This window comes from Tiliqua scincoides, chromosome 4, assembly GCF_035046505.1.
Source record: "Tiliqua scincoides isolate rTilSci1 chromosome 4, rTilSci1.hap2, whole genome shotgun sequence".
NCBI classification, from domain to species: Eukaryota; Metazoa; Chordata; class Lepidosauria; order Squamata; family Scincidae; genus Tiliqua; species Tiliqua scincoides.
Window position 1 is genome coordinate 108,303,593 of NC_089824.1, and position 144,179 is coordinate 108,447,771.

Consider the following 144,179-nt stretch of genomic DNA (forward strand, 5'->3'; position numbering starts at 1 on the left):
ATGGTTCTTTTTGGATACAAAGGAAATCAACATACCAATAGAGAAAGGATATGAGATTTATTAGTGTAATTAAGATACCAACAAGGTTTCTGGGCAATACAGATAGCTTATGATATGCCATTTCTGCCATTGTCAGGACCAGGAAAAACGATGAATGAATTCTGGAGTGTGGTGTGTGCAGTGCCTCTCTAAGAGGCCTACATCAATGCTGTCTGATAACAGGATACCCATACATCTACAAGCAACTCCTGATAGCCATGGTGATTGTGTAGCACTTTTCAGGATGGTCTACACTGATGCTCACTGATAAAGGCCTTGGGGCTCTCTTATAAAAGTGTTCTATGCCTAATACAGTAATAACTATTAATATATTTCTACCCCCTTTAATTAGTAAAAGAGAAAAAAACCATCAAACAAACTGGGCCTCTCAGTTGCAGGTGTTGGTCCTTAAAACAATGTCCAGTGCTTTCTAAGATGAGATTAGCAGGTGATCAAAGGGAGCCTACTATGGTCATCCCAGTTGTTTGAGTAGCTGGAGTGATGGTTAGGAGAGTCCATCTGACTGTAGGACTGCAGCTGATCTAATGCCTTCCCCTACAACAGTACTGAGTGCCCAATCCTAACCAACTTTCCAGCCCCAGTGCAGCTGCAGTACAGCCCCGAAGTGAGGGAACAGGTATTCCTTTACCTTGAGGAGGCCTCTGTGACTGTCCCTCCACTACGGAATGCAGTGCACACCCTGCCAGCATGACTGCATCAACCCTGGAAAGTTGGATAGGATTAGGCCCTGAGTGGTCTAGAATCACTAATGTGTACACACACACACACACACACACACACACACACACACACACACAGAGAGAGAGAGAGAGTGTGTCACTATGAGTGCAATCCTATCCTGCGCTCGAACAGGCAAGCCAAGAGGCTGGCGCTGTATCCAGCGCAGAATAGGTGCCCAAAACAGCTAAGCCAGAGGTAAGGGGAAACTTCCCCTTACCTCCGGGTAAGCCACCTTGACCCCTCTGGGACTCCTCGGACTTGCGCCACCTCAGGAGCTTGAAGCTGCTCCGAACTCCCTGGGAACGGCTGTTTGGGATCTGGCGTAACTGCTGAATCGCAGCCCCACATCCTGCTCCCCACCTACCCATCCTACCTACCCGGGGCTGCCCACTGCCTGTCCTCCTCCCACTCCAGAATGCCTCCCTCCCGTCTCGTCCCTGCCCACCCCTGAATCTTGTGTCGGCCAACAAGACTCAGAGCCTCCGTCAGTGTGGAGGCTTATTCCAGCCTCCGCAGGCCTAACCCACTCACGAGGAGGTGCAAAGGTCCCTTATGGCATGTTTGTGACCCTCCTGGGCCGGCGCAAGGGACAGCCCATGTGCAGCTCAGGATTGCGCTGCACGTGGTATTGACAATTTGACTGCACATGAAACTCAGAAGATACAGGGAGGTTTGTGGGTTAATGACAAGGATTGCCAAAGGCTATCTATCTACACCTGCTGAGGCATCTGCTGAGTACTGCAGAGATTGTGAGGCAAGTGCTGGGATGGGAAAATCCAGTGTGGCTTGGCTCAAGGAGACTGAGCCACTGCCCCCCCCCCCCCGACTTGACTTGAAAAAGAGTCATAACACTTTATGTTATGGGACACTTTCCAACTCTCCAAATCACCCTTTAGTGACTGTAATGGACTTGAATCGAGTTCCCTCCCCCCTTGAAAAGCCTGCTGAGGAAAAAAACGGGGCTGGGCTCTGTGTGTGTGTGTGTGTGGGAGTTCTCTTTGAGCATACTCCTGAGGTTGGGAGGAGTGGGAGGGAGCGCGAGAGAGTGGGGACAGAAGCGGCCAGAGGGAAGAGGGTCATAGGCAGCTGGGAGATTTACCAGGATGGCTTGATCCTTTGCAGCCCTACTCAGAAGTAGTCCCACTGCAGTTGGTTATTCAATGAGGGTGGAAATCACAATCACTGTGAACTGCCTTATTATTATTATTATTATTATTATTATTATTATTATTATTATACTGCTTTTCAACAAAAAGTTCACAAAGCGGTTTACAGAGAAAATCAAACAAACAACTAATGGCTCCCTGTCCCAAAAAGGCTCACAATCTAAAAAGATGCAAAGGAACACCAGCAGGCGGCCACTAGAAAAGACACTGCTGGGGTGAGGAGGGCCAGTTACTCTCCCCCTGCTAAATAAAAGAGGAGCACCCACTTGAAAAAGTGCCTCTTGCTCAGTTAGCAGGGGTTTACCTTCCCTGCATCCCTTCCTTTCCCAGCCTATCATAAGGCAATAACTTCCTTGGGTTCCTCCTCCTGCCCTCACTCAGTCAATGAAAATATGAGAGTGCCCATCCTTTGTCCAATGATAATCCATTCCTCCTTCCTGTCAGAGGCAGGAAAAGAGAGCCCAGTCCCACTTCCCCCCTCCTGCTCACATTAACCCTTTCCTGCCTCCAGCTGGAACTCCCCTGCTGCTCACCTGTTGGAATGCTGCCCCACAAGAAGTTCCCACCCCTGGGCAAGGTTATCAAGACACAGCCATCTCTGGTTGCATGGGTGGGGGAAAAGGTAGAAAAGATCTTGAAAAGCAAACCCAGGTGAGCTAGGCAGTATACAACGGAGAGATACAAGAAACCTTTATTGGCATGTTTAAAATCCAAGCAGTATAAAACAAAAGATTGGATGGAGGGATACATGAATCAAACAGTTCACCTCCAACCCTGACCAATCAGGCCTTGCTGCCACGTATCAACCATTTGTGACAATCATAGAAATACGTCTCTTAATTACACAGGCCAACACACATTTTGCTTTCTTAAACGTTACACCAATTCCTGGGTATATTTGGGGTGCTGATTCCAAAAATGGCATCTGTTTTGCCCTATCATGTCTAGTTTTTGAGACACGGCATAGCCTCTTTAGTGAATGGTTCAAGCAGCTTCCTCATGAGGAAGCCTACACCATAGCTTCCACCTGAGGAAGCTGCTTGAACCATTCACTAATGAGGCTATAATATATCTCCAAAACTAGACATGACAGGGCAAAACGGATGCCATTTTTGGAATTGGCATCCCAAATTCATATCAAACCACCATAAAGTTTGGGAGAAACTTTTCTGACCCTCAATTTTGTAGGCCTGTGTTATCATATTTATATATTTGGCCACCAGGAAGCTCTTCATTTACCCCACTAAGTATGTACACAATTTTATTCTGGTCATTCCGACCCCAGAGAGCGGCCAAGATTAGTGATAAGTAACTTTTACAAAGATCCTGATATATTGGGCAATATAATAATAATATATGAGAGAGTGTTTCTATACTACCCAGCCTGCATGGGCAAACTCTATCTGCAGCTGGAATACCTCTATATCTTCCAGATAGCTGCTCAGATGGAATGACATTACATCTCACCAGGGTAAACGCCCTTCGTTCTTGGGGGCATTCCAAGAAGTCAAAATACATAGGCCTCCTTCTGGGTAGGATAGAAAGATGGAGATGTAATGGAGAGCAGATTTTGAAGGCATTGCTATAAAGGTCCTGTTGCTCGATGTCAAGGAGCCTTTGTTTCAAGGCTCTATAGGCCTGTCCTGAGGGTAATGCACCTAACAATTCTGAGAGCCCCATAGAGCAGATTTTCTTGCTCAGTAGAGTTAAGCCTGGGAAAAGTGGGGAATCGGATAAGAGACCCTGTATCAGGCTAGCTTGACCTGACTGGTGATACACTCTAAGCCAATATCTGAAAGTCCTAAGCCAGGCCAGGGTTTTCAATCTGTGCTGTCCTTCTTCCAAACAAAGAGTTGCATAGGCTACACAACGTGGCACCCCTAGGATCTTACATAAAAACATGGCCTGCACTCTCTCAATTGTGCAATCAAGGGCCGATAACCAAACTAGAATTCCATATAGGAGCTGGGAGATAGCTTTTGCATTAAAGGCCAGCAGTGCAGCTGGGACATAAGAGTTACCCCCTGGTCAAATGGAAGCGCATGATCGCTTGGGTCGTAACCTTGGCTAAATTCACTGCCATTTTGCGATGCGTAGCCCAAGAATGCTTATGGTGGAAATTGTTGTTGGCATCCTTCAGTCTCGGAAGACTATGGTGTCACGCTCTGAATGGTGGTTCTGGAACAGAGTGTCCTCTCCAGTGCGCGAAGCCTGGGTAAAGTAGGTATGGAGGATAGGCTGTTACCCATGCAGCAAATCCCCCTTCTCCACGTCGCTGAAATGGTCCAATGGAAAGGCAGAGGCCAATACGGTTGGTTCCAGTGGCCTCGCAGGAGTTGCCAGAACGTGACTGTGTTCAGCCATGAACTGCCTCAGGGACTCCGGCTCTGGATTTTGCCTCGAGGTTGACTCCTGAAGCCTTTTCCATAACTGGATGTAGCCACAAGGCAGTGGAGGTTTGGGATCAGAGTTTTCCTTCTCTCAGATGAGCTGCCTTCCCAGGCTGACGAGTCCCATCTACCAGTGGAAATAAATCCCTAAATGTTTGAGGTCTCTTACCTGTTCAATAACCTTCCCTTCAAAAGAAGGAGGGGAAGTGGTGGAAGAAGGGAGAGAGATTGGAATGGAAGAGTGTGGTCTAATACCTGCCCTGGATTCTAGGTGTCATCGTGGTCCTTGGGTAATGGGGGGAATTGGGATACTTGACACAACACCAGTGGTTCTCTACATGGGGCATGGGTGATGGCGTGAGGTCAAACATGATGCAAACAGAGGTCAGTGACCCAGTTTTTTCTCCCGAATTCTCTTAGGAAAGCATAGGGATAAATAAAACACATAAACAAATGTTGCGCATCATTGCAAAAGGAAATATGGCAAGCAAAACTATTTTATGGGGGAAATGATGTCAGTTTGAGGAAGGGTCTGCTTTAGACAGCGTCAAATGGAACATCAAATCTGAGGGCATGGGATGGCCCAGCTGAGTGAATCTAACATTCACTGGCAATATGAGCATGTCTAGCTTAGCAACTGTTGTCAGGAGGGCTAGAACTCTCCATTAGTCTTATTGGATGAGATGCTGCTATCAGTTCATTGTGACACACACTCGGCCACAGTGCTACAAGTTGGAACTTTCAGTCACTAGGCACTAAGCAAGAAGATTTAATGCCTCTCCTTAGCAGTCCCAAGACCATGCCATAATGAATTTTCTATCTGTGCCAGGGACTGCATCATTAGTAATAAGAAATGGAACTAAAAAGCAATGCGATATATCAACCATTGGTAAAATAGCTGCACATGTCCCTGATCTCGTGGTGTATGGTGATTTCTCTCAGGACGTGCCTTTCATTGAAAGCTTTGATGGTGTTCTGCTCTTTGTAGACATTTCAGGTAGGTAAAAGAAGCTCAGCACACAGTGAATACTATTGGGGAACAGTGAGCATGTAAATAAAATTCAAGGGCATGTCACTACTTTACAGAGATGGGAGAATCCAGTGTGGTTTGACTCAAGTTGAGTTGCAAGTCTCCACCCCCTGTGACTTGACTTCAAATTGAATTATAATGGGAGCACTTTGTGAGTCCCTGAGTCGCCCTTTCGCAACTCTGAAGGACTTGAGTCGAGTTGCCCCTTTAAAAACCCAGCTGTGATTAAAAAAAACAGGGATGCTGCTGGTGTGTGTGTGTTGGAGTTCACTGTCAACACTCCCCTGCTGCCCCATCTCATCTGTAAACAAGGCGGGAGGAGGTGGGATGGACTGCGTGAGAACGGTGACAGAAGCGGCAAGAGGAAGGAGGGTCACGTGCATCAGCTGTGACGCTTGCCAGAATGACCCAATCCTTTGCAGTGCTACTCAGAAGTAGTCCCATTTCAGCCAGTCATTCAATGAGGCTCTCTCCTCCCAAGTCACAACGTAGCCAAAAAGAGCCCATCATGCAGTGGAAAGCAGGATTGCTACAAACCCTCCCCCCCTTCCCTGCCTCCTCCCCCTCCCTAGGCATCACCAACCAATTGTAAGGCAAGAACCCCTTTGGGCTCCTCCTCCTGCCCTACCACAGCCAAAGAAAATCTCAGATGCCCATTCTTTGTCCAGTGATCATTGGTTCCTTCCCTCCTATCAGAGCTGGGCAAAAGAGCTCACTCCCACCTCCCCCACTCCTGCTCAGATGCAAAAGCAAGCATAAACCCTTCCCTGCCTCCCAGCTGGAACTTCACTGCTGCTTGCCCAGTCTAAATAATGGCTTCACAAGGTTTTTCACGCCGCAAAAACTGTAAGCAAGCACATCCAGACACAGACAGACTCAAGTCAGCATGCATGGGGACAAGTGCAAGTCAAGGGGCCCTTGACTAAGTGTTTTGCCAAGTCTTCCACATGTGACTCAAGTGTCCACAAGTCAGCAAAAAGTGCACATCTTCACAACTCTGAGTCAAGTCACCTGACTTGGGTTCCCATCCCTGCTACTTTAATATATTTTTTTAAATAAAAAAGTAAATGAATCTACAGATCTATGAACTTGTGAATAAAGGCTCTGTGAGTGCCTTCCTATTCACCCCAAAGGAGAAAAAAAAAAGTATTTTCAATTGTTTGATATGAACATTCAAAGAACCCAGTTATGTTACAACTTCTCCTTCTCAAGGGCTGCAATCCTATACATGCTGACCTGGGTGTAAACTCTATTGAATCAAGTAGGAGTTAATGCATAGGATTGTTTTGTAAGCCAAGCAAATGCTTCCTTAGGAAAGGAAGGTGACATAGCAGGTGGCAAAGTGCAAGCTCTGTGACCTCCAGCAGGAGATGACACTCTGCACATCATGTACTGCTGAGGAGAGGTAACTGTGGCCTCTTTTGCATTCTCACGTAAAATTCTTTAGGCATGGGCAAGAAGGAGTCAGGAAGGCAGGGCATTTTATTAAACCTAGAATAAAAATTGGCTTCTCCACTTTCTCAAAGTTTGCAAAACTGAAAATTCTACATGGAATTTGGTCTATAGTAAAAACATTTATGGGACTTTTTTCATTCACTGACAAATTAAAAAACAAGCTTGCAGCCTTCATAGTTGTAGGAATGTATCTGAAAATGCATAGGTTGCAAAAGTTCCCCGTGCTCAAGTGATTAAGTTTCCACAGGGAGACCTGTCACCCCCTCATCGTCCACTGATCAAGTCTGTCCACCTGACCAAGGCTGAAGGAAGGGGCCCAGTTAAGATTCCTCACCACTAGAGAAGTCAATACAAAAAGGAGAATCTTGCATCCCTCTAAACCAGGGGTGCTCAATAGGTGGATCGCGATCTACCAGTAGATCGCGAGGCAAAATGAGTAGATCGTGGAGTGCCGACCCCCCCCTTCAGGTGCCTCTGGGAGGAAACGCTGGGAGTAAGGCCCATTGTACTCAATGGGCCTTACTCCCAGGTAAGTGTGGCTAGGATTGCAGCCTCACAGCCTAATCCTAGGCATGTCTACTCAGGAGTAAGTCCTGTTATACTCAGTGGGGCTCAAGGTACACCAACATACATTGTACACATAAATGTTATATGTTATGATGGCGCGAACATTGTAAAAAAAACTCTGGTAGATCTCCGGGCCTTGCTGGGTTTCAAAGTAGCTCTCGAGCCAAGAAAGTGTGAGCACCCCTGCTCTAAACCATTCCAGATGGCTGGAATGAGGTAGTGTGTTTTGTACAGCACTTGCAGAGTTAACTATATTGCTGTTATGCCCCTCCAAACCTAGGAGACAAACAAGAAAACTGCAGCTAAGTATGTGAATCTAACTGAAGGAAATCTGTGTAGCTTGAATCAGGATTTTATTTCACTTGCCTCTGATTTAATGATTTTAATGATTATGTCAAATTGCAAGTCTGTGCTTTAAGCCATTTCTGCCCAATGTTGCATATATACAACAGAGATCAAATATGTACACCTGTGGGCTGGACAGAAATTTAATATTTGAACCCTGCCTAGTTCCCCTTTTTAAAAAATCTCTTTCCCTTTTAATAACCATTTCTATTTTGGAAAACTTTCCATCTTGTTTCAATCAGACCAGGGCAAAGAGCTATTGTCCCTTGCTCTCTTAAGGAAGGCTTGTGACCAATGCTACAAGGAATTGTATGTGTATATAAGTGCAGAGAAGCTGGTAGTGGCCAGGACTGTTGACTTTCCAACTGCTTCCTTGCAGAGGGAATCTTAGTAATTGGGTTCCCCTCACATGGGAGGAAGGGTGTGGGAGGGCTTCCTCCTTTGGTGTTTTTACCTTCCTGGTGGCAGCAACTACCCTTTCTGGGGTTGTCTGTGTCAGGTTTATGTGACTGTGGGCGCAATCCTAACTCCTTATGTCAGTGCTTTCCAGCACTGACATAAGGGCAATGCAGCTCTGAGGTAAGGGAACAAACATTCCTTTACTTTGAGAAGGCCTCTGTGAGAGACACCCAACTGCAGGATGCTGCACATGTCCCATTGGGACTAGCACTATGCTAGTGCTGGAGAGCACTGACAATAAGGGGTTAGGATTGCACCCTGTAAAACATTACTTACTTCAGAAGGTGTGTGGAGAGATTAGCTGCATGGGTTGTCTTTTGTATAGCAATCTCTAAACAAAACCATTCTTTAAAAGCTGTGGTAGAGTGCATGAGGGCCCTGATGTTATTCTGGAGGAATGCACAGGGGCCTAAATAATCATCAGGACATTTAGCATTTGTGTAGCACTTTTAAGTGTTCAAAGTGAATTATCTTCTTGTCATCCTGACAATAATTGCAATAATCCTGGAATAAGCATGGCTGTTGATTACTGTGAATAGGCCTATAGCTTTGCCTACCTAGCGACCAACAGGTGATTTGAAGTTTGGCAGAAAGAGCTTGATGGCCCTTAATGTCCTGGAATGTCTCTTTTGTCTTCAGGATGTCCCACACATCAGAGGTGAGAGTAGAAATAGAGTGACAGGTGGAAGTAGCTTGACTTCAGACACACAGCTAGACAGAGAACAGGGAGTATTTTGCTGGAGTCTGTTAGAACTGGGCAGGTGTTTCAGAAGTCTTGATGGAGGATTAACAGTTGCCATGCACCTGCTGAAGGAGTCTCTTTGCCGCCACTATGCTTCACAGCAATCAAGAACCTGCATGTTTTAAACTGACGAATTAACTGCACTATCAATAAAACCTTTTGACCAAAAAGTTGTGAACAAAACAAGAATGAGGCCTGAGGTGATAACAAGAATAAGGCTAATTATTCACACAGGCATCTGCCATGTTCGTGGAATGTGGGCTTTCTACATACATTTCTTGTAAATTGCAGTGGGGAAATTTCTTTGCCATTTTTGGTCTACCCATTTTGTGGTAATCAATTTCTCCATTTAGATGCCGAGCCAAATTAGAGCAGCAGGCAAATAGCAGGTCAGATGTGCTTCTGGCTGACACATTATCCTGTAACAAATTCAGCATATGTAAAGACTTTCGTAAGTTCTGACCAAAAGTGGTGATAAAATGCCGAGTTGTCCTTGTTGTTGTAAGCTCCAGCTGCCGTCTACAGTCCCAAGTGGTCTTTTATTGACAGCAAGTGTTTATGCATATTAAAGGTTTCACGGCACTGACGGAAAAGTTTAGCATGAACCCAAACTTGGACCATGGTGCTGACCAGCTAACACAGACTCTCAACCACTATGTAGGTGACATTGTGGAGGGTGAGTATGACAGCATGTCTGCACCTCCTTGTGAGTGGGCTAGGCTGGCACATGCTGGCCTCTTCATGCTGGATCTGGACCAGGATGGGGTGAGTTTGCACCAGTTCGGGCAGACTGTGGGGGGTGGGAGAGGGTAGTAGGAGAGTGGAATGGAGGTGGGAAGGGAACATTTTTGGGTGGGGAGAGGGCAGACTGGGAGGCGGATAATGTCCAGGAGGGAGGTGGGATCAGCTGTAGCACCTTAGGCTACATCCTAATCCCCACTCCTGGCTCGATCAGTCTTGCATAGGCCACTCAGATTTGCATGAGCAATTTTGATGGTACAGATCTAAGCAGCACCGTAGGGGTGGCTGGCACACGACATGGGGTAAGAGGAAAAATATTTCCTTACCCCGAGTTGCGCTCCAGCTGGCACCTGCCTCACTCTGGATACAGCGCAGGCCGCCTGGCCTGCCTGTTTCAGCGCAAGTTAAGATTGGGCTGTGAGTATAATAAGTAGCAGCCCCCCCCAACACATTAATAATCCTGCCTCACAAAAATGTAGGGCACATCCTCTCCACATGAACCTACACATAGTACCAGATAGCCTTCCCTTCTCAAAGCAATTAGTTTGCTTCAGGCAGACATAGCAGATGGTAGCTGCTCCTTCAGTTTTGTTCCCGAGTTGGAAAATTGTACTACAATACTTTCTTTCTACCCCCTTAACAGAACCCCAGGATAGAAACAGATAACACTGTGCGATTAGGAGGGCACTGAAGCGGGAGCTTCAAGCCCCTCCCCCAAATTCCACTACTTGCTCTATCAACTTTTCCAAATCTTGCTATGTGAGGCTAAGGCTGCAATCCTAATCACACTTTCCTGAGAGTAAGCCCCATTGAACACAATGGGATTTACTGCTGAGCAGACCTGATTAGGATTGTACCCTCAGTTGATTCTGAGGAAATCACTGACTTTTCCATTCACATATTTCAAATCTCACCCAGACAAGCTTCACTCTTGTGGCATGAAACACCATTCCTTTAAAATTTTAAATACATTTTTTAAAAAACCTGATGCTCTGAGTGCTCTATGCAAGCTTCCTATAATTGTTTATATTTTTAAATATCTGACATTCAAATTTTAGATAAGTTATACTTTTAAATATCTGCCCAACTATTTTCTTAGATGATGAAGTTAAGTTGTATTGGCTGACTCTTGGCACTGAAAACAAGTTCTGGCTTTCAGTAAACCCTGCCAAGGCCTAGCTTAGAATAATCCCTGATTTTAGATGGGGTTCAGGTCCCAGCTCAGCCAGGAATTCACTGAGGAGCAAATGACAGTCTCTTGAATGACAAAGCCCTGTTTTGTTTTGTTTTTTTAAATTGGGAAACACAATGACCCAGTCACACATGGTTGCTGAAGGGTAACTGACAGAAGGATTTGAAGTACTTTGCCATTTAATTTGTTTTCCCCCTGATTCACTGGAATGGCTTCCTCTAACTCTTCTTTTCCTGTGTTTTATCAATAGAAGTCCTGGTTTTTGGAGGTGATATACTGAAATTTGCAGGTATGGATTATGGAGAAAATATAGTAAAAAACACGGCAAGATTCAATTAGGGATATACGTATTCTGGGATATATACTGAGTTTGCAGAAGGATCCTGGTAAATCTCCTCTGACTCCATCAGCCAGGATTAAAATTTAATTAAAATTTAGTTCAGAGCGTTAGCTTAGTTCCACCAATGCTCCAGGAGTCTAGGGGAACTTGATTAGCACAAGTACCAAGTGCTCTATTCTTCATTGCCATGTTGGTTTCTGACACCCAGGTGAGGCCAGTCCCCAGAGGACAAATGAAGGCACCTCTTAATGCCTACCTGGGCCTATCAGAAAGCAATTGCTGAGTTAAGCCACTCCCTTTGTTATAAATTGATACCAGCATTATGATTGATGTAGGACTTGGAATGCACACCTTTTGTTATGTACTTGTTTGACTGGGGAAAGGCATGGTTAAGGGAGATATTCTAGAACCTTATTGTAGCAACATATCTACAGTTGGCAATTTATCAGCTGTGCATCCCTGGAGGGATAGGGACAGATGCCTGCCTCAGGCCAGCTTGAGCTAGTCAGCCATGAGAGGTTGGTTTGGATAAGCAATTCCACCACTTCAGTGTTCTCTGGGTGTTCATTGTTGGCTTCTCTATTTCTTTCTATATTAGATCTGCCCTACTAGTTGTGACCTACTTACATGGTAAAAAGGTCAAACCCAGTACTGTTCAACCAATTAAGGATCTTTAGCTACCCAGAAGAGCAGAACAGGTGGGGGAAAAGAATCTGTTCCTTCTGGCCATTAGTAACAGAACCCCAACATTTTCTAAGCCTCCTTGGCTAATTCTGCCCTGTTAGAAGGTGAGTGCATGGGCTGGGGTACCACCATATTGGACAGCGTGACGTGGGGTGTATGTACATCAGTAGAGCCATGCTTCTCCCAATACACTGGACTACATTTGGCAGCATCTAGCATAACATCTCCTGATGGTTCCATCCCTAAATGTGGAGGCAAAATCACCCTCTCTTAAACAAGGTGGGTTGGGGGCATCAAAAGCTAAGCCCCTCCAGGGAGGACAGAGCTACAATAGCAGCACCAAAAGGCATTGTATTTTCATGGCTGTCCCTCATATATCTGATTAAGGGTGCAATCCTAACCCCTTATGTCAGTGCTTTCCAGCACTGGCATAGCAGTGCCAGTGGGACATGTGCTGCGTCCTGCAGTTGGGTGGCACTCATGGAGGCCTCCTCAAAGTAAGGGAATGTTACTCCTCAGAGTAAGGGAGCTGCATTGCCCTTATGTCAGTGCTGGAAAGGAGTTGTTGGCTTCTCCTTATTTTCCTTAACAGGAAATTATCTTAACAGGTCCACAGCCACAGGAATCACTTTCTTGCCTGGGAGATTTTCCTGGGAGTATTTTATTTTCCTGGGAGTAAGCTCCACTAAACACAATGGGGCTTACTACTGAGTAGACCTGCATAGACTTGCACTGTAAATTGGTTCAAAAACAGAAGTGGAAAGCTTGAATCCAGCTGTGCTTAGCTTCAGTACCTCAGGGTCCAATCCTATCTAACTTTCCAGCCCTGGTGCAACTGCAGTGCAGCTCCTAGGCAAGGGAACAAATGTTCCTTTACCTGGTGGAGGCCTCCATAACTACCCTTCCACCACAGGATGCAGCACAAACCCCATTGGTACAGTTACACCATGGCTGGAAAGTTGGATAGGATTGGGCCCTCAGTCTCCCCAACATGCCAGAAAAAGGCAACTAATCAGTTCTGTCTGTGGTAGAGATGCCTGCAAAAATTGCTGGGCTTGAGCTTGGAAAAGGACTTCAGGTGCTCAGAGAGCTCATTTCATAGAAGAGGCAAATAATAAGAATGCCCCAATTCTTTTCCAGCTGGGATTACAATCTGAGTTGGAACAGAATTTGAGGCTTACCCTTGAACCCAACCGGGGCCCCCAAGCCTCCTCCCCTGTCGCATTTCAGCAAAACTCACTCATCTTGCCAGGTCAATGGCAGAGTTTCTGCCACTAGAAGAAGAGAAGAGGATGGTTTGAATCCTTACTCCTTTTTCTTTTCAGTATACAGCTAGTACCTGTACAGAAGTGTTTCTCAAACTGTGGGTCTGCATCCACTAGGTGGGTCGAGAGCCAATTTCATGTGGGTCCCCATTCATTTCAATATTTTATTTTTAATATATTAGACTTGATGCTCCCATGGTATGTGACTGTAATTGGGGAAATGTTACTTTTAACAAGCTACTATGTATATTCTTTTGACAATGATAGTCAATGGGACTTACACCTGGGTAAGTGTGGGTAGGATTGCAGCCTAGTATTGATAAAAACTTTCCTGCTTGATGATGTCACTTCCAGTCATGACATCACTTCTGGTGGGTCCTGACAGATTCTCATTCTAAAAAGTGGGTCCTGGTGCTAAATGTGTGAGAACCACTGCGTACAGTATATGAGAGAAGGCGGGAGGGGGCTCCTGGTGACTTTTGGGGAATGTAGTTTTCCCAATGGCTGCTGCCATTACCGGATCACCCCCTTCCCTCCTCCTATGGCAAGAAAGTGATTCCTGTGGCTGTGGACCTGTTAAGATTAGTGAGGTTCACTGAAAGAAAAGTAGGTTTGAGGAGAGCTTGGATTTGGCTTCGAAATAGTAACAGCAGCAGCAACAATACTTTGCATTTATATAGCATGTTTTTGAGTGTACAAAGTGTTTCACACAGATCATAATCTTGCTGTAATTTTTACAACAACCCTGCAAGGCAAGTATTATCTGCATAATGCAGCTGAGCTATATTCTACTTTTGGGGTGGGTGGGTTATAAATCCTGGTTTAAACAATAAAACAATTGGATAAAACAATCCAGTGATGATGTGCGGCTAGTTTGCCCATCTCTGGTCTAAAGTCACCAGGTCATGTAAACTATGCTCTGAATACTCATGTGGCCCACTTCAAACCACTGGGCATATGAGCCGCTAAACTGGGACTCTGGATACTTGAAGCTAATAGTATTGGAATGATAAAAGGGATGAGACATTCATGACTATAAATAACCATAAAGGATATAGAGAAGGACAGTACAAAGTGCTTATGAGAGGTCAGGTGTTGTCATACAGACTTCCCTGATCTGATGAGGCAAGCTGTGGGCTTGGTGTTTCATGTGAATCCGATTTTTCTGGCTGATTTCCTAGGGGATGCGTTGCTGGCGCTCTGGAGGGTAGAGCGTTGCCATATACATGACATCATCACTCTGGCACTGAAATGTAGTTTCAGCATCCAGCAGGAGTTTGGTGTTCGTGATACTGAGGTGGGACTAGAGCTCCGAGTGAAGATAGGTACTGTCTCCTTTTCTAGGGCTTGTTTTTTTATGAAAAGTGCAAGGCATAATGTGAGTGTCTGTTACATCCACCATGTGCTGGGACAAACAGACGCACAGAGATGGAAGGTACCAAGGTAAGCTCATTCAAGTGTCCTTAGCTCTAGCCTGGTGTCTGACTCTAGCCAGCAGGCAACCCCTCTCAATTCACAGCCACATGTAGCACTCAACATTGCTCCCCTATCTGTTTGGTTGCTGTTCTTTTCACAAACAGCATCTCCCCTGCCAGCTAGACTAGGAGTCTCCAAACCCCGCCCCAGGGGCCAAATGCAGCCCGCAACAAGTCTCTGTCTGGCCAGCCTCAAGCCTCTGGACTCCTTCAAGCCTCTGGCCTGCTCAACCGAACGTGACCAGAACTGTGCTCCAGTTGCGTCTGGAGGGTGTTCTGAGGGCCAGCGAGGCCATGCGCCTCTCCTCAGAATGCCTTCTAAAGGCTTAAAAACATCACTTCCTGGTTTTCCTGAAAAACCAGAAGTGACTTTTTGGGTCATCTAAAGGCCTTAGGCTTTCTGAGGCTTTCTAATGTATTTATTTAAATTTTATATTTAAAATTTATTTTTCTGGCCCTCAAAACCATGCCAGATAGGGCCCTCTGGCCTAAAAGGATAGAGACCACTGAGCTAGACAATAAAGATTAGTAAGAAGTAAACAGGGAAGGCTCAAGGCTGGTTAACAGTTTTGAGAGAGATGAAACAATGGTTTGATAGTTGCATCGCTGCTTGTAGTATACAAGCTCCCCCCCCCCCCCCCACCATAGATGTCTATTTGCCCAGATATTTGCAAATCTGGGTAAATAGATTTACAGGCTTTTGAAACCTTATGAAAACTCTACTTGAGCAGTGACAGTAATGGAACAAACCCAAAAAATTGTAAAATGCAGTATTTGCATTTAACATTAAAAGCTTTAAGAAGGAAATTTGCAAAGTAAATACATTTCACAAAGCACATTCTATAATTGCTTCTTTGCTTGCACATTGTTATTACATTTTTATTCCACCCTGTCTCCAAGAAGCTTAGCGCTACATGTGTTTCTCCTTATTGTCCTCACAACAACCCTGTGAGGAGATTAGGCTGAGAGGGGATTGCTGTCACGAAGTCACCCCACAAGCATCATGACTGAATGGGTATTTGAATGAATGAGTCTCAACAGTCCTATTCTGAAACAAGCCACTATATTACTCTGACACTCAACTGATGAATTATTATAATTTTGGCATCATAAGGACATGAGTTTCAAAAATCCATTATCCTGAGTGCCAGGGTAGTGTAGTGGTTTGGGAGTTGGACTCAGACCTAGAAGAGCCAGGTTCAAATTTCTGCTCAGTCATGAAGCTTCCTTGGGTCAGTCATTATCTCTCAGCTTCGCCTACCTCACAAGGTTGTTGTGAGATCAAAAGGAGGGAAGGAACTATGTGCGCCATTCTGAGCTCCTTGGAGGAAGGACGGTGTAAGAATAAATAAAAACAGTGAGGTGTGTATACTAGGTCTGTTCTAAAATGCCCTATTTTACTGTCCCATTCACCGGTGGAGAAGTGTGTTTGTGGATAATTTCAAGGATTTGCAAGGGAATGAATGGAAAGTGGATACTGGTGGGTGCACACTTCCTGGTGGCTACTCTGATTTTTCCTAAAGTCTCCTCAGCACAACACTATGATGGTAATAAAAAAAAACAAGGCAGAGGAAATTTTAGAGGATATGGTGTTCCCCCCCCCCATTTCTAGTCAATAGCTCTTTTGTAAGAACACCCAGTTCAGCTCTAGTACGTAGAACCTTGGGAGGGAGCTTGTTTATGATGCATAGATTAGATGCCCTTGAGTAAGGGGCTGTCTGTATAGTGGAAAGAGAGGGAGGGAAAAACATAGTGGCTTTCTTAAAATTGGGACCCTTGGAGGGTGGGGATGAAGTTTTTTTTTTAAAAAAAAATGACAGACCTGGCTGAAACAGAACAGTTATAGGGTATGCTGTGACCTTATATTGGGAAAGAACATTTCCAAAGAGGAGTTGTCAGTGCATCATAATTGCTATGTATAATTTCAAGTTCTACCAAGAATACGTGGATGCTCTTTCAAACCTCAGCTTCCAGATAATATTAATTTATTCATTTCAAATGAATATTGCTGATAAGCAGCTCTATAGACAAAAACTCTATGGGTTTTTTTAAGGTGACAAAGTAACCTCAAAATATTATTATTTCTTACTAGGAGTATCTGCAGGTCACATCTCCAAAGTTGTTGTTGGAGACAATAGACACCATTATTTCCTGGTAATTGGCCGTGCAGTCGATGAAGTCCGGTTGGCCCAAAGCTTAGCGAAAGCAAGTGAAATTATCCTGTCACCCAATTGCTGGGAGCTCTGTGACCGGAATGTAATTGAGGTGGAAAGAATCCAAGATGAACGAGCTGTCAAGGTGAGGGCCTGTCAAGGTGTGCTGTCCTGAAGAGCCCTGTCTGCAGTTACCTTTTTCTCTTTGTGCATGTGACATTTATACTTCTTGGAGATGTAGCAGAATGTGGTTGAGTTCAAGATACAGGAATGCCTCTGAGAGACGTGTGCAAGGGGTAGATTAGCGCATTGCAAGATGTTACCTAGAAGCTGGCTTCTGGTGACAGATGTTGCTCATGCCCTTGTAGGCTATTAGTTCAAGACATATGAAGCTGTCTTGTGCTGTACCTGAGTGAGATACTAAGGTGGTAGGTTGTGACCGTTGCTCACCTATAGCTTCTTCTTAGCCTTAGTTATAGAATCTCAAGTGTGATGCTATAAGCATCCTCTTTTATGTGGGACCTATAGAAGATCTCATTGGAGGGGTTGCAATCCAGTCAGTGGGGTGGATTTAAAATTTTTTGTGGGTTTGGAGATGGAGATGGCAGGGCATTAGGTCTCTGTTTGCATTGTGCTGCACTGTACGGTGAGATGAAACTTACAAGAAATTGGGTTTCTAGCTTGCCTGTGTTTTCTCCAGTGTGCTCACCTATCGCCTCCAAAAGCTCTTACAGGTGTACATTAAAAGGAGAACACATATGATGGACAGCTCTCCATCCCAGGTCTCCAGCAGATTGGGAGAAGGGCCTTTAGATGCAACAGTTGGTATGGGAAAAGTACCCCCCCCCCAACCTCTGAGGATGCTCACCTGACTGCTGAGCCCTCCTTCATCTCTAGCCCCAAAGAATCTGTCTCTTTAAATTACTGCAGTTTTTTTGTCTCTCTGGCCACCAGCAATTCCTTCATCTGTTCCTTCTGACCCACCTTCTGCTCCAAGTTCTCCTTCCCCTCCCAGATCCTCCAAGTCTTCCCTCTTGGGTTGTATCCCCTCTTCCCTTCTGTCCCACGGGCGCCTCTCTCCACTCTACCATTGATTCATTCTTCTCAGCTTTACCCTTGCTTTCCCTTTCCTGATCTACTCTACTATCTCTCATTCTGTCTGTCCTCCCCTTCTGTGTGTTCTCTTCCTCCGTTGTCTTTTCCCATATCCCATATCTCCTTCTTCCATCTCCCACCCCCTCCTCTTTTCTCTCCTGTCCCAACTCAGCTGGTTTTGCGGCCTGCTGCCCCAGCCAGCTCCACTCCGTCCCTAACAGCTGCCCAAGTCAACTGTCTGTGTTCCCTGATGTGGCACCTGGTCATGATGTCACTTCTGGGCAATTTGGAGCTGGCCAGCTGGTCAGAACAGCCCCATACAAAGCATATGGCAGTGCAGGTCAGCAAGGAACCTCACTTGCCCTCATAAATAAAATGAGTTTTCTTTGAGTGCTCTGAACTCTAGCTCACTAAGCTCAGGCCAAAAACAATTTGAACCAGGGGGATTTGCCTGTCACTAGGATTGTTCTTGCGAATCTGGATGATGGATTCTGCAATGGAATGTAACAGCAGCAACAGCAACAATACCAGTATTTATATACTGCCTTTCTTGTCATTGGATTTCTTTCAACTTTAATCCAAGGTGGTTTACATAGGCAAGCTTTCTAAATTCCATGTAGGAATTTTTCCAATTACAAGTTATAATCTTTCATAGAACACCTTCATTCCAGGTGGAATCCTTCACAGTCTGGTATATTTCTGGCTGCTTTCGCCTCCATGCTTTATCTGACGGCACTCCTTCACTCTCACTGAAGGCTGGGGGTCATCCTCCACTCCTCTCACCTGCTGGGATGACTCATCTAGTCAGCAGCAGCAGCTCTTGGATATTTCTGGAAGTCTTGAACTGTGTTCCCAGATGTTCTTTGGGCATCATAGGCGGCAGCTGTACCACTAAGCCAGACTTCCTGCCCAAACTCAATAGGCACTTCTTTGAATGGGAGCAGTCTGGCAGACACTAGCAACCCACTGTCACACAGTGTCAGTGTCAGACATTCCTGTCTCTCCAGTGTTCCTTGTTTAGACCTTAATCATTCATAACTCCTTTAGCTACAGGCAGTGGTGTCACTAGGTTCACGTCACCCAGTCCCGGGAGGCAAGCACCCCTATGAGGAACCTCCTCCAATGCAGTGGGCAGGGCTACACCCCTGGTGGTGGGTGTGGTTATGTACCATCACCTCATGACTGCTGGTTTTCTGGATATATCTTTTTATAGAATAGAGATATTTCAATATGGTTTGTTTCATTGCATTCTGTATGAAATTGTGCATCGATTGATATATAACATGATGGTATTATTCCAAAATACCAAGATTTAAAATTTTTTGGTGAGTAGTGGTGTCACCCCTCCCCTGTGCATATCACCTGGTGTGGCCCACACCCTCCTAGAGAGGCCACTGGCTACTAGTCAGTATCTCCCAAGTTCTATAGGCAATGTTCCCCCCCCCCCAATTCAAATCATTGTCAGGGTAAAATGTGGCTATCCTAAAGGAGCATTTTTAAACAATTGAGCACATTTTGTGTTATGGGAAATGTGTTCAGTGATTAGTATTTGGGAGCTGACTGAAGATGACTCTAAATATATGGAAGTGAAAATGGTGGAATGTCTGTTATTCTGTTTCAGGCTAGATACATTAAGAACACACATGATTTCGACAATGAAGAATTCTTAGACAGATGCATGCAGTACTTGTATCAAAGTCGCTTATATGGCTCTTTGGGTGAGTCCTTTGTCTATGTTGTGATTTCTGGCAAGGAATTATTTCCATGCTTATGGAACGAGGCATGTCCCAACCTATTCATACTGTTTTCCCATGGGATGTAGAATTCTAAGTGCAACTTTGAAACAATTTAGAGAGGAATCCACCTTGAGAATTTGAAGCCCTATTCAACTTTAGAAAGATACAGAAATTTTAACCCTCACTGAATTCCCCATAGTTTGTCTACTCCGTAAATCAAATTGTTTGTTGTCTTTATCATGCCAGTGAGAGTCGGCATGATTCAATTTTTCTTCTGCCAGCTCTCTAGAAAGGGAATAGGAATAAGTAGTCACAAAGTTGTTCTATGCAGAGTAATTCTCAAAGCATTTCATTTTGTTGGTCAAAGGGAAGTGCAAGTCATAAATCACTGTATAACCAGGGCTGGGAGAAGACCTCCTTGTAATTTAGGTGGAATGCCTTACTTGTGATGTGCCAGCCATTGTTCCTCCCACTCCCTGGATTGGAAGAGACAGAGGTGGACAGAGCAGGAGAGGAAAGTGGTGGGCTAGAATGGCTTCTATCTGGTTAGGGGATGTTAACAATGAAATAGGTTACAACCAGCAGGTATAGTATGGTGACAGGAAGAAAGGGAGATTGATATGACAGAATGATGGGGTGCTCTGTGCTGAACCAGTGCCTAAATAAAATTCTGCCGCTTGCGCAGTGCGTGCACTATCCTCAGGTGCATAGCATAAATTATGCATATGGGGGTGGTTCACTCACCTGCAAGTACTTACCCCTCTCATGGCATTCATCCCTGCCATCTCTACCACTTCCTGCCATGGCTGCAAACACTGGCCACACTTCAAAAGCAAACACTGGCTACACTTCAGTCTAGTACTTTATCCATCACATCCTTCTTTCTTCATGGAAAATGCTGTTCTTCTATTTCTAGAAATCTTGAGGTGTGCCTCCGTGTTGCCTCCAGATGAAGAACTTGAGAGGCGCTTGAGAAAATATGTGATGAGGAACATCCTGAGTAAGGTACTTTAGTGAGTGCTTGAATTGCTGTTTGTTCCAATGAATAGACATTGACTCTAGAATGCTGCTGTTGTTCTGTGTGTGCGATTTTAAAATGAGATTCAGTGCATGTGTGTATTTCTTCCCAATGAACTAACTAACCCATCCTTGTTATAGTAGAGTTTGGCACAGTGTTGTGGTTAAGAATGTGAGTTGGAATGTTGCTAGTCTCACCTTAGCTGAGACTGGGTGATCTTGGAGAAATCATAAGATCACAAATTCACTGGGGGATCTTTGCCTCTCCCTGCTGCAACTCCCCATCTGTAATTTGGGGGTAATGATATTGGCCTCCTTTACAAGGTCACACTTAAGGATCACTGGGCTAATGTATGTGCAGAGCTTTGAGCACTTAGGCAAAGTACATATGGGCTGTTTTAGTATTGTTTTATTTAAAATTGTATTGATATTTTGTAAGCCGCCTTGAGTGTGGTAGAAAGGCATGCTATAAATTCTTTAAATTAAATAAATGGAAGTATTTAATACTGTATGAACTTTCAGCCCAATCCTAACTAAGGGCCAAATCCTATCCAGTTTTCTAGCACTGGTGCAGCCGTGGCAAGGCATGCGCTGCATCCTGCAGTAGGGGGACAAGTCATGGAAACCTCCTCCAGGTAAGGGAATGTTTGTTCCTTTTCCTCATGGCTGCACTGCAGCTGCTCTGGCATTGGAAAGTTAGATAGGATTGGGCCTTAAATTCCTGTGCAGCAATGCAGCAGCATTGGCATAGGCTTCATTGCATTTTGCAGGGGAATTTCGGCTACTGGAGGTTCTCCTTGGGGTAAGGGGCATTTCTCCCCAAGTTCAAGTTGATCTATGCAGGTGGAACAGGCCCAGCAAGGGGATAGGATATGGTATGCACTGGCACCTCTGATCCCATCCCCTCCCCTCCCAGACCCGATCTGGCCACCCCATCCTATTGCCACTCTCCCCCCACCCTGTTCCACTCTCTACCCACCCCCTACCCTGCCCCTGCAGCAGAGTTACCTGGCCCGGTGGCACATGCATGGAAAGGCTTTGACCTTCCCGTCACTGCGCTGCTTCCTGTGCTATCACAAAGCACTTTTACAGTGCTTTTGCTATAGCTCCTCCAGTAGAACACGTTCCACAAGAACACTATATTTCTTATATCTCTACTATTGCGTAGGATTGAACTGTTCTTAAAGAACACTATATTTTCTAAGGTTAAGCTGGGTCTTGAGATCTGAAGGCTTACTAAATTACTTTTCTTTTTCCTTAATCTTAGGTGTGTGAAGGTGGTTTATGAATACTCACTGGCATGAGATATCCTTTGAACATGTGCAGAATGCTTATCTTTTATATGCCTTCACACTTTCCACAGATGAGCTCTGCCAATAAAAAATAGGTTCTAGGAGTAAGTCATTGTTCAAAAGGGATGAGATCATGGTCCTTTGCCCTCCTTCAGGCAAACTTGAAAAGGACACTGCATCTTTTTAAAGGAGCTTCTATGCCAGAGGTTCCCAACATTTTTTCACTTGCGTGTGCCCTGGCAGCCCATTTTCATAAATTGTTCCCCTCACATTAGCAAAATTTTTGTAATTAATATAGTTGCTGTTATGTCAAATTTATGTTTTTAACTACTGATCCATATCTGATAATCCACAAACTGATGACCAAAAACTATCAGTTGGTGGGACTTTTGCAGACAGCTAGCTAGTAGTGCTTTCTTGCCAACCCCACAATGTATTCAAATACAAACCTGCCTTTTTCTCCCATTATTCAGTTCTTTTTCAAGTACCCCTAAAGGTCCTGGCAAGTACCCCTGGGGGTACACGTACCCTAGGTTGGGAACCACTGTTGTATGCTCCAAGAGTAGCTGTATATTGGCTTAGGATAAACTAGTTGAATATAAAAGCTTCATGGAGAAGTGAAAAATGCTGCACTGCTTTCCAGATTGATGACAACCAGCCCCTGGAATATTTATCAGAGCTTCGCCCTGTTACTGTCGTGTTTGTGAACTTGCAGTTTGATGAAAGTGCCAACACCCTCCACCTGTGTAAGGCCATCCAAGATGCCAACACTAAGATCACAGGACTTATACACCCCCTCAGTGGCAAGATTAACAAAGTCTTCATGTTTGACAAAGTGAGTCTCCAGCTGGGATGTCTCTTCCTGCTCAGGCTGAAATTGGCAGGGGCGTATCAGCAAAGCATGGCATAAGTCAGAGTGGTCCTCAGGACCACAGACAGCTCTTTCTGGGAATGAAATTAAGATAAAGCTGGGTGCAATGACAAGCTGATGAATGGAGCCTAGAGTGTTGTATGGAACTTGGTGTGTTCTAGCAAGTTGTTTCAAGTAGTCCTTTGGGGAAAGGGTGCCTCAGACTCTGCTTCCTGAGAGGAAAGTTGCTTGAGCTTAAAAGATCCTATTCTGAATCCATACTGGAAAATCCTCTGCAGTAGGTGATGTTGCCACAAATGCTGTGGGCAACAAACATACATACTTGTATATGTGCCTTCACAACATGCATGTCTAGGGACTTTTGACTGTTGGCAATGGTACATACACCCAGCAGGTTGGCAGAAAGAAGGGACTTTGAGCCTAAACTGGTACAAAACAATCATGGCCAATTTATTGACAGAATTAGTTACAATAAGCAGGGAATGAGGAAGGATGGCATAAAAAAAAATCATACCAGCCAATCATTGTAAATGACCAGGGAACTGGTGAATTAGAACATGAAAAAAGAAATATTAGGGGCAGCTTGGCCCTAAATATAGAAAAGAACTTCCCAAGTTTTTATTCAAAATTTAAAAAGTAATGAAAAGAAGGAAACTGGATGGAGTGATTTATGTCATTCTTAAGGGAAGAAAGTGCGAAGGCCAAAAAAATAGAGCAGGGGCCTGGTTTTGATTAGAAATTTGAATGCTGATTTTGTAGGGCTGGCAGAGGAGGATGGGCCCTGCCTCCTTGTGAGCAGAGCAGCAGCGGAGTGGGGCAGCACAGGAAGCAACTGGTCCCAAACAAAACCACAGACACAGGCTTGTCGAGTAGAGAAGCATGTATTGGTAAAAGGAGCAGGCAGAAGAGTAGTCAGTCAAACGGTCCAGAAGTCAGGGATACAGCAAGGCACAGTCACAATAAGCAGTCCGAGTCAGAAAACAACCCAGCAGCACTTCACCTAGAACATCCACCACAGCAACCCACACTTGGTGCCTGCACCAGGCTCCTTATATACCAGAGCCAGCCAATCAGAACAGGGCAACCTCATCATCTTGCATTGCACCACTCCTCAATAGACTACGTGACTCACATCACATACCCTGAGTCACATGGCTCCCACCTTACACAGGTGCATTTGATTACATCAGCAGTGCTGCAGTTACCTTTGTTTACATTCTTACACCAGACCTAGACATCAAGGCCTCCCTGCCGCATAATTTCATGGCCTGAGAGGTGTCAAGGCCTGACAGATTTTAATCAAACTCCCAAAGGCGAAGTCATAAGAACATAACCCCATTGGATCAGACCAAAGGCCCATCTAGTCCAGCTTCCTGTATCACACAGTGACCCACCAGATGCCTCAGGGATCATACAAGACAAGAGATCTACATCCTGGTTCCACTCCCTTGCACCTGACATTCTGAGGTAGCCTAGTTCTAAAATCGGGAGGTTGCACATACCCATCATGGATTGTAACTTGTGATGGACATTTCCTCCAGAAAATCCTAAGCTTATCTCTAGCAGGTTCCTTAGGCAAGCTACTAACCTCTGCCTGAGCTTCCCTCCCTGCCCCCCCCCCCAACACAGCCCATGTGGGTAATAATAATAAGGATCCACCTTTCAGGGTTTCTGTAATCCTTCCTACAGAGAAAATTTATTTGAAATGCTTTGAACATACTGTCTAAATAAATCATTTCTTATGTTAGGATGCCCAAATAATGACATCTTATGCTGTTACTTTGGCAGTTTTCAGGACACCCTGTTTGCTGTCAAGTATAATTATGCATACACCAAAAACAGTGCATGCACCTGGCTGGCTTTCTGACCACATCTTCCCCCACCCCACTGAAGCCCCAAACTGCTGTGGGGAAAAATTTAAAGCAATTTCTTAACTTAGCATGGTGGTGGTACTGCTAAGGAGAAAATAATTGGAATAACTTCTTTGGGGTGTGTTACTGTTTTTCAGTGTTACTCAGGAATGTAGATTGTGGCCAAGGAGTGTAGTGCTATACGGCTCAGGTCCAGGGTATTTGAGGGACCGCCTCCTTCCATACAATCCAACCCGTCCTCTCAAATCATCAGAGGGGGCCCTTCTAACTGTGCCACCACCAGCAGAGGTGAGGGGGATGGCGGCAAGAAAGAGGGCCTTCTCGGTGGTGGCTCCCCGTCTGTGGAATTCCCTCCCCCTGGAATTGAGGACAGGTCCCTCTTTAGAGTCTTTTCGGCGGGGTCTTAAGGCTTTTTTATTCAGAGAAGCCTTTTTATGCTGACACTGGGGGGTATGGCGCTTTTTAAAGAACGTATTTTATTCAGGATCCAAGTTTTGTTGTGTTTTATTGTTTTTAAATGTCATTCATAAATGTCATATATAATGTTTTAGTATTGTTTTATTTGTAAGCCCTCTTGAGTGCCCTTTGTGGGACAGAAAGGTGGGATATAAATAAATAAGCGAGCAAGCAAGCCAACAGACAATTGATGTAGCAAAACCAAAAAAATCCATGGGAATATAAATTACCTGTCAGCTTTAAGACCAGTTGAAGATAGTACCAAAATCCCCTTTATCATCAATTTCCAATTATCATCCGTTGTGATGATCCAATTAACACCCAAGTTCCCCTTTATGAAATGAACATTCTTCTTGTGAAAATTACTTTGAAACAATCCTCTCTCATGTTTTTTTATTCTGTTCCCCATCCCCAGGGCTGCACTGTACTTTGCATCTTTGGTCTCCCTGGAGATAAGCAACCTGATGAAAGCACACACGCTCTTGACAGTGCCTTTAAAATCCACCACTTCTGTTCTACAGCACTCATGAAATTGAAGTAAGTGACCACATGGTGATGTCACTTGTGTTGGTTTCCCACAGCCAGGCCTACAACATCAGAACTATCATAGTCCCATTCTGATAACAAAAGCTGTGTGTCTCTCATTGCGTGTTGTATGATTTAAAAAAAAATAGCAACTGAGACTTGAGTACGAGAAGCAGAGAAAGTACTAGATTGAGCCTATTAAACAGGCTCAGTATCACATTGCTAGATGTCTGTTGTGTCCCACTGGACACATGGATTGGCTGTACTAAAGGATCTCAACTGGAGCATTGGATCCTGGTCCAAATTCACTTGCACATTAGGTTTTGAGCAATTGTAACCCATCACAGCAGTGTTCCTCTGGGACTGTTATGTCACTGTAGACTACTGTTGGATGCATACACACCACCAAGGGTAGTGAAGTGACCCAAGCCTATAACTACCTGGACTACAAAACAAATGTTCTTAACTGTATTATGGATCAGACATTCTTTTACTGAGAAATTGTTTTAAAGCTCACCAGGTAAAAGAACAATTCTGCACATGTGCAAAATATGCTTTAAAACTTATTACTTGTTTAAAAAAAAAATTTTTTTTTACCAAATCCAGCTCACTGTCATTGTTCAGAAACCCCCTCCCTCCCTGGGTGTTTGAAAAACTTTCCTCACCCCCTTCCCCACCTCAGTGCTAAATGCAGATTTGGGGCTGTTCCTACTAAGGGGCAGAGGGACTTTCCCCCTGAAGTTCAGAAAGAAAGTTGCATTTAAAAGGATACGTTTTATGATAGTTGCTTTACTCAGACAGTAAGTGCATCTAATTTGCATCTAAAATGGGGCTTTGATGAGTGGCGATTTTGGCCTTATGGCCACCTAAAAATATCAAGAAACTAGAAGTTAGAGGAAGACTAGCAAAGCTTATTTAACAGGCTTCTGTAGAAGCTGTAAATCATTTAGATTAGCAAGCTTTCCAGAGTCTTGTCAGAGTCTTGTCAGACATGCTCCTTGTCCCTAAGGTTTCAGCACTTCCCTGTTCTTCTAACCTACATTTTCCTAGAGAAGTGGTCTTTAACCTTTTTCACACCATGACTCCAATAAATAAAGTATGAAACTGGAGACCCACTGTTGATCCCACCCCTATTGCTGCCCACTCCCCACCCTGTCCCACCCTCCTAGCACTGTTCACTGTAACCAAATATTCTTATTAGAGAGAACAGGAAGTTGCCATTGAAGCCTGGCACTAGTGAAAGCTTATTTTAACACGATTGCTAAGAACCTGTGCAGGATTGGGACATAATCTCCCAGTACCTGAAGGGGTGTACCAGATACCTCTCCCTTTACCTGGTGGTGCTCTAGTCCAGTGGTCTTCAACCTTTTTCATTCCTGTAAATTGCCATGTTCCCACAACTGAAACTTCGCGACTTCATTGGGGTTCCAACCCCAAGGCTGAAGAACACTGCCCTAGAACCTTAAACTTGCCCTTTGTGGTTTTCATGGGTTTGAATGATTAGTATCTGTGAGTTGGCCAAAGAAAAATTTCACATATTGCTACAACAATAAGATGAGATGCAGCCAATGTTATGACTTGATTTATAACTCTTGACAAAACTGAGTTTTTAAAAAGCATTTTCCAATTATTCTTGTTAGGTCTGGTTTCAGGGACCCCTTTGACAAACTGACATCCAACAGCCCCCTGATCCCCTTTTTGTGTGGGCCCAGAGGATTGCTTCCTTGTCACAACCCCATGAAGACTATGGGCACGAAGTTGGTGTCAGGGAGCAGCAGTAAACCTTTCTGTCCCCAGCCAGTCTGGGAAGGATTGCAGCTCCTAGTAAACAACTTGCTCTAGCAAGGGCCAGAGAGGGAAATAGGGTTTTAAATACTTTGGGAGTGATTCAAGCAGAGCCACTGCCTGAAGTGGTGCAGTTCTGCACTGGGGCAGCAGGCAAATCTCCCACTGCTGCAGCCAGCATCTGGCAGCCTGGGAGGGCAATGTGGTGAGTGAAGTGTGGGCTTGCTCACCCACCCCGGGACTGTTTGGCCTGAAGTGGGCCTCCCAGAAGTGGTTGGTGGTGACGTTATGTCACTGGCAACTATTTTCAGGTGCCATGGTTTGCACACAGCACCAGAAGTGCCTGGCTCACCACTGCTGCAGTTGCTGCAGCTGCCTGGCGGGTGGGGGGCCCTGCATGAGCGCCCCACATTGGGCCCCACTGGTTCTGAGGCTGACCCTGCAGGTAGTGATAATGCTAGTAACCTCATAGTTGGAATTCCGCTTTGGCCTACTAACCTTGTATTCCAGGATTGTCTCCATTGGTGTTACCAGTGGACCAGTTTTCTGCGGAGTAGTTGGCCATCGTTTGAGACATGAATACACAGGTACAGTTATCACAGACCACTTGTACCTTCCCCCTGTTCAAGGCCACCTTTTGGCTTTTTGGTGTAGCGGGTAAGAGATTAATTCCGACCTTCTTCCTACAGGGTCCAGAAGACATCTTCTCCTTATTCAGCCCATCTGGGCCTGTGCATTTGTTAAACTCTCAACACAGCAGCCTTCAACTTTCCCTTCATGCTTCTGCCTCAGCAAGCTACTCCATGACTGGGTGCTTGGCTTGCAGAAGCACTACTGCATCCCTCAGTGGGCTCTGTTCTCTGGGTCTAAATGAGTTGCTTCTATGAATACCCCATCATCTCACCTCCTGCTGTGGAGCTAAGGACTTCTCTCTCACCTTCTCTTGCTATTGCTGACCAGCATTCCCTCTAGGAGGTCCATGCTGGTGCGCAGACCTCCTTGGCAGCTGTGCAGCATTGTGACTCACTGCAACACTGCCTCCAGACATTTGGCACTGATGTCATCACCGAACGCCCAGCTTGCCAAACCCAGTGGCTGTGCCACCACGCATCTTAGAGGGAACACTGCTGCTGGCACCCTTTGCCTGTAGCTTTGTCTTTCCCTTCCTCCCTGTGCCAGCAGAACTTTTTGCCACTTGCCCACTGCTACTCCTGAGCTGCAGAAGCTTGGGAGCCTTTCTACCTGCTGCTCCTCAGAAGTGCTGCCCGAGATAGTTGCTCAGTTGGCAGCCCAGCCATGAGCTTTGTCCTGTTTGCATGTGTGTGTGTGTTAGTGACTAGATGAGGAAGGAAATGTGTGTCACTGAGATCACAAGCTTGCATTCAAACTCTTTCTCACTCTTCACACAGTCATTGGCCAGAAAGTGAATCTTGCTGCTCGGATGATGATGTATTATCCAGGGGTAGTGACGTGTGATTCAGTCACCTACTTCACGTGCAAGCTGCCCCAACATTTTTTTGAAGAGCTCCCATATATTGAAATGAAAGGTGTTATGAACCCTGGGAAGGTCTATCAATTTCTTGGTGTCAGCGAGAAAACGTAAGTGCCACCTTCATCTGCAACTGGGCAGAGACAGGGATTTGGGAAGACTCCTGCTTCTCTGGCTGACAAAAGTCCTGGTCTGGGCTGTTCTTGAATGCCATTTGGGTTCTGAGAACTTGAGTTCCAACAGACTTCCTTCCTCCTCTTCAGTGAGTCCAACTCTCAAGAAAGGAGGCAAAAGTTCTTGCTGCAAAGAAAGTTCTGTTGGGTACTGTCTCCCAGATGCTTGCAAAATATGCCTGTCCCTCTCCTGCTCTGCCTCAGCAGCTGCAGTGACTGGTAACACCAAGGAAATGATGAGTCCTCACTGTTTCTTCTCTCTAGTACAGAACAGCAAATTGAAGTATGTGTCCAGTTAGTTGTACTATTGGCCCAAGGCATGAGGACCAAACTACATGCAGCGTGAAATGTGTCAGTTGTGGTTATGGCTTAAGTTTAATTTGAGAGTAGCAACTAATTGGGACCACAATTGGGATTGGGATCGCAGAGCAGAGGTAGAGGATTGTTGCTTCTTTACTGCTGTGTTGTTTTCCCACTGAAAATTGGCCTTCTCAAGTGGCCGTTTAAACTTGACAATGCCATCATAGCAGATGGTACTCTTGAGGCTTAAATAGGTGCTTTTTAGAGGCAACGTTTTTCATCAGGGAAAACAGCATGGGGTAACTCATTGATATATGCCCTCTATCACTTTCCTGGTGGTCCTGATCCAAATTGCAGCCTTGAATGGTTGCCATTATTGTTTAAACCACTGGTTCCCAACCTGTGGTGCATGAACCACTGGTAGTCCGTGAGACCCTGAGAAGTGGTCTGCGAGGTCTCAGGAATCACTGAGACCTACTAAATCACTGAATCACTGAAACCTACTACTGAAACTTACTACTATCACTGAATCACTGAATCACTGAGACCTACTGAATCACGGAATCACTGAAACCTGCTACTACTCACTGATGTGTATGCAACTCTGATGCAAGACAATCCTCTGATGGTCTGATGCACGCCTATATGTATTCAAATTTTGCTGAGTTCAAGTAAGTGCGCATTGATTGCAGCCTTCAAATCATGTGCAGTTTGGCCCATAGATTAGTGGGTGGCCCATAGATTGGTGAAGTAGATTGTCTATTTTTTTCCCTGGAATTTTGTGCTGCATTCTTTCTCAGGAGAGGAAGCTAGTTCTGCAGACAAACATTCCTTAGACATTACAAAGAAAAAATGTGCAAAATATGTAATTACCAAACCAACAAAAGATGTCATCAACCTCGTTTATCAAAAGACTCACCAGTGACTTGGCTGAGCAACACTCAGGAAAAACCCCTTCAGATATTCCAAGTGTGTATGTCCACACGACAGTTGGAAGATGGATGAGGAGTGTTCCAGCATTCGTAATCACAGAGAGGTTCTTTCCCTCTGTCTCATATTTGTTGCTGCAGACAAACGTGTAGGAGGAGGAGTGTAAGGCTTTAGGAACTTATTGGGGGGGGGGCCTTGCTGGGATGCTCTCACTTTCCCCCTTCCATTGCTTGTGCCGTTTCAATGTTTAGAACATCTGTAAAGAGTCATTGAGAAATCCTTTGAATCTAAGCAAATATACAGTATACAAATAATTTAAAACAAATTGCTTATAGACTTGAGAATTTCAGGCCTTCAGTGAAATGAGATCAGATCAACCAATGATCAAGAAAGGGAGTACAGGGAGAGTTGGCAAGGGTGAAGAGATGTTGGAGGGCAAAGGGGAAAAAACAGCCCTACAAAACAATATACTTCACACTCATGTTAATAGTAACACCATTTATTTCACTTTAGAGTGTCTTACAGTGCAATCCTATACATGTTCACTCAGAAGTAAGCCCTATTGTGTTCAATGGGACACTCTCAGGTAAGTGTGTATAGGACTGCAGCCTCAGCGGTTCACATGATCACTTTTAATGACTATGGGTTGTGTTCTTACCACATTCAGCCATTATTCAGTGACTGTGAATGCTTGATGTGAGAGTTTCTTTCCCCTTGATTCCCCGAAATAATGTGAAAAGGTGTTGCAGTATAGTAGCACACTCAAAAATGATATTTCTCAAGAGAAACTGATGTCAACATCAGTTATTCATTCAGGCACCCCCGTCAACACAAAAAGTTAATAATAATAATAATTATTATTATTATAAACTTTATTTATATCCCGCCCTTCTCCCTAAAGGGACCCAGGGCGGCTAACAACATGTAAAAAACACACATTTAAAAACATAAATTAAGACAAATAGCAGATAAAAACATTAAAAACACATTAACAGAGACCTTAAAAAACAGTAGTCAGATTAAAAGACAGAATATAAAGAAAAAGTTCCTTCCTCTTTGGGAGTTTTCTCTTGGGTAATCTTTGAGTACCCTAAAGTTCCACTGACAAGAGATTGTTTTCCCTTGCTTGTACCATAGACCAAGAAAGGATTGTTCTATTTCACTCCCCTGTTATATGCTACTGTGAGTAGCCTGTTTAACCTGAATCGTTTTTTGTTATGCAACTGAGATTTCTTTTTCTTGTTGTTACTCCCCTCCCCCCTTTTTAGAATGATTTATAAAGCCTATTTGACCAGGGAAAGAAGTGAACTTTACCCTTTACTTGGTAGGTGATCTTGATTTCCTGACTTTTATGATGAGCATTTATTGGGGCTAAAGTGATATGAATTTGTAGAAGATATTAGCTGGATGTATTTATGATTGTTCCTTTCAAGCATGTCCATGTGGTCAATTCTTCCACTGTTGCACTAAACAGGAAGGATAAGTACGTGGGATGGCTTTGCATGGAAAAAAAAAATTCTAATTAGTGTGTTGCTTTTGAGTCACAGTTGCCATTTTTGACTATGCTACTGGGTAGGTCCTGCTAGTCTTTAAATGTTAAGATGTTTTGCCTCAAGTGATGTGTGGGAAATGGGGGTGAGTTAAACAACTGGATCAGGCAGAATCCATCACCTCCTCTATCAACCCCCTCATGTGATTCTTTGAATTACACCATGAGGGGATTCTAAAACCCCAACTGCTTTAATCATGTCAGGCCCTTTCTTTTAAATAGCAATGGGGGGCTCCCTCCCACACCTCTCTCTTTACTTCCCCTATGTGGGCTCCTTTACTTGCTGCCACCATATGCATCAAGTTCCCATCTTGCATCCTGATAGCATTCTGGAGGTTTGTCCAGAAGTTGGAGCAGATATGGCAGCTCAGTGCTGTGGTGCCTGCACAAAAGCAAGAGGCTGGGCAGACTGCACTTGTATGAAAGCTCCAACATGGCTGTCCATAAGCCAGATGCCTGTAAGTTGGGGACTGTCTTTACCAAAACCTTTTCCAGTAGCCTGGTACATTTCTCATTCAAAATCTGAATTCCTTTTGAAGATTGGTTGCTGCTTTTTGGGGCTTCATTTTGTTCTTTTGAAGACATTCCACCTGTCTTACTGGTTTTTGCTCAGGCCGTCAGAAAGAGACTGACATCTTTGAGAGTTCACTGAAGCAATTTAAAGACTCAGGAAAGAGCCAAATCATACTGTACCAAGGCCAGATGGGATATGGAAAAAGCCAGCTAATGGCTGAAATTGCCTTCTTAGCACAGGCTCCTGGTCAGAGGTTAGTACTTTTCTTGGGATAAGTTGTTTTGAATGCCCAGCAGGGAGCAAAAGTAGGGTGGGAAGCTGTAAATAAATCAAATAAGTAAATAAATTTCACTTTGGACTGGTTTGGACATTACTTCAAACGTACTACCAGCCCCATGTGATAAAAGATGTGTGTAATCACGGAGCATGCATATCCTGGCCCTTCCACTCTGGGAGAATTTTAAAGCATTTTGCTTAATCAGCTAGGGGCAGTGGTTCTGAATTCCCCAAAATGCAAGGGGGAGGGCCAAGATATATGCATTCATGGAGCATACACATTTATTTTTTTTAAATTGCAGAGGGTCCAGTGAACATTTGAAGTGTCATCCAAACCAGTTCTGCATCTCATGTTCTGAACAGGTTAAGAATCCCCCATCTACTCCTCAACCTTTTGAGCACTTCATATGCTCCTTTTGGGCCAGGGCCTGCAGAGGTACTTCCAACACTTGCATATCATACTGGAGCCCAGACACCCCTTTGGATTGCATGGGCCTCAAGAACACATCTTTTCTTGGATTTTTCTATGACCTGTGAAAGGAAGTGACATCTTGCAAAGCAAGGGGTTGTCACAGTTTGTGATATTCAGTCTTTTCAATAGTGGAAAAAATATGTGCTGAACTTCTTCAAATGCAGCTGAAGAATTCTCCAGATGAACATTGTGTGTACATATGAAACCTGTTTGTTGCAGGAGATCTAGATATACTTTTTTCAGGTAGCCCTGAAAGGTAATGGGGAGCTCAACTCAGTTCAAAATTAGTTCATCCCGCTAAGATAATTTGTGCTCACATTGAGCTGGGTTCAAATTAATTCATTTAACTTCAGTTCCACTCTTTATATTCTTTATGTTCTATTCTTTATGTTAAAGACTCTCAGCGCAATCCTAACTTGCGCTGGAACAGGCAGGCCAGTGGGCCAGTGCTGTATCCAGCTCAAGTTTGGGGCCAACTGTGGCTCCGCCGAGGGCAAGGGGAAACTTTTTCCCCTACTCTGGGGAGAGCTGCAGCAGCCTCAGGAGGTGGCGCAGATCCAAGCAGAACAGAGCAGACAAAGGCTGCTTCATGCTGCCTGGGAATGGGGGTCAGGATCTGACATAACTACTGGGTCTTGGCCCTGCCTCCTGCTCCCGCCTGCGGGAACACCCGCCACCCACCCTCCCCACCCTGGAACATCTCCCTCCTGCCTCCTCCCTGCCCTCCCCACACTCCCCCCCAGAACCCTTCATCAGCCAAGCTCAGCTGAGACAACCTTACCTCTTGCTACAGCCACGGAGGCCAGATGTGGCCTCCTTGGGTCCGCGCACCTCCATGCAGTGGCGCAGCTTACATGCGAGGAGACGCAAACATGCTTTACAACAAATTTGTGACCCTCCCAAGCCGGTGCAAGGGACTTGCACTGGCCTTGGGCATAGTTTGGATTGTGCTCTCCATGTCGTTCCCTATGACTCAGAGGGCATATGATCCTAATACATCAGTAGTGTGTTCCTTCTCTATAGAATGACCACCTTTTATAATTATTTTATTTTTTCATGTTTAGTTAATTCACTGAAGGCTTCATGCTTCTTCTCTCCAGCACTGGGACATACATATCTGCTATTTTAGAAGTGGATACCAGAAGTATTGTGTTTCTCTCAGGAGCAAAGCCATCCCTTTCTATTAAACAGAGGCAGAAAGTTACATTCTGGTGATGCTAGCACAAGCAGATTACTAAGAGGAAAGTGTGGATTTCTCATGTCTAGAAAAGTCCGAAGGCAGACCAGAGGCAAATGTCTCCCCTGATAGCATTTGCCTTTGGCCTAGGCATAGAGGCTATCTGGTAATAAGAAGGTGACAGAGATTGTTGTGCCAACCAGGGACATCATTTAAGACCCTCCGCAATGTAGAAGACCTGCAGAAAAGCAAGAAATTGTTCAATAGGCCTCTGGTACGATAAGTCAGTGCAGTGGAATAAGTTACAGCATCTTATTTTAAAGTAAGAAGTGGCAAACCTTAGATCTAACTCAGAAGCTGTACTACCCAGTCTTAGATGTGTGGGGATACCTTGAAATGCAATGGGTGCAAGAAAGACACCTTGTTCTTACTTGAAATCATTCCTTGCCAGCTAGTATGCATATGTGTGAAAAAGTGAAGTGAACCTCAATATTGAAAACAGGTTCCAGGGTTGAGCCGAAGGGAGCTCGTATTAAGACTGTTCGTTGTATGTTTACATTTTCGTTTAGGTATAGAAAACAACAAGGAACTAAATATTAAGTTATTCCATTTGCCTCCCTGCCTCATTATAGACACAAAGAGTTTAACTAAGAGTTTAACTGTGGACCACAACATTTATTAAATACAAGTTTGGTCTGCATATAACTACGTGGAACATGAACACCCCAACAGTGCAGTCACTTATCCACCAAGTTAAAAGCCAGCAAAAGTCAATTATCTTGATGCACCCTGGCACCAGTCAAGCACTGTATCAGATTTGCCCTTTTCCTTTCCTCTTCTTCACCAATACACTTAACTGCATGTCAAGGAGGCTCTTAGTGTTGTCGGCACTGAGCCAGACAACTTGGTTTCAACAGCTTTTTTAATGATGCCAGCGGTTTAATGAATTAATGATGCTTTTGTCTGGAGTCATGTTGATGATGTTTTATGTGCTAGCTCCTTTTTTGGTGTGTTATTAGCACTTGTTGTATGTATTATGTTGGATAATGGTCTTTATGGTTTTATATGCCATTAGCCATCTTTTGTATCTTTAAATAGAAAGGTGGGACATGCATATTTATAATTTAAAAAAATGTTGGATTTAACAAGGTCATTGGGGATCCAGAATTGGCTCTCATTTTTTTCCTTGAACCAGCAAGCCCCAAGGGTTGGTGCTGGCATATATATTACAATTTCCATCCTTTTGACTGGAGTGTGTGCATGCTAAGAGGAGTGAAAGTCATCAGGTTGCATCTTCAGAATTTTGTCTCATGTTTTGCTTTCCTTCTGCAGTCGGCCTGGAGAAGTTTTATGTGAGAAAACTGTGAATTATGTTGCAGTGTTCAGTATTCTGGAATTCTTGTGCTGTAGTTTTCATGCTCACTCTAAACCCTCTTAGTTGAACCTGGATAATCAGCAGCATCAATACACTAGGAATAAGGGATGTTTTGTGATAACTTCCCTGCTTTAGCGAAACAAATTACTAGTCTGACTTTTTGCAGTCTCCATATGACGATGGTTCAGTTGATCTTCTTGTAATCACACAGGGTTGTGGCAATAGAGCTAACAAAGATAAATATGTGGCAGAACTTCTTTGCTGCGCGAACACTCATGGCTATGTTCCTGGGGATTGATACTTGTAAGACCTATGATGCGAGACAGTATATCCTTGTGAACAAACTTCGGGGAATAATACAGGATGAATATCTTTGCCTACTCAACAATCTCTTTCACGTTAAGGTAAAGGTGCAACTGTGCAAGTCCTTTTTTCTGTGGGGAACTGCTTTCTGGTGCTTGAAGGGGAATTTTTCACAATTCACCATTCCACCAAGGTCTAAATTACACATGATAATCATCACGTTGCTTGTCCAGCATATCTATATTTTGTTAATGTAATCAGCCACAGGAAGCCTTGATCACGATTGGGGGGAGAAAGATGTTACCCTTTGCTGCCATCACCATCATGGGGCTAATCTGGATTAAGACCACAGGGGGCCAAATAGTTAAAGCCTCTTTCCCCCCACACCATGGTTCCATATGAATCAAAGGTCCTATGGCTGCTAGTTGTTTAATAAAATACATGCACAGGCACACAGGTGAGTGCACACACACAGGACCAAATAGTATGATTAATGTCATATGTAACTTGGGCCTCAGCATCTGGATTTAGTGATGGCTGAAGAATTGCGCGTATGAATATTTGGGGAAGACAACATGGGCTTTATAGTTGAGATATACAGATCACTTGGTAAAGCATTCTGGAATGGCCATGAAGGCGCTGACAATCTGATCATCAACTCTTATCATGTAAGTTGAATGAACCTGCTGAATCCCTACAGTATATTCCTCATGCTTGCTTATTGCTACTGCATGAAATGAAGAGCAGTAGGGCCAGTTTGGAAGGTGCATCCAAATCTGCACATGCTCGTTTAGGGACCTGAGTATCACTCCCCCTTTCAGTGCACTGTATCACTTTTCATAATTGTGGGGAAGGAATTCAGATGAAGTTCAGAGATATAGCGTTGGACATATGGCCTGAATCAACCTCAGGTCTTACAGGTAAATTTGGCAGTGGAATGGGAAGTAGGATGGGGCTGCACATTCATGAGGCCAACTGAAGCAGTTGCCTCAGGCAACAGATTGGTGTGGGTCACCCATCTCTGTCTGCCTACCTGCCTCACTGCTTCTTTGTCCTTCCACTCCCTAGACTGGAAAAGGCAGAGGGGGACAAATAGGAAGAGGAAATGTGGAGAGGAGGAGAGTCCTGAACTAGAGCATGGGAGAGTGGGAAGAGCAGAGGCTGGCACATTCAGAAGGCGTTTGACACGGTCCCTCACCAAAGGCTACTGAAAAAACTCCGCAGTCAGGGAATTAGAGGACAGGTCCTCTCGTGGATTGAGAACTGGTTGGAGGCCAGGAAGCAGAGAGTGGGTGTCAATGGGCAATTTTCACAATGGAGAGAGGTGAAAAGCGGTGTGCCCCAAGGATCTGTCCTGGGACCGGTGCTTTTCAACCTCTTCATAAATGACCTGGAGACAGGGTTGAGCAGTGAAGTGGCTAAGTTTGCAGACGACACCAAACTTTTCCGAGTGGTAAAGACCAGAAGTGATTGTGAGGAGCTCCAGAAGGATCTCTCCAGACTGGCAGAATGGGCAGCAAAATGGCAGATGCGCTTCAATGTCAGTAAGTGTAAAGTCATGCACATTGGGGCAAAAAATCAAAACTTCACATATAGGCTGATGGGTTCTGAGCTGTCTGTGACAGATCAGGAGAGGGATCTTGGGGTGGTGGTGGACAGGTCGATGAAAGTGTCGACCCAATGTGCGGTGGCAGTGAAGAAGGCCAATTCTATGCTTGGGATCATTAGGAAGGGTATTGAGAACAAAACGGTTAATATTATAATGCCGTTGTACAAATCGATGGTAAGGCCACACCTGGAGTATTGTTTCCAGTTCTGGTTGCCGCATCTCAAAAAAGACATAGTGGAAATGGAAAAGGTGCAAAAGAGAGCGACTAAGATGATTACGGGGCTGGGGCACCTTCCTTATGAGGAAAGGCTACGGCGTTTGGGCCTCTTCAGCCTAGAAAAGAGACGCTTGAGGGGGGACATGATTGAGACATACAAAATTATGCAGGGGATGGACAGAGTGGATAGGGAGATGCTCTTTACACTCTCACATAATACCAGAACCAGGGGACATCCACTAAAATTGAGTGTTGGGCGGGTTAGGACAGACAAAAGAAAATATTTCTTTACTCAGCGCGCGGTCGGTCTGTGGAACTCCTTGCCACAGGATGTGGTGCTGGCGTCTAGCCTAGACGCCTTTAAAAGGGGATTGGACGAGTTTCTGGAGGAAAAATCCATTATGGGGTACAAGCCATGATGTGTATGCGCAACCTCCTGATTTTAGGAATGGGTTAAGTCAGAATGCCAGATGTAGGGGAGAGCACCAGGATGAGGTCTCTTGTTATCTGGTGTGCTCCCTGGGGCATTTGGTGGGCCGCTGTGAGATACAGGAAGCTGGACTAGATGGGCCTATGGCCTGATACAGTGGGGCTGTTCTTATGTTCTTATGTTATGTTCACATAATTGGATAAAGCATTCAGTGTGCTGTGTCAGGCAGAAATGCACCAGAGCCATAGTGCCAGGTCTTGAGTCAAGTCCTGAGTCTCCACCTCCTTGGCTCAAGTCGCCCACGAGTCATAACAGTGGCTGTCATGACTCATTCAGAGCTGTTTTTTAGTCCTTTTGACAAAGTCCAAGTCTTTTTGAAAAGCAAGTCAAGCCCTGGAAATTGAGAAAAAAAAAAACCAAGTGAGCACACACACAAAAGCGAGTCTTGACTTGAATCCATTCATGTCTTTTCATTTTTAGGGTAAAACCCCCCAAGTCCTAAGTCAGTACCCAAGTTTTTGACACACGTGACTCAAGTCCATGCAAGTTGAAAAACAGGCATGTTCACGGAACCTAGTCATCTGAGTCTTGGCCCATCCCTGGTGTCAGGTGGTTATGGGCTGACTTGGAGTAGAATATCCCTTGTTCTCTTTCTCAAAAAAATGTAATGAAAAAACTCTGTAAACTAGAATTTATGTATGTAATAAAAAAAAAATAAAAACCAATGCATGTAATAAAAAAACAATGGTTTCTTTTCCATAGGGAAAGGAACTTTAGGAGGTGGCAACTTGGAGCAGACAGTGAGCAGGGGATGGGTTCAAGATCCCTTCCCTGCATGACTTAGCCACTCCAAATTGCTGCCTCCCAAAGGGCTTTTCTTACTTGTCTTTGTGTGTAGTATGTACTTAGGCCTCTCCACTGCTCCTGGGTATGATGCAGAAGTCTCCATGAACCCAGAGTCCTGCAGCTTTCAGAGCTCATATAAACAATTTCCATTCCTTACCTTACCCCTCAGATGACTTCCTTATCCCTTCCTTACCCCTCAGATGCCTCTGCAAAAATTGCGGTGGGTCCTGATACATGACACTCAAGCTACCACTAGGGCAGTGTTTCTCAAACTGTGGGTCGGGACCCACTAGGTGGGTCATGAACCAATTTCAGGCAGGTCCTCATTCATTCCAATATTTTATTTTTAATCAATTAGAGGTGATGCTCCCATGGTATGTGACCATTTGGAGAAATGTTACAGAACTATACTTTTAACAGGCTACTCTGTATATGCTTTTAACAATGAGTCAATGGGGCTTACTCCTGGGTACGTGTGGGTAGGATTGCAGCCTAGGATTGTTAAAAATTTTCCACTTCCAGTCATGACATCACTTCTGGTGGGTTCTGACAGATTCCCATTCTAAAAAAGTGGGTCTTGGTGCTAAAATTTTGAGAACCACTGCACTAGTGAACTAGTGAACTCTGGTGAACTCTGGAATACCAAGCCAAATGTCCAGCAGTCACTCAGAAAAATACTTTCTGAATTCACCCATTCGCAATATTCTGTGAGATAAAGTGGGTATCTAATCTATTACCTGACTTGCAAATGATCTCAAGATGTTCTATAACACCAGCAGTGTTGCTAGCAGGAATGTGGAGCTCTCTACTAACCACAGAACTGTGGGTTGCTTTCTTTTTTTTTTCCCCTGGTCAGTTTTCCATATCAGAAGTGGTTTCCAGATTGGACAATGATGAGAGGAACAGAGAGATGGAAGGCATTCTTAAACATATTATCAAGAAGGGAAGTGATTCTTTTCCTCATGTGTTCTCTGAAATATACAATGCGTCCTCAAAAACGACTTGAGCTGATCTCTCTCACCTTTATCAACCCTGGATGGTCTCAGAAGTGTTTGAATTCAGTTGACGTTTGTGCAAAGCTGCATTGTCATGCTTATGTAGAAGCAGTGTGTTGTATACAGGGTCTTTAGTCTAACTTGAACCTATAGATCAGGGGTGCTCAATACGTCGATCACAATCGACCGGTCAATCGCGAGGGCAAAATGAGTCGATCGCGGAGCCAAAAAAGTGTGAGCACCCCTGTTATAGATCATAGATAGATGAGCAACTGGGGGTTGGATCGGTAATGAGGCCATCCTTATCTGATCCCTGACAACCTTACTGATTTTATTCTAGGCATGGCAACAGGGTTTGGTCCCAGTTTCACACATTAGGAAAAGAAGGCCCAAATCCTAACCAACTTTCCATCACTGGCATAGCAGTGCCAATGAGATGTGTGTTGCATTTTGCAGTTGGGTGGCAATCATGGAGGCCTCCTCAAAGTAACGATATGCTTCTTTCCTTACGTCAGAGCTGCATTGCCCTTGTCGGTGCTGGAAAGTGGGTTAGGATTGTGCTCCAATTGTTTCTAAGCTGTATAGTATCAATGTTGGTGGTGAATGATATAGAAAAGAGAGATATTCCAACTTTAATGTTACATGTGTTGTATCTAACATTTGTAATATGTAAAAATACTTATTTTTATGCAGCTCTGTACCTCAGTATTTGTACTTAACCACGGCGTCCACTCTGCAAGATGGCACCAAGTTGCCTGACCTTGAGTAGGTCATTTTCTGTGGCAAACATGTTTGGCAGCAACTGCACATGCCTGATCTCGTCTGATCTTGGAAGCTAAGCAGAGTCAGGCCTGGTTAGTACTTGGGTGGGAGACCAGGTGGAATACTAGGTGCTGTAGGCTTCATAGTCTTTTGAGACTGAAGGTTGCCAACCAACCATGTTTGGCCTTACTATTACGGAGGTTCAGGTGGCCTGTCTCATGTGGTCCTATTGAAGAAACATTAATTAGGTGTGTTATTTGCTATGTATATGTTTTTACTGAATTGTAAAATGCCATGGTGAAGCAACATCTCGGGCAACAAAATAACTTGAGCCCCTTAGAATGTTAAGAAAATGGAGCAGAAGCGTGCAAACAAGAGGGTGGACATTTCAAGAAGCAACCAAACTGGGGTGGAGAAATTGCATTTTCTGCTTCGGGACACTTTCTGGCTTATCAGTGACATGCAGGCCCTGTAGTAGCATACTGGCTGAGCCTGAAACAAAGCTCCATGACACTAGAATCGCTTCATTCTGAAGGGTCACTGTTGTTGGTTGGTTTGGTTCTTTTTTTTAGGTCGCAGAGAAGGAAGTTCTCATTTTTGTCATTGATGAAGCTCAGTTCATTGATTCAGTCTCCTGGGATTTCCTGGATAACTTGATAAAGAATTTTTCCATCTTCATTGTCATGTCTCTATCTCCACTGATGCGCAAGGGACGACAGCTTTGCTCTACTGCAGCCCGAATTATGAAGAGTCCAAGCACCACCTATTTTCAGCTAAGGGAATTAACTCCTTCAGTGATTGTTCGAAAGGCCTGCCAAGACCTTGGGGTAGTCAGTATTGCCAGGGAGCTTGAGACGTAAGTGGGAAACACTTATCTAGTTGATCTTTTCAGCCTGTTAGGTTGAAAACAAAGGCAATCTATGGTCAGCAAAGGCAATCTATGGCCAGCTGAGATTTTCATTAATAATAAAATCATTTTTAGTATTAAAAGCCTGATTCATTTGGGCATTTATCTGGTGGTTGTTTTTTTTTTTTTGGCGGGGGGGGGTCAATTTCAGTATTCATTTATATAGATTTTTCCTCACTCACATTCACTTGTTGGCTTTTTACCCCTTTTAACAATTTATGTTTCTTACTTCAACTTTTTGCCTCTTCCTGTCACTGCAGTGGATAGTGAACATCCTCTGAACAGAAGAGATGACATTGGTAGCTAGTGTCAGAGCTCTAGCGCACTCTTGCTGCCACTCCTCTCCTCCACGCTTCCTCTTCTGCTCCATTCGCCCTCCCTTCGTTTCTAACCCATGCAATGGAGGCGAGTAGGTGGACAGAAATGGGCAACTCCCACTAATTGGCTGCCCAAGGCAGGCAGCCATCCTCATGGATGGAACCACCCTGAATAAAAATGGCAGACACAAGGAGGCAGTAGCACAGGTGACTCCTGCTGCCTGCCAGACAAAATAATCACTCCTAACCTTGAATGCCAAATGGGTAATGCATGAGTACTAGTATTTGGAAAATGAACCCCATCACTGTGTACCTCTTCACTGTACATCATACTCTTTCAGAATGCATGGGGGAGGGAATTAAACCTCTTAGAAAATATAATTCATTTAGGCTGCAATCCAATACACACATCCTTAGGAGTTCTATTAAATGCAATGACAAGCATAGGATTGCACTCTTGTCTGTCCATTTCCCATTCATTCTGAAAATGAATGCACACCTCTACAGATCACCCATGCCACCGCAGTCTGCCACTGCTGCCACATGAGGTACATTCTTTCCCTACCTTGGACAAGCTTACTTCACTGGTTTCATCTATGGTCCTGTCCCTTAGCCATATTCCATCATCACCCATGATGTACACCGTGGGTTACCTTACCCAGCTTCTCCTGATTTTCTGTGAGCTACATTCCCCCTCACACCAATTGATTCAGAAAACAATTCTACATTTGCTTTTCAGGTAGCCTGTCAAAGAGGAGTCATAAATTGTGGGGAGGGCAATGGGACAGAGAGGTAGGGAAGGTGCCAGCATAACCATCAATGATGTTGCACCCTTCCATAAAAGGCCAGTTAACATCAACTCCATTGACTTTACCATGTCAGACAGCTCGTGCTTTAATATGAAGCAAGAGCAGTCTACCAGTATTAGGGTGCAATCCTAACCAACTTTCCATAGCTGTGCCAGTGTGGCGTGCGCTGCATCCTGCAGTGGGGAGGCAGTCAAGGGGGCCTCCTCAAGGTAGGGGCATGTTTGTTATCTTACCTTAGGCCTGCATTGCAGCTAGGGCAGTGCTGGAAAGTTGGTTAGGATTGCACCCTTAGTCTTTAAATCTAACAGCACAATGCACACATGGCTTTGCTGCTCTGACACTTCTCTGTGCAGCACAAAAGCAGGTGCCAAAATTTCAGCAAAGCTCAAATACAGCTCACTCTCAGGAAAGTCCTTAGGGCAGTGGAAGTAAGTGTCCATTGATCCTGTGTGACTCACAATTGCAGTCTCAACAGTGTCTGGCTGTGCAGCATCTGTCCAGGAACAGCTGCAGCTGCTCTGACCAGTTCCAAGGAGTCTTTGTACCAGGTTCACCACTGAGCTGTTCATAATCAAAAGGTTCATGACTGAGCTATGAAAGTTCTTGGAGCCCAGGTGTGACTGGGGTCTACTGTGTTGGGAAAGTGAAGCATCGGTTTAGAGTAGTAGTTCATGGATTGTGCGTCAGATCTGTGAACTGATCTGTGATATTTTCCTTCTTTCCAGGTTCTTAATACAAAGAAGCCATGGAAACCCTTTTTACTGTGAGGAGCTCCTCCGGAACCTCCACTTAAACAATGTGCTTCAGTTTAATGTGCTGGAGGAAGAGGAAGAAAGCGAGGATGAGTGGGACAACCTGTTCAGTAAGCTTCTGGCCATTTTCTGTTCACATGGCATAGTATCCCGTACAGCAATGTTTCTCAAATTGTGGGTTGGGACCCACTAGTTGGGTTGCGAGCCCATTTCAGGTGGGTCCCCATTCATTTCAATATCTTACTTTAAATATATTAGACTTGATGCTACCTTGATATGTGACTATATTTGGGGAAATGTCACAGATCTGTACTTTGAACAGGCTACTATATATATGCTTTTAACAATGAGAGTCAATGGGACTTACTCCTGGGTAAGTGTGGGTAGGATTGCAGCCTAGGATTGTTAAAAATTTCCCTGCTTGATGATGTCACTTCCAGTCATGACATCACTTCTGGTGGGTCCTGATAGATTCTCATTCTAAAAAGTGGGTCCTGGTGCTAAATGTGTGAGAACCAGTGCTGTATAGCATCTTCTAGAGCAGCATTTCTCAACATTTGTCCCCTGCTCCACCACTTTCACATGGTCCACCTGTTGCAAGTACCACTGGAAGTAACTGGTGATGACATAATCGCCAGTGACTTCTGAGTTGGGAAGCCAGATGTGACATGACAAACATGCGAAAAGCTTGCCAAACCTACTACTGCTGTTGCATTGCATCACTGGTCTTGCTGCCGGGCAGCAGGTCCTGGGGTCCCACGAGTACCACCAGATACTACCTCAAGTACCACCGGTGGTACCTATAACACTGGTTGAGAAATGTTGTTCTAGAGATAAACAAACTTTCGGTGCATGTGGTTGAAGGTGGTGGTAGTGATAGTGCAAACCTCTTGACAACAGTATAATAGGAGATAGTCATGCATCAGGATTCCCTTGATACAGCTCCAGCTTAAGTGATAGTGGCGGGAAATCCCAGAAGTGTCACTGTCACCCAGGCAGGGTTGGCACCATCCCTTGTCTTCTAGTTAGCCAGTCATAGGTAGGGGAATATAAATTCAAGACCTATACAGTCTTGGGGAAGAGAGTAGCTGTGTTTCTTTCCATGAATCTCTTCACCTGTTGAAGCAGCACAGATGGGGAGGGCGTACATTTCACTCTGTAGCCCACTTATTTGCATCCTCAGCATTCACCAATTAATCAAATGGAAGTCAAATTAGCTCTGGGACTTGCCCTACTTTTCTTTGGGCAATAGCACTTCTTAACATTGCATCCCTCAACTTCTTTCTTTACCTAGTATTTGGCACTCTAGAAACCTTTCTGAGTCATCACTCCTTGCTCTGGCTTGCCAGCCCTTCAAGCAACACCATCACTATTGCAATTGTTACCCTGCACATGCCTGATCTTGTCTAATTTTGGAAGCTAAGCAGGGTCAGGCCTGGTTAGTACTTGGATGGGAGACCGCCTGGGAATGCCGGGTGCTGTAGGCTTATACCATAGTCTTTCGAGACTGAAGGTTGCCAACCATAACTATTGCACTACTTGCCTCTCGAATACCAAAATATGCAGCACACACATACACACAGAGTTTGTGCAAAATAAGCAACCTTGCATACATTGTGTTGATTCTCATTACGAGTTGTAAGCACAGAATTTGAAATTGTTTTGGAGCAATCAGTTTATGACCATACTTATGTGTAGATAATTTTTGCCATTTCTCCACACCAGGTGTGACTTCAGATATCAGTCCCACAAGCAAATTGTAGTCAATGACAGAACTCCCTGTTATCACCTGGAGTTCAGTTGGATGTTTTAAAAACATGTGTTTAAACCCTGTTGTCTCATTGTTCTTCCTTTCCTCTCCTCCCTGGAGGGACTGCACTCAAGGTTCAAGCCCACCAACCATGTAAGAGCCATGAAGAAGAATCCTATATTTGTACGATCAGGCAGAATGTGAAGTTGCACAACATAATGCTGCCTCCAACATTAAAAGGTGAGGGGTCAGACCAGTCTCTGTGAATTCCTGGTTTCCTGAAGTGCCACTTGGGAGCTGCATTTGGAAGGCCAGTACCAGGTACCAGAAACTATTAAGTCCAAGTGAGGTCTTGATGTTGTTTTTGAGCCTTTGGCTGCTTTAATACATGAAGCTTAGGATGACGCTTCACATTGCCAGAAGCAAGGACTGCCGCTGGAAATGGCATCCGCATGGTGAGTTATACTATGATGCCCCACAGCATGTTGTAACACTTGCCCTATGGTGTGACTTCATGCCTTGAATTTAACTGCCCCCAACACTGATTGGCAGGGTGCTTGCAAAGGCAGAGAAACCCATAATATGATAAATGAGTATGATATCATGGAGTGAGTGTTATCAGTGGCATTCTGGGGGGAGGGGCACAGGGCAAGGTTTTGCAAAGCGTCTCAACCTGCCATGTAAGCTGCCCCTCCCCCTCGCCCTCAAAGCCACTCCAGGTCGCAAGAGCAACATGGAGGTGTTGTCTCTTCATTGCCCTTGCTGCCCAGAATAGCTTTGATGGCAAGGGGTAAGAGCAGCTTACAAGGTGTGTTGAGATGCCCTAGATGCAAAACCTAGCACTGTGCCCCCCTCCAGGAATGCCACTGAGTGTTATGACCTGTCACAGGGGAACTCGACATGGGGTTTCTTGTGTAGTTTATGTAGGAAAATATATTTATATTCTACCTTTCTCCTCCTCTGGGAGGAGTTCAAGGTGGCTTACAACTTCCAGTAAAAACACAAACAAACCAAATTAAAACTAAGTATGAAGTCGGCAACCAACTCAGACAGAGCAACTAAATGGGAAATAGCAAGGGCACATCAAATGTGAGACATGTTCTTCTTCCATGCTTTAGTGCTTGCTTTGTTTAAGTGACACATATACACTAGTCATTCTTTGCCTTTTTTTTTTTTTAAAAAAAAAAGACATATTTTACATATGATTGCAAAACTGCTCCAGGGGTCAGGGAAGTGGAACAAGCTATGTTGGCGACATCACAAGTTTTAGCCAGATGGTGCTTTCCTCTGTCAGCTTTCCTTCATTTCAGATTGCATCATGATGCAAAGCTCCCTATGAAAGAAGACAGATCTGTTCGTATTCTCATTCACAGGTGTGGTTCCCAACCCCATCCACATTGCTCTAATACAGAAGATGTTTCAGAGCAACAGTCAGCCGCCCAGTCAATTTACACATAAACACTTTCACCTAAATTTTGTACTATTTTTACTATTTTGAATTATTTAAATTCTAAGCTGCTTTTTGTAGCCCAATCTGTGCAGAAAAAAGGAGGGGGGTGTAAATTTAATAAATGTTGCTTCTGTCTTGATCATAAATTGTTTCTGTAAAAGGTTACTTTGTTTGTTACACACTGAATGTTTTGGGTGCATCTATCAGAGCCAACTTAGGGCCCAATTCATAGCCCACCAGGACCGCCAGGCAGTGGAGAGGTGAGTGGGGTCTGGAGGGAGGCATTCCAGGGTGGGGGGGGAGGTGGGGGACTGGGAGAGAGCAGGGAGGAGGCGTGGTGAGGGGGAAGGGGTGGGACCAGTGCCGCTCAGATCCACCAGATCCTGAGACCAATGTTGGGCCTTGTGGCCTGACACGATACACCTTGATTCTGTGCCAGCTCAAGAGCCACCACAGAATTGAGAAGCCCTATTGCTTGGCTACTTCCCTTACCTGGGGGAAAGGGATGAAAGTCTCCTTCCCTCAAGGAGCTGCCACTGGCTGCCTGGCATGCATTGGGTGCTGCAGTAGCCATTTTGGCACTGTGGCAGCGCTGTGCACCCAGCCGGTCAGGACTGAGCTGTTAACTGTCTTGTATAAAGCAGAACACAATTCAGCAACACTTTGACTTCCATTGCTTTGTTCTTTCAGCTGTTTTCAATTATAACTGTTTCAAATTTTGTCCACATGATTTCCTCTTTCATCTAACCTCCCATGATGCCTGTCAACATTCTTATGCTTATTTTCTTTTATTTCCATTTATTTAGGTTTTGCATGCATATGCATGTGTTATATAGTTAGCTATTTCTGTTTTACACTGGCCAAAACAAACTTGCAAGCTAAATTAGGCTATGCTTTGACATTCATCCATTTTTTATTTTCATCCATGCTCTTCTCCCTAACCAGAGAAAGTGCAAGGCATTGCTGTAAAATGCTTTGTAGGCAAAAGATTCAGCTCTTTGCAAATGCAACAATTTAGAATATAAATCTAATCTGATCTGTAGTTCTACTAATGAGCACTTTTAAAGATCATGTAGCTGGTACACTGTGGCTTAGGTTGTGATATGCTCTTCTTAAATACCCAACTGTTTGTCTGTGTGAATTCAGGTCTGTGTGTATGGTTTTATTTTCCTTTCCAATTAGGGATTGCTCTAGCAGAATTAGATAACATGAACCCTTCAGAACAAATGGTGGTGAAATGTGCAGCTGTCATTGGTGTGACCTTTGAAACAGAATTGTTGCTCCACATCCTCCCTGAATGGACCAAGATGAAGATGAACCAGACATTGGCAGCCTTGGTGGAATCCAACATCTTTAAATGTTTTGGGGACAGAAAAGACTTGCATCATCTTGAACTAGAGGAAATGACTTCCAAGGAGCTATGCATCAACATTGTGAAACCAGTATGGCAGGGGTCAGGGCAGGACTCAGGTATGCCTGTTCCTCTGAAAAGGGTGTTATATCAAATATTCCAATTCGAAAGATCCCAGTGTGTGTTTCCATATGTGCGTTTTGTGTTGTATGGTTAATGAATGTAACTTAAATTAGCTGGCCCATTTTCTGCCCATTGTCCCTCACTGAGCTTCTAGCATCATCTTTCCTAGGGCCTGGAAACAATGCATTGCAAGGTTAGTTTTTCACCTGTTTTATGAGATGTGCATGTCCATTAAGGGGCAGTGCTACCTGAGTGCTGGCTTCCTTTGGAGGAGGGATCACTGGAGGCTTGTGGTGTTTCTCCAATATTTGGCTTCTTTACAAATATTCAAGTTGAGCATCACTGTGCGCTCCTACAAGGCAGCAACAGATCACATCTGATTCCCAGCCAGACAGCTTTGCCCTCCAAAAGGTGTCTTCAGTCTCTCTCGGTTTCATCTCAAGAGTCCAAACTCACTGTTTCTAACCTATCTAGAATGTCCTGGTTCCAACTAGGTTCACCCCCACCCCCAGTATGTCTCTTTTGAGGAAGAAGAAGCACACATTTGTGCACTTGTCTAGTTTGGCCCCAAGAAACACCAACCTAGACATCCAGGGTTATTAACAGGCATAACCTCAACAAAGAATTGACTGACCAACAGCCATTATATTATTAGCAGCAACTGTTACCCTGCAGATGCCTGATCTTGGAAGCTAAGCAGGGTCAGGCCTGGTTAGTACTTGGTTGGGAGACCACCTGGGAATACCAGGTGCTGTAGGCTTCTACCATAGTCTTTCGAGACTGAAGGTTGCCAAGCATTATATTATTAAGTTCCCACGAGTAAAGCAGGAAGCAGAGCAATTACAAACACCATGGCTTTAGGCGCAGGCTGTGCAGTCCAGTATAATGGGGGAGGAGGCTCATGAGAAAGTGGTCTAATCTGATTCAAGAAACAAAGTTTTCTGTTGCTCTTACTTGTTAAGAATCACTGAGCTTCTAGGATTGGCAGGGATAAAGTTGAGGGTGGAGTGGTGTTCTGGTACTTCTCCAACAGAAGGAACATTAATGTTCCTATTATTGAGTTATCAGGTGCTGCATTTGAAACTTTTTTTTCCGAAGGACCTTAGCTGAGAAAAACATCAGGCTCATCAGGAGGCATACTGAGAAATATGCCAATGGGCATCTGCTAGATCATCATCTTTCCCAAAGGCCACCAGAGAGATAGTATGTCATTCATATTACGTTAAGTCTATACTCCTATGCAAATTTATCTGGGAATAAGTCCTAATGCACACAGTGGGACTTAACACCTGAATAAACATGCATAGACTAGCACTCTGCCAGACGTTTTATACATTCATCAGGGATATATTTTACTCCATTTTCTAGTTTTTATGCATTTGTCTTAAACAATTGCAACCCACTCTGAGTTTGGGATGAAATGACCTATACATAAAGTATAATAATGTCCACATTCAGAATAAGTGGTAAGAGAAGAAAACACAATAATGAAGGAATTTAAAGTGGATGTGTTTGTTGTATAGTCTTGTGTGAATGATGGGGTGTTGTCAGGGCTGGCCTTAGGAGCTGCAAGGCCCAATTGGAAACTTTTTATGGGGCCCCCAGGTTCGCAGCCAAGATCTATAGAATCTTAGGGCACAATCCTAACCAACTTTCCAGCACTAGCATTGTTGTGCCAGTGGGGTAAGTGCAGTTAGGGGGCAGTCATGGAAAGCCTCCTCAAGGTAAGGCAATGTTTGTTCCCTTATCTCAGAGTTGCATGGCCCTTATGTCAGTGCTGGAAAGTTGGTTAGGATTGTGGCCTTAGAGATATAAACAAAAATTATAGACTTTACATTTCTATGTAAATGTAAAATGGAAAGCAATCAAAATGTGTGCTTAAAAGGTGCGTGTGAGTTAATGGACCAAAGGGATCGAAGTGCATTTTAATATAAACTTGCATACGTGTAAGCCTACAAATAAACAAACAAAATGTGTAGATTACTTTTGAGAAGTAAATAGTTACAAAGCCACTTGTTTTAGTAACTGAAATGATTTAGTAAAACATTTTTTTTTTTTATCCTTGCACTGGGGGGAGGCCTTCGATGAGGGGCCCAATTGGAAGCAGTTGGTCCAATTAGCCTAAAGTCAGCTCTGAGTGTCATGACAAGCTCTTGCATTTCCAAATTTACCATTACAGCACTGAGTTACAGTATATTTCAGCAGGAGGAATTCAGTGCTATGAGAGAGCAAACACTGAGGTCTGATCTCATCTTGTCTTTTAGATCTTGGACCATTCGTTGCCAAAAGACTCAAGCAGGAGGAGACAGTGATGCACTGCAAAGTCATGCGGTTCTGTACACCACTGTTGCAGGAAGCAGCCTATGAGCTCTGGCTCAAGAGCCAGAAGATAGCCTTACATCTCAAATGTGCCAGTTACCTGGAGAGGCAGGCTCACAAATGCAGATGCTGTGGGGAAGGAGACTTCATTCCTTTCCATCGCTACGCTGTGGAAGGCATGCTGTATAACATTGATCCAGAGGAGCAAAGTGCTGTGTTCGTCAGGGACAGTGTTCTGAATGAGGCTGCCTCTGTCCTTGTTTCTCAAACAATGGTGAAACTGATGTCTCCTGGACTGGAAGGTAAAGCTGAGTTCTTAACAGGCACACAGTTTCAGTAATGCTGGTGCAACAACTGACTTGCCTTGGATTCTGTTCATAAACCAGCTAGAGTGGTCATGGGTTATGAGGGAGCAAAGGCACAATTCTGTACATGGTTTCTTGGAAGTAAGCCCTATTGAACACAGTGGGACTTACTTCTTAGTAGATATGCATAGGATGGTGCTGCAAGAGTAGTAATTTTGTAGAGAGCCCAAAGATCAAGATAGATGAAAGCCCGAGGCATAGTAGAAGTCAGTGAGAAAGTTACAAGGAAATCTTCCCCGACCCAATTAAGAAAATTATAGAGGTGGTACTTAATTCTCCCTTCTCTGTCACTCTTCCCCTTTAATTCCCCTCCCCTGCCATTTTCTCTCTTACAGAATTCTAAACCAGTGTTTAGACTGGTACAGGTACCACCTTTGGTACTTCAGGTGGTGTCTGGTGGTACCTGTGGGACCCCCAGACATCTGCTACCTGGCAGCGAGACAAGTGTATGACATGACAAACATCAGTTGGTGGCTCGGCTTGATGGGCAGAGCTCCAAAGCATGCTTCTCATGCTTTAAAAAGTCCTCTGGTTCACCTTAATCCTCTTATTGGTGTCACATCAAATCTGGCCTCTCAGTGAGAGCAGATGATGGCATCATCAGCGGTTATTTCCGGTGGTACTTTCAATAGATGAATCATGAAAAGTCAAATGGCAGGGGATAAACATTGAGAAACATTGTTCTAAACCCATGTGTTCATTGGAAATGCATATCTGGAACACCATTGTGGGGAAAAGCAGCTAAAAGACCTGCAAGGGAAAATTTGGGGGGGATGGGGAATCATAGAATACTTGAATTGGCAGGGATTTTTTGTAATTGGCAGGGCTTTTTTTTCCGGCACCTTTTTTTCCCCCTCCTCTCTGCCCCCACCTTTTTTCCCCCCTGCCTGCACCGCCCCACCCCCTTTTTTTTCCTCCTCCTTGCCCCCACCTTTTTTCCCCTGCCTGCACCACCCCGCTCAGCACTGCTGGCTAGGGAGGGATTCGAACCTCTAACCTTGTGCTCCACAGCCCAGCACTCTCTCCATTGGGCTATAGGAAAGTCTATTGTTAAAGTGTTCAGAACTAATATATAAGGTCTTGAGCCCAGCTGGTGGCCATCAGTGCCTCAAGTATTAGTTCCAAACACTTTGAGCCTAAGATCTCTGGTGGCTCAATGGCTAAACTGCAGGTCTGTGGAGCCAGAGGCTTGGGGTTCAAATCCCAGTGAGGAATAATTTTTTTTTTTAAGGTGCTCCATGGCTGCAAAATATACAGGTTGGTTGCTAGTTGCAAAAAGGGGGGCCAGTTGAGGCTGCAAAACTCCTCAAAGTTCAGTCCCAGGCAGGCTCTTTTTTGAACTTTTTTTTTTTAAGTCCCAGGTAGGACTTAACCCACAGCCTCCAGCAGAGGGCTCACTCCAGGAGCTTAACTGTGGGTTAAGTCCTAACTGGAACTTAAAAAAAAAAAGGTCAAAAAAGAGCCTGCCTGGGACTGAACTTTGAGGAGTTTTGCAGCCTCAACTGGCCCCCCTTTTGGCAACTAGCAACCAACCTTATATTTTGCAGCCATGGAGCACCTTCCCACCTAAAAAAAATTATTCCTCATAGGGATTTGAACCCCAAGCCTCTGGCTTCACAGACCTGAAGTTTAGCCATTGAGCCACCAGAGTTCTTAGGCTCAAAGTGTTTGGAACTAACACTTGAGGCACTGATGGCCACCAGCTGGGCTCAAGACCTTATATATTTGTTCTGAACACTTTAACTACTGTATAGGCTTTCCTATAGCCCAATGGAGAGAGTTTTCCTATAGCCCAATGGAGCACCTCCCCACCTAAAAAAAATGGGGTGTTTCACTCCAGCTGTGGCAGGAGTGGTTTTTGCTATCAGGGAGCTCACACGGGATGGACGTGTGTGTGCGTGCGCGTGTATAAAAAGTGGTTTAAAAATAAATAAATAAATAAAAAGTTGTGAGTTCCTGCACCTATTTTTTTACAAAAAAGCACTGAGAATTGGAATGGGGCTTCGAGGTCATCTAGTCCAACCCTTTGGTCAGCACAGGCAACTAGATCCTCCCTGACAGATGAGCATCCAGCCTTGAAAGCCTCCAATAAGGGACAGCCTACATCTGCATGAGGCAGCCTGTTCCAGTGCCAAACACAGGTTGGAAATTCTTCCTTATGCCTGGCCTAAATACACTTCCTGTAGCTTCAGCCCACTGGTTCTAGCCCACCAACAGCATTTCCTTCCCTTTTTTGTGATAGCCCTTCAGATTTTTGAAGATTGCTATCACATCTCCCTTTAGCACTTGTGTACCTGAGGGGAGGTTAGGGGGCCAAATGCCCAGGTGGCACCCCATGGGAGGGCACCACAACCCTTCCCCTGTTGCCATTTTTTTCTTTTCTTCAGGCCCATTTTTGAGGCTTTTGAAGGCCTTTCAAGGGCCAGAGAGGCCAAGGGACAGTCTCCCTGCCCTCCAGAAAGCCTTCTGAGGCCTTCAAAATGTCAAGAAATGGCACTTCTGTTTTTCTGTGAAAACTGGAAATGATTTTTTTGGTCGGGGGGGGGGGAGCATTTTGTAGTACTCACCCCAGTTGGCACCGGGGCCAGGTTCGCAATTGTCCTTTAGTCTTCTGTTCTCCAAAAACATACTTCCCAAGATGACTTGTCTGGGTTCACATCTCTATCTCAGTTCCTCTCACTACAGAGTCCCCTATGGCCACCACACACAATCTCCTCTTTGGATTACAGCAAGGGTTCCTCCCATGTGTAGCTACCCAAGAGTCCTTCTCCTCCGTGGTCTGTGGAACTTGGGGTGGCAATTCTTGACCAGATGGCAAGTCCACAGTGGGAGTTTGGGATCAGGTGCTCAGCTCCAGTGGCACAGAACACCTCCTAGATTTCTGATTCCTCAGAATCACGTGCTTCCATACAACCACATTGTCCACTGGTATTTCCTCTTCTTCAATAGCACTTCCTCCTCCTGTCTCCCTTCAGTTCTTCAAGTTTGTCCAAGAACACCTAACTTAATGAGTATCAGCATAGAAAGATATGCCACGTGCTATCACCTCCTCCTCCAGCAGGGAGACTAGCTTGCATTTCAAGCAGATGTAGTTCATATCCTCTGCTGGCAAGAAAAGAAATGGGGCATGTACCTTGCAGGTCACAACAGTGGTTCTCTCATATTGCTTGGAGCTACAAAAACACCAACAGCAATCTCTGAACCTCCTGCTGGTCCAAAGATGAAATTCTGGATGAAATTTCCTTGTTGGATCACCCTGTGTATGAGCTCACTGCTTTGGGTGTGATCATAGAATCATAGAGTTGGAAGTTACCTAAATGGTCATCTAGTCCAACCCCCTGCCTGTACCAGGAAAATCCTCCTAGAAGAGCATCTCCAACAGCTGCTTGTCGAGCTTCTGCTTGAAGATCTCCAGTGAGGAGAATCCATCACCTCCCCTGCAATTTATTCCACTGCCGAACTGCCCTTACTGTCCAAAAAGAACTTTCCAAGAATGAAGTTAGAACAAGCTCCTCCCACCCAAGAAATGTGGCTGTTCCCCTTAGATCAGTGTTTCTCAAATTGTGGGCTGGGACCCACTAGGTGAGTCCCCATTCATTTCAATATTTAATCTTTATTATATTAGACTTGATGCTACCATGGTATGTAACTGCATTTGGGGAAATGTAACAGATCAGTACTTTCAACAAGCTAATATGTATATTCTTTGAACATGATAGTAAATGGGACTTACTTCTGGGTAAGTGTGGGTCAGATTGCAGCCTAAGATTGTTAAAAATTTTCCTGCTTGATGATGTCACTTCCGGTCATGACTTCACTTCCGGTGGGTCCTGACAGATTCTCATTCTAAAAAGTGGGCCCTGGTGCTAAATGCGTGAGAACCACTGCCTTAGGTGACCAGTGAGCCATTAAGAACTCATTTCAGCAGCAAGCTCCACCCAGTCTGTACCATGTGACCAGCACAAGGATATGGATAAAAGGAAGAAAGAGGAGAAAAGCAAACAGCTACTCCACTAACCCCTTCCCCACAAATAGGTGGCACACAGCTGCAGGCTCACTCCCTAGATTGAGAGGAATTTTATCAGGGGGTGCAATGTTTCTTTTGGGCCCCTTCCCTTCTGAAATCATAATTTCATATGATCACAGAATCACAATTTCTGTGAATTACCCTATATAAAATTAAGTATATAAAACTATGTAGAATTTACAAAATGCGAATACTAGTCTTCACACAATACATGCAAACATTTTCTGAGATCCCAGGAAATTTCTGGCTCCCCTGTTTTGGCCCTCTTTTTGACCCTGGCCCTGGGCACAGATATGATGTATCCCCTGCACCACCTTTCAAGGGCCATTGTGAGATCAGAAAATGTAGGATCCCAGGAAACGTTAAAGGCCCCCTGCTTTGGCTCCCAGGCCCCCTTTTTGATCCTGGGCCCAGGTACAATTTACCCCCTGCACCCCACTCTCATGTGCCCTGCCCTCCCTCCCACAGCAGAGAGGCTCCACAAATTCTCACACATCTCTTCTTTCCCCTTGCTGTGTGAAACTCCTTTGGTACCTGTTTGCAAGCATGCTGCTGTGGGTGTGACTCCTAAAAGAACTACTATTAAAATTAAATAAAGCTTATTCTAAAGTTAAGAAACAGTTTCTCATCCAGTACTCCTGTGCTACAGATTGTCTCCCGGATGCTGTTTTGTAGGGAAGAAGCAGCTATCAGGTTTATGTTACATGTTGCTGTGCGGTGTTATATGTAAGGTTGACCTAAATTGGGGCTTTTCATTTCTTGTAAAATGGTGAAATAACCCAAGCAAGAAGTATTAAAATCAGTCCTTTCAACCTGGCAGGGTCTGACCAAAAAGATACCACGGCTTTAACTGATTCAACCATATGTTCGCCGGCAACTTTCCTGAAGCCATCCAGAGGTAAGTTCCGTTTTTGAAGCCATAGCCACATTGTTTAGAGGACACACAGAACTGCCAAGGGAAAACAGGGTGTTTCCATTGGCAGAGGCTAAGCAAGTTGTATTGCCAGTGTACAGTGCCAGTACACTGAAATTCCTCCTGGCCCTCACACGGAACTTGGTGAAAATTTTCAACTCATAAAATGGCAGCTGTTCCAATACCCCGTAACCAAAGAAGGTGACCCAAGCTCTTAGCTGAATCAAAGAGGCTTGCCAGTTGAAGAACAGGAAAGCTGCCTTCCTCTTCTGGATCCTTCATATCAGATTATGCTTGTCCTTACACATGTGAATGAATGCACAGGTGTGCTTGTGGGAATGTTGTGTAAGACAGTTCTGAGTTGAAGTCCCAAAATGTACTAGGTAGCAGGACTTTGCTCTGTAAGTAGTTGAAGGCAAGCGATGAAGGGGCGAAAGTCGAGGCAGCAATGCTCCACTGGAGTTCTTTGAAAAGTGCCACTGCGGCAGTGATCAGAGCAAACACAGCCCAACCACTCCGAGCATGTGGGTTGTGAGTGTTTGTGCATTCACAGCTGCGGCAGCAGGGCTTTTCAAAGAACCCCAGCAGGGCATTGCTGCCTCACCTTCTGCCTTCACACTGCGCATCGCTGGCATAGACTATAAATCAACTACGTAAATATGCAGTTCTGCTTGTGAAATGCAATGAAATTACGGAGGATCAGGGAGAATGTTGAGTCAAAGTGCATTTTGATCATTTCTGTTTGCATTCTGGAAGTCTCAGCATTGACAAGTAATATAACCTGCATTTGTCAAGCTTTTTTATTATTTACTATATTTATTCATCACTTTTTCATAAAGAGCAGCCATGTATAAAATTACTGTTTACAGACCATACTGAATCCTTGTCCTAATAAAACCAATACAGTGGTACCTCGCATAACGAAAGCCTCGCGCACCAAAAAACTCGCAGAACAAAAGCGTTTTGCGAAGTTTGGTAACTCGCACAACGAATTTTTATGACTCGTGCTTCGCAAGACAAATTTTTTTTTGTTTCTTTTGATTTGTTTTAAGGGGGGGATCTTCATGCCAGTTTATGATCCCCTTCACCCTAGTAAGGGGAGGATCTTCATGCCAGTTTATGATCCCGTTCACCCTAGTAAGGGGGGATCTTCATGTCAGTTTATGATCCCGTTCACCCTAGTAAGGGGAGGATCTTCATGTCAGTTTATGATCCCGTTCACCCTAGTAAGGGGAGGATCTTCATGCCAGTTTATGATCCCGTTCACCTTAGTAAGGGGAGGATCTTCATGCCAGTTTATGATCCCGTTCACCCAAGTAAGGGGGGATCTTCATGTCAGTTTATGATCCCGTTCACCCTAGTAAGGGGAGGATCTTCATGCCAGTTTATGATCCCGTTCACCCTAGTAAGGGGAGGATCTTCATGCCAGTTTATGATCCCGTTCACCCTAGTAAGGGGGGATCTTCATGCCAGTTTATGATCCCGTTCACCCTAGTATGGGGAGGATCTTCATGCCAGTTTATGATCCCGTTCACCCTAGTAAGGGGAGATCTTCATGCCAGTTTATGATCCCGTTCACCCAAGTAAGGGGGGATCTTCATGCCAGTTTATGATCCCGTTCACCCTAGTAAGGGGAGGATCTTCATGCCAGTTTATGATCCCGTTCACCCTAGTAAGGGGGGATCTTCATGTCAGTTTATGATCCCGTTCACCCTAGTAAGGGGAGGATCTTCATGTCAGTTTATGATCCCGTTCACCCTAGTAAGGGGAGGATCTTCATGCCAGTTTATGATCCCGTTCACCTTAGTAAGGGGAGGATCTTCATGCCAGTTTATGATCCCGTTCACCCAAGTAAGGGGGGATCTTCATGTCAGTTTATGATCCCGTTCACCCTAGTAAGGGGAGGATCTTCATGCCAGTTTATGATCCCCTTCACCCTAGTAAGGGGAGGATCTTCATGCCAGTTTATGATCCCGTTCACCCTAGTAAGGGGAGGATCTTCATGCCAGTTTATGATCCCGTTCACCCTAGTAAGGGGGGATCTTCATGCCAGTTTATGATCCCGTTCACCCTAGGGAGCGGGGGATCTTCATGTCAGTTTATGCTCACATTCACACTAGTAAGGGGCGGATCTTCATGTCGGTTTATGATCCCGTTCACCCAAGTAAGGGGGGATCTTCATGTCAGTTTATGATCCCGTTCACCCTAGTAAGGGGAGGATCTTCATGCCAGTTTATGATCCCCTTCACCCTAGTAAGGGGAGGATCTTCATGCCAGTTTATGATCCCGTTCACCCTAGTAAGGGGAGGATCTTCATGCCAGTTTATGATCCCCTTCACCCTAGTAAGGGGAGGATCTTCATGCCAGTTTATGATCCCGTTCACCTTAGTAAGGGGAGGATCTTCATGCCAGTTTATGATCCCGTTCACCCAAGTAAGGGGGGATCTTCATGTCAGTTTATGATCCCGTTCACCCTAGTAAGGGGAGGATCTTCATGCCAGTTTATGATCCCCTTCACCCTAGTAAGGGGAGGATCTTCATGCCAGTTTATGATCCCGTTCACCCTAGTAAGGGGAGGATCTTCATGCCAGTTTATGATCCCGTTCACCCTAGTAAGGGGGGATCTTCATGCCAGTTTATGATCCCGTTCACCCTAGGGAGCGGGGGATCTTCATGTCAGTTTATGCTCACATTCACACTAGTAAGGGGAGGATCTTCATGCCAGTTTATGATCCCGTTCACCCTAGTAAGGGGAGGATCTTCATGCCAGTTTATGATCCCGTTCACCCTAGTAAGGGGGGATCTTCATGTCAGTTTATGATCCCGTTCACCCTAGTAAGGGGAGGATCTTCATGTCAGTTTATGATCCCGTTCACCCTAGTAAGGGGAGGATCTTCATGCCAGTTTATGATCCCGTTCACCTTAGTAAGGGGAGGATCTTCATGCCAGTTTATGATCCCGTTCACCCAAGTAAGGGGGGATCTTCATGTCAGTTTATGATCCCGTTCACCCTAGTAAGGGGAGGATCTTCATGCCAGTTTATGATCCCCTTCACCCTAGTAAGGGGAGGATCTTCATGCCAGTTTATGATCCCGTTCACCCTAGTAAGGGGAGGATCTTCATGCCAGTTTATGATCCCCTTCACCCTAGTAAGGGGAGGATCTTCATGCCAGTTTATGATCCCGTTCACCCTAGTAAGGGGAGGATCTTCATGCCAGTTTATGATCCCGTTCACCCTAGTAAGGGGGGATCTTCATGCCAGTTTATGATCCCGTTCACCCTAGTATGGGGAGGATCTTCATGCCAGTTTATGATCCCGTTCACCCTAGTAAGGGGAGATCTTCATGCCAGTTTATGATCCCGTTCACCCTAGTAAGGGGAGATCTTCATGCCAGTTTATGATCCCGTTCACCCTAGTAAGGGGAGGATCTTCATGTCAGTTTATGTAAGTAAGTCCCATTGTGCTTGCTCCCAGGAAAGTGTGCACAGGATTACAGCCTTCAAGTTCCCCACTCAGCATCCCCCCCCATTTTTGAAATCCTCAGTACAGTATGTATGCCTTTAAAGAGCACTTAATAAACACTTTGTAAACCAAATTTGACTTTGTTCTGACTTTTCTTGCCCATAGGAACGCATTAATTAAATTTTAATGCATTCCTATGGGAAAACGCGCTTCGCAAAACGAAAAACTCACATAACGAAAGGACTCGCGGAACGGATTAATTTCGTTATGCGAGGCACCACTGTATTCTATTTATTAATTGCAACAGTCAGGATGGTGTAGGTGTAGGGGAAGGAGATCCAGGTTCAAATCCCCACCCAGCTATGGGTGACCTTGGGCCAGTCAGTCTTTCTCAGCCTCACGTACCTCACAGGGGGGTTGGGAGGACAAAAGGAGGGAAGGAACCATGTGTACCACCCCGCGTTCATTGGAGGAGAGGTGTATAAAAATATAAATAAAAGCATAACCATATGCATGCCTACTGAGAAGTAAGTTCTATTGTGTTCAGTGGGGCTGACTCTTAGGAAAGTGTGAATAGGATTGCAGCCTAAATTTCCAATAGGTTCATTGTTAAACACCTTATTTTGAAAGAGACAAGATGTTACTCAAATACCTTGTGGTATTTAGATAAATAAAATGGACAGTTGCTCCTTCAACATTTTGCTATATATATATATAAATTTTAACAGGACAGCCTCACAAGTAGTCACTTCCGGATGCTTCATCCTTTTCAAAAATGCTGTAAAATAACTTCATTGAAAAAATTGGCAATCCTTTGATCATTATGTCCAAACACCCATCAGTAATATTTATTGTGTAATCAGTGGGACTTACTCCTGAATAAATGACATTCAAGACATGAGTGAAGAATTTTGAATGATACATTCAGCCAAAGGACATTAGTGTCTTTCCTTGTACTAGTAATGAGAGTTGGTTTAGCACTGAAGACTTCATTATGCTATCAACATTAACATTAGAATCAAACAGGTACTTATGGTTCTGGGACACCGTCTAAGCTGACTCTTATTTCTGTTTCATTTCCAGTTCGCAAATCCTTCTCCTTTCTCTTCCACTCAAGTAAACATCTGGCTCCAACCTATCTGACATCAAATAGTGGTAAAATTATTTCTTTTACTCTATCAATGCACAAAAGCGCAATCATCATCTGTCATGATGGAACCATGTCGGACACACCTTTCCATGTGCTTTTTTTTTCTTGCCTTCAGACAGTGTTGCTAATGACAGTGTTGCCTTCAGACAGTGTTGCTAACAGACAGAGTCTGTACTCCTATCCTATCCCATCTCACAACTGAAAATGTTCTGATTAGAGGAAAAGGTCCTTGGAACCATTTTTTCCCCAATCAAAGCTGGCTTCATTCCAAGATTGAAAAACTATGCAAAAATCCCTTGCCTACACTAATGAGGAATTCCAGTATGCTTCAGCCACAACTTTGTGCTGCTTCTTTTTAGTCATTCACAGATCAGTGTTTTTTTGCTATGGAATTATGCATCCCACCTAAGAGAAGTGACATCTTTGTAACTGCTTACATCAATGGTTTTCAAAGCATTGTGTTATTCCTTGTAAGCTCATCAGGGGTTCCTCAGTGAGAAGATCAGTAATAATAGATAACCATCCCTAGAAGAATGCATAGATGCAGGGATACTGGATGTGTTCTACAGTGCACTCGGTTTATATGAAGCCACAGTAAGACTAGCAATCGCTCCTGATCATGCCACAGAACTCTCTGCAATACACAGGTGTTTTATGGCAAGTGAGTGTGTAAAGAGATCCTTGTAGGTAGAATACTTGAAAACAACAAGTGCACATGATCCTCTTTCCAAGAATAAAAAAAATGAGTGAGAATATATTGTAGGTCAAACTGTATTCTGTAAGACACAGAAAACCAAAACCAGTTGCTCTACCAAAAGTGGCTTAGAAGTAATGCACTCGCTCAGTAAAACAGTCCTCCAACCAAACCAAACAAAAACCTAATAGCCATAAAATCTTGTTGCCTTCGACTTAAGAAGATGCTATTTTTTCCTAAGGGTTTTACATGGCAGCTGAAAACAGGACAGTATCTTTTGCTAATTTCATGTATAAGGAATGTTTGGTATCTAAGGGCGCAATCCTAACCAACTTTACTGCACCAAGGTAAGGGTAATGTAGCTTTGAGTTAGGGAACAAGCATTGCCTTACCTTCTGTGACTGCCCCCCAACTGCAGGCTGCAGCACATACCCCACTGTCACAGCTATGCCAGTGCTGGAAATTTGGTTAGAATTGTGCCCTTAGTTGAACAGATGCTAGAGCCTGTCATGTTGCCACATTGGAGTTGGAACTCCCTCAACCTGGAGATAAAGCAGAGGAGTATGGTTACTCTTAGAAGCCCCATTCCACTGGAACTCCCTGATTAAGCAAGTGCTCAAACAGATCATCCTCTGCTCAACCAAAGGATGTATTCTTCCAACTCAGTGGACTCCCATGAGAGCTCTGCAACAGAGCTGAAGTCCTCTCATTGCTGTCAGAGCCTGTACTTTTTGCAACTGGACAAAGCTCCTTTAAGACATGGAAGGTTTAATAAGGGAACAAGCAGAGCCAACCACCTAGGCTAAGCTGCAGGCTATTTTAAGCCCATTGAGCTCCAGATCTTGGCTTGCTTTGGTGTAGTGGGGGAGTCAGTGTGGTGTAGTGGTTAGTGATTCAGACTATAATCTGGAAGACCAGGATTCAGCCCCCCACACAAAAGCACACTGGGTGAACTTGAACCAGTCACCATCTCTCTGGTTGCTTTTCCAGTTCTTGATTAGGTGAGGCCTTCACACACAGATACAGTATGGGAAAAATCTTCCTGCAAATATGAGGCAGGAAGTATGCCATGTGTGCTGTATGCCATGTGTGCGAATAATGCAAATGCAAACACGTTTGCTGGGCTGACTGTGTGTTTTTCCCCAGAACATATTGATTGGGAGGGAAAAAAACCCATGCAATTAAACCCAGTCCATGTTATGACATTCTTGATATGCAGCCATATGGCTTTGATGTTGTCACACAGGGAAAATAGGCACCAGGGAAGGTGACTGATGCCATTGTGATGTAGAACTCTGATTATAATGTTTAGCTTGCACTTGGGTCATTCCACCTTATCATGAAGAGAAGCTTTGCATGTACTGTATACTTTTTGAGATGCATGATGTTTCCTGCCATTCAGTTAAATACTAAATCCTGCATGCCAAAATACGCCCCAAGTCAGTTTCCTTCAACAAAGTTCAGTCCAATAAGCATTCATGCCACATGCCTCCGTTTGTTACTTTATCACAAGTAGAGTCCTCATGAATGCTTAGTGGGTCTATTTGTGGCTGTGAATTATATCCACTTCTTACTTAACTAGAAACCATCGAAAACATACACATTTTCTTTTTTTAAAATACTTTTTAGTTTTATTAAAAGCAAACACACACATACACAAAATTTTTTTGAAAAAGTTACAAGTTGTGTGGCAAGTGTGGAGATTTTGAACTACATTCCTTTGTTCTACTACAAAATCATACAAAAAAATTATCAAATCTTAAACAGTCTATGCCTATTATAGAGTACATTTTCCACACAAAGAGAAAAATAAAAAAGCATAAAAGTTAACTCCTATCTACATCAAATCCATAGATCACTTGGCCCAGTTTCCCCTCAATGCGCAGGAAGTCCATGAATGGTTTCCAATTGGCCATAAAAGATTTTACTGACTTGTCTTTAAGAAGAATTGTAAGTTTGTCCATTTCTGCCAAATCCAATACCTTGAACGACCTCTCTTCCAATTCAGGTGTCTGTTCTAGTGGCTGTCTGCTGGTATTCTTTTGCATCTTTTTAGATTGTGAGCCCTTTTGGGACAGGGAGCCATTTAGTTATTTGATTTTTCTCTGTAAACCGCTTTGTGATCTTTTAGTTGAAAGGCAGTATATAAATACTGTTAATAATATTAATAACTTTCCAGCATTTGGCATACAATATCCTTGCAGCAGTTGTCATATATAAAAACATAGTTTCATAATATTTCTGAATCAAATCATCCAGTATTTCCAACAAAAAAGCTTCTGGTTTCATTTATAAATTTACCTTCAATATCAACTGCATTTGCTGGTGTATCAAAGTCAAAACCATATACATTTTCTAGGATCATGGTTTTATCTTTCTTTGTTTTCTTTTTTCTCTTTAGCAGTTGAACAAGTTGCACAGAAACCCATCCTGCAACAAGAAATCACCAGGTTTGATGGAAAAAATGTGTATGTTCCTGGGTATTCTATCCTGACTGGGGAACCAGCTGGTTGGTTCTGTGTCACTTTTTTAAGGAGCTACCTTATATGGAATCAGCTTGTCCTGTACTAAAAACACACACTGGTATTAGACTCAGCAAGAGAGTCTATTCACCAAGAGACTTTTCACAGTCCTGTTTTCTGGGATTACTTAGGGCCCAATCCTATCCAAGTTTCCAGTGCTGATGTAGCTGCAGTGCAAACTTGGAGTAAGGAAGGAAATATTCAGGGATGGGAAAACCCAGCAGGGCTTGACTGGCATCGAGCCACTGAGTCATTGCCCCCACGACTCGACTTGAAAAAGAGTCACAATGGGGGCACTTTCCAAGTCTCTGAGTTACCCTTTAGTGACTGTAAAGCACTCAAGCCCCCCCCCCTTTAAAAAGCACGCTGTGGGGAAAAACAGGGTAGCTGCTGGGCTGTGTGCATGTGTCAGAGCTTGCTTTAACCATCCCTCACTGTCCCTGCCCATCTGTAAATAGGGCGGGAGGGACTGCGAGAGGGCAGGGACAGGAGCAGTAAGAGAGAGGAGGGTCCTTACATCCTGCTGATGTAAGCAGCAACTGCGAGGCTTACCAGGATGACCTGATCCTTTGCAGCCCTTCTCAGAAGTAATCCCACTGTAGCCAGTCATTCAATGAGGCTCCTCCCCCACCCACCAGCCATTCTGTGCAAAGTGTGATCACTATGAACTCCCTCTCCTCTTCCTTGCCTGCTCCAGCCAATCGTAAGGCCAGAAACACTCTTGGCTCCTCCTCCTGCCCTCCTTCAGTCAATGAAAATATCAGAATGCCCATCCTTTGTCCAATGGTCATCTGTTCTTTCCTTCCTATCAGAGACAGGAAAAGAGAGCCCAGTCCCAACTTCCGCCATTCACTGCAAGAGGAAAGCATTAACCGTTCCCTGCCTCATGGTTGGCATCTCCCCGCTGCTCACCCAGTTGGAATGCTGGCCCCACGAGGTTTTCCATGCAGCGAAAACAGTAAGCAAGCACACCTAGACTCAGGCAGACTTGAGTCAGCACGCATGGGGATGAGTGACAAGTCAGGAGCGCCCTGACTCAAGTTTTTTCAGTCTTCCACACAGACAACTCATGAGTCACTGAGTCACCCAAAACCACGCATTTTCGTTGAGTTTGAGTCACTGACTCAAGTTCCCATCCCTGCAAATATTTCCTTACCATGAAGTTGCCTCCGTGACTACCCTCCCTCTCACTGCCAGATGCAGCGTACACCCTGTTGGCATGACTGCATCAGCGCTGGACAGTTGGATAGGTTTGGGCCCTTAAATTGCTTAGCCAGGGGGTGAAAATATGCTCTTCATAATATAAAACACACACACTATTTGTCTGCATTATCTAGCACAACTCTCTAGCAAGAGGTATAGATCATTTTATCAGTTGCATCTATGTTAAAAAAAACCAAAAACACCTGACAGAGGTGGCAACTAATTGCTAGAAAATGAATGGATTACTGTTCAGACAGAGCCTTTTGCTTTCTATGAATACATGTCTAAAGAGATTTGTTAGATTTGGAATTGGATACAGACGCCTAACGCCCACCCTCCCAGTTCGATATTCTTTTTAATGAGTGTATTTATTCGCTACAGTTCTATACTAGTCTCATCCCAAAGATATCAGAGCAGCTTAAGACACAATTCAGTATTATAGAAGACACATGGATGCTGCCCAAAAGGCCAGTTCCTAAGCCCAGTATCTACCTCTTTCTCCTACAGTCTTCACCCCCCCGCACACATGCTCACTTCCCTGATGTAAAAAAGAAATAGACCCAATCTCGTTTTATACATTATTGGGGCAGACATTTGAACTGGGTTGACTGGTTGATGAAGCCCAATGAATCAGCTGCCTCCGATCATGGACAGGTGGCAGTTTGGTGGTGGTGGTGGTTCCCCATGCTTGTCTTCCATGCTTGGCCAGGCCTGCTGGTGCGGCTGCAGAGCCACCACTGCAAGGGCAGAAGCTGCCCCCAGAACTGCCACCACACTTCCCCTCTCCACCCCCACCCTGTCTTGCTCCACTATTTGAAAAAGACAGAGGGACAATAAGAGAGGGAATGTGGAAAGAGAGATCTCCTAGGTCTAGGAGATGCTCTAGGCCACCTTCTCTACTTCCCCTTCCTACTTCCCCTTCTTTCCCCCCTCTGCCTTTTTTAAATGATGCAAACAGAAGCAAGGAGGAGAGGTGGTGGCAGCAGCAGTGACAGGGCTGAGGGTTGCACATATGTGTGCAGCCCTGCATGTGAATAAATGAATATCTACACATCTAACTTGACCTGAGAGATGGTGATGTGTCAGTCACAATCCTGAGCAAGGATTTGAACCTGAGCCTCACCAGTCCATGTCCAGTATACTAACCACTATGCTGCACTGGCTGGCTTACAAATTATCCAAGACTGTAACTAGAAACAGGTATTTGCTGTTCGTGTCGGGTTACATGTGCCCTAAGAATCTCTGAGCCTTCTCTCCCCCCCCCTCCCCGACCCGCGTTTGCTAGAACTGAAGATGCAGAAATGGAATTTCTAAGTAGGCTGGATCAAATCATCATGATAACTGAGATGGGCAAAGAAAAGGTCAAGAACATATGTTCCTGTGAGTGTGAAGAGATTGTGGAATCTGTTATCATGCCCTTGTCTAACCACTGTTTGTCTGTGGGGAATATGACCCGAACTTTTTATTATTTGCTGGAATGCGCGTCTGCTTATGTACAGCTCTCCAACAACTACATGGTGAGTGAGATGTTCTGCTTGTTCTCCCTTCAGCCCAAATGCTTATCCTTTTCTCTCCCTTCTCCTCTGTTAAAAACCATTTTAGAGCCAAGGATTCTAACATTTTTGGCATGTGTCTTCTGATAGTCGATCAGCACAGTTCTAGGCATGTCTAAGGCCCATTGAGGTTAGTGGGACTTACTCTCAGGTATGTGTGTGTAGAATTGCAGCTCAAGGCACTTCATAATAATAGGGCAGGACAGGACATCATAGAAGTCTACTCTGAATTCTAGTGTCCTGTGGGAGATTAACAAACTACTGCTGCCAGTTTCATCTTCCATCATTTTAAGCCACCTTCTTGTGCTTTATTATTGTTATTCTACTTAGAGTGCAATCCTAACCAACTTTCCAGCACTGGCATAGCCGTACCAGTGGGGCATGTGCTGTATCCTGCAGTTGGGGTGCAATCATGGAGACCCCCTCAATGAAAGGCAATATTTGTTCCCTTACATTGGAGTTGCATGGCCGTTATGTCAGTGCTGGAAAGCTGGTTAGGATTGTGGCCTTAATCACAGCCTATGCTGGGTTGGTGGTAATTGTTGTTGTTGTGGCTGTTGGCATTATTGTTGTTGTTATTTTATACCGCTTTGCAACAAAAAAAGTTCATAAAGTGGTTTACAGACAAAATCATGTTATTTCCCCCAACCTTTTCTCTTCTGGAGTTTGAATGCATGGGGGTTAGGCTTTGCCAGCTGATTGAAACAAATTCCTAAGCCTAATTATTGATTTATATGTTGGCTTACAGGCATTCCCAGAAAAGCAAGGGAAAAGATAGTTCCCTGCCCTATCCATTTTTTTAACCCAGTGCTTCTACTATAGAGCTTGTGCGCTGAACTCTCCCCAGTTCTGTTCCCACCCAGGTTATTCAGTTTCAAGAGTTAGGAACCCTTGGGATGGGAGAAGAGTAACAGAGATACCAAAAGTAAATTTTCTCTGGTGATATTCTTGTTCAAGGCATTTACGTATCTGAATGCAGCAGAGAACCTGCTCAAATCTATCAACTCGAAGCGCAAAATTATTAGCCAGTTTGAAGAGGCCATTTTGTACAGCCTTAAAGGGAAGGTAAGATATAATGTTGGGAGTCAGTTATTGCTGTGTGGGTGAGACCTTCTGGAAACCATCCACTTGGTCTTCTGAAATTGGCCCATTGTACAGTCAAAATTAAAGATAGCAAACCAATGTGGGTTACGTTGTCTCCTTTCTTTCTGGTGCATCCCACACAAATCTTTGCAGGAAAGAGGTGGTGCGTAACAAGGAGCACAAACCAGAGGATTCTGGGAGCCATCAGGTAAGAGCCAGAGGAAATAGACAGGAATGTGATCAAGGTAGCCAAGGTCAGGAATCATGAAAGCAGTTTGGGCAAGGGGTCAGGCAGGGGTGGCATGACCCAGAATGGCGCAAGATGCTGCCGCATGTCAGTCACTGCCATACTTGTGCAAAATCAACAACAAACCGTACCTTGCTCCTGACAAAATTTTTTTGAAAGTGGAAGAGGAAAACTTCTTCATTTGATTTAAAGGAATCATGCAGATGAAGGAGCTACTTCAGTCACATGGTCCTTATAAATCAAACTGAACTTCTGCAGTTGAAGAAACCATGCCAAGAGCAATGCAAGAAGGTGGATGCAGCGGCGTACCCGGGGGTCAATTGGATGAAAGACACAGCCCAGAGCAGCATCACACCCAGAGTGACAGCCACTCCGGCCATGATTCCACGCCACTCTGAGGAGACAAAAGATGTGCCCCAGAGCAGCAGCATGCCAGGAGACTCCTGATGCTGTTTCGTACCGCTCTGTGATGGAGAGGTAGGGGGACAGCCCCGAGCAGCATAGAATCATGCTGGGAGAGTCTTGAATTCCCGGCGCAATTCGAGAAGCTATTGCAGTGACGTGATGATGTCATCGCAATTACTTCTGGGTCAGGGGGTAGGGGAGTCAAACAGTGGGGTGGCCCTGGGTGGAAAAAAGCCCAGGACCGCCACTGGGTTGATGATCTACTTTCTGTTCACTTTTAGCAGGAAGAAAGTGAATCTGTGTGGCTCACACCCATGGCAGGCTACAAGGAAGTGGTGGCAGTGGCAGATTTGGGCTGAAGGGCACTCTAAATCCAATGCCCTCTTGCACCCCCAGCAATCTGCTGTAAATGCAACCCATATCACCTAACCCCATGGATGCTCTCCTATGTTAAGCCCTCAATCACAATATTTTTAGCCATGGGCTTTCCTTAGCTTTTGCTCTAGTTTCCAAGCCCTTAAAGGCAACATTCTGACCATGCTGTTCCTGTCTACAGCTCCTGTTCTTGCCTCTTCTGAGGACCACTTTCATGAACATAGGCACTGGGCTGCGGTACTCACCCAGGGCTGGCCCATTCACGAGGTCAACTGAAACTGCTGCCTCAAGCAGCAAATTAGTGGGGGAGTGAGACAGCCCAGCTCTGTCTGCTCACTTGCATCCATTGCTCCTCCTCGTGCTCCCTGGATTGGAAAAGGAAATGGGGGGAGAGGTAGAGGCAATGTGGAGGGGTGGAGAGAACTGAGCTAGAGCACTGGAGACTGGGAGATACAGAAGCTGCACATCATCCCATAAAGGGGACAGCACTTGGCAAGCCACCTGAGGTTTCAGGAGGTCTTGGGCTGACCCTGTACTCACCTGATCATCAAACACATGGAATGTCCAAAAATTCCCTTTAGTGAATAGCAGCAAAAGGTGTGGTTGTTCTTCATTAAGGAGAAGTTCTCCCATCAAATCAGAGAAATAACAAGACTTTCTGATACTGAAGATTTTCTTCTAATATGGAATCTAGCTTACACAAATTAGCCCGCCCCCCCCCCATTTTACTTATTAAAACATCCATTTTCAGCAGTAGTAAAGATACTTAACACATCAGGACTGATTCTAAATTGCAGTGTAACATCTTAATATACAGGGGGATTAATTAAAAGGACACATATGTCAGAGTATTTTAAACTATTATAACGGGTTGCTTTAATTTTGATTTATTTAATACGTTTTTACTCCACCCTTCAAAGCATGTTGAACAGGGCAGCTTCTAATAAAACAGAAGTTTTGCTCTGTTTTTGTCATTTCTTTACATTGTAAAGGTGTTTAATTAATGGAAATCAATTTTTAAAATATTCATTAAGAAGGATGTATGATTGTGGAAAGGATCCACCAGACACTATTAGGGTTGCCAGACTGCAAACTGGAGATGCACAGCACACCTTTAAATTCACTGGTGTTTGGCTGTCAAGTACTATAGGATTCTTTATCATTAAAGCAGTCATCCCACCTGTTCCTTCGCTAGTCCTTTTACCCATTCCTTTCCTTTGCCTACTGCAGGGCACACCTGAAGTCCTGCTTGCCACAGTAGAAGGTGGCAGGAGATGGACAAAAGGATCAGCAAAGGGAAAGGTGGGAAGAGCTACACCTGCCTTGTCTTTTCATTCCTCCTTGAATTTGTGGTGCAAAATGCATCTCCTGGCAACCTTAAGTGCAGTACTGACCTCAAGAAAACGACAGTAAGCAGGAAGCCTGCTGAAAAGGCACCTGCAGACCAGATAGAGAAATAATCTTTTCCCTCTCACACAACACCAGAAGCAGGGGACATCTACTAACACTGAGTGTTGGAAGAGGTAGGACAGACAAAAGAAAATATTTCTTTACCAAGCATGTAATTAGTCTGTGGAACTCCTTGCCACAGGAAGTGGCAATGGCATCTCGCCTGGATGTCTTTAAGAGGGGATTGGACAAATTTCTGGAGGAAATGTCCATCACAGTTTACAAGTCATGATAGATATGTACAAGCTCTTGATTTTAGGCTATCTCAGAATTCCAGATGCAAGGGAAAGCACCAGGATGCGGGTTGTATCTTGTCTTGTGTGCTCCCTGAAGCACTTGGTAGGCCACTGTGATATACAGGAAGCTGGACTAGATGGGCCTTTGGCCTGATCCAGCGGGGCTCTTCTTATGTTCATACGTACCTGCCTTCTGTACTTGTGGTCTGATGCACTGCAGAAAAGTAGTGCACCCAACACGGATGAAAAAAGCCGTTTCATGCTTCTGCTTTTGCATACTCAGTGCAATGTGTTCATGCAAAAGTGGCAGGCGCCACAGAATGGTATATCTGCCTCTAATCTCAATCATCAAATTCAGATGACTATCAGTTTGCAAAGTGAGGGACTGTCCGTGACTGTTCTGACTACCATACACAGAGCTACTCATACCTCTTTATGACTCATAAGTATTTTTGCCTTGAAGCTGTGATAGCAGCAGGAGTCTTACAGTGTGCAAATAGTATTCTGAGTAGTTTTCAGAGAATACTAATGATCATTGTATTGTTGTCCCTCACATGTCACTGTAGGTATCTTTCAATATGGGTCAAATCCACATGGCAAGAAAACTGATAAAGAGGGCTTTGAAATTATTGAAGAAGAGCTTCCCAATTACTCTTGTTGGAGCCTTTTTCATGTCCATGGTGGAAACTTCAAAACATATGTCTCACCAGAAGAAGCAGTCTTTATGGCAAACATCCAGTGGGTAGGTTGAGGGCAAACTGTTTAAAAAGGGTTTGAAGGAACTACAGAGTCACAGAACTGAAAGAGACATCTTGGGCAAATTTAGAGTTTAACCAGCAACTATATATATTAAATATAACCTAAACCCACTGACCACAATTTGATTCAGAGTAAAGCATGCTTACACCTGTCTGAAAGGTGTTAGTTTTGCCCATTGCATTTTATCCCAGTGAACAGGGTGTACAATTGCTGCTGGTCTTTTGAAAGTACAATATTAGAAGTATATTTTAAATATTTGAAAACTGTCAGCACAGTCTTCCTTTTTTTTAAAAAAAAAAAATCTGTGGCCCTTGCAGCTGAAATAGGACAAGGTCACTTATATTCTTATGGATTTAAACTGCTTTCCCTTGCCAGTGGTAGGGGGAGCATACCACTACCCCAAATGCCAGACCCATGATCTCAGGAATGCAGCAGACTCCCACATCTCAATGCCTGCCTTCATGTCTAAGGCTACAATCCTATACCCATTTTCCTGGGAGCAAGACCCACTGAACATAATGGGGCTTACATCTGTGTAAACACGCGCATGATTGTGCTGTAGGTCTGGGTTAGCCATCCCTGACTTCTTATGACAATTTCTAACTGATCCCTTCTGATAGTAGAATTTCTGAAATCACAGAATGTTAGAACTGAAAGATGCCTCGGAGAGCATCTAGTCCATTCCTCTGCACTGGCATTCTTGGATGGGAGGCAACAGGCTAAATTTTTCAGGTGCCTGAAAAAGTGTAAAGTGGTCCCTCCTCCTTGCCTGCAGAGCTATTCAGAGCAGTGAGAGTGGAGTGTTTTGCTCCCTCTCCAGAAGTGCCAGTGACCCCCCCCCCTCCCTGTACAGTGCAGGCAACTGCCACAGTATCCCTGACAAGTGGCCACCCTTCCCTTTGTTGCAAGCAATCCCCAAGAAATGCCTATGTGAGTGCATTGGCCCACTTGTTTTCCAAAGGCTAGCCACTTTAGATGTACAGTATATTGGAATCCTGCCCTGTCTCTTATTATTGTTCATCAACATGTTGCCATTCTGAGTGCATCTGGCAGCTATTAATTCTACAGGGGTCCTGTTGGAGGGAAGCCAGTAATCCCATCCCATGGATATCATAGAAACCATCCTTGGTAGCCCCAGGTTATCTCAAACCCATGAAGTTGGGAGTCTGGGGCTTTCTGGGCTCTGCACTCCCACATACTCTGGTGTTCTCTTTTATAGGAGGGAGAAGAAACTAGCTGTGCTGTACCAGCAAGGCTACTGCCTTTCCATACTATGGCGGATCTTCAGTCTGGACCTTGCCACAACCAGCAAGAAGTTCACTCACTTGGCAGCTCTAATGAAATTGAACTGTGCAGAGGAATCCCAGGATCAGTTCCAGGTACATCTAGGATAGTTTTCCTCCTGCTTCTAAGGGTCACCCCATCCCTGCCTAGTTTGGTCACTGTATGGAGTGAGGAAAGCATGTGCCTGGCAGTGTCAGACATTGTAACCCTTCAGTTTGATTCATTAGATCACCATTTATTCACCATATTTATAATGAAAGTGATTAAGGAACACAGAAGATTTGTTTCTCACATTTTCCAGGCATGCTTAGTTACTGGAAAAATTCTCATCCACATTCATAATTCTAAACACAGAACCAGGATTTGTACTTAATTCCAAATGAAGTAACGCAGACAAGTAGAGCAATGTGATCTGGGAGATTTTTCACCTGGGGTACATATATGGTGCACACACAGTGGCTTCCTAAGGTGTTGACTTGTTTTCTTGCTTGCACATTACAGATCATCTCCTCCTACATGGAGTTCTCGCTCTGCTGTCAGCTGATAGGCTGTCAAAACGATTGGATGAAATATGAGTTTCTGGCCATCAAACGCAGCTCCCAGCTTCAAATAGTCGGAGGAGGCTTGTTAACGATAGCGAAGCTGGCATTGTCATTGGCCAACATGAAGCTTTGCTTAGGGAACCTCCCGTTGGCCATCCAGCTGGGTAAGTTAGCCTGACAACTGGCAACAGTACGGGTTGTTGTAATCAGGCAAGAGGCCAGTTCATGCATTGCTTTCTTTGCAGGGTACCGAGCGCACGAACTGTGTGTGCTGCTGAAGAAACCTAAACTCGACTATAGTTGTCTCTCCCATCTTTTCAGTGCTCTTTTGCTCAGCAACAGGTACTTTGCCTATTGTACTTTCTTGTGTTGCCCAAAATAGGGCTTTCAGAATTATCTGTCTTCAAGGACTGCTTTCCATACCAACTACAGAATCTCCTCTGTGTGACTGTTAGAGAACCCCTCCGTATTGTTGCAGGTTCTGCAGCATGTTCTCAGGTCCATGGTGTGATGATCTGCTTTGCTGTTAGGACCACAAATGCCAATGGGCCCCCTGGGATTCTGGCACCTGCACAGAAAGGGGGGCTGTTCTAAGCCTCTTATCTCATCTAGCCAAAAATGTCTGCCACCTCCATCTTAAGTAGCTCCATGCTTTATGTAACACAATCAGTTGCTATGAAGTGGCATTTACCAGTAGGGTATACCAGTGTTTCCTGTTACAAATAGGAAGAGTGAATACTGTACACCAGGGGTGCTCAATAGATGGATCGCGATCTACCAGTAGATCGTGAGGCAAAATGAGTAGATCGCGGAGCCCTGTCTCTCCAAACTGTTAATATGTCAGTTTCGTCTAGTGACTAGATGAAACTGACATATTTAGCTGACACTAAACTGACACTGAAACTGACACTTTAGCTGCTCTTCAGGCATGCAGCAAGAAAACTGACAAAACTGACTAGACTCCAGCAGGGGCTCCATACATTAAAGGGGGTGTCTGTCAGGCACTTCCTTCCCCCCTGGTAGATCTCCGGGCCTTGCTGGGTTTCAAAGTAGCTCTTGAGCCAAAAAAGTGTGAGCACCCCTGCTGTACACAAATCTTTAAATACCCATGATCAGAAGTCTTTGTGTGATATAGATATCCCCTCAGAGCATTGTTATACATGAAAATCCAAACTTATTTGAGCTTTGCACATACTGTTTTTTGGGAATAGCTGTAGATCCTAGTTAAGGCAGGAAAGAAAGAATAAAAGTGTAATTTGTCATGCGAAAGAACATTCTGGCCATTCAAAGTTTTATATTTGCATGATAGGCAGGGCTGGTTTTAGAAAGAGCGGGGCCCAATTCTGCAGGGTCCAGGCCTCCCCTGCTGCATGGCCCCCCTACTTTACTGAGCAGTAGTGGCCCAGGCCATGCACAGTACCGGGTGCCAGTGTTGCTTCTGGAAGCAGACTAGTGATAGTGTACTGACATTGTGTCACAACCAACTGCTTCCAGAGTGGTGTGAATTGGGGCCAATGGGAAGCAGGGGTGGATAGGAGCTGCTTCCAGAGTGGCCCAATTTTGGGCCAAGTAGAAGCATGGATGAGCAGAAGGCCCCCCGCAAAAGCTTCAGTTGCTGTTTCAGCCTTTGCATTGAGGCCTACCTCCACACCAAGAGCCAGCTGCAAGCAGTCCACTCTTTGCCACAGCACGGCAGCCCCCAGACACAAGGCCCAATTGGGCCCAGTTGGTCCAATCAGGCCAAAGCCATGCCTGATTATAATCAGCCACTTTAGACAAAAATGAGTTAGGAAAGTTTACTATGACATTCCCAGCTTTTCGTGTTGTACTCAGAAACATGCACAACCACCAGCTTTTCACAGAAAAGCAAATCAGCCCTATTGGGAAATGACCAACTCTAGCTGCCCAAGGAGACTGTCTTCAATGCTCCTCCCTAGATTTCGGGAATCTGTGCAAGTGCTGAGTTCGCTGGAAAACGAATCCCTTCGAGATGTTGTTGCCAAGGCTTACTTCGTTTCTGGCTGTTTGGATCTCATGCTTTATGCTGGTAAGGCCTGGGTACTTATCACAATGCTAATAAAAGTACATAACACTGGAAAACATGGGTGCTGTGAGATGGGTAAGGAAGTGGTGGAATGGAAAAAACCTGGGGGTTTGTACCAAAGGACACATTGTCTAGGTCTTGCTATTCCAGTCACGACCAGCATTTTGAAGGGCAGCAAACACATGGTTGTTTTATCTTTTGAGTCTTCTCTGTTGCCTTCAGCTTTTGGTTGTGTTCCAAGCTCTGTCTTTGATTTTTGATTTTTTTTTTTTTGCTTGTTTGGTCCTTTGTTTTTACTTTGTCATAACTGCCTGCTTTGCTTTGTTTTATGATATTTTTAAATATTTTGACCATCTTGGTCATTAGCTGCCTAGATGGTCCCTTAAATGGGATGAATTTTGCAGGGATGGAAAGGTTCATGGACTTCACCCCCAGCTGGGCTGGTATCACATATCTTGCATTTCTTCCTCCAAGCTGCTCAGGGTAGTTTGCATGATTCTGTCCTCCTCCATCCTAATTTCATCTACGGAACAGCCCTGAGAGGTAGGCTGTGAATGGCTGGACCAGTCAAGGTATCCAGGAAGCAACATGGCCAAGTGGGATTTTAAGACCCACATATCCCCAGCATTTGTTATGATCATTTTATTGTTAAGAATATTTATATGCTGCTTTTCAAAAAGAAGTAATTCACAAAGTGATTTGCATAGCAAGATAAGTTAATGAATGGTTCCCTGTCCCCAAAGGGCTCACAATCTAAAAAGACACAGCAACAGCTACTGGAAAAGACACCCTGCTGGGGTGAAGAGGAACAATTGTTCTCCCCCTGCTAAATATAAGAAGTTATCACTTAAAAAGCTGCCTCTTCAACACTCAAATCACTAAGACACACAGGTTCGCCATGTTAAGGCTTCAAAACAGAGTATTCTGCAACATTTGGAAAAGGTCTCCATCAGACTATGCACGCATTTGACAAAGTAATTAAAATAAATACAAAGTGGAGTGGCATCTCTTGCAGGGCCTTCCCTGCTCTGAAACCATCTGTTTGCAAGATACTTATCTAAATGGTTCGCATGTACATACTTTGAAATGCGCTTAGGCCCAATAATGTGTGTTCTTCGCTCCATATGTTTGGAGGAGGTGAGAGGAGGAAGAGAGATTGCCTGTTTTGAATCTAGTACTCACTTTCAATGTACCAATTCTGCCATCAACATGTCTAAAGGCCCAATCCTAACCTCGGAGGAGGGTCCTAACCTGGGAGGGATGCAAACAGCCTATGAGGGTCGTAAAGCATGTTTGCGCCTCCTTAGAAGCAAGCTGCACCAGTGCATAGAGATGTACTGGAGCACAGAGGCTGCATCCAGCCTCCATGGTGGTTTGCAGAGCGAGACTTGTGTCTCTGAGCTCTGAGATGGGCGAGGAGCTGGCTGGAGGGAGGCGTTATGGTGCGGGGGGAGGGCAGTCCCTGGGCTGGTGGGGAGTGGGAGGCAGGGCTGGGATCTGGCTGTTATGCCAGATTCAAACCCCTGTTCCCGAGCAATGTGGAGCGGCTGCAAGTCCGAGGAGACCCATAGGGGCTGCAGTGGCTTTCCCAGGGGTAAGGGGAAGAGTTTCTCCTTACCTCTGGCTGAGCCACTTTAGTACCCTGTCTCACTCTGGATACAGCGCAAGCCTCCTGGCCTGCCTGTTCCAGCGCAAGATAGGATTGCGCTGTAAATGCATTTACATGAAGCAAGGTTGCAGGGCAGACAGACATGATCCTGCTGCCCTATTGTGTATTGATATGATATCCTTTGTTAGGCATGTTAATAGACCTATGGACAACCACTGGTGAGCTCCATCGAGTCCTTCCCTAACTGGTCATCTTTCAACCATTTTGTCAGGCTCTGTTTATCATGTACTTTTCATTTGGGCATCTCTGTTTTGAGCTGTAGTCACAGTCAGAGGTACCTACTGACAGACACATTTTCTTTTGCAGGTTTTTCATTTAAACCATTTCAGTATTGCCTGGAATTTGTTCTCTCCTATGAAACAAACTTCGTCTTTATATCTCAAAATAGCATCACGCTTGGCCTATATGCTTCTCTGGCAATTTGGTAACGTTTAGCTCTTGCTGTTTCCCCTCCTGATTTCACAACTGTTGGATCAGCACAGTATTGTAGCCTGCCATGTTGCATGGGCACTGAGCTAATGAAGAGCATTGTGCCTGGGAAGGGGGAGCTGCCCTACAGCTGCTAAAATGAAAACCATCAGCAGAGATTGCAAAGTTGTGCAAAGTTATGGGGCAGTGGCGGCAGCCTGTAGTTTGGATGATGGGGTGCAGGGGACCTCTTTTATCTTTTGTGATGAGAAGTATAAAAGAGCTGTGATTTAAAAGGGTTTAATTTGAATCAAGGTGTGTCAGAGCTCAACTTGAACAGCCTACTAGACCTGGGCTATAGCAGATCTCTGGAACACCAGACCAATGTTCCACTGACCTTCCGGTCAGTTAATCCCACAAAATCCTGAGTAACCCACTTTCATTAAAAACTGGATTGAAGTAGGAGCAGATGACAAGGAGGAGGACATTTTTGCTAAAGGACAAGAAATCAGAAAGAGTTTGGATAGGGTTTCTAGTGACCGGTGGTAGAACACAGATGTCTAGCATGGCTCCAAATCCCACCCTGGAATGCAAAAAATCTGTTGACTGTTGATGCTCCAGTTCTCATCATGGGTCCTGGAGAAAAATATCCATATCCCCCCCCCCAAAAAAAAGCAAGAAAAGGCATGCAGATTAATTAGGGTGTACCTCTTTCTATAGTTTGAACAATGTATTCTAGCTACAATATTGTACTTGTCTTAGGAGTGGGGAGCAGTGTGAGAGCTTGAGGCTAGGTGGCTCTACTCTTCCATACATGTACTTGCAGATAGCACTTGCAACCCAGAAAATGTCACCTCATCCTAGGTCCTGATGCCCTTTTATGCTGTCAGCTACATTGTAGATTTTCTATAACTAAGGCTGCAATCCTAACCACACTTTCCTGAAAGTAAGCCCCATTGAACAAAATTGGACTTACTTCTGAATAGACCTGGTTAGGACTGGGCCCTAAGAAAGAGAGGGGCTAGGTTTCTATGTGCCTAGATGTGATTTATGTATATCTCTTACAGGTATGCCAGACTTCAGCTGTGGGATGAGTTCAAGGAGCCATTTGAACAGGCCAGAAGGCTGATGAGGAGAACAAGCGCCTCCCTCTCTGCCAACCATGGATTCTGCAAGTTTGTGGAGTGTGAGGCTCTGCTGTTGCGAAAACATATTGAGGAAAGTGCTGATTTGGCCCAAGAAACACTCAACAGGACAGCAACGGTGAGAAGTGTGGAATATCACAGGGTATTTTTGTTACAGTGGAGGTCAGAGCCCACAATTTATAGAGGTGAAGGGAAATATCCTTATTCTTGAATGTTGTGGTTAAGTGTGTAACCAGATGTAGCTAAGGACAGTAGTCACAGCTCATTTTGCACTAATTCAAGACTGCACAGTTCTGAGGATAAGGTGAAGCTCAGTGAGATTTGGAATTAGGATCAGAAAATGAAACTATTTTTCCTTGAAGTCTGGAAAATAGCTCATTTTACTGCTAGTCAATTTCTAGGCTAACTTAGCCCCTGTCTTTTCCCAGGAATATCATTGACGGCATGATGAAGTCTGATCCCTCCCCTGACTCTTCCCGCCCATGTGTCTCCAGAGCCCCTTCCTTACACCCACCTACCTGCCTGCTTCCACCTAATCACCCTTACATCACCCACTTATCTTATTTGTTGCATCAGTGATAGTGGCAGCAGTAGTGGGATGAAGGAATGGAGATGATATTTCTCATGTCACCTGGTGCCTGGCATGCTACTATCAAAGGTACTGGAAAATGAAGATAAAAGCAGGGGTGGTGGTGGTAGAAGTAGGCAGATGAGTGGAAGGGAGGAAGGACTTAAGTTCTTTTCTGTGTTCGTTTTTAATCAGAAAAGGAAGTCAAAATGAATTTGAACTAAACTCCAGTTCAGAGAGGGCATCCCCCCCCCCCCCCCAGTGAACTGAAATAGAATCAGGACTTAAAGTTCCTTCAGTGGTTCCTGAACTGTGAACTGGGTCACAAAACTGACAAGCTGGAAGCTGACAAAGAAAATGTACTGAGCCCTAGGGAAAGCGAAACACATGCATGTTAACTCATGAATAGGTGAAGATGCATCAGCTCTTATCAAAGGCCAGGGAAAGGGGAACACCAGGCCAGCTGAATGGTCCTGATCCAATGAACATGGAGCTCAACAAATGCACCCACCCACAAAAGGTAAAGGGATAAAAACAGAGACTTAAGTAGCTGGTAAACGTAAACTTTTTTTAACGTCTCATAAAGCTAGGTATGTCCTGTTTGAAAAAGTGGGTCCCGGTGCCAAAAGGTTTGGGAACCACTGAGTTTCTTCACTGCTATGGTGAATGAAACTCCCTCAATAAAAAGCCCCAATATGTGTGTGACATGATTCTGGCTTGGATGAATCAGTCTGGACAGTTTCTCCATTTTGATCTAGTAACATGCACATCCACAAGAAAGGCTTAACCTCAGATGTGTATTAGCCACACCAGTGTGGCTGGCACCCAATTCTGTGGAACAAGGAGCTGGGCAGAAAACACCAGTACTACACTACGTTTTGCTCATGCCTGATCAAATCAATGGGCAAGACTGGTCAAATCATCCACATGACCATGGCCACGACGCCCCTCATGAGAAGAGGCCTTGCAATTGGGGAGGATTCTTGAACTGAGGCTGCTGGAAGCTTTATGTGTGTTCTTGGTACTTCAGTTCCTTTTTGCTGCCATTTTATCTTTCATCCTTAACAGGGTAAGGTCATTCTTGTCTTTGTTTAAGTTAGTGAAGCTTTTTGAAAGAACAGCTAGTGCCCTGAGGAGTTGCAGGGACTGTGAGACTGCAGAGGCAAGGAATGAAAGTTGTGGTTTAAAAAATCCAATTTCCCCCCATTTTTGGACTTTTCTGACTCCTTAAAGATTGCTATATGTTCTCAGCCTTCTAAAAGCAGCTGGAGATGCAATCCTATACATCAGAAATACCAGTCTGAGCAGCAAAGGATATGGCTCAGATGCCAGCACAATGACAGTTCTTCCAGTGCAATGACAGGACTGCTGTTGTAACCCCAGTCCCCTGACTGATGTGCCATGGAAGCTGGTACAATGTCTTGCCAAACAAGGTGGAGAGGTGGGAAGGAACATAGGTGGGATGAGGAGGAGCTGATGTACACCATATTCGAATTCCCCTTCAGATCATGGATACAGTGGTGTCACTAGGATTTGCATTACCTGGTGCGGGAGGCCTGCGTGTCACCCCATGCAGTGGGTGGGGCAATGCCCCAGGTGGGCGTGGTGATGTACCATCACCCCGCCCCCACCGGTTTTTTGGCTGTACCTTTTGTTAGAAAACATATTTCAACGTGGATTGATTCGTTGCATTCTGCATGAAATTACGCATTGATTGATATATAACATGATGGGATTATTCCTCTAAATTCTGATTTTAGTGATTTTGAAAACTTGTAGAGTCTCTCTCTCTCTCACTCACTCACACACACCCATATCAACTTACTATTGCAGCAGTTCTCAAACGTTTAGCACTGGGACCCACTTTTAAGAATGACGATCTGTCCAGGACCCATTGGAAGTGATGTCATGGCCAGAAGTGACATCATCAAGCAATTAAAATAAATAATTATAAATAATTAAATTAAAATAAAATAATTAAATAAGGGGGAGTCAGTCCTGTTCCACCAAGTGAAACTACTCTGAAGTAAGTTCTATTGTGGTCAATGGGGCTCACTCTCAGGAAAGTGTGGGTAGGATTGCAGCCTGTGAGCCCAACCCTATGCATGTCTACTCTGAAGTAAGTCCCATAGTGGTCAATGGAGCTTACTCTGTAGTCTGCCTGCAATAACAACCCCCCAAAAAGAATCAGTGAGATTTCCAGCCCTCCCCAGTGTCCAGTTTAAAGTTCTTCTATTTCAGGCATATCAAGATAAAGACCCACCTGGCTTTCCCCTTACCATTCAAGCCTTTTTTTTTTTGTCCTTTTTTTGGGGGGGGGGGGGAGAAGAGGCTGCCTTCTGGAGCATTTGTTGTGCTCCAGCTCCATCGGATCAGGACCATTCTGGTGTCCTCACATTCCCCTTTGCCTGGCCTGACCACCAGCCAAGGCACGTCTGCCTAGTCTCGAGTAAATGTGATTGTGAGGCTGCTTTGCTTTCCATAAGGCTCCATAGACTGGGGGGGGGGGAGCTGGGAGGGAGGAACGTCCTCCAGTGTTTTTGGGGCTGCACTCATTGAATGAGGACCATTCTGACGTCCTTGGAGCCTCTCAGCCTGCCTCGACTAAGGCAAGTCTGCCCACTTGCGAGCCACTGGCTCAGACTCGAAGCTGGGAGGGGGAGGTTCTTGGGTGTTTTATGGGGCCTGCATTCATTGGATCAGGACCATTCTGGTGTCATTGGATTCCTCTCAGCCTGCCCTTTCCGATGGACTATGGCAAGTACGCCTGCTCATGAGTAAACGTGCGATACGGCTCACTTTCACTTTCCATAGGGCTCCATGCATTTTTTCCTTCCTGTTTTTTGGCCATAACCTTTGAACGAAAGGAGCGATTTCAATTCTGTTTTTTTGCATTGCACTCCGCTGGACATTCCGCATCCAACGGTGTATGGCCTGACATGGTAGCTCCTAACCCCGTGATGTTAGCGTGTCCTCCCCCAGGGCGCGTCACCCGCCTGGCGCATCACCTGGTGCGGCCCGCACCCCCACAGCTCCCTAGCGACACCAGTGCATGAATACACCCCAAACATCAGCAAAACACTACACCAATGATAGACCTAATGTAGGAATTGTAGAAAACAACAGTAAGGTACTTTAACAAGAAAAACACACCAGAAAATCACCACTCCATCTGCCCCACACATTCCAACAGCAGAGCATAGGATACAGATAATACTTTGCAGCCAATCACACCATACCAACCCCAGTAGTAAAGCCCCCACTAGGGAGACCAGAACTCAGATGAAAGGGCATGCAGCAGGGAGCTATATTTCTCTGGTCTCATGCTCTTGCTGTTCCCCACCGTATTACTAACGGCCTCTCTAAATGCCTGAATATCCAAATAGGGTAGGCCCATCCATGATGCGAATGATGTTGCTTGGATTGAGCAGTTGGGGGGAGTGGCAGACTTGGACTGTCCCTTCATTCCAAGTCTGATGTCCCCTCCCTCCAGACCACTGTGTTTCGGCTGCAGACAGAGCTGCAATTCTCTGCTTAGTGAACAGAAAGTGGATCTGCTCCCTAGCCTCCTCCCCACCTCCATCCTCTCTCGCACAGTCACTTTAAACTTAAAGAGGCCATGCAAGGAAGGAATGAAGGGTTAGGGAGTGGATTGCCACTGCCTGCTCAGTATTTTTGGGCATGGGCAGTAGTGATCAGATCCCCAGTCCCCACACATTGTTTTATCCAGGTAGTCCTGTTAAATTAAAACAGAAAGTGTGGCTTATGCTAGAAATTCCCAGCATGAACCACACTTTTTGTTTTGTTGAAAAGGATCACACAGGAAGGAATGAGCTATGCATCTGCATTGTTCACTCCAATGGGCTTTTTTTTTTCAGGAGGGTGCACAACAGCAGGTCAAGGGTCATTTCAGGCAGTGGATCCTACTGGACCATCCATCTCCAACCATCCACCTGTCCTCTCTCTCCGTGGCTACTCCAATTTATTCTCATGCTTTCTTTCCTCATTCTTATATCATACTGCAGCTTCTTTGTAATACAGTATGTATGTGCAATTACAGGCAGGGTATGTCTTGTTATTGCTTATCAGATGTACTCAAAAATAATAGCCACTCAGTTCAGTGGAGCTTACTCCCTATCATCACTGTTATTGTCCACCTCCTCTTCCTCCTCCTCAGTGATGATCATGAAGAGGAGTGAAGGAGAGAGGCAAACGTAAACTCTCTGTTTTTACCTTCAAGTCTGCTTATGGCGTTCTCCAATTCTACCCTTGATCTTACAACCAGTTATATCCCAGACTCTGCCCTATGCGAATCTCTGTTGCTCTTTTGTTAGAATTTGGACCAGGCGCTTGTTCGGTGCTCCGCAAGTCCAGTCTATTATGCTAGAGTTTACCATATGAAGGCCTATGTCCATCTGTTGCTTGGACAAGATGAATACAGTCAAATCTTCCTTGACAAGGCATTCCAGAGCAGTGAAATCTATGGAAACCTTTTGGAGCGATCATGGCTGCAGCTTACCCAGGTAAGGAGAACAATCATCAATCAGCAAAAACATTCCCTCAGCAACAGACAGTGACACCCTATAATAGCATAAGGTATGTAGCTGGCTGGGAGCCTGAAAGAATAAGATTTTTGAAAAGGGTCGACCTCAGGTGGGATCCAGGGAACAAAGAATTTCTTGGAAGTTTCTGCTCAACTTGGAGACTGAACAGAGCATGGTATGGGTGACTAAAGTCCAGTAACTGGCTGGAGAGGAAATGTTGACCGTTTCTTGTTTTTTATATCACTACCCCCCAAAAACTTGTGGTAGGTAATAATGTTTAAAAACAATAATCGGAGTAGCTTCATCCCTTGTTGTAGCTACTCTTGAAACTCCTTTTTTTTTTCCTGCTTCATTGTAGGCTTGCTACCAAGGAAGGCAGTGTGCGTGTTAACCAAAGGTGTTCAGTAATGACTGCAGCGGGATATGTAAACTACCTTGTGAACCACCTACTTTTGTTGCAAAGCAGTATATAAATATTCTTAATAATAATAATTTCAACAGGTCGCTCCTGACAAGTCAGGACGGCAGAAGCCATAAAGATAAAGCAACTGCTTGTTTTCTTTCTCGAGACAGATGATAAACTATCCAGAATTGGCTCCCATCAAACCTCCAGCCATATTGTGAAAAGTTGCCTGTCTTTCTTTTTTCTCCTAGGAGTGGTGGTTCACTGGTACAGAACCCATGGAAGACTTGTGGTTAAAGGCAGCTCCAGATTTCCCTGTGTGGAAAGTCGGGGCAGACCTAGACAACAACGTCTACCAGAAAAACAAGTATCTGATGAAGGTACCAGAGCTGAACTTGTCCCTAGAACCGAGTAATGAAAACTTATAAGATGAACTAGTTCTGAAGTATCCCTTGTTGGGAAATCCATTCTGCAAGCAACGTTTGTGAAGCCAGCTCCCTTCTGCAGAACCCATCTCTTCCTTTGTTAAATCCAAGTTCCAGCATCTGGCCCTCCTATCCCATTTTTCTGTTAGTTATCTATTCAGCAGCCAAATGCCATTAAAGTCCTTTTGTCTTGGGTTGAACAGCATGATTCAGCTTCAGTGCTATCAATTTCTGGAAGACTTTGATCAGAAGGTCATATATGCTTAAGGGGATATTTGTGCTTTCTGTTCCACAAAATCCTTATGTATTGAGGGCCCCTGGAAATAAAGGCCAATCAATATTATTATTTTTAAAAAGGAAAAACAGTGAGTTAGGGTCATGGTACTGGGGGGAAGGGAACATAACCATTTCTCCCATACTGTTTTCCCAGTTTAAATCTGTACCCCCTGATGCTGCTATTTGCCCGGCAGGGAAGACATGCAGGTAGCCTTACCCTTCTGTGGCCACACAAAGTACTAGATTAATGCACTTTCTTGTTCCACTTCTTTTCCCCCCTTATGCACACAGTTGTACGTCTTAGGAATGAAATCTCCTTCCCCATGGTAGCCCCTTCTAGTCACCTAGCAAAAGCACACTCAAGGTTGCTTCATATGATACATTCTACCCATGGTTTTTGAGAAAATTACTAAGTACAAATGACATGCCCCCTGTAGCTGTTACAAAGGAATTTTTACAATCACTTTAAAACATTATGGGATACATAGCTGCTAATCTCAATCTGCAGATGGAGAAAATGGTTTGACCAAGGCCACACAATACTGTATAATTGAGGTGCTGGGGCTTGAAACACAAGTCTATTGATGTCAACTCAACAGGCAGTTCCTAGTTCCTAAATTACAATGGTTTCAAAAGTAGTGTGCTGTGGCCCAGTTAGTAATGCCTACTTGACCAATAACTATATTTCAGTCTGATTTTTAAATTAGGTTCAGATCTGGCACCTAGGCACTAGAATGTAGCAATAACATAATTTTAATACACCAGGATTTCCAAGGGCCTGCTTTAGCCTCCCTTTCAGCTGAATGTATATAAGGGTTCCACCCACCTCATACAGGTTTGTGCTCTGTGTTTTCTCCTGTTTTGTAATATAACAGCTGGGATTCTCTTGATAACATTTGACTGGGAAGGAACCTGACAAAACAAGGCCCTCCTCTGTGTCGTTTTAAATCCTGTATCACAGTGGTCCTGGAGTGGCATGAAAAGAAGCCACAAAAACTCTCTATAGGCTTGCCATCCTATAATCTTGCCATCCTACTGTGTAATCTTGCCATCCTACTGTGAATGAAGCCTTAGTGGATGCACACAGATAATGCAACAGTGACATCTTGTGGCTATCTCGGACCTAGCCATAGCAATCCATGCCCTTGTTATGTCTGAGTAAAACACCGTATGTGGGGTTGCCGTTTCTGATAAGCTTTTAGAATGCAGCCATCAGACTAGGTCAGTGGTTCCCAAACTGTTGAGCCATGGCTCCCCAGGGAACTGCGGAAACCAGCCAGGGGAGCTGTGGAATCCTCATGTATAGGATTGTAGCCCTAATGGGGAGCTGTGGCCAATGACACAGTAGATCAAAGGCGCCGTCAGATGAAAAAGTTTGGGAAGCACTGGACTAGGTGCAAGACAGAGTCTTTCTGACTGTAGCATTTCTAGACTGTGGAATGCCCTCTCCAGGGAGACCTGAATGGCTATCATGCTGCTGGCATTTGAACTAATTTTATTTAGTGCTCTTGAAATTTTATGCTAGCTATTTTCAAACTTCTTTTTGGCTACTTTTATGTGAATATCTTTAACTGATTGTTTATACATTTTGTATTATAAGCAGCCTTAAAGGTTTCTGAAAGAAAGAGAGAATATAAATGTTTTTTAAAAAATAAATAAAACAATTTTAAAAATACAGTAATCCAAATCTATCCTTGTTTTGGAATAATGTATCCTATTCACAGCAGCAGATTTTTCTAATCCAGTCATTTGCAACCACCGTGCTGTGGCACACTGGTGTGCCATGGATGGTTTGCAGGTGTGGCACAGGAGTTGGGGGAAGATCATCTATTGGCTGGGCCACCAGGGGATGCAAGCCCCTGCTGTCAGTGTGGTGTGCCTTGTCAATTGTCAAAAAACCGATGGTGTGCCTTGGCAATTTTAGTGCCTTATCTGTGTGCCATGAAATGAAAAAGGTTGAAAATCGCTGTTCTAATCATATCAGGAAAATAATGTTGCCCTGTCAAAATCAAAGGAAGACTGCCCACCCAAGGTAGCTTGATGAGGCATACAAAGGTTGCCCAAGCCCACACAAGGGCCCAATCCAGCCCACTTCTACCACTGCTTGCCACTATAGCCCAGCTGGCCAGGGCCCATCGGAATGTTCAGCATTTGCTGATGCAGCTGCTTTCCTCCATCACCCAATATATCCTTCAAGGTCCAGTGGGGAGCAGGTTTGCTGGCGCGCCACTACTACCTAAGCCAGCCAGGTATAATACCATCCCTATGCACAAGCTCTGCATGAATCCCCTGCCACCCCCCTCCAAAAGTTTTGCTTAAAAAATCTTGTGCAAGCATTAGTGAGCACCTCCCCACAAGTAACTGGAGGAGCGAGGAAGGAGGTGCCTTCCTCTGCCACTATCACTCTCTTCCCCCCCCCCAAAACACATTCTTTTACTATGGGTGCCTGAAGAAGCCCAGTGTGAATCACCTTTCTGCAGGCAGAGGAAAAGGGAGAGCAAGCCAATAAGTTGCTTTCCTTTCTCTCTTGGCTACCCTGCAGAAAGCCTCCTCATTTGACCCAGATAAGCAGGTAGGCTGCATGCAGGGCAATCAAAACAGTAAGGAAGGGAAAGGGAAAGGATGGGAAGCTCTGCCTTGTCATCTCCTGGTCTAGTCAGCTGCTTTCTTAAACAGTTGGGAAGTAGGGAGGTGGCTGCAGCTCTGAGCAAGTAAGAAGGGGATCTGTGATGAGACGAAGGGGGACAGTGGGAAGATGTGGGGTATGGGCCTCTTTCCACCTCCTTGAACTCACTGCTCCATGCTACAGGTCACCTCATCTGTGGGCTGGCCCTGGTGAGGAGTCTTACAAGGAGGCAATAGGAAGCAAGTATCAGATGGGAGTCCTCTTTTGCTTTGACTCCTGTAACTGGTAGCCACAGTAAAGGCCTGTCATCCATTCACTGCACTGTTAGCTTTCCCAGCCAGATACAACTGGGTAGCAGACAGCTTCACTGCTATCACTCTAGCTGTAGCGGCAGACAGCAGCAGCATAAAGGAGGACTTGTGTCCATCACTCTTTGGTTCTAGGGCAATATGAGGTGGGCTACCACACCATTACAGCACCCTTGCAGGGCTTTTGCATGAGGGTCACACAAAAGTTGAAGCCTTGATTTTTTTCAGTGTGACTTGTTTGTAACCAAATCACAAATAAAACCTAAATGTAAGTAGTTTATAGGTAAAAAGGGGTTAAAATCCTTACAAGAAGGAGGAATGTAATGGCACAAGCAAAAGGAGAAAGGTTGGGAAAGAAGAGACCATTCTGACACTAGTTCTGCATGCCAGCTGGCATGATAGTTCTTGAGTGGCCAATGGAGAGGAGGTGCTGGACACAGCAGGTTCACAAGTGACAAAAATAGCAATGAAAGTAAGGGAAGACAAGCAAAAGATGGATGAAGATGAAAATAAGAGGATCCTGTGACCCAACTTTTTATACCTTAGGGAAGCATAGAAGCTATTGTGGGGTGAACTAATCAAGGACTTATCCTTTGTGCTTTGATGGCATTTGATCATTCATCCCCAGATCAAGATGGATGCTTCTATTGTTTAGTTAGTAGCTTGTTGAGAGCAACAAAATTCTTGGTGGCTCAGAAGGCTGGCATCTCAATGAGCATGCAACTCTTTATTAAATTTGGCCATGGAGTTGTTAGAGAGGGAAGCTATGGTTGGGGGCCCATCCTTTGTGTCACTAACAACTTTACTTCAAGTCAGGAAGTTCCCAGATGTGACTAGTTTGCAGGTTCAAAATTTTCTGATCAAATAAAGTACAGTTGGTTATAGATTATTTTATAGAATAAATAAATAACAGTCAAATGGGGGAGGGGGTGTTGGTATGAAAAACCAAAGTTTAGTCTCTTCTTTAAGGCCTGTGGCCTCTTGCCATAAGCCTAATTCAAAATACCACAAGGCCTGCAGAAGTCATGCTGTCCTGTCACAGACCCAGCATTACATGCACACATAAACAAATTGATAAAATGGGATCTAGTCAATGAAAGTTTATGCTATAGTAAATTTGTTACTCTTTAAATTACCACAAAACGATGTCATTTTAGAAAAAATGTACAGGTGCAACCTATTTATCCATGGATTTTATATCTGCCAATTTGTCTCAATGTGAATCAGGTGGTGGTGGGGACTGAAAGTTGAACACATCTTTGCCTCCTTTGCCCTTTCAAGGCAGCCCAAAACACTGCAAAAGGCTCCACCTTGAACAGGCAGGGAAATAGCCATGGAAGAGGTTCCCCTTGCAAAGGAACAGTAAGACTCCTGGAGCCCCTGAGCCAGCCAAGGCTGAAGAGGGGAAGGGGGGACAGAAAACCTCTGTAGCCAGAGCACAAGCAGCAAGGTGGAGCCCTTGCTCTCCCTCGCACACGTGCTCTCTCTCCTGTGTGCGCGCTCTCGCTCTCTCTCTCTCACACACACACACAGGGCAGGTGCAACAGAGGGGATTGCTTTAAAAAACCCAGGGAGTGTTTCCCAATTCCCCCCCTTCAGGCTGAGATGGTGCAGCTCTCCATGCTCCAGCCTATGGAAACAAAACAGCCCAGCAAGCAAGTCTTCCCAGCAAGCAAAGCATGAGATTTAGGCTACAATCTGATCCACACTTTCCTGGGAGTAAGCCACATTGACTACAATGGGGCTTACTTCTGAGAAGAAATGCATAGGATTGGACTCTTAAAAGCTCAGTATCCCACCTATGAAAGAATTGGGGACAGCTGGCAAGGGAGGGCTGAGTAGGGAGCGGAGGAGGGGGAGGCGAAGGAGGGGAGGGGATTGATAACAGCTGCCTTAGTTTCCTTCCAGCCCCAAGTGTCAGGCTGTAGTGTATTTACTTAACCCTATGGAATTTAGCACAACATGTTTTTTATTAATTGTGCCAGGTCACAGAATGGAACTCAGTGAATAAATAGACTCCACCTGTATTATCAGTTCTCATAATAAAAAACATGTATCCCAAAGCAGGGGGAAAAAACTACCAAAATTCTAGATCTCAACCTTTTCTCTAGAACAGTGATTCCCAAACTGTGGGTCATCAGTGGGTTGTGACTCAATTTTTGGTGGGTAGTAAACTGACAAGCTGATAGGAAAATGTACTGGTAAGGAAAATATATTGAGCCCTATAGAAACTGCAATGGAGTAGGAGAATGTATGTTAGGGCGCAATCCTAGCAAACTTTCTAGCACCAAGGTAAGCGCAATGCAGCTCTGAGGTAAGGGAACAAACTGTCCCTTGAAGAGGCCTCTGTGATTGCCATCCTACTGCAGGATTCAGCACATGTCCCATTGGTTCAGCTATGTCAGTGTGGGAAGGTTAGCTAGGATTTAGCCCTTAGTCCACTTTGAACACAAAGCAACTAGAATGGTCCTGGTCTGATGAATGTGGAGCTCAACAAACACTCTAGGAGGCACCCCCCCACCAAAGGATAAAAACAGATGCTTGAGTGAAACTTCTTTTTTTAGTCTTGATAAGCTTGGTGGGTCCTTACAGAGTGTCATTTTAAAAAGCGGGTCCCAGTGCAAAATGTTTGGGAACCACTGCCCTAGAAGATTCATAGTAATGAAAACAATTGGCATATAGAGTGACATTGCCCTGAAAGTTTTTGGGCACAATCCTAACCAGGTCTACTCAGAAGTAAGTCTTATTGTGTTCAATGGGACTTACTCCCAGGAAAGTGAGGTTAGGATTGCAACCTTAGGGCCCAATCCTATCCAACTTTTGAGCTTCTGTGTAGCCACAATGCAGTCCCCTGGTAAGGGGACATATGTTCCCATACCTTAAAGGGACACATGTTCCCATACCTTGAGAAGGTCCCAGTGACTGCCCCTCCACCACAGGATGCAGTGCACACCCCACTGGCTCAATTGCACCAGCACTAGAAAATTGGATAAGGCCAATCCTAATCAGTTCTACTCAGAAGTAAGTAAGAAGTAAGAAGAAGTAAGTAAGTAAGCCTATTTTGTTCAATGGAGCTTACTCTCAAGAAAGTGTGGTTAGGATTGCAGCCTTTGTTAGTTAACTGTTCATGAACAAGATCAATTTTTGTATGAATTAGTCCAGTGTGTTTTCCAGTTCTCTGACAGTAGTTCCTTACTGGAATAGGAAATATTTGAAGAGACAAGGTCAGAAAATGGTGCACTGCAGACCGAAGCACAGTATTGTACTACTACCCAACTCAGGGACATTGTGCCGTAGACTCTTATGAATTACAATGCATTTGACCACAGTTAAGCATTTATTGTATCTGTTGCCCATGCAAGGGGCAGAACCGGAAAGGATTTTGTTGTTGTTATTGGCTATTGTTACTGAAAGTTGGATAAACAATTTACAAATACTTCTAATAATCAAAACAAGCATTCATACTGATTTTGAAATTAATAACAAATCTCTTCCCTTGTACTCATCCCCTCCCACATATTCATCCTTGTACCAAATGGTGGCTGTGACATACTATGTGTTGCCAAGTAAAATGACACTGGGCTACATTACAGGGTTGTCATTGAATCCCTACTCTCAGCTTGAAACACACACAACCCAATGCAGGAATAACAATTTTGGACTACATTACAGAGAGGTTGCAAATCCCTCTCAGTCTCACCTCTGATCTGCAATTTTGACAATGGACTACACTACACATACTCTCAGTCACAGCTCTCCCTCTCAAACTGAAATAGGGGAATAACAGCAACACAATACTTTATTGGCATTTACATTGGCAGGACAATTTTAAATTTAGAAAATAAGAACAAATGGCAAGTTTGTTTTGTGCACAGAATGACACATGAATAAGAAAGAGCACACACTCCTTGCCTTTGCTTCTACTGTTTGTTGACATGATTTGAAGCTGTGTTAAAATCCAGCTAGGCCTGAATTTCCCCCATTGTTTGCTTTGAACAAAACAGAGGCTGCAATCCTAACCACACTTTCCTGAGAGTAAGCCCCATTGAACAAAATAGGACTTATTCCTGAGTAGACCTGGTGAGGATTGTGCCCTAAGAAACTTTTTTTAAAAAAGATAAAAGGGGAGAGGGGAGCTCAAAAGTATCCAGGAAGTTTCATCTTCAGACATCAGAACTGACACTCTGCTTTTTCAATTTAAAGTCTATGGGGTGACTGGCCAACTGTCCTTTGTCTCTATTTTGGAAGGAGCTTCTGACCAAGTTCAAGCTGTTCTTCACTGTTTATGGGAGGCTCATCGAAATTCTTCCAATCCCTCTGTTGAAAAGCTTTATCTGCAGCAGTGTTTCTCAACCAGTGGTATGGGCACCATAAGTGGTTCTCGAGGTAGTGTCCAGTGGTACTTACAGTACCCTGGACACCTGCTGCCCTGCAGTAAGACCAGGAATGCGAGACAACAAACAGCACTCCTGAGGTAGGAGGCTGACTCAGCAGTCAGAGCTCCAAAGCGTGCTTTTCCATGCTCGAGAAAGCCCTCCTGTCCACCCTGAGCCTCTTAGAGCCCAATCCTAGGCATGTCTCCTCAGAAGTAAGTCCCATTATAGTCAGTGGGACTTACCCCCAAGCAAGTGTGGATAGGATTGTAGCCTTAGAGCCCCATCCTAGGCATGTCTACTCAGAAGCAAGTCCCACTAGAGTCAGTGGGGCTTCCTCCCAGGAAAGTGTGGAGAGGACTGCAGTCCTCCCAACCCACAATGATGTCATCCCAACTGGTAATTGGGTCATGATGACATCATTACCAGTTGTCCCTCCAACTGGTAATGACGTCATCACCAGTTACTTCTGGAGGTGCTTCGAAATGGTGGACCATGTGAAGTGGAACAAACGTGGAGCAGCAGTGACCTCCAAAGCAGCACTTAAGCAGATATAGAAAGGGAGGGGGGAGTGGCGCAAAGAAGGCGGGACTTCCGCTGTCTGGAGACACAGGGGCTCGTAGGCCGCCATGACACCAGAGGCAGGGACAAGCACTAGAGGCAGCGGCCTCCACCGGGAAGCGTGACGTGCTTCAGGCGTTTGCAGGGGGCGGAGCTCCCGCCAAATTCGAACGGGCGGCTCGCCTGGCCGCCGCTTTCCGAGGGAGGCCAGAGAAGAGCGGAGGCGGAGCGTGAGTACGGCTGCCTCCGAACATCTCGCGACTGAGGCGGGGGTCTGCCCTTGGCGCGCTCTCTGTCGCCCTGAAGGGACAAAGGAGGGGGAGGCTGTGGCGAGCCAGGTGGAGCCTCCATGTACACAGGCAGTCTATCTCCCTCTGCCCGCGGGCAAAGAACAGCGGGTGCCTGTATAGACCTGCTGCTGGAGGCCCCTGGCTGGGCTAGAGGGTCAGACCCAGCAAGCCAGTTGCTCTTTTTCTGGGGGAAGGGGGTCCTTTCAGAGAGGGGATTGCAGCAGGGTGTGTGTGAGAGGAGGGTAGGGGAGCACACAAGGCTTTCCAGGGACGTGCAGTGGGTGGGGAGGCAGGTGAGGCAGATCCTCCCCTCCAGAGTCCTTTGAAAAGTGTCACTGCTGTGTGGAGCACGCAAGCACCCACAACCCATGCACAGAGCAAGGAGGGAGGGGGTGCAGACTGCGTGGGTTATGGGTGCTTGGGTGCTTCTTGAAGGACTCTGTTGGGGAGGCTCTGCCTCACCTGCCTCCCCACCCACTGCACGTCCCCAATCCTTACTCTTTAAAAGTAGAAGCACTTTATTATTTGGATGTGGAACAAGGAGAGAGTAGGACACAATGTGGGGCAGGGACTGAACCTCAGTGGCCCCAGGAAAGAGCTGCACCTGAGAGAAGCTGGATGTGGGCCAAGGTTGTAAGTAGACACTTCTGTGCTTGTTCCCCACCCCTTGATTTATGAGCAGAAATGACAGTTGCAGCCAGGGTGACCAGATGTCATAACCGCAAAAGAGGGCAAGGCACCCCAAAATGAAAGACATCTAAGAAAAGTGTACATGACAAAATGCTAAAAACACTCGTATATTGATTTCCATATAATTTAACATTACATTACATATAATTTATTAATTACAAGAAGGCTGTGCACTGCCCACTCACAGGAAAAAGAGGACAATTCAGTTGTTTTCCAGGACACTAGGCTAAAAAGGAGGACATGTCCTGGAAAAAGAGGTTGCCTGGTCACCCTGGTTGCAGCTAACCAAGGCTTGACAATGCTCTGTATGGGGGAGGGCACCCTCCTGCCTCATCTTTGCAACCCCAGTAGCATTGCAGTCTCTGCTTTTTTCGGGGCAGGGGCTGAATCTGGAAGAGACTTTCTGGCTTCCTCTCATTCTCCCTTTCTTGCTGCTCTCTGCAGCCACCCCGTGCTTCAAGGGAGCGTGCACACCTCAAACGGGGTCTCAGTAGGGTGCCTCGAAGGGACTGGCAAAGGCGACTTCTCTGTGGCTAAAGAAAGAAACCCAAAGAGACAGCCACAAGCTCGCCTGCTCTTGACCTCTTCTGCTCCTCCCCTTGCTCTGCCCAGCTAGCTGCACAGCCAGTGGGGATGTTGTTTGGAGTAAAGGGAGGGAGAAGGGACAAGGCTTGAAAGGAGCAGGGGTTTGTCATACACTTAGACTTGTGCACCCCCAGATGTTGGTATCCATGGGTGCTCCTGAAACCAATCTCGTGGATGCAGAGGGATGACTTGGGTACTATATACAGTAGATCAGGGATGTCAAACTCGTTTCATACAGAGGATCGAAGTTAGCATTCATGGTGCCTGCTGAAGGCCGGAAGTGATGTCATTAAGCTGATGATGGCCAGAAATAAGCACTTTGATTTTACTTAGAGACTCATTAGCTGCAAATGACAGAAGAGGAAATGTGCAAATCTTGTTCATATTTTCAAGATGTGAGAGAGCTCAATTATCAAGCTGGGATAGCCCAATTATAATGGGAGGATGGGACACATTTATAAATTGCTTCCAGGGGCTGCATTTGGCTTACAGGCATAATGTTTGACACCCCTGCAGTAGATGGTGCTATATTGTGTACTCAGAGGCATTTGTTGGGTCAGTGTAAGATGCAGGAAGCTGGACTGGATGGGCCCTTGGTCTGATCCAGTGTCCTCATGATGGGTTGTAGGAAGCAGTGTGATAGGAGTTATTATTCTATAAATAACCCCTTAAATTTGTCTTGTTGCTATTTGAGTTGTAACATGTGGAGACTGTTTTGTGTTTTCTACAGCAGATAGCTGGACTAGCCTGGTTAGCCTGGCATTGACTTGGACAGTTATCAATGTATTAGATATGCATGTTCCCATCGTGTAAGAGACACTAAGCCAGTAATTTTCAAACTTTTTCATCTCACAGCACACTGGCAAGGCACTAAAATGGTTCAAGGCACACCATCTGTTTTTTGACAATTGAAAAGGCACACTGTGTTGTCGCATCCCCCAATGGCCCTACTAATAAATGACCCTCTCCCAAATTCCCATGGCACACCTGGGGACCATTCACAGCACACCAGTGTGCCATGGCACAGTGGTTGAAAATGGCTGCACTGAGCTATAAAATGATCCGCTGCTATGACTCTAACTATTCACTGAATGTTTTATTTTATTACAGAATGGAGAGCTGCACCTTTCCAAGGTACAACGAGAATGACATTGTGGTGCACATCCGCAACTGCTTATTGACTGGAAGTGAGGCCAAAAACTTTTCCAAAAGTGACTTATTTCCAAACGTAAAGGTAAGGCCTGCAAAGAGCTTGCTCATTAAACCTGACATGAGGGTTGCGTTAACCTCAGGCACCAAAATATCTTGGTCTGCTTCTCCCTATGGACTATTTTTTAGTATGCAGAGGATTTTTAAAAGTTTTAAATTTTAAAATTTAAAGTTTTAAATTTCATTTTAAACTTCAAACTTTCGTTTTAAACTTCAAACTGCAGCGTTCAAAAAAAAAAGTTTAAAATTATAAAAGTTTTGTGAACTTTTAGTTGAAAAGCGGTATATAAATACTGTTGATAATAATAATAATTTTTATCTCTTTCCTTCTGTGTGGATGGGGATAGCATTGAAAGATGTATTAATGTTTTAGTGAGATACATGTACAAGTTTATAAGTCTTAAGAAAAACATTCTGCTGTTCTCTTGGAAATTCTGCTAGACCATTTCAAAGTTAAATTTTCAGCAAACATCTGCTGGAAAACCATAGTGCTGTGGTTTTCAAACTCTCTGGGAGTTTGAAAACCAAAGTAAGTCCTTGCAGGGGAATGAAGGGAGAGGGTGGGGGGAGGCAGTGACACTATCCCCAGGATCGCATTACTAAGGGGGGGCTGCAGGAACTGGAATGTACTCACCAGGGGCTGTGGGGAGCCCTGCACGAGCTCCTGCAGGACTCCCCAGACTTCAAAAAGTGAAAGTGGAACAATCCCTGCCCCTATCCCTTAAGGGTAGAGGAAACCGTGGATACAGGATCTGTGGATACAGGGGTAGCCTGTATATTGTGGATTATTGTGTATATTTTAAATGACTGTGTTTAACATGTTGCTGACATGCATAATTTTTAATCATTCTTGCACAAGCATTGAAAGAGGATGTACAGCAAATTCTGTCTGATAAACATAAGAACATAAGAACATAAGAACAGCCCCACTGGATCAGGCCATAGGCCCATCTAGTCCAGCTTCCTGTATCTCACAGCGGCCCACCAAATGCCCCAGGGAGCACACCAGATAACAAGAGACCTCGTCCTGGTGCTCTCCCCTACATCTGGCATTCTGACTTAACCCATTCCTAAAATCAGGAGGTTGCGCATACACATCATGGCTTGTACCCCATAATGGATTTTTCCTCCAGAAACTCGTCCAATCCCCTTTTAAAGGCGTCTAGGCTAGACGCCAGCACCACATCCTGTGGCAAGGAGTTCCACAGACCGACCACGCGCTGAGTAAAGAAATATTTTCTTTTGTCTGTCCTAACCCGCCCAACACTCAATTTTAGTGGATGTCCCCTGGTTCTGGTATTATGTGAGAGTGTAAAGAGCATCTCCTTATCTACTCTGTCCATCCCCTGCATAATTTTGTATGTCTCAATCATGTCCCCCCTCAAGCGTCTCTTTTCTAGGCTGAAGAGGCCCAAACGCCGTAGCCTTTCCTCATAAGGAAGGTGCCCCAGCCCCGTAATCAGCTTAGTCGCTCTCTTTTGCACCTTTTCCATTTCCACTATGTCTTTTTTGAGATGCGGCGACCAGAACTGGACACAATACTCCAGGTGTGGCCTTACCATCGATTTGTACAACGGCATTATAATATTAGCCGTTTTGTTCTCAATACCCTTCCTAATGATCCCAAGCATAGAATTGGCCTTCTTCACTGCCGCCGCACATTGGGTCGACACTTTCATCGACCTGTCCACCACCACCCCAAGATCTCTCTCCTGATCTGTCACAGACAGCTCAGAACCCATCAGCCTATATCTAAAGTTTTGATTTTTTGCCCCAATGTGCATGACTTTACACTTACTGACATTGAAGCGCATCTGCCATTTTGCTGCCCATTCTGCCAGTCTGGAGAGATCTTTCTGGAGCTCCTCACAATCACTTCTGGTCTTCACCACTCGGAAAAGTTTGGTGTCGTCTGCAAACTTAGCCACTTCACTGCTCAGCCCTGTCTCCAGGTCATTTATGAAGAGGTTGAAAAGCACCGGTCCCAGGACAGATCCTTGGGGCACACCGCTTTTCACCTCTCTCCATTGTGAAAATTGCCCATTGACACCCACTCTCTGCTTCCTGGCCTCCAACCAGTTCTCAATCCACGAGAGGACCTGTCCTCTAATTCCCTGACTGTGGAGTTTTTTCAGTAGCCTTTGGTGAGGGACCGTGTCAAATGCCTTCTGAAAGTCCAGATATATAATGTCCACGGGTTCTCCCGCATCCACATGCCTGTTGACCTTTTCAAAGAATTCTATAAGGTTTGTGAGGCAAGACTTACCCTTACAGAAGCCATGCTGACTCTCCCTCAGCAAGGCCTGTTCATCTATGTGTTTTGAGATCCTATCTTTGATGAGGCATTCCACCATCTTACCCGGTATGGATGTTAGGCTGACCGGCCTATAGTTTCCCGGGTCCCCCCTCTTTCCCTTTTTAAAAATAGGCGTGACATTTGCTATCCTCCAATCTTCTGGTACCGTGGCCGTTTTGAGGGACAAGTTGCATACCTTAGTCAAGAGATCTGCAACTTCATTCTTCAATTCCTTAATAACCCTTGGGTGTATGCCATCAGGGCCCGGTGACTTATTGATCTTTAATTTATCAATGAGGTCTGAAACATCTTCTCTTTTAACCTCTATCTGACTTAACTCCTCGGTCAGGAGGGGCCGTTCGGGCAGCGGTATCTGCCCGAGGTCTTCTGCCGTGAAGACAGATGCAAAGAACTCATTTAATTTCTCTGCCATCTCTAAGTCTCCTTTTATCTCCCCTTTCCCTCCCTCACCATCCAGAGGGCCAACCGCTTCTCTGGCGGGTTTCCTGCTTCTAACATATTTGAAGAAGCTTTTATTATTCCCCTTAATGTTGCTGGCCATGCGTTCCTCATAGTCTCGCTTGGCCTCCCCTATCACCTTCTTACATTTCTTTTGCCACAGTTTATGTTCCTTTTTATTCTCTTCATCAGGGCAAGACTTCCATTTACGGAAGGAAGCTTCCTTGCCCTTCACAGCCTCTCTAACTTGGCTGGTTAGCCATGCGGGCACTCTCCTGGATTTAGTGGAACCCTTCTTTCTTTGCGGTATACACCTCTGCTGGGCCTCTATTACTGTTGTTTTAAGCAGCCTCCATGCACTCTGGAGAGACTGGACTCTTTTTACCCTCCCTTTCAACCTCCTTCTAACCAGCCTCCTCATTTGAGGGAAGTCCGCCCGTCGGAAGTCAAGGGTTTTTGTTAGAGATTTGCCTGGGATTCTTCCCCCAACGTGCACGTCAAAACGGATCGCAGCATGATCACTGTTCCCCAATGGCTCAGTAACGTTTACATCTCTAACCAGGTCCTGCGTACCGCACAAAATTAAATCCAGAGTCACCTGTCCTCTGGTGGGCTCCTTGACTAGCTGATCTAAGCCACAGTCATTTAGCACGTCAAGAAATCCGGTTTCCTTATCGTGACCAGAACACAAATTGACCCAGTCAATATGAGGATAATTGAAGTCCCCCATGATTACAACCCTGTCCTTCCTTGTCACCTCCCTGATCTGTTTCCTCATTTCAAGGTCCCCATCAGATTTCTGGTCTGGAGGACGATAGCACGCCCCCAGTATTACATCGCTGCACAAGCCTGGTAATTTAACCCACAGAGATTCTACGGTGGAGTCGGACCCACCTTCAATCTCTACTTTGCTGGATTCTATCCCTTCCTTAACATAAAGGGCCACCCCACCTCCAACACGCCCCTGCCTGTCCCTCCTGTAGAGTTTATAGCCCGGGATTGCGGTATCCCACTGATTCTCCGCATTCCACCAGGTTTCCGTTATGCCCACTATGTCAATATTTTCCCTTGTCACCAGACATTCCAGTTCTCCCACCTTTGCTCGTAGACTTCGGGCATTCGCATAAAAGCATTTATACACGGAATGCCCCAGGATGGGCTGCTTATTCGCTCCTTTGTCCCCGCATCCTCTCATTGTGCCAAACCGTCTATCACATCCCATCACCCTACCTTTCCCAATTTCTTCTCCTACCCTGCCTTTGTCTTGTTGTTCTCTAACCTCCCCATCCTCATCCCATAGGGATGAGGAGTCCCGAACCGGATGCCCCTCGGCTCCTGTCGGCCTTCCCCCAGGGATCAGTTTAAAAGCTGCTCTGCCACCTTTTTAATGTTATGCGCCAGCAGTCTGGTTCCATTCTGGTTCAAATGGAGCCCGTCCCTCTTGTACAGGCCCCGCTTGTCCCAAAACGTTCCCCAGTGCCTAACGAATCTAAACCCCTCCTCCCTACACCACCGTCTCATCCACGCATTGAGACCCCTGATCTCCGCCTGCCTAGCTGGCCCTGCGCGTGGAACAGGTAGCACTTCAGAGAACGCTACCTTTGAGGTCCTGGCTTTCAGCTTCCTGCCTAAAAGCCTAAATTTGGCCTCCAGGACCTCCCAGCTACACTTGCCCACGTCGTTGGTGCCGACATGCACCACAGCCGCTACCTCTCCCCCAGCACTGTCTACTAGCCTGTCTAGACGAGAAGTGATGTCCGCAACCTTCGCACCAGGCAGGCAAGTCACCATGCGGTCCTCACATCCGTCGCAAACCCCCCTCTCTATGTTTCTAATAATCGAATCCCCCACTACAAGAAGCCCCCGACCCCCCTCCCGCCGAGGAGTATCCCGAGTGCGCTCGGATACGGGCCCATCCCCTGGAGAAGGGATCCCCCCTAGGGGATTTTTTCCCTCCTCTCCAGGATGACGTCCTCCAGTCCCAAGACTTCCCACCCGGGCAGCCGAGGAGCTGCACGCCTGAGGTTGGGACGAAGCCTGATCGTCCCCGGATGTCTCCCCACGGTCCTCCTCTGGCTGCCTGCGCTTCTCCAGGTCGGCCACCAAGGCTTCAAGGGAGCGGACGTGTTCCCTTGACGTGTTAAAACATGATTTTAAAGATGCTTGGAAATGGGTACAATCCATTGGAAGATCTCTATGCAAACCCATTAATTTCAGTGATGCTTGAGCTACCAGATCTTTTGGTTGCCATTGATTTGCAAGTGTGACTTTTGATTGGCACACTATGGCTGGATTTTGTAATGAACCCCTGTGTTTGGTTGCTTTTCCTCATACCTCTGGCATGCCCTGTGTGCATGCTGTCTTGTGATCTGATGGGGCAAGTTGGAAAAAGGGTACTTGTGCCGCTTCTGATCTTCCTCAAAGTTTGGTGTGAAGTGAGGGGCAGAACTCAACTTCCAGGGGGCTCATAGTGAGGTAGATGTTGGACTTACCATGCACAAATGAGAGACTCTTTCCCTTGGAGTGGGGGGGGCAGGGCTTGTATCATTTTGCATTGGGTGCCTAGAGAAGAGGAACTGCCAGAATTAAATTAATGGTCACTACTGGCAACTGCCTGCATGAACCCCTTGATTCATAGTTCAGTAATTTCTCAAAGCACTGTGAATGCAGTAGTATTGTAATGCAGCTTTGCCTCCAACAGAATAAATTTAAGTTTAGTAAATTAGTTATTAATAGGGAAATACAATCTATGTCTATAGACATGTGCTGTGTGCATTTGCAAATAAATTTTTCATCTCTTTAGTCTGAAGTACTACAAATGATCTTCATGAGAGCCTTGCAAAAGGTATATGGAATCCGTCTGGAACAGTTCTACATGGTAGGCATACAGTAGGACATGAGAAAAATGCACTCTATCCAAAATAAGGATGAAACTTTATAATTTTAAGCAGGTTTTTTTTTTTAAATTACCTAATGTAAGCTAAAAGTCAACCATGCCAATGAAAAAATATGCATCACTTGTTTCTGGGGTGATTTTACTAACCCAGTAGGTTTGTTCCATTGAAACTGGGGAAAATTTCCTGAGAAGATCTTTGTTTGAAAAATAAGTGTGGGCAGGTGCCTAATATTCCTGCAGGAGGTCTGGTCTAGAGGGTAGAGCCTCCGTTAGCCCAAAGATAACATCAGAAGGTCGCCAGTTTGAGGACACTGGCAGCTCCCTGAATGGCTGAGAATGGCGGGACCTTGAAGCAGCTGACAAGCCCAGCTGAGTGATTCCACCTGCTCTTGGTGTGAGCAAGAAGCGTCTTGGCTGCCCTCCATGTGAGAGATGGGGCTGCTTGTCAGCCTGTGTGGGAGAATTGGAGGCCAGAAGTGAGACCAAACCAGGAAGATCCATTCTGAAATGTTGGTTCTTGAAAGAGAGAACCTCTATGATTGTAAAAATCCCCTTGAGGGATTTAGAAACACCTGCCTGTGTAAACCGCCTTGAATAAAGTCAGAGGAGTAATCTGATGACCAGAGAGATGGTATATAAATACCTAGTTATTTTATTATTAATATTCTACAAATAAGATAATACTTGTTTCTTTACAAAAGCAACAACAATAATCTTTTCAAACTAAGTATTATTTCCCCTTAATAAACAAGGCCATATGTTTAGTGCAGATGTTGCATGGTAATTCTGAAACAAACACCAAATCTTACTCCGTTTTACACCATTCTTTAGCAAAGACTTCCCTGCTGTGAATTTGACCGGGCTTTAAGAGGACAGGAATACACAAAGCATACCTTACTGAGAATGGGTTTATTCTCTTTTACTCTGCAGTCTGCCAAGTTCATTAGAAATGTAGATTTTATCTTTTTGCAAGACTGAATGCTAGTTTCTGGGTTTGGGTTCCTGGAAATGTATGAACCATTGATCCTATGGAATTAATGGACTTCAGGGGAAGTGCTAGCAGAAGACCTACTGCTAGCTTACCTGCTAGCAGCAGAGGCCCTCAGGATTGCAGCAGAGTCCTTCAAAATTGTGTGACCAGCACGGAGCACATTAAAATGGCCGTGGGAAGCTTCAGAATGTCAGCGGATAGCTATCCAAAATATTAGCACATGTCCGAGGAGGCCCATTGTGGAGTGGCAGGCTTATCTGGGAGTTAGAGGATTAAAATCTCCTTTCACTGCTGCAGCCTCCCGATCTCTCTTCCCCCCCCCCCCCACCCATATACAGCATGCCCAGTTTAGGTGCAACTGCACCAGTGGGAGGGGGAGGGGAGTGAGCAAGATTGGATTGGGTTCTAAAGTACAAAGGAGGCATATATACGATTTATGACTTACTCTTTTGTTATGTCCTTAGATGCCAGTGACATTTGAAACAGCATATCCCCAGATCTTTGACGGTTTCCTATCCATAGGGAACCTAATTATTCATATGTGAGTGTGCTAAAATTGTATTTGTCTGTTAGTCCTCTGTCTTGTTTGTATTTAATTTATAGTGGAATTTCTGTGTAGTTGAGGCATACCTTTCAGCACTGTAGTTGGCTTATTCGAGGACAGTGATTTTCAACCTTTTTTGTCTCATGGCACACTGACAAGGTACTAAAATTGTCAAAGTATACTATCAGTTTTTTGACAATTGACAAAATACACTACCCTGCCATTGGGGGGCTCACTTCCCCAATGACCCACCCCCAAATTCCCACAGCACACCTTTACAGTACGCACATTTTAATGTGGTGTTCAACATGCCTTGTAGAACAAGCATATATGTTCCTACCAGACTACTTCTGGCTTAATTTTTTTTGGGGGGGGGGGAATTATTTATTTATGATTTATACCTCACATTTCCCTCTGAATAAATGGAAATTAAGACCATAATCCTGTGCATGCTTACCTGGGAGTACATCACGTTGAATTCAGTTGGATTTATTTCTGTGTAGACATGTGTAGGATTTCACTTGCAGTCTTTAACACTTCTTTGTCAGGTTGCTGGAGTTTACTCATACGTAGAACAGCGTAAGGCAAGAAAACCCACCAATTGTACTATAGATTATATTAGGGAAGCAGATGCTGTAAGACATTTGTTTACAAAATGCTTAATGTTTTGTACAACTTTGACAGGGAGCGATTTCTCCCCATCTGCCGTGTGAATGACTTCCAGATTGCAGATGTCTTAAGTCCAAGTAAGATTTTAAGTTTCTTCTGTGTACTGATGCTTTGTGCCATGCTTACCTATGTTATACCTTGACTTGGTGACCAGAGGGCTAGTTCACTGCAGTTTGGTTGCCAGTTCACATGGATAGGATTTATGTATGCTCTATTTGTGCTCTAAATGTACTTTTTAGAAGATCTGTTTGCACACCATGCACTTTTATGATGTGTAAACATAGTGAAAGCTCAATCCTGGCTCTGATTTGGCTGGCCAGGTCCCCTGAACCAGCCCAGAAAAGTCACAAATGTGTCACAAAGCATGTTTGTGCCTCCTTTTAAGCAAACTAGGTCAGTGCAGAGGATCCATGGTTGGAGCAGGTGAGTTGTGCCAGCCTCCCTCGGTTGGTTTGGGGTGGATGAGAGGGAGAGGGTGGCAGGAGGGCAGAACAGAGGTCGGGAGGGGGGGTTTGAGTGGGAGAGGACAGGATGCCAGGTGGATCGGGCTTGGGAGGGGGCTGGGACCGGCTGCGGCAATTCAGGCCAAATCCTACCCCCCTCCCAGCCAGCCCATCGTTACACTGGGCTGCTTGCGTTTGTGCCAGTGGTTTCACCACTGCAGATCTGAGCAGCCCCATAGAGGTGGCTGGGGCACAACATGGAGTAAGGGGATTTTGAGTAAGGGGAGTTGAGCCCCAGCCAGCACCTACCTTGCATTGGATACAGTGCAGGCCACTCAGCCTGCCTGTTCCAGTGCAAGTTAGGATTGGGCTGTAAGAATCATACAAGTTGACCTAGAAAATACTGTAATCTATTTAGACAATGTCTTAATTGCATTATAGTTTTAAATATTAAATTTTCAATCCAGTGGTAAACTAGGATTGTCTTTAGGCAGAAGCAAATATGTGTAGGGATAGTAAGAGGTATAAACATTTGCTTCCTGTTGCAATGAACCCTGGAGAAGTTTGCAAAATAGTTAGAATTTTCCTTGTTTTGCAGACCACTCTAAGGCTCAATGCTAGTGAGACAAAGCCCCCACCCCTTCTTCTGAGGTTTTCAAGCTGGCAAGGGAGAAACAGGACTGAGAGAGGATATAAGTGATAAAGATAAGAATGTAACCTCTTCTGTATGGATTTCAGGTTAAGGAGCATCTAGCTTAGCAAGAAGTTTGTAATTCCTCTTTCTTCTGTTCCTTCCTCTCTCATGCACACTCTGCAGGGTGGGGGATTCCACATAGTTAATCTCGATACGTTCTCCATGCAGCCATACCTACAGCATGAAATCTTCCTTTTTCTGTTCTGCTGAGGGTGGAGGCTGCAATTCTAAACACTCATCATACTGTCTCTTATTCAACATTGTGCTGTGTAGCTATATTTTTGACATTTGAAGATATACAGGTCTAACCTTGTTAATACACAAATTTTTTTATACATGAGTTTGTCTCAACATGAATGGCCATTGCAAATGAGAAGGAATGTGCTGATCCTTGGAGAAGGGGAAAAATGGATCCCTTTAAAATCACAGTTTAAAAAACTGCTTTTCTTGTTGTTGTAGAGAGACAGTCATGCAAGCGATTACAGTTGTAACCTAATTATTCACATATTTTTCACTCCATGGAAAAATCCACAGATTTTTCTATCTCAATGCTATGAGAAGGGCCCTTTAAATTAAAGGGAAAAAGTCATTTAACAATAGCCCTGTTAATGGGGGAGAGGGCAGCCTGCTAAGCTTCACTCCAAAGCAGCAACCCCTCCCTTCCCCCTGAGCACATGAAAGAAAGACAATCACTTTGCAGTGGTGAAGGGAGGGGTTGCTGGCTTGGAGTGAAACCTTTCTATGTGCCTGGAGGGAGACTGATTGATGGATTGTTTTCTTAATGAATCTATCTTGCATCATAAAGGTGAGCAAGGCTGTTTTTAAATCCTTTGCCTAGCAAAAGGACTTTGTTTTTTAAATGAATTTGCTTAATGCAATTTTTGCCATCCAAGTGAGTTCTGGGAATGGAACCCTCATGAATAATGAGACTCAACCTGTAAATGCATTTTATTAAAATAATAACATCTGCAGGTTGCCAGTTTGAGGCCACCAGCACTGTGAATGGTGAGACCTTGAAGCAGCTGATGAGCTGAGCTGAGCTATTCCACCTGCTCTTTGGTGTGAGCAAAAAAGCGTCTTGGCTGCCCTCCATGTGAGAGATGAAGGAGCTGCTTGTCAGCTTGCGTGGGAGGAAATTGGAGGCCAGAATGTGATACCAGATCAAAAAGATCCACCTGAAATGTTGTAGTTCTTGAAAGATAGAACCTTTCTTCGATTGTAAAAATCCCTATGGGGATTTAGAACAGCCTGCCCATGTAAACCGCCTTGAATAAAGTCTGAGGAGAAATCTGACGACCAAGAAAGGCGGTATATAAATACATGTATTATTATTATTATTATTTTATTATTATTATTATTATTATTTTTTATTATTATTATTATTATTAAGGTATTTAAGTACATTTTGCCAGCTGGGAAAAAGTGAAATGACCAACATTGTAGGAGACATTTATTTAAAATTATTAAATATTGGAAACATTTTATAGCTATTTTTCAGAAATTAAGTTCCTATTTTTTGGGGAGGGGGGGAAGCTCACAATAAACATAATTAAAATATAATTGTTGGTGATAAATGTGGATATTGGTATGCCATCATCATATACACAATGATTCAGTTCTGTGCATGTTTAATTGGAAGCGCGTTTCACTGAACTGTTGCATCTAGTTAAACAGAACTGTGCAGGGGTTGATCAATACGTTTGTTTGTATTGGCCAATGTCTGATTACTTATATTTTTTTATATACATCGTTTGTCTTTGCAAAGGACTTTGACCAAGAATAAAAAAGTATTATTATAAAGACTGTTAATAATAATAATAATAATAATATAATATTGATTGTGCTTTGCCTTTTGAATTTTAAAAATTGCATACTGTATAACTGGGAACAAGGCATTCACTTTGTTTCTATTGGTATTCTAGAAGCAAAGAGGACATCTCGTTTCTTGAGTGGCATCATTAACTTTCTTTTCTTCCGTGACTCGCGTCGTGAAGTCTACCTGGAAATCCAAAGCACATATGTAAGACGAAGTACAGGGTTTATGATTTTTTGGCAAGACAGAATCTCAGAAATATAAATTCAACATAACTTTAAATGAGTCCCTTAAATTTTGCTAGAGAGTTTAACAATAGCTTGCTGATTATGAGGTGATGCTAGGAAGCAACAGGAGAGGTAAAAAAAAATAGGCTAGGTGGCAGTGAGGTAGGCGCTAAGGGGGGCATAGGGTTGCCATATCTAAACCCTGGATAGGTTTCTAGTCCTTTGACATTTTACAGAGGGCAAAATATTGCCACAGCTATGACAAAAAAGGTCACATTTAGTAAATTATTTCCATACAAATTTAAACCATTTCTGCCTAACATTGCATACAGGCAACATGGACCAAATGTGTACACCTGCAGGCTGGGCAAAAATGAGTTAAGAGACAGGTATCCTGTAAAAACTCTTAAGAGAAGGAAATCTCAAATTGCAGTGAGTGGAGGGTATAGAATTTGAATTTCACACACTGAAGGATTAACCACCCAAGTCTGCTATAAAGGGAAGACCTTCCTTTCTCAGCAACTGCATCTCTGTTTTGGTGAGGTTCAGCTGTTGTCACTACTCAGGGAGGCAGTCTAAATAATTACTTTTGGCCACCCATGACCTTGCTTCCTCCTTTGTCACAATGAGTCTCTAATTTTAATAAGTTGTAGACATTAATCTGTGTATAATCTCCAACTGTCGTGAAAAAGTATTTGAAGCTAGGCTGTGGGTAGCATCCATAGTTACTCTTCCTTTGTAACAAGAAGTTCTTTCTCTGAATTAAGCTTCTTTGGAGGATACCCTCCCTACACTTGTTCTTGCCTTAGGGCACAAGCCTATCCAGGTCTACTCAGAAGTAAGTCCTATTGTTCAATGGGGCTTACTCTCAGGAAAGTGTGGTTAGGATTGCAGCCTTAGTTGGACATAGGATCAGCTAACAAGAAAGTTTCCTTGGCCTATAGAATAATACTGGCTTTTGTGCAAGATACGTACATTTATAACATTAAATGTAAGGTGAACCATATTTAACGCATTACTTTCCTTATTTTACAGAAATCAGCTATGGAAAAAGAGCAGCGACTTCAGATAGCAATCCAGGAGGCAACCCTGAAATTGGAGAAGCTTGAGTATTATAAATAAACCACTTTCTGATTTTTGTTAATGGAAAAGCAGCATCTTAATATTCTAAATAATAAATTCAGTGTGGTTGTTGTGGGAGCATTTTACTGCTTTGCAAGTTCAAAATACCTCCAGTTGGCAGCCTTTGCTGCAAGAATTTATGTTCATGTTTGGGACAACTTACTCTTGTTAACTGCTGTTTTCTCTATTCATATGAACAAGCCAAAGTATTGTACTCAGCTCAGTGTGAATGCTGTTCTGAGGGTTGCAGTAACTTGCAAGTAGCAACATAAACAGCAATCACATCATGGTACAAAAGTGATGCTTTTTTATTTCTATTGTTTCAAAATTGTTCAGTTGTGAGTAACAGTATTATAGGGGTAGGTGGATATAGCCAATAACTTAGTTGTGAATAGTGATTATCCACTCTACGGTCAGTGTCTGTTAATACAAATACGATGTGCACTACCAGCCCTCAGCAGGTGTCATGAATCCAATGTGGCCCCTGGGATGAAATGAGTTTGACACCCCTGTGTTAGGTTGTCTGGCTTGCATAATCTGCCCATCCCACAGACTGTATAGATGGAAAAGATGTGTCAGTCCAAGATTTCCTCCTGCACTCCACTATATGTATCAGTATGCTGTGGCCACATGAAAACTGACTCTAAGTTGAGTTGTTCACTACTGAATACCCACTCCCCTCATCTCCCTCTTTGCTCACAACAGCCCTGTAAGATAGCTCTGTTTGAATCTGTGTGACTGATCCAGGGTCACTCAGATTTGTTCCATTACTAGATACGTCAGATTAGACACAAGACCACATGAGAAAAGAAAAGCATCTGACAAGTTGTGTTTCTTTTGTGATGTGCGGCCTCATTTGTGCAGCTGCTGCAGAAATGACTTCACTCCTGAGACAGAGCTTACAGTAGATGAACAGCTGGTAGGCTTCTGAGGGTGCTGTCCCTTTAGTGAACATATAACAAGCAAATACTATGCCTCGGGAGAAGAAGGGGGCTGTTGTGAGCTTTTTTGGACATTTCCATCTGTTCTTAGCATGGCCTAGTACAAATCAAAAAGCTAACGATTTCTTGCTGTTTCCCCCAAATGAATACGTTAATGGTGCACATTAGCTATTATTAATGTTAAATGGCCAATTTTTTGGAATGCTTTAAACCAGTCGATCTGCAAATTGTTCCCTCATTACTTTTGAATCATTCTGGTTTGCAAGAATTTATATTTGGGTGCCTTGATACCTGTGCATGTTTGGTGAGTAGAACAGGTAAGATGCAGGTTGCCTGCCTCTGTGTGTTGCCGACAGGGGGAGATCTGTGAGCAAAGCTGCTTAGGGAGGCAAAGCAGAAAGGGACAGTTTGATGAGAATGTTGATGAAAGCAGCTTTCAGCCTAGAGGGTTTTTGTTTCACTAGTGATCCAGGCTGGCCTCTTTGTAGAAACCAGCACAGCAAAGCCAAAGGCACCAAAACAAGTCAGGATTAAATCCAGGTTCTTGGTTCAGGTGTAATGCAGAACCACAGTAATGGCAAAGTACTTAACAAACCAACATCAAAACTGTGGTCTAAATCATGGTTTGTTTGTCTGAACAAACTGCCACAGACAGTTGAAGATATTGGTTTGGGGGATCAAACCATAGTTACATAAAAAAGCCACAGTTTTGTGTGACACCTGAACCAACAATGGCGTTCTTCAAATATTCTGTAGTTTAAATAAATGTTTGCTGTCTTATAAAGGAACAGGCCACTTCATTTGTGAGAGTGTACAGGGCATAAGGTTTAATTTTGCTGCATCTTTTTTATTTCCAACACAAAAATCTTCATAGGGTAACATTTTATCTACAATTCAAATTCTATTTGTCTGCAAAAGTCGTTTTGCAGTACGAATCTGCTCTAAGAAACAAATGATATAGTTTATTTTAAATAAAAGATGAGGATTAAAGTTATAAGGCAGTTATATCAGAAAGCAACAGCTTTTCTTGCAAAATTTAGCCCTGTATGTTCATATATATATACTAAGTAATAGCACCATATCTTTGTTCATTCAGTACAGTTCCAGCAGACCAGCAGGCTGAGTTCAAGGAACTGTCTCAGGATATTCAAGAGCTAGAGCAAAAACTCAACCAGGAATATCGACAGAAAACAGTAGGTGTTTTTCTCTTGAAACTTGGATAGAGATGCAAAGCTACTCTGGCTTTATATTCTGGGTTTTTGTTATTAAATGGCAACTTAGAATTTCCTTGGACTATAAAATGAAAGTTGGGACCCATTTTGGCACATGGAGGCTGGATCCTTTTGTTTCCTCAAAATGGCTGCTGATTGCCTGATGTCGGTCACTCTTATATTTGGTAAATGTACTGTTATGCTTTTCTTTGGGCAGGGATGTGACCTATTGGATGGATAGGCTTGGTCTCCTTGCAGTAACCCTTGAAGGGCTTTCTCCTTATGAAGCCTGGGAGTTCTTGCAGTGTCTCATTGCTTTGGACCTCTGTCCATTGCCATAATTTTTCTTCTGGCTTTTCCACCAGATGTGTCAACCTGTGTAGGCTGCTTCCTAGCAGACTACCCCCATTCCCACCAAAAAGAAAAGGCTACGTTCATCATACACTGTTATTCACCTAGCTCTGTTGCAAGGAGTCCTTCATTGCTTCTCTACCCACAGCTCCAGGCACAGTGTTTCTCTCTGGCCTAAGAAATGATTAGATAATCCAAAGGACAACAAGTTAGACAAAAGGCAAGAGATTGTTGGTGAAGAATCTCTTCTTCTTTCCCTCTTAATTTTCAAACAATTGTTCTTTCCACTAGAGTGCTCTGCAAGAAGTGATCCAGCAAAAAAGAATGGAAATTGCAGAAAAAACCCAGAAATTAGTAAGTGAATTTAGAACAGTAGATCTGAATAGTCTTAACTTGCAAAAAGATATGGTTCAATAGTACTTATCTTCAACTATCTACATGCAGTGTGGGAATTCTCCAAAAAGACAATATTTTAACACTGCTTAATACCTGAATTCTTGAGATATTTTTGCCACCATCAGAGACTTACTTACTAAAATAAACATTTCTTGAATATTTCAACTACTTAGATGTGTTCTTATGGGAAAGAACCTAAGAAGAGCCTGGTTTGTACGGAGTCTTTCATTGTTTCCTTATCCAGGGCAGGGTCAGAGGTCCATCCAGTCCTGTGACGAGTGGCCTACTAGATGCTTCTGAAAATTCCACAAACAGGAGGCAAAGGAATGCCTCCTGCCATTGCTCTCCTACGTAATGCCTCTGAGCCTGGAGGTAGCATATAGCAGGAATGGCCAAACTTGCTTAACATAAGAGCCGCATATAATAAACCTCAGATGTTTGGGAGCCACAAGAGAGATATTTGAGAACCATAATATTTAAGAATGAGGTCTGAATGAGAAGGTCTGAATGAGGTCTGAATGAGAAGGATGAGGTCTCTTGTTATCTGGTGCGCTCCCTGGGGCATTTGGTGGGCTGCTGTGAGATACAGGAAACTGGACTAGATGGGCCTATGACCTGATCCAGTGGGGCTGTTCTTAAGAAGCATTTAAATGCCTAAACATATTTCATCACCATGAACATTAAACTTATGTTTTAATCTAGTGGATTTTCAGTTTATACCTGGTAAATAATTATAAAGCTTGAAAATTTGTTATTTACCTATTATATTAATTATGATGCAAAAAGGATCTCAACCAACATATTCCTGAGAGTCATACACTATGTCATTCATTCATTGGATGACTCTTGGTTCTAATGCTGCAAAAAAAGAGAGAAGAAAAACTTCTCTCTACCACCATGCCATGCATAATTTTATGTCTCAATCATGCCTCTGTTTACTCATCTGTTTTTCTAAAATAAAAATCCTTAAACATTGTAGTCTGTTTGCATGAAGAAGGTATCCGAGTTCCTTGATCATTTTGGCTGTCCTTTTCTGCACCAGATGTGCTTTGTAATACTTGCAGTTCTATTTTTTGTCCTTGCCCTAATGTTCCCTTGAATGGAACTTGTCTTTCACAGCTGCACGTGTTTGGGTCAATGTTTTCATTGAGCTGTCCACCACACCCTTAAGATTTCTTCCCTAATTCATGATCAACACGTTGTATATACATTAATTTAGAAATTTTTTAATTTTTGCCCCAATTTGCATCACTTTAAATTGACACCGAACTGCACTTGTTTGTTGTGATACCCATTCATCAGGTTTGGAGAGATCCTTTTGGGAATTTGTTCTGATTTTCACCAGCCTCAACAGTTTGGTGTCATCTGCAAACATGGCTACCCTGCTGTTTGTTCCAAACTCCAGATAACTTAAACAAGTAATGTGGTGACTGAACTATTATTTCATAATTTCAAAGGAGGTGGAGGTAGTCTTGCTGTGATGGTCTTTTTTCATATCTTCTAAAGCAGTCTTGAGCAATGGTCTTCAACCTTTTTTGTGCCATGACCCCAATAAATAAATAAAATATGAGACTGGGGACCCACTGTCAATTCTGCCCCCCTCCTGGGACTCTATCCGCACACCCCGCTCCCATTGCTGCCCACACCCTACCCCCGTAATACCCTACAAGCACTGTTCACTATTACCAAATATACTTATTAGACAGAGCAGAAGAAGTTACCATGATGTCTGGCACTAATGAAAGCTATTTCTTAGCACAATTTGCTAAGAACCTGGGCAGGATTGGGGCACAGTTTCCTGGTACTTGGTCCTGGCAGTTGTCCAACTAGCACAAAGGCCCAGTGCCTGCCTGGGCTGACCTCTGTGCCGGTGGCTCTGTCCTTTCTACCACGATGTGCCTTTTGGCACATTCACGACAGCTATCTCATGGGTAGTGCTCAGGAGACTGGTGCTGGCCCAGGATAGGATTGGGCTGTAAGTGGTAGAATAAAATGTCCCCCGTTTCCTGAACAAATTAGACTACAGTATCTAGGAGTAAATCTCACTGAACTTGATAGGACTTCTGAGTCTACAATTGTGGTATTTGGCACCTACCCACACCTAACAGTGAGAGAGTGTTCCTTTACAACATTTTTTTTTTTGCCTTAAAGTATTACTTGCCACTAAGTAAACAAGGCAGTATAAGTTTATGCAGAGGTTGTGTGTGCATTCTGAAACAAACATAAAAACACCATTTTCTATCAAAAGCCTTCCCTGCTGTGAAACTGTTGAGGCACTGACCTCATAGGAAAGTGACTATTGGTAACAGTATATGCTGTTGCTGCAGCTGCTCTTTGGGTGCAATTTAAAACAGTAATAGCACTGAAAAAGCTGGAGTAGTTTTTTCACCCAACAGAGATGATCAAATTCTACTGTTCGTTTGGTTGTAGCATTAACACAAGCTTTGTCTCCTTATTTAGAATGAGCTAAAACTGACTATATGTAATTTGAAAGAGGAACAAGAACAACTGAAGTCCAAGATTACAGAGTCTCCAGAGGAACTGACAAAGTCCAAAGAACGTCTGAAGGAGACACTGCAGAAACTGAAGAGAGATAAGGTGAGACTTGTTGCTCTGTTCTTTTGTTCTGTGTTCAGAAGTAATCAAACTCGCTTGACAAAACCAAATTATCTCAAGGCTGCCTCACACTTCATATGCAGAAATTTTTCCTTTTCAAGTTGCTTGTTCTGATCCTTCACATCTGAGCCACTGGTGATAGTTGCAACAATGATGAGATGTTGCTTAAAAATAGGTGCATTTTAAGTTGGTCTCACACAGCTTAACTAAGTTGCTACACATGTTGCCAGAATGCCATAATATTGTAGAGATCAGTTGTATTTTTACTGTAATATAGTAACTCAACACATTACTTTGTATTGCCTCTATGAGTAGCACTAATCCCACCCTCCTATGACAGCGATTCTTTTTGGGTGTATTGGGTGAATGTCCTTTAAGAATTCAGTGCATGTGATGATTGAAGTCGACATATTTAACTTAGGAAGAAACTTGTGTCTAGTAAAATAGTATCTCAGATTCTTTGCTTATGTACAAGCCTTTGTAACTCTGATGTTTGAAGGTTCATTGCTGGAAAACACCACTTCTGGATCCAATACCCCTAAATTCATTTAAAAAACATTTTGCTAACTTTAAAATGCCCAACTATGTTAAATTTTCTCAGTGTCACTAGTTTATGAACTGCTAAAATTCTGATTTTTTTTCTTTCCCATTTTTAAAGCTTGAAGTAATTGAAAAGTATGAAATGTACAGAGACTTGGTAGAGATCTTGCCATCTTGTCAATTGGAGGTACAGCTGTACCAAAAGAAAATGCAAACTCAAGGAGCAAATATGGATAAGCTGTCTAATATTCTGGCACAGGTTAGTATCGTACATTTCTTCTGTCTTTACTTCTTACTTCTAAAACAGCTGTTGCTCAAATACGTGGCAGAGACCCTTGTAGTGTGAGCACAGCTTAAAATGAGCACCATTTCGGTGGCTGCATTGGACATAGAAGGATGATTGGGTCATGGTAAATGCTTTCTGGTCAAGCAGCATCCTTGCTGCTTCCGGTCATTGTCAGCATGCAGCAATCCCTAAACAGTTGTAGATGAGAGCTCTGTGGCAACCTCTTGGCACAGACAGCAGCAGTCACTCTGGCAGGAATCAAGCCCTCGGTTTTTGCTACCCTCTTGTAAGTTGGCATTTCTCTTGCAAGAGGTAGCAATGAATAATCCCTTTGCACCCAAGCAAATAGTAACAGAGACTAGTGTACTGGGAGAAGCTACATGTGGGCTAGATATACAGCCCTGTTACCAAGAAGGCTGTTTTGTTTAGGAGAATTATTACACTGCCCTTATTGGAACATTAGGATCATAGGCTGGATAACAAGATGGCGTAATGCAGAGAAATTCCCTTTTTGCTTAAAGAGGAGGCTGAGAGAAAGATAACTTTCAATAAAAGATTATGGTTTATTACAAAAGAACAAAGGTAAAAACAATGCACATGGAGAAATATATTTCTTGGTACCTAGATTTCATGGTGGTTGCATGTGAAGAGTATCTGGTGCATCAGAGGAAAACAGATAAGGAAGTGGGGTTGTAGGGAAGGCTTTAGGGGTCCCTGCTCTGCTAACCCCAGCTGCTAACTAAAAATGGGGAGAAAAAGGGGGAAAGAAGGGAAAGTTCCAGGCACAAGATAGTTACCTGTCTTGTAGAGTCAGTTTGGGGGGGGGGGGGAGAGTCCTGTGGAGAGGACCCTCTGACACAACACAGATGTGTTAGGCCTTGGAGAGAGAGCAAGTGTGAAAGGAAGCCCTCTCTTATAAGGGGTTGGGAGACAGACTGAGCTGGGAGTTAGCTTGGTTGCAAACACAAAGCTGGGTGCTTGGAGTAATGCTTTCATATGCATACGTTTGAATGGGGATCAGGATGTATGTATCAGTTATCAGCAAAATTCAATGGGGTCAGTGGCTGGCCTCCTAGAAGGGGAAACTTACACAGACTGAGTGGAAACAATACAATGAATCAGCAACACAAGGCAGTTCAAGTTTGCATACAGTAATGTAGGAGATGCTTAAACAGTGATTGGATTAAAACACAAGACTTCCTCCCATAATGTGTAACTGGGGTGGTGGTGGTGGTGGTAGTTGTGTAACCATGAGCTTCTGTGTAGGTGCAATACATTGAATCAGTTCACGTTTCCATACAGTAATGTAGGAGATACTTGAACAGTGATTGGATTACAAGACTTCCTCACATAATGTGTGTCTATGGGAGGGGTGGTTGTGTAACTATGAGCTTGTGACTTGACCAGAGTCCTGGAAATGTGGCCTTTATGCTGGGAGAACAGTTTAGCTTGCATGATATTATAGTCCATAATAGCATAACCAGATATATAGAAAAGCACAGCTAAAAAGCAAAAAGGGGGGATTTTCACGTAACAGCCCTGTAGGAGATGCCAGTTCCATTTTGGTTTCTTTTTACATCAGCAGTGTATCTCATCCAGAGAGATCCAAGGGACTGCCAAAATGCAATGTTTTTGTTAATGCAGGGTTAAATGTGTCTTTTGAACTGGATTCTTGACAGAACACAATGTTTGGCTAATCTAATTACTAAGATATTAAAATAATTAGGAACTATAATTTCTAACCTGCTTTCCATCAAATGGCTAAGCCCAGCTTGGCTTAGGAAATCCATACAGCAAAACTAAATAGCTGTACAGCTGAAAGCCCAGAATCACAGTTTAATAGCCCTACAGGATGTTAATTGTAGACTATTGCTCTTCAAAAGGCTGGAGAAATCATGCTTTCGTTCATCTGAATGTACCAAATCTTTTCTGTTTGTTTGCAAAGCTGTTAGGTAAATATTGCTGCCTTTTTGTAAACCTCTGCCTCATCAGTTATCTTAAAGTACTCTAGTTGGCCAGATATTGCATTGCTTCAGTTTTGTTGCATTTTGTTTGAACTGAATGGGTAGAAAAGATGCATCTAACTGCTTCTTTGAAACACCTCCACATTCTAGATCCGAACTCTAGAGGACCAAATTGAAAATAGCAAAAGTTCGTTCACAAATGCCAAGACGGAGGAAATGTCCTTGAAGAGACTGGTTACTGCTAAACGGGAGAAACTTGCTACTACTGAAATCAAGATAAAGAAGATACGTGGGGATACTGAACAGCGCAAGCAGGCGATAACTGAGTATGAATGAGCTGGCATTTCTGTTTTCTCCTACTTGGTCTCTTAAAACAACTTAGTGCAACTTCAAAATCATCATCCTGGAGGGAAAAAGCATAGCCGTGCTGTCTTCTGGGAAATGGGTGTAATAGTTGCTTGTGTGTGAAGACAACTTTGCTTGTTGGCAGGGTATTTGGTGCTCTAATCAGTATCTGCAATGTAAGTTGACAGCAGCATTTTCAGCATGGTACTGATTTAACTTTTAATGCTGCTTCAGTCTTTGATCATCCTGAAAAAAAAGTCACACTGGGATAACTTTATTGCAAAGTCTTTAACAAAAGCCGATTTGCCTTTCATAAATCTTTCATAATTTCCCCGCCACTTCTGCTCCTTCTCGAAAGCCTCTAGACCTGCAGGAAAATTGGAATTTGTGTCCCAAAGGCGTAGTATCCTGACACAACGCTTCTCAAGCAAAAAGGAAACTGGCAGTTGATCAAAGCCTCCCAGGCAGCCTCCTCTCCTCCTTGCCACTGCACTGAATTCACAGGGCAACATCTCTAACATTGCAATCATTTTCATGACTACAGAACTACCATCTGTCTTCTAAGGGCTATGACTTCATTAAGGGACTGGGAAGCTATCCTTTGATGGCAGCAATTCTTAATCAAATTCATTGGTAAAAAAGGGTTTAAGTGTTCGTTAGGAGGGAAAGTCACCAGTTTAATCAACAAAAAGATTCCAACCCAAGTCTCATATTTGAATCTTAATATTTAATTTACATTTTCTCTTTCTGCCTACGGAGCAGAATGAACTCTATCCAGAACTGGGTGAAATACTATATCCCCAAACACATGAGCCAGAGAAGCAGTTGTAAAGGGAGTATAGGCAACTGTCGATTAACACAGTCTTAATTTGCACGTTTTTAAAAATAATGTAATTTACAAATTAATACTGCAAGTGTGATTTGTTTATTCAAATCACAGGTTTATTTTTGAAATTACACAGTCAGTTAGCTGCTAATTGTTAATGAACAACCCCATTAGACTCTGGCAGCTTCCTATGTGTATGTGGGGAGGTCTCTTCTTAAGCTAGAAGCTAAAAAAGAGAGAAACCGCTTTCACAGAGCTTCTGAGACAGCTATAGCTGCACCTCTTGTAAAATTCCAAGCAGAAGGACCAGACTTGAAGTTAAGTACCAGGGAAGGCAGCAAAGGGAGAACTTTCTCAATGGGGAGAGGGAAGGACTACTACCACTCATTCATTCTGAGAAAGGGGGCAATCCCCAGTGATTGCTTCTTGCAGACACAGCAAGGTGAGCCCCCCCCCCCTTCCAGGATAACTGACAAGTTCCTGGGACAGCTCTATCACATACTGCTTTCTAAGTTTTCTTACCTGCTTCTTTCTCTTGTCTTATTTGTTTCTCAGCCATCAATAGCCATTCCCAGTATCCTTCTTCCTCACCCCGACCCCATCCCACACCATCTTGGGCAAGCAGAAGTCACCAGTCACCAGCATGAGTATTCAATGACTTTTCCCTACCCTGGCAAATCCATTATTTCCTATGGGCTGGTTTTTATTTACACGCTTTTGATATACATGTGATTTTCTAAGAATTCAACTCCTGTGTAAATTGAGAGCTGCCTGTACAGAGAAGCAAGTTTAATAAAACTACTGACACATATCGGAAGTCAGAGCAAGGATATACTACCTATACCAAAAAACTCTGGAATTTCCTTATTGTTGTTAACTATTAATAAGAATATTTATATACCACAAGAGTAGTTTGCAAAGCAATTTATGTAGTAAAATGTAACATACCTTATATTCCTACTCCTGGCAATTTAATACCTGAGCTTCCTTCTCATACCAAGGATATTCCAAAACTTGTATAGGTTCATCAGGAGAGCTACCTATATGACACCACCTCTCCTTCCACAAGTAAAAATAGATGGAGCCCTTGAATGACCCCCAAAGTGGTGGTGCTTTAAAGGAAGAATTACCTTTGTTCAATATCTTTATGAATGGCTTGGGAATAGGGTGCTGATCAAATTTACAGGTGACATCAAACTGAAGGAGATAGCTACTACCCTAAAGAACAGGAACAGGATCCAGAATGATCTTAACAGGGTAGAAAACTGGGGAAGTAATATGTGTGAAAAAGATCTAGACATTCTAGCAGATAAGCTAAACCTGATCCATCATTGTGACATGAGACAAAGAAGGCTAATGAGATTCTAAGCTGCATCAACAGAAGTATGGTATTGAGATCAAGAGGTGTAATGGTAACACTGTATTCTGCCATAGTCAAACCCCACCTGGAATACTGTGTCCAGGTTTGAGCACCACAGTTTAACATAATTCCTTCTCGTAGTCTCATAGTTTAATTGGGGTGAGTCCAGAAGAAGGCAACTAGGATGATGAGGGTTCTGGTGACCATATCCTATGAGGACAGGTTGGAGGAACTGGGCATGTTTAGTTTGGATAAGAGGGGATCTGGTAACTATAAGTATCTGAGGGGCTGTCATATGGAAGAAGGGGTGTATTTTCAATTGCTCTGTATTGGACCAGGATAAATGGGTTTAAATCCCAAGAAGTGAGATTTTGATTAAACCTCCGGAAGAACTGGCTGTTTGGCAGTGGAACAGTCTGCCTTGGAAGGTAGTAGATATCATTGGAGGCCTTTGGCAGAGGCTGGGTAACCACCTATTGGGAATGTTGTAGCTGATGACAGACTGCATTGGCAGGGTGCTAAACTTGATGATCTTGTAGGTCTCCCAACTCTTTGATCCTATGTTTCATATGGGCTTTTTCAGCTGGGCTTGGCAGCAACTTAGGAAATTGGTCTAGAGATGGTAAATTGTCTGTAGAAATCACTGGTATGTGAAATGTTTGCTACTGGTATAAACTCTTGCACACAAGAAGCAACGCTAACTAGTTAACAATTTGTACTCTAGATATTGTGACAAATTGCAGCAGAAGAGAGGAACTGTCTGTGAGAAGCTGACAACAACTCGCACAGAAATCAAGCAGCTCAAACATGCAATTCAGCAGCTAAATGATAATGCTGAAAAAAAGAAATCAAAAGCCCAGGTGAGTGCACAGATTAGTTCGGCTAAAATAAGATTACAAGATTTACAGATTTCAGATTACAAGATTAGATTTCAAAGAAACCATGGGGAACCGCGTGCTGTTTTACCTTCTGCTTCATCAGGGGGAGGGGGAACACTTCATCTGGCACCCCAAGAAAGGAGTTGCTCTAAAGCTGTTCTGATCCTGTGCTCCCACAAATAGTTATGCTGTTTGGTTTTTTTAGATGTTTTCTTTAGTTGGTTTGCAGTGGCTCTTAACTTGTTTCTGACTTACATGAAGTTGCTGCTGGAGTTGCCTGCATGTGATGTGATGAGGTGGTAAAAACAGTTGTTGCAGTGTTAAACCTTTCATGTCAAGAAAAATGGTTGAGATGTGAGTCTGGAATTTGGAAGCATCATCAGAGCACTGGAATTGGGTTTAGCAATAGCAAAGTTGCATCTTGCACCGAGTTGAATCTTGCACCAAGCTCTTACTCCAGAGTGCTACTGGGTGTTACCCCAGTATCTGTTACTCAACTGATGGTGGAATTTTGCTATATATGGTGTGTAAGGTTCACTAGGGCTCTTCTGTGACTGTGGAAGGAGTTTAATAGGGATGAGATGAGGCTGTCAATAGCGTCCATTATATTAAAACCTTGGTCCAGCTGATTCTTGAAAAGCAGGCACAATTGTGTGTGCTGGTCTTAGTGGAAGCAAAAGGTGGAATGCTTAGCAAGTAGGCATGTGTTGGAGGTAATGCTGCTCCTTTTTTCAAACAGAAAATATATTGGTTGAATACTGAGACTTATTGGTATACCCAACATCTTATTTCTCTTCGCCAACGCGTAATGATAAATGCCTGTTTTGTCTCCTATTTCCTCCAGGAGATCTACCTTAGTCTGAGAGTTGGCTTGGAGAAATACCATGAAAACCTGGCAAAGATGGTGGACAGCTACACATCTGCACGAGAAGACAAAATTGCTGAATTAAAGAGACTGTTTTGATTTCACTCATACTTTGCTTTATCACACAAACTGCAGATTATATTTTCTTAGCAGGAGACAGTTTTAAAAAGAGCTTTCATTTCACCTTGGTTGGGTAATAAATCGGGCCCTGCTTAGTGTAAGATGGATAACTTTATTCGTGTCCTCTGTGCTATTCTGTTTACCCATTCATTTTGTTTTAAAAGTGGATTGACCTGTTACAACAATTTGTAGGTTATGATGGAGGAAGGGTGCTGAGTGGAAGTCCATCTCAGGCTTTCCTTCTTGCTCACACTCCTCTTGTTTGCACTGAAACAAGCAGCATCTGTAAGATGGGGAGATGAAAGCCCCAGTTCACTTAGTTATGCTGGTGCACAAAGAAAGTTTCCTATACATTAAAAATAAAGCATGTATATGTTGTGGTGTTTGGATCACTGCATCTTGGAACAATGTACTTGGGTGTGCTTTTGAGGTATCGCTCTTGTGGTGTGTTCTTCCACCTTCAACAAATTGAAAGGAAGTCCAAGGTTGTTTTTTTTTTTTTAAGCATATTAAATATTGATTGGGTATGTTCAGTATGGATTTTAACTATTGCCATTTAAAAACACATCAGTCACTGTGTATTGTCCAATCATACTCAATGGAATATTGTCCAAGCAATTCAGATTAATCTATCTAGGCTTATACTTCCTGTTAGGAACATGCAGTGGATTTGGCTGCCACCCAATTCTATCTTTCCTTCTGCCCCTGTATCCAAGGCATATGCTGTGTCCAAGGCATATGCTGTGTCCAAGGGGGGTGTATGGATTGGGAGTCTTTGGAGGAGAATAGGGATTTAAAACCCATTATCCCTCCATTAGTCTCCCACTCCAGAGTGGGTCTCTTCAGACCTGTGTCAGCTCTGTAATAACTCTGTAGCTGATGCAAGTCTGAGGAGCAAAAGGGGATGGGAATGCTGTGAAAAGGAGCATATAATCCGGTGTGCTCCATGTGTGCCGGATACACCCCCACAGCCCCCCTGCCCCTGTTTTGCCGCCACTGCTGCCTTGCCTGATCTGGTAGGTTTGGGGGGGGGGGTCCACCAAAGTCCCAGAAGCTCTGCCATCTCTTGCAGCAGCACTCCAGAATGGCTGTTGATGTACTACTATGCACTCCTTTGGCAGCCATTTTACAGTAGCACTCTTTTCCACTGTTGTAAATGACTGTGCATGGCATTCAGATTGGGCTGTGAGTCTCCCAAAGACCTTTCTCATCTCCAGGTAGATGAGATCTCCAGGACTCTTAGTTTTTCCAGGGACACTTGTATTTTCTCCCATTGTTGATGCATTATGTTGTATTTCTTTGCAATAAACTAGGTCAGGGGTGGTGTGACCTAGAATGCTACCCAGTGCTATTTCTGAACTATTTTAAAAAAGCTTCCTCATACCATGCTCTGTGTGGTTTCTTCAAATGGGGAAGAAATGGAACTCCTAGTTTTATTTAAAGAGACTGGGTGAATGAAGGATCTCCTTTCTTTGCGCAGTCCCTGTAAACTAAACCAGAAGGCCCATACTTCTGTGTTCAAAGAAATTGTTGGAGGATCATAAGGAGATGCACGGTTTCTTCACATATGGAAGTGTGGGACTTTGGTTTGATTTACATGATTAACAAGCAGAAAGCAGATCAATGTGACTCAGGCTGCAATCCTAACCACACTTTCCTGAGAGTAAGCCCCATTGAACAAAATAGGACTTACTTCTGAGTAGACCTGATTAGGATTGTGCCCTTATGCCCATAGTTACCTGGAGGGAATTGGTGGCAGACTTATGGTAAAGGGCAGTCTGAATCTGCTATCCTCTCACCTCCCCTCACCAGCTGCCACAGATGCAGCTCACATCACCTTGCCTAACAGATGGGCTGCTCTTGCGCTTGGGTCATTGTGAGTAAACTGCAGCTCATGGTGATCCCAAACAATAGCCTGACCTCCATGTACATCTAGTGCAGGGGTTTCCATGGTTTTTGGCAGGAGGGCCACATGGTCTCTCTGACATTGTAGGGGGCAGGGGAAAAGAGAACTAATTTGCATTTAAAATTTGAATAAATTTACATAAATGAATATATTAAAGATGGAACTTATATGAATGAAGGTCTTGCAATAGCTCAAGGCCTTGCACAAAGCAAGGCTGGCCTTTGCTGCTGCTACTGCCTCGCAGATGTGAAACAAGAAGCAGTGGCGGGAACCCTCATCCACAGCTCCCATGAAACATCAAACAGTTGCCCTCACACTGAGAGCAGTTGTGTTGGGCCAGTGTGGGCTCCAACAAATCTCCAGAGGTTCATTGGAGACTGGAGGCTTCCTGAGGGCCACATTGAGAGGTCTTAAGGGCTGCAAGTGGCCCCAGGGCCGGGGTTTGGGCACCCCTGATTTAGTGTACCTATATGAACTGTTTTTTATTCCCCTAAGCCTACATATTTATAAAATATGTTGAAGAATTTGATATTGAAGCAAGTTCCCTCTCTAGCCAAATTACTGTACAGTGTAAAACCTGCAGTTTCCTAGCTGGCCAAATTGAAACAAATCTGAAAAGAAAAGAAAAATAATATGGATTTATCTCATTACCTTAGGCTCTCTCATATTTCTAAAAGTTGCACAACATCACCATAGCTTTCTTTCTGAACCCAAGCCTAACTTGATAAACAGAGTGTTCTGTTTTTAACCCATTTCTGCCCAGCCCACAGGTACACACATTTGATCCCTGTTGCGTATATGCATATTGGGCAGAAATGGCTTAATGGAGAAGATAAATCTCTTGCCTGTTCAGGAAAAGTCAAAATTTCAGCATTTGAAGACATCGTATGCTGAATTCTATGAATCTCTATCAATAGATATTTGAAAATTTCTGACTGTAAGCTCTGCAGATATTTTTAGAGTTGGGATCTGTTTTACATTGATTGGTAATTTGTCTAAAGAGGCATGTTGCTTCAGTATCAAATTGTTTATAGCATTGCATCTTTTTAAACACACCAAGACCTCAGGCCATTCACTTTTCCTGCAGAATTCCACTAACAGTCCCTATTCAACAACCTCAAGACACAACTGAAGGCTTCAAGGCACAAGGACTTGAAATCTTTAGACATGAAATCCTGTTTGCGTCTAGCTCCAAGCACAAAGGTAATGTGGTGGGGTTTTCTGAGGCCAGGAGCTAAATACCGATTCTACTGTAGATCCGAGTCCCTGGGCCTTATGTACCAGCAGTATACCATGTGTCTACTCTTCCCTCTGCCCCAGTTTCTAAGAACTAACATAGATTACAGTAATGCAAATGAAATGAGTTAATGCTGATTTGCCTGATGGGTTGTATAACTTATTCCAATCACAGAATTTGTCCCATATCCTGGACACCCTGTTTGCTTGTTACTTGTGGGTTATTTTTTAGCAAACAAACAATCATAAAAATCACACAGTAGCATACAAGCTATGAGCCTGACAAATGAATCGGGTTGTCCCTGGTTCAATCTTCATGCTGCAATCAACTTGTCAGGAGGCTGTAGGTGTTGCATGTTCATCAAGTCACTCCCATCTGCACTATGAAGTTAATGAGACTGATCTTCCTCTTGGGGCTGATGTACAGTTGCAACAGTCTGAGCAGCAGTCAGCTATATAGAAGCACAAAGCTGTACTGTATACTTCTGTCATATCCTTCTCTGGTGAAGTCTAACTCTTGGTTTTTGTAAGAGACCAGAGGTGTCAAATTTGTTTTCTGTTCAGTCCGGAGGCAGAGACAGGGGCTGGGGGTGGAGGGAAACAGTTAATTTTTCTTTAGTTTAGGTTTACAGGTATCAGGTTGCAGAAGTAACTATTTGCAGAAGTAACTAGCTGGGTGCTGCATGTGTCCATAACATGGGAGAGGGAGGGCCTTATTCTTGTCCCCCAGACTATTCAGCTCATGCTGCCCCCCGGTCCCATCCCACATTGCAAGCTGGCATGCAGCCTCGCCTTGCTGTAGGTTTCACCCATGCCCATGATGTGAAGGAGGGTGGGTTTTGTTACAGCTGGGGATTGTACGAAGGAACTGATCAGCATGTTCTGCAGTGCTGGCATTTGGTGGGCCGCTGTGAGATACAGGAAGCTGGACTAGATGGGCCTATGGCCTGATCCAGTGGGGCTGTTCTTATGTTCTTATGTTGTTTCATACAGAGGACTGAAGTTAGTGTTCGTGGTGTTTGATGAGGGCCAAAAGTGACATTAAGCAGGAAGTGACATAATCAAGCAGATCATGGCCAGAAATAAGCACTTTGTTCTTACACAGAAACACTGCAATGTGTTAGCTGCAAATGACAGATGAGAAAGTGTGCAAATCTTGTTCATATTTTCAAGATATGAGAAAGCCCAATTACAACGGCAGCCAGATAAATTGTAGCTTCCGGGGGTTGCATTTGGCCCACAGGCCTTATGTTTGACACCCCTGAGTTAGACCATGTATAATTCTTTGGCTTGTTTTAAAATTGTTTTGTTGGTGTGAAATGCTTTGCCACTGCTATTGTATTTTGTGTATTGTGTTATGATATTTTGAGAGTAAACCACCCACACTAGTTATTTGTTTTTCCTGTCCCCACCCATCTGTGGACCAGAGAGGTGTGCCTGTAAGAGAAGGGCTATGCATTTGTCCACTGGGTGACACTGTTGCACCCTGAAATGTGCATTGCTGGAGCTGAACAAATATGTATTTTCTAGCCACAGATCTGCCAGAACAAAGGTAAATCTCCTGCCTCTTGACAGCCCCTCAAAAAGCAGCTTTGAACATAGCCAGACCTGCATGTCATAGGAATCTCTTAAAACAGAGATTGTACATGCGTCTATTGCCCATATCTCTTCCTGAGAAAAGCTTTAGGCATGGTCCAGTGGGTCTTAGTCAAAATGCATGTAGCCAACTCCTGACTTTAAGATGCAGTTAAAGCAGTGGTTCTCATGCTTTTAGCACCGGGACCCACTTTTTTGAATGAGAATCTGCCGGGACCCACCGGAAGTGATGTCATGACTGGAAGTGACATCATCAAGCAGGGAAATTTTTTTGCAATCCTACTCACACTTACCCAGGAATAAGTCCCATTTACTATAATTGTTACAAGTATTTACATAGTAGCCTGTTAAAAGTACAGGTCTGTCACATTTCCCCAAATGCAGTCACATCCCATGGGAGCATCAAGTCTAATATATGAGAAATAAAATATTGAAATGAATGGGGACCCACCTGAAATGGGCTCACGACCCACCTAGTGGGTCCCGGCCCACAGTTTGAGAAACATTGAGCTAAAGCATAAAAAATTGAATGCTGGGGTTGAGGCAAGCTTTGAGTTGCTATGTAGATCATTACATAACAAATGAATAGTGGGAGAGAAGTGTTACAGGGCAGGAGAAGACTTCCTTAGGGAAGGATATCTCTAGGCTTCACAGACACTTGTGAGATGCCAGCAAGTTCCCAGTCATCCCTGAGCAGAACAGAGCTTGTTCAAGGGATTTGTGTGAGGTGGTCCCAAATATTGCCAATGAAACAAATATTTAACCAAATCTGCCTAGCTATTTAAAGTGCCGTGCTCGAACCTTTGGTCCTGAGAGTCTGTAAGCAGCAGCAATACACTGAAACAGAAAGAGAGAGAGAGAGAGAGAGTTCCTCAAAGTGTCATTACTGAAAGGTTTTCCAGTTACCACCCAGTTTACCCCACATGGCAGGGGCACCAACAGGAAAACCTTGGAAGATGTCCAGGGCACATTAATGGTGCCCTCGTGTCTCCCTCCATCCTGCATCTTCTGTAAAGGTGCTGATCTTTCTTGTTCTAGCTCTTGGGGGAAGTCGTGATAGTACAATTATTTAAAATTGACTTTGATTGAAATGTAGGTGGGTCTTAGCATCTTCTGAGATAATTTTGTGGATCTTTATTGCAACTTTTTCCAATCAGAGATCCCAAAAGACTGGGAATTTGCCCTCTTACATAAGTTCAAAACCTGTTGTACTTATGGAGAGTATCCAAAGCACTACAAAATGCAAAGGACTGAATTTGATGTTTCTAAGTGAGTAGATCTAATGTGGAGAGGGAAAGAGTGTAGTTTGGTAGTAGATCACATTGCCTTGAGTGGCACCTGTCAATCAGGCTAGCTAGACCACTGACCTCACCCAATATAAGGCATTTCTTTACATTTAATACTACCACCAGCCCCAGTTACCATTTTCTTCAGTGCTTCTTTATAGTTCTCCTGGCAGCTATCAGTTAAACTTCCTGACCTGTTTGTAGAAATCAGAACACCCTCTGTCCAAAGGATGTATACACATTTGCAAACTTCATTTCAATGGGCATTAAGTAAATTATTTCTTTAAGATCATATGGCATATCTATAATTAATTAAACCTCTCCACAACATTAGCACAAGATGGTGTAGCCTTTATGAAAAGGTGCATGTAATTTGCCAATGTGGTATTGGGGAATGCATGCCCCCAAATCAATTCCTTTAGTTTCCAGAGAATAGAAATGAGAAGCAATCTCATTTTAATTATATCTCTTTATTGCTAACAAAGGAATGATTTATGCAATTAAATTAACTGGCTAGAAAATTATTCTCAGCTGGGCTGTCCTAATTCTTTGCTTTCTGAATTGCAGGCTCTCACTTTTCTATGGAGATTAATTTTTCTGATATGCAAACAATGCTCCTTGTGTTCGGTTGGAACACTTTTTTTAATTCATCTTCTCTTTTCTTTGCGCAAATGACATGAGTAATATTTGTGAACTGCTGGGCTCTGAGTCGAGGCTTTTTTAATGCAGAAGGGAGGGGGTGAAGAGGGGAAATCTTTTCTTTTGAATCACATTATTGCCAGCACAGAGAAGGGCTTTGAAGTTATTTTATCTGTTGCCAAGGAACATGAACAAATTGCAAAGATACAAAAGATGCAAACTTTGGAGCAAAGTCTGTTAGCACTGGAGGGAGAGGGCTAGAGCCAGATTAAAGATGCACCCACACAATCTCCACCACCTTCTCCTTTTAGCTACCAGTTCCACTGAGCTATTGGCCAAGGGGAATGTGGGCCCCCACCCCAAGCTCCAGAATCTCACTAGTCATCGCAATACTTTTTTCCTTCCTTTAACATTCCTTGGTGGTTTTGCTCAAATAAGAACCTCCAAATTCACCTCACAACTTTGCTTAAAGTAAAGTCACAATTCTGATTGTCTGACCCAGAAATTCAGTGGCAGGGAGGTAAAGAAAGCTGAGAAATTTCACTTGTCTTGCAGAAACTGGTTTGTCCTCTATGAAAAATTTTCAGATCTTTCTCTTTAGGAGGAACCCTGACATTCTCTTCAAGTGTTGCTTTTTGGAAATTTCATTGCCTGACTTCCCATGTCATTACTTCTAACTTTGCTAAGGTTTTCACATGTTGTGTTTCCCTGCTCTTGGTACAAATACATATGGATGACTCTCTCTTAGATTCATGAGTCATTTTTGAAACAAATAGGAAATGAACTGAATGGGCCTGTTCAGACTGGTTTCCATTGATTCCAAAATGAGCATGCTGAGATCCAAATGGAAGAAATTGGGGTTGAGATTCTTAGAACCTCATTTATATCAATTTGTTGGTGGGGGGTTCAATCAGCATAAAAACATTTATTTTTCATGTAGTTTTTATCTCCAGCAGCAACAGGAGTTTGACTGGGCAGCTTCCTCCTGGTAGGTGCCATCATAATTACCAATTCTGCACTAGGCCATAGTATCCACCCTAGCCAGGTTGGATTTAAAAAAAAATAACACAACTTTTAAGAATAAGAATGGTATTTATATACCACCTTTCTTGGTCGTCAGATTTCTCCTCAGACTTTAATTCAAGGCGGTTTACATAGGCAGGTTGTTCTAAATCCCCGTAGGGATTTTTACAATTGAAGAAAGGTTCTATCTGTCAAGAACCACAACATTTCAGATGAATCTTCCTGATCTGGTACCACATTCTGGCCTCCAGTTTCCTCCCACGCAAGCTGACAAGCAGCTCCTTCATCTCTCACATGGAGGGCAGCCAAGATGCTCCTTCACTCACACCAAAGAGCAGGTGGAATAGCTCAGCTCAGCTTGTCAGCTGCTTCAAGGTGCCTCAAACCGGCGACCTTCAGATGTTATCTTCAGGCAAATGTAGGCTCTACCAAAATAAGGTTTTTTTGTGTGTCTTTTTTTCTTAACCCTGAAATGGTTATAAAACAAAAGGGGCCCTAACTGTGCCTTAAACAAAAAGATGTCATATGCATGTCTTACAGAAGTTGAAACATCTATAAACAAAAATGTTCAAAAAAATCCCCCCAAGATCCCCTAAAATGAACAGGGCTCTGAAATGAAATTGGAAAGTGCACCAACTATCTCCTTTCTAAAACTTTCTAATTACTTCCCATTGTGTTCTTTTCTAAATTTGTGCAAGAAATACCATAGTTGGAAAGCCTCTAAAGAATAAGGGCATGTGCCACTTAACAACGAATTGCTTATATGACGGTGGTCAAAGCACAGTAAAGATGCTCTTAATGAGGCATTCATGTCTCCCATAACCTGCAGCAGAGTGTCTGTTTACACAACAGAGAGGCTCTTAATGCACAGAAGAGACAATCTATCTCCAGTAGCCTGTGCAGCCGGCTAGTGTCTGGCAGGGAGTGCCTGTTTACACGACAAAGGCAATAGACTGGACTGAATATTCACTTAATGACCTAATTGCATAACAACAGTGATCAGAGAACGTATCCCCATCGTTAAGTGGCACACAATTGTATTTGATCTACATCATCCTCTACCTTCTATGTCACATAATTCTTAACCCAAGCCCAGTGGCTAATGAACAAGCTCCACAATAACCTGTTCAGCTATCCTAACATGTGCAGGAACAGGCAGGCCAGCAGGCCTGCACTGTATCTAGTGCAAGTTTGGGGGTGACTGAGGCTCAGCCCAAGGCAAGGGAAAGAAATTGCCCTTACTCCAGGAAGAGCTGCAGCGGCCCCAGTGGGTCTGCACCACCGATTCAGAGGTGGCATGAATCTGAGCAGAATGGAGCAGCCTGGAGCATAACTGTGGAGTCCTGGCCATGCCTCCTGCTCCCCACCCCACCCTTCCCCTGCTTCCTCCTCAGGCACTCCCCAGACCACCACACCGGCCTAGCTCAGTCAGCATGGACTCACCTACTGCCGCTGCAGAGGCTAGATCTAACCTCCATGGGCCAGCACACCTCCATGCACTGGTGTGGCTGACTCTGAGGGAGATGCAAAAGTGCTTTATGGCATGTTTGTGACTCTCCCAGACCGGCGCAAGGGACTTGTGCTGGCTAAGCGCATCTTTAGGGTTGTGCTCTAAGGCAAGGGTGCCCAAACCCCGGCCCGGGGGCCACTTTTGGCCCTTGAGGCCTCTCAATGTGGCCCTCAGGGAGTCCCCAGTCTCCAGTGAGCCTCTGGCCCTCCAGAGATTTGTTGAAGCCCACACTGGCCCAATGCAACTTCTCTCAGCGTGAGGGCGACTGTTTGACCTCTCGTGTGAGCTGTGGGATGAGAGCTCCCTCCACTGTTTGCTCTTTCACATCCGTGATGCAGCAGCGGCAGCAAAGGAAAGGCCAGCCTTGCTTTGTGCAAAGCCTTTTATAGGCATTGAGCTATTGCAAGACCTTCATTCATTCATATAAGTTCATCTTTAATATATTCATTTATGTAAACTTATGTAAATTTATTCAAATTTTAAATGTAAATTAATTCTTTTTTCCCCCCGGCCCCTGACACAGTGTCAGAGAGCTGATGTGGCCCTCCTGCCAAAAACTTTGGACACCCCTGCTCTAAGGTTACAATCCTATGCACGCTTTTCTGGGTGTATGCCCCATTGGACACAAAGGCAGTTAATTCTGAGTTGACTTGTATATGCTTGTGCTATAAATAAACCTTGTCTTTCCATAGCAATCCCATTTGCCCCAGTTCTGCCGCTTCTGGCCATGTTCTTTCTTCATCTTTTAGCAACTACTTTACAAACTAATTTCAACTCCAAAACTCAGTAAGCACCAATATTTAACACCTAACTCTTCACTGGTACCAAATATGGTGAAAGCTAAGCTGTAGTTTCCAAAGTTTGCCTAACAAGTTTTGCAGCTAGATTTATGAATGCTTTTCACCCAGTCTTTATTCTCTCATAACTTTCCTCTGAATGGGTTCAGTTGTTTTTCAAAGCAATCGTAATAATACTTTTTCAGCAAGACAGGCCAATTGCAGAAATCAAAACCACTCTTTCCTTCCACCTTCTTGCTGTCCCTTCTCTGTCCTTTCACACACCTTCAAGTAATTTTGATTTATTGCTTTCCTCAGCCCCAAAACTTGGCACATGTAAAACTGAAAGGTTCAACCATTTTGTTACAGCAATCTATCATTCACAATCCCTACTTAAGTTTAACTCCTATGTTCTTAAACTCTGGGTCAGGATCTTCTGGGAGTCACGAGACACCTGCACTGGTGCCACAAATGTGGAAATACTAGATGTGATATGCTGCTGCTGGAAGACATGGTAGTTCAGGGTTTTTGCTGTAGACCTTGAGTAAGAACTCTTTAAAAAGAAGCTGCCCATTCCTGAATTTTGGTACAGTGCCAAGTGCAGGCAGGTAGGCTGTTGCCAGTGAAGAACATGGGGATGACCAGCATTAAGCAAGGGATCTAGCACCAGTGCTAAAATTAGTGTTCATATGTATGCAATTTGATCCACAGATTCTGCCATGAACAGAATGCACATTGCACCATTTGAGAATAATAGAATTATAGAGTTGGAAGGGAACCATAAGGTCATCTAGTCCATCCCTTTGCATGTAGCAGGAAATCTTCCTAGGAAATCTCAGCAGGTACCTGTAGAGCCTCTGCTTCAAGATCTCCAGTGAGGGAGAATTAAATTCACCCCATCCCTTTGCAATCTGTTCCTCTGCCAAAGCACTCAGACCACTAGCAATTTCTTCCTGATCTCCAACTGGAATCTCCTCTCTTGCACACATTGGATCTACCAGTAGTCTACTTTCAGAGGCAGCTGAGAACAAATGTGTTCCTTCTTCCATATGACAGCTATTCAGGTATTTGAAGAACACTATCCTATCCCCTCCCAGCCTTCTCCAAGCTAAACAAGATCCCTCAATCTTTCCTTGTAGGGCTTGTTCTCTGGTCCTCTGATCACCCTGGTTGCCTTTATCTGAGCCCACAGCAGTTTGGCTGTATCTTTCCTAACATGAGGTGCCCAGAATTAGACACAGAACTCCAGGTGAGGTCTGAACAACACAAGTGGAACCACTTCATCAAATAGATGGTGTGTGCTTGTTTATGGAGTTGGACGGGAGTTCCTGGAAGGCACAAGAAGTTTAAAATATGTAACATTCTGTTGTAAAACCAACCCCATAAAATACAAGATATGGAGTTTCAGAATGGGTTTTTAGGAAATTTTTGCAGGTGTCATTGAGGGGTAAAGAGGCAGCAAGAGTAAGTACCCTATGGCTCTGTGGTGTGTAAGTGATGAAACTCCCAAGGCCAGAATTATGATCTCAAAGCCATGATGATGATAATAGCCACTCTGGGAGGATATCTGAATTATTTCACATCAATCAAGGTTTAAGCCAGATTGCATAAACCCTGGACTGAGGAAGAAGGTAACAGAACCATGAGTTATGGATTGCAAAGTGGTGAGGTCCTTAAAGACTAAGCAAAGGAAAATACTTAGTTTTCTCTCTCTTTTGAAAAGGGTAGAGGAGAAAAACCCAAGAAAAAGGCTAGGTGGCCTCATTTTAGTGCCTTGGAAGATAGCCATGAGATGGCGCAATCCTATCCAACTTTCCAGCACTGGTGCAGCCACAATGCAGCCCCAAGGTAAGGGAATAAATGTTTCTATATCTTCAGGAGGCTACTGTGACTGCCTTCCCACCACAGGGTGCAGTGCACTGGAAAATTGGATAGGATTGGGCCCTAAACCATGTGATGGTTCATTGTGAAGTCTCCAAGAGGCAATGAGGTACTTGCTAGCACCCAGTAGTTTCTTAACAAATTATGCCTTTTAAATAACTTTTATGCCTTGATTAGGTAAGTGGAAAGCAGTCAACAAAATGTTTTTGATCTAGCTCTAGGCTTGTGGCCTATGAAAGGCAGTATAGAAATCTCCAAAATAAATAGTTTCACAGAATGGCCAGACACCCCAGTTCAACATATATCCATATACATGTCTGCTGGTTATTGACCGAGATCATCTGAAGGTCTGTTGTAGGTTGCCACCAGTCTTTTTTACTAATTGCATTTATATCCTTTCTTTCTTTCTTTCAGGGAGCTCAGGAGATTCTCGGGTAGTTTTCCAGTCAAGCACTGACCATTTGGATTTTCTTAGCTTCAGTACATTTGCCTTAGACTATGGGACTTTGGTACTTACTCCCCTCATCAAACCCAAGTCCTTCCAGGACTTAATTTGAACCAAGGGCTAACCTTGGTGCCCTGTTGTCAGTATCAGGGCTTCACAGGACTGTATGTGAAGTAATTACTGAGTGTCCCAAGGAAGTACAGGCTGTTTTTCCTTTGTCACTGAGTAATCACAATCAGCTTCCATGTATTTGGTGTAAGAGCTTCCAGGGCTGAAGGCAGAATTTTGAGGCAGCCCTATATTCTGGAGTTTCTCGGTTCAGAAATTAAATCCTTCTGTCTCTGAGCTCTTATGCAGTACCAGAGTAAGATTTGGCACAGGATGAATCTGAGTCTATTGAGAATTAATCTGCACGTGGCAGAGGCAAGAGCTGTTGGCAAGCGTGCCTGCAGTGATTCTTCCAGGGGTATGTCTGAGGCAGTGCTCCACTTGGAGGGGACCCATCACCTTTCCAGATCTATCGCTGGCAAATCTTCCACCTTCCATTGATTCCAAACTTCTTTTGAAACCTTGCATTAATGAGGAAGCAGCTTTGGGGATGCTGGTTTTTGTAGACTCCTTTGGCCTCTGTAGACTTCCCTTTCATGCAAATCAAACTTTGCTGGATTGTGTTACCCATTGAAAGGTAGTTTCAATTAGAAATTCAATTACACTGTCTTGGGGAGAGAGAGCTGACAGTTTCTTTGAATTTGGCACATTATTGAAAGTTCCAAAGAACCATAAATCTGCTAATTGATTTCTGTACCTGTAATGTTTGATTAGGTGTATTTTATTGTCTTCTTGGTTTTAATTAACCCCAGGCTTGTCAAAGTGCTTCCACTGACAAAGGATGTATGATGAACTGTGATAAACTATTAATGGAGGCTGACTCTTGTCAGTAATTGCTATCATGCCTAAGAGTTATTAGAAATTAGCATACAAAAAAAGTAAGAAAGAAAGAAAAAGAAAAAAGCAAGAAAGAACCTGTACTTTTGGAAACAACCTTTAGTGGCTGCTATAAATCTCTGACTTGCCCCCAGCATGTAAAAGATAAGCAAATGTGAATGACCACAGAGTCCCACTGAGGATCCATCACTTGCCAAGACGTCTTATAAGTATGAAAAATGACAAAGTGGGAAGAGTTATGAAGTCTTAGTGCCGAAAGTTAGATGGATGCTAATATTCCCAGTTGGCTTACATCAGAGCTGCTGAGCACTAGGGACTGGGGGAGGCAGACAGTAGTGGGGAGCCTGGGGTATTTTACTTCTGGATCTTTCTGGTCACAGTCAAAAACAGTTCATAGGATTTGGAATTTGCCATAAAGAGCGTTTGAGCTAGATTGTCAGCATCCCAGGATGTGGAAAGAAGTTGTTATACTGGGCTGGCCCTCACAAGTTAGGTGACTGGGCAAATGAATTGACATTTTGAAAACCAAAGAATTGTTCCATATATCGAAAACTAGCAGGTCAGGAAGGAAGATAGTAACAATGCATTTTCCCTGATTTGCCAGTTTTTTACAGGCAGGAATTCTCTTTACATGGAGGATTGTTCTATCCTATGAAGTGGTTCCATCCCAGAAGGGTTCTAACTAACTTTGCTGAATTGAGTAGCCCTTCTTTGCAATATATCATGTTAGGAAAATGGTAAAACAGGAGCAGTAAAAGGGCTCATGGTGTATCCAGGGAATCTCTAGCTGTCACTGTGACTGTCCACCACATATGGGAGGAAGTGCTATGGTGTAACTGAGGCCGGACCAGGGGGTATAGGGCCAGGAATCTTGAGGGAGTATCAAGCAGCTGAGGGTGCCTTCAAAATTAAGTTGTGCTTCCAGCCCTTGCTGTGACCTGAAAAAGACTCCTCTGATCTGCTTTCATTTGGTGTTTTTTTTGTTTTTTTTTAATGGGAGTTCATGTGTTTTCTCCCTTAGGTCCTTTTCACAGAATCTTAGAATCATAGAGTTGGAAGGGATCTAATAGGTCATCTAGTCCAACCCCCTGCCTTAGGCAGAAAATCCTCTTAGAGCATCTCCAACAGGTGCTTGGTGAGCTTCTGCTTGAAGATCTCCAGTGAGGGTCCACCTCTCCAGTCCACCACCTCTCTTGGCAATCTGTTCCACTGCCAAACCATCCTGACCGTCAGGGAATTTTTTCCTTATGTCTAATCGAAGTCTCCTCTCTTGCAGTTTGTACCCATTGTTCTAGTTCTACTTTCAGAGATAGCTGAGAATAAATTATTTCCTTCTTCCATATGACAGCCCTTTAGGTATTTGAAGTGAGCTCTCATATCCCCTCTCAGCCTTCTCTTCTCCAGGCTGAACATGCCAAGTTCCTTCAACCTTCTTTCATAGGACTTGTCCTCCAGCCCCCTGATCACCCTTGTTGCTCTCCTCTGAACCTGCTCCAGTTTGGCTGCATCTTACATTTTTCATCTTTTGGTGAACTAAAGCCAGATGCGGGCCTGCAAGGGGGTGAGGAGTCTACCTTCTCTTGCACCCCCCTCACAGGCACTCAGAGCAGTTGCAAGCCGCTGTGAGCTTTTTGCTTTTCTTTTTTGGTTCCCCCCCCCCCCACCATTTTCAAGGGAAAAAAGGCTTTAAAAAGTCATTGGCCACTCACATGCTCGGAGTGGTAGGTTCAGAGCGAGTCATAACCTGGACATAATTGGATCCCATCACTGTGGTTACCTCTGGGTCAGGTACTTTCAGGGGTGACACCACGAGGGGCCAGCTATGCCACTGGGGAAATCTGGTAAGGCTACAGAGGGTCAAATTTGGCATGATGTTATCCCAGCATCCTACAGAATAAAGCCAGAACATTCATGAGGCTGGGAGTCTTGCCTTGATCCCTTCTTCCTATCTGCCATGATTGAGATGACTATAATTTGTCCTGAATCAATCTTAAAATTTCTATTGTGGTAGTCTGCTCATGAAGAACCCTCAAAGAAAAACACAATTTAATAATAATATAACAATGGAATACAAAACTATTACAACTAATTATTAACATTCAGAATGCGAGGAGATGCTTTTTGGGGTCCTCATGGAAACACACACACACACACACACACACACACACACATTCCTTTCTCCATTCTCCTTTCTCACATTCACATACTTTGATAAGTATAAGGGCTTATCAAATGATTCTATGGTGCTACAGCACTTGGAACCCAAATCATTGACAGGGAACCATTTTTATTCCATAGTTGACATTTCTTTAGATTAGGGACAAAAAACAGCAGGAGCAGCATACAACGTCCCCATTTAGATGCTGCACATTAAGATAATATTGCAAGTCTCAGGAGGGAACAACAATGTCTAATTAAAAAAAAATACTGAGATAGAACTTCTCTTTTGTTGGGGAGGGTTTTTGTCATTTCTGGCTGGCTGATTAAAAACATCAACATTTTATATTCTGTTATGGCTTATAGGATCAAGACATACGGCATCACCAACAACAATCTCTGTCACCAACATTAGTAAAGGAATCCCTCTTGAGTTCATATTAATGGTACTGCAGAATCACTCAGTGTTTATCAGAAGTGTTCAGGCTTCCTTAACACAATACTGTCCCTGGTCAGCAACATTGACTTGGGAAACCTTCTTCCCTGCTTCTCTGTTCCCTGGCTGAACTCTTGAGGGTGACACTCTCAGTAAGCAAGAGTGGTGGTCAGACCTCACATACTGCAGGCTCACCATGTAGCAGCGCATGATGCCCTTTACAGACACCTCTTGTGTCATGTCCCTGCCCCCAAATGTTGCTTTGTGCTTTATATTTAGATACTTTTTTAAATAAAGAGGCAATGGAGATAATATGAGCTAGGTGGACCAATGGTCTAACCCAGGGGTCTCCAAACCCTGGCCCAAGGGCCAGATGCGGCCCACAGTGAGCCTCTATCTAGCCTGCCTCTGGTCCACTGAGAGCCTCTGGCTCACTCAACTGAACACAACCAGAGCTGTGCGCCGGTCATGTCCAGTGTGTGTTCTGAGGACCAGGGAGCTGGGGGAATGGGGGGGGGTCTGTTTGAATGTGTGCTTTATTTCTATGGTGCGTTTTGGTGATTGGAGAAATCCTGTGTGTTTATTTAAATTTTATATTTAAATTTTTTTCCAGCCCTCGACACTATGCCACATATTTGATGTGGCCCTCTGGTCGAAAAGTTTGGAGGCCCCTGGTCTAACCCACCCACCTCCCCAATAAAGCAACTTCCTAAATAAGCTATGTTCTAAGGCTCTTCCACACGAGCCCATTTCCCTGGCAATAACCTCACTCTTTTATTCCTGAGCATCCACAGCATGACCTCTCTTCAACTGCTATGTCCCTATTTTCTTCCAGTGTTCAGTGGGTTTTATTTATTTTTAGTGAGTTTTCATCACCATGTTAGTGTAATTTTTTTTCAAATGCCAAAAACTGCTTCCACTTCCACAGGACTTTATGATGTACACACATGGAAGAGCAGGTGCATGGGAGCTGTGATAGTTATCAAGACAGTCAGTTGAGGGTGGCCTGGCTTTGCCCACAACCTGAGCAACACGTCTTACTATAACTCCTAGCAATCCCCAGTTGTCTCCCCCTAACTCATACCTGGAGCACCTACAGGGGAAATTTGCCCCGAGGCTTAAATTCTGGTAATCAGGGCACTTCTTGACATACATGCAAATGCAGTGATGCATATTCAGTGCCAGTTTTATTCAAAGAGAGGTCATTTAGTGAAGACTTATGGCTCTGCAGTCACTGTACAGGTGGATGTTGAAAGGACAGATTTGAATAGTGACTGAAACAGAGTCATCGTGCAGCCACACGCCAGAGCCTGGGAGATGTTTTTGTTGAGCCCAGAAGGTCAGTTAGGGAGCAGAGCATGATTTTGCAATGGGAGTTGGAAGGCGCCCAGGGCATTCCTGGCCAGACTGCTGCCTTTGCCTTCCCTTCCCCTGGGGACTGCAGCTAATAGCCTGGCTGCCTACCTCTCTTGTCTGTTTGTTTAATGAACAAGCTGATGAGTTATGAGCAGTACAAACTGCATCCCAAGCAGGACACTCCGGGTTGATTATATCCACATAACTCAAAAACCAGCCACATTGATTTCATTTCCTCATTCTGTAAATATTGCCAGTAGATTCAGCCTGGGTGGATGGAACCTGAATTGGCAGTACTGGCAGGAATTAGGGTCCTGAGGAAGCAGGAAGTGGACAACACAAGGCACAGTGGGGCAGTACAAATGAATGCCTCTCTGCTGAGACATGGAAACAGAGAAAACCAAACTGACAATTGCCATGAATGATTGTGACTGAGAGCAGAAGTTGGTAGGGAAGGTATTACTACTTGTGGTGGGCGCTCTCATCTTAACATCGACACTGCTCGGGGGGTTTGGCAAAGATATTTGACCAGAGCCAATGGTGGAACCAAAGAAATGTGCATACCCCATATGCCAGTGGTCTTCAGCCTTTGTCATGCCATGACCCCAATAAGTAAGGGCCCAATCCTATTCAGTGCTTACTGCCACTTACTGCCAGCTTACTGCCGCTGTAAGGCACGTTTGTGGGCCCTTTCACCAGTGGAACACCAGAGCTAGCCCAATGTTGGCTGGCGCTGGACTAGTGATAGTGGAGCACCAGAGCTCCACTGCTTGGCAGTCATGCGGACCACTGGGCAGCAAAGAGGTAGGCAGAGGCTTGGGGGGAAGTGGGGAGGAGGTGTTCCAGGCAGGGGGAGATGGAGGGAGGGTGGAGAGGAAGCATGCCGGGTGGAAGGAATGGGATGGGAGAGAGGCAGGACCGGTGGAGCTTCACTCCATCAGATCCTGAGCTTCTGTGTTGGGCTGTCTGTCCGACACGGAGGCTTTGAATTCTAAGCCGACCCTTGGGTCGTTGTAGAATTGAGTAGCCCCATTGTGGGGTTACTTGTCTTACCTGGGGGAAGGGGACAAAAGTCCCCTTCTCCCAAGGAGGCGGCGGCTGCTGCCTGGGGTGTGCTGCATGCAGTGGCAGCCATTTTTGAGGCCACTGCAGCCCCACACACCAGGCAACTCAGGATGGGGCTGTTAGTAAGTCAACAAGGCTGCAATCCTAACCAACTTTCCAGTACTGACATGTTTTAAAGCCACTTAGGAATATATTTATATTTAAATAAATATATTTTGAAAGACACGTATTTCCAAAGATGGGAATGTCCAGAAAGTGCTTTGCAAGTCAAGTTGAGTTTTGGATTTTGCACCAAGATTTTGAATTCACAGGATTTTGCTACGTTAAGAGCTTTTTTCAATGGCAGTGAGCTGTTACAGTGAACATGTGGTGACTTGCCTGCCTGGGTGTGCAGGTTATGAATGTCATGTGCTGCCAATGGTGTCACTAGAATTTGCATCACCCAGTTTGACTCTTCAAACAATCAGTATCATTGGGCCATTTTGATTAAGAAAATGTACATTTAGTTACATAAGATAGTTGTATTTTTGTTTTCTGGTTTTTGGGCCATAACTATTGAGAGAATGGAGATATTTCACTCAGGTTTTTTTCAATGCCTTTTGCTGTGAATTACACATTGAATGGTATATAACATTATAGTGTTGTTCCTAGAAACCGATTTTAGCAATTTTGGTCACTAGTGGTGTCATCTGCCCTGTGCGTGTCACCCAGTGCAGGCTGCACCTCCCTAGTGACACCTCTTGTGTGATGCCTCGATATGCTGACAGTGGGTGTGAGGCACAGTAGTTGTGATGTGAACACTCACAGCATTACAAAATCTATAGTAAGAACATAAGAACAGCCCAACTGGATCAGGCCATAGGCCCATCTAGTCCAGCTTCATGTATCTCACAGCAGCCCACCAAATGCCTCAGGGAGCACACCAGATAACAAGAGACCTGCATCCTGGTGCCCTCCCTTGCATCTGACATAGCCCATTTCTAAAATCAGGAGGTTGCACATGCACATCATGGCTTGTAACCCATAATGGATTTTTCCTCCAGAAACTTGTCCAATCCCCTTTTAAAGGCGTCCAGGCCAGACGCCATCACCACATCCTGTGGCAAGGAGTTCCACAGACCAACCACACGCTGAGTAAATAAATATTTTCTTTTGTCTGTTCTAACTCTCCCAACACTCAATTTTAGTGGATGTCTCCTGGTTCTGGTGTTATGTGAGAGTGTAAAGAGCATCTCTCTATCCACTCTGTCCATCCCCTGCATAATTCTGTATGTCTCAATCATGTCCCCCCTCAGGCGTCTCTTTTCTAGACTGAAGAGGCCAAAACGCCGTATCCTTTCCTCATAAGGAAAGTGCTCCAGCCCAGCAATAATGAGATTCTGGAAGTCTCTTAAGTAAGAAAGTGACATCCAGGACCTCTAAAGGAGCACTTTCAGAAATGCCTCCTGTTCTTTAGAAAGGGCCAGCTAGAAAGGTGACTTTGAGGGGATCTGCATGTGTAGATGAAGTGGTGATCAGGAGGAAATGTAGGTCTGTTAGATGCTGGGGAACATTCTCAGGTGAGATGAATCTGTAGAAAAGGGACACCATCCACTAAAATCACCATGGAACTAGGTTGCAGGCAGTTAACACCAAAGGGGGTGTCAAGCAGCAATTTATAAGATTGACTTCTGAGGCAAAGCCTACTGGAGCTGGTGAGCCTCTGCTTTGGGAATAACTTATTTTTTATGTTTGCAGCTAGGGATGAGGATGATCTAATGATCTATACCCTCAAACAGAGAACAAGACAGAAGTTCACAGGGTGAAGCAGAAGTGATGGGAAGTTGAAGATACCATTGCAAACACCACATGCAAAAAAGAAATTCCAAGAAGGGTAAAATGCATTGGTGTTTGCATGTAAATAGTAGAAGCTTCAAAAACAAAATGGGTGAGTGAGAGTGCTTGGTGTTGGAAGAGAACAGACATAGTAGTAATATCAGAAACCTGGCGTCGTGGTGGTAATCAATGGGCTGAACAGTTACCCTTGGGTAAGCAATCTGCAAAAAGAATCAAGTGGTGGACGAGTAGCTTTATCTGTCAAAGGTCCTTGTGGGCACCTAGAAACCTCGGGAGGAATAAATTCAGACACTGAACCACAGCAGTAGAAACACAAGGCCAAAAAAAAGTAATAGCATGATGGAGATATGGTTTCCTCTGTTCCCTGGATCCTGACCATGGCTCTGATGGTGACTGATCTTTTGAGACAATCTTGCCTTCTTTGTAAATAACTTTGGGACCTTTGGTCACTTTGGAACCACTGAAAAAGGATAGCTAAATTTATACAATAACCAAATGTCTGCCCAGGGAAAACTGTAGAAATTATGATTAAAACTGGAAGTGTTAAACGCACAGAAGGTATCTCCTGAGCCTTGCTGAGGATGAATCAGCATGGCTCTTAAAGGCAAGTCCTGCCTTGCCAACCTTGTTAACAGACATTTTCAAAAGGGATGAGCTCGTAGATATTATATAACTGTGAGCACAATCCTATGCATGTCTACTCAGAAGTAAGTTCCATTATAGTCAGTGGGACTTACTCCCAGGAAAGTGTGGATAGGACTGGGCTCTGAATCTCCAAAAAGCTCTTGACAAAGTTCCTTATCAATGTCTGCAAATATACTTAGCTATCTTGGGATATGTGGGCAGGCTCTCTTAAATATCAGGAACTAGTTAAAGAATCGAAAATGCAGGATAGGCATAAATGGATATACACACTGGAGTCACAAAGATCTGTGCTGGGACTTCTGCTCAGGATTCAGGCATCACTTATCTGGACATTATACAATCCTGTAGCATGGACTCTCTTATCCCTGCCCCTCCCCACATGTACGTATGGCTGTTTTGAAAATTTGGAGGATTGCTCAGTAGCTTTTTTTATGGACCAATCCTATTATTAAGGGAACAAATGTTCCCTTGCCCCTAGGAGACCTCCAGCCTGCTCAATTTGAGTGCTGGATATGTTGTGGACTATGTGGCCCTGCTGAGCCAGTGCTGAATAGGACTGGGTTGCCCATCACTTAGTTTAAGGCTCCTTCCATTTCAGTTTGTCTGGTTTTATTTATGGTCAGACATGGTAGCACATTATGCGTGTACCATAGATTAATTATACTCAAATGATAAACACCCTTTAAACATCATTTTTTGTTCTTGGGATCTAGTGTCAATTTTTCTATGCACTCAGGAGATGGGAGGCCAAACTCACACACTCATATATGTTCTGGGACCTGGAAATCCCAGTTTGCTTTCCTGTCCTCTGTGCACAGGATCCAACTATCCCTGGGCTCTCAATGCCCCTGATGATTTTGCTTTTTTCTTTTTTTCTGCCAATTCAGCACCACTCCCTGTCCCTAGGAAATGTCAGCAGAAACGAAGAAAATTTGGTCCAAGCAGTAGGTCACTGTTCAAATGTTACTGGTTCTGCTATAATGCTGCTTCACAAGATTTAGAAGATCTGTGGACTGCAAAGAGGGAAATAAATTCTCAAATATAATTTACAGTTTATTCTCAATTTTACCCCCCAGGTGATTTGCTTGTAGCTCTTGATAGATGCATCTTGAACTTCCAGTCTCAGGTTTGGTAGATATGTCTACCAATTTCCCTGCCATTCAGCTGCTGATTCAGTTAATCAGTGAAGCTGAGAGCAGGAGGATGTGTGGGATACTAACTGCTAAGTCTGCTCCCTTTGATCAGCCTCTAGCTTCCCAAGCACCCCTGAAAAAATGAAATGTCCTCCACATTTTTGCCATCTGAGAATGGGGCCCATTTGGATCAGCAGTGGTCATGAGACAGTATCGGGGGGTGGCACCCACTGGGGGAAAAAATGATGGCTTTCAGCAGCCAGAAAAAGAATTCAGTTGTCCAAATTTGACCCCTGTTTTTGCTACCTGAGAATGTGGTGGAGGGACATGTGGTGGAGGGAATGTGCTGGAGGGACATCTGCAAGAGGGATCTGAAGGCCTTAGGAGTAGACCTCAGCAAGTGGGAAACCTTGGCCTCTGAGCGGCCCGCTTGGAGGCAGGCTGTGCAGCATGGCCTTTCCCAGTTTGAAGAGACACTTGCCCAACAGTCTGAGGCAAAGAGGCAAAGAAGGAAGGCTCATAGCCAGGGAGAGAGACCAGGGACAGACTGCACTTGCTCCCAGTGTGGAAGGGATTGTCACCCCAGAATTGGCCTTTTCAGCCACACTAGAAGCTGTGCCAGAACCACCATTCAGAGCGCGATACCATAGTCTTTTGAGACTGAAGGTTGCCTACAGTGTGGTGGAGGAAATGAGAGGAGCATTTCAGATCAGTCCTAGGAGATATTTGACTAGCATAAACTAAATGCTTTGTCTGGCTTGGGATATTTTCTAGGGGACCTGGTTAGAGGGAGGAATGTTGTGTGACACAAAATCATGTGTAAAATTGTGACCACCCCTCCCCCACCAGATGTAGACTTGTGCTTTCTTATCCTCTTGTGTCGATTTTGGAAATGGATTTTTCTGAACATTCAGGGCCTAGGATGGTAACTTGCTCATGTCCTTTTTTAGTGCCATTCAATGAATACCTGCTTCACAGGTAGGCCAATTGCAGTCGTGCTAATTTGCACGTTCCACTGAGTCCCATCACTTTCTTGCAAGGAGTTATTCTTGGGATTGTTGCCTTAATGCAAAATTAATGCACCTATTTTCTACAGTCAAGGGTTGAAAGGAGTGATGGTGGAAGGTGTGCACTTTTATGGCGCGTTAGGTACTGGATGGCAAGCACAGCCCGGACGCCTGGGTGGTGTTACTGTGTGGCATTCCATCAGACAGATCAAAGACGTGTGAAGGGGGAATAGTCAGCTGAAAGCCTCATTGTGGATTGCCATGTGTCTGACAGTGGGCCACAGAAAGCGCCCAACCCCTGGCACAAGACTAGGGGGACTTCCTTGTGCAGAGGGAGAGGTGCTGAATATGTATGGTGTGGACCTCTGTGTTGAGCCAGGATCCGAAGCTATTTATTCTCCTTGATTATGCATTCCGGCTGTGGCACAAAGGGCTGGCAGGAGCTGTTCTCTTGTGCTAAATAATTTGAACACATTTCCATTTCAATGCAGCCTGTGACATGTCCCCCACTCCCCCCCTGAAAGAACTTGCATGGAAAGCACTACAGATCCCTTCTTTGGGGAGGGGAGCCCTGCGCTATAGCCGCACCTGCCAAAAGACTTACTGCTACTTTTTGCTGAATTTATGCCTTCCAAGTTCTGTGGGTTTAGCTTTGCTTTGTTTGTAAATCAGAAATTACCAAGTACAATGCGCTTCTCCCAAATACCCAAATCTCCCACATACCCTGAACAAGCTCTTCTTTGTGAACCAAAGGAAACACCAGAAAGGAAAGGTTCAAGGTTGCAAGATCCTGTGTCAAAAGCGAAGTGTTATCTAGGAGATGTGGATTCAAGTTCTGCCTCAGGCATGGGCTTGTTTACAAATTTCTCTCTTGGTCATGGCTGCTCATGTATAAAGTAGGAGTAGCAGAGCCCTGACTGAGAGACACTGAAGAAACCAAAAAGTAGCATCCCACACAACTGGTTAATAAAGCCGGAATTGATGTAGCACACTGGCTAAGGCCACAGATCTAGCCACATTTTCCTGGGAGTAAGCCCCATTGACTATAATTGGTCTTAGTTCTGAGTAGACACGCATAGGATTCAAATCTAAGGGGCTTGGCTACAAATCAAGAAGCCCTTGGGAATCTAATCTTATCTGTGCTGTGAGCTCCCTACTTGGAAATAGGCAAGTCATTCTCTTTTGGCTTTAGGCACACAGTATGGGGGTAATATTGATCAACCACACAGGGTTGTTGTAAGGATTACAGGATGAAGCTCTTTGTGAAACACTTTGCATACATAAACAGCATGGGCACACTCATATATTTCCTCCTTCTCTCTAAACTTTCTAAATGCCCTTGATGTTTCCTTCTCTTTGAATGTGCTGAATATCCATGGATTTCCCCCTCCTCTCTAAAAATGGGCTGCAGGGAATAGTTTAAGATC

At 44.2% G+C, this 144,179-nt stretch overlaps 2 protein-coding genes across 2 annotated transcripts; both read left to right on the top strand.

Moving 5' to 3' along the window:
• The first annotated feature begins 5,143 nt into the window (after window positions 1-5,143).
• On the top strand, window positions 5,144-84,106 carry ADCY10 (adenylate cyclase 10). Its single transcript, XM_066624527.1, has 35 exons — window positions 5,144-5,333; window positions 9,506-9,610; window positions 11,118-11,156; window positions 14,338-14,481; window positions 16,724-16,929; window positions 19,501-19,597; window positions 20,532-20,620; window positions 22,568-22,759; window positions 25,538-25,659; window positions 27,943-28,019; window positions 28,842-29,031; window positions 31,593-31,648; window positions 32,487-32,640; window positions 35,899-36,091; window positions 39,949-40,039; window positions 40,854-40,856; window positions 41,429-41,705; window positions 43,608-43,744; window positions 44,664-44,666; window positions 45,505-45,624; window positions 48,017-48,304; window positions 50,573-50,929; window positions 60,479-60,550; window positions 63,641-63,719; window positions 66,250-66,481; window positions 67,475-67,582; window positions 70,879-71,054; window positions 72,291-72,450; window positions 72,857-73,061; window positions 73,143-73,239; window positions 74,835-74,944; window positions 76,917-77,034; window positions 78,086-78,281; window positions 83,066-83,254; window positions 83,930-84,106. Exons 1-35 carry the CDS (start codon window positions 5,144-5,146, stop codon window positions 84,104-84,106), a joined length of 5,049 nt encoding a protein of 1,682 aa, XP_066480624.1.
• Window positions 84,107-92,426: 8,320 nt separating this feature from the next.
• NUF2 (NUF2 component of NDC80 kinetochore complex) lies at window positions 92,427-120,286 on the top strand. Its single transcript, XM_066625506.1, has 14 exons — window positions 92,427-92,477; window positions 94,923-95,046; window positions 100,580-100,654; window positions 102,128-102,204; window positions 102,892-102,953; window positions 105,936-106,033; window positions 107,089-107,162; window positions 109,213-109,309; window positions 109,970-110,032; window positions 112,535-112,672; window positions 113,349-113,489; window positions 115,631-115,806; window positions 118,736-118,871; window positions 119,734-120,286. The coding sequence occupies exons 2-14, from the start codon at window positions 94,924-94,926 to the stop codon at window positions 119,851-119,853; spliced, it is 1,380 nt and encodes a 459-aa protein (XP_066481603.1). The 5' UTR covers window positions 92,427-92,477; window position 94,923; the 3' UTR covers window positions 119,854-120,286.
• Window positions 120,287-144,179: the final 23,893 nt, after the last annotated feature.

Excerpts from the sequence above, each read along its gene's own strand:
- ADCY10 (XM_066624527.1), top strand. The coding sequence starts at position 5,144 with ATGAATTTTCTATCTGTGCCAGGGACTGCATCATTAGTAATAAGAAAT. Across the intron at positions 16,930-19,500 it reads AAGATGAACGAGCTGTCAAG|GCTAGATACATTAAGAACAC; the intron begins GTGAGGGCCTGT and ends ATTCTGTTTCAG. Across the intron at positions 50,930-60,478 it reads GATGTCTCCTGGACTGGAAG|TTCGCAAATCCTTCTCCTTT; the intron begins GTAAAGCTGAGT and ends TTTCATTTCCAG.
- NUF2 (XM_066625506.1), top strand. The coding sequence starts at position 94,924 with ATGGAGAGCTGCACCTTTCCAAGGTACAACGAGAATGACATTGTGGTG. Across the intron at positions 106,034-107,088 it reads TGGAAATCCAAAGCACATAT|AAATCAGCTATGGAAAAAGA; the intron begins GTAAGACGAAGT and ends CTTATTTTACAG. Across the intron at positions 112,673-113,348 it reads AGAAACTGAAGAGAGATAAG|CTTGAAGTAATTGAAAAGTA; the intron begins GTGAGACTTGTT and ends CCATTTTTAAAG.